The sequence below is a fragment of the Notothenia rossii genome, assembly GCF_949606895.1.
Source record: "Notothenia rossii genome assembly, chromosome: 7".
Lineage (NCBI taxonomy): Eukaryota > Metazoa > Chordata > Actinopteri > Perciformes > Nototheniidae > Notothenia > Notothenia rossii.
In genome coordinates, this window is record NC_136905.1 from 72,457,646 (window position 1) to 72,601,319 (window position 143,674).

Here is a 143,674-nt window from a genome sequence, read left to right on the forward strand (position 1 = left end):
TCTGTACATTATATAACTTGTTTTCATTTTTATTGATGCTCATTTTGAGACATCCTAAAGAAGGGTTAATGTGTCTCATTGTAAGTGGCTTCACAGGACAGGTACTGCTTTCAGCTCTGTGCCTGGACCTACAGGTGAGGCAGAATGTCTTACAAGATAAACACATGAAGAACAAACCAAACAGCCTGTGGGCTACATGTGTAGAAGGGAAGACGTGTGTGGCTTAATCTACGAACCAGCTGTCTTACCTCAAAAGGGATCAAAGTTATATTATAATTCTTGTTTGGTGGCAAATGTATCCCATCTTTGATTACATTTATGGTAAGATGTTATTGTATGATAAAGATGAAGATTTTTATATCTTACAAATATTAAAAATTCAGTTGCTACAACAAACTGTCTATTCTGTTTTAGTAGTGCCTTATAATAATAATACATGAGACTTGTATAGCGCTTTTCAGGAAACTCAAAGATGCTTTGACAGAGAATTCAAAAAACAAAACAAAGAAATACAATAAGAGATAAACAGAAAATAGGCGGGGGGGATGGTCAGTGGTTGAATGCAGTGTTGAACAGGTGGGTTTTGAGTGATGTGAGGGAGGAAGAATCTCTGATGGATTAGGGTAATGAGTTCCAGAGGGTGGGTGCAGAAACGGAGAAGGCTCTGCAGCCCCGGGACTTGAGGTTGGTCCGGTTGGGGAGGGACAGGGGGTTGGCAGTAGCAGAGAGCGGTGGGAGTGTGTCTGTGGAAGAGGTCAGTTAGGTAGGATGGGGCCAGGTTATGGAGGGCTTTGTATGTCATTAGGAGGATTTTGTACTGAATTATCTGGGGGATGGGGAGCCAGTGGAGCTTGATGAGGACGGGGGTGATGTGGTCACGGATTCGGGTGTGGGTGAGGTGGCGGGCGGCGGAGTTCTGGATGTATTGAAATTTGTTAAGGATTTTTTTCAGGTGAACCGTAGAGGAGGCTGTTGCAATAGTCCAGACGGGAGGTGATGAAGGCGTGGATGAGGGTTTCTGCAGCAGTGGGGGAGAGGGATGGACGTAGACGGGCAATGTTTTTGAGGTGGAAGAAGGATGTCTTGGTGATCTGTTTGATGTATTTGTTGTAGGAGAGGGTTTGGTCAAATAGGATGATGTAGATTCCGGATGTGAGGGGAGGTTTAAACTGGAAAGCCGTCTATGTTGAGGGTGAAGTTATGGATAGGTGTGGTGAGCTTTTTTGGTCCAATGATTATTATCTCAGATTTATCGCAGTTGAGTTTCAGGAAATTGAGTTGGAGCCAGGATTTTTATTTCAGTGATGCAGTTTGTCAGGATGGAGTGGGTAGCAGACAGTAGAGATGGACTTGGTGGAGATGAGAAGCTTGATGTCGTCGACAAAGCAGTGGAATTGAAGTCCATGACGGTGGATTAAGTGACAGAGGGGAAGCAGGTAGAGGATGAAGAGGAGGGGCCGAGAACTGAACCTTGGGGGACACCTTGGGGGAGGGGAGCGGTGGGGGATTTGCAGTTATTGATGTAGATGAACTGGATTCTGTCCGAGAGGTATGAAGTGAACCAAGAGAGGGCAGTGCCGGTGATGTTGAAGGTGGTTTCAAGACGGGTGAAGAGGATGGAGTGATTGATGGTGTCGAAGGCAGCGCTGAGGTCAAGGAGGATGACGATGTTGAGGTTACTGGCGTCGGAGAGGAGGAGGTCATTTGTGATTTTGAGGAGTGCGGTTTCGGTACTGTGGTTTGAGCGGAATCCGGATTGAAAAGTTTCATAGAGGTTATTGGCAGAGAGATGATACTTGAGTTATGACGCTACAGCGCGTTCCAGAACTTTTGACAGAAAGGGTAGGTTCGAGATTGGTCTGAAGTTATTAGGGTTGTCAGGGTTGAGTCCGGGTTTTTTCCGAATAGGGGTGATATAGCAGCTACTGTATTTTGAGGGATGGTGGGACGGTGCCAGAAGACAGGGAGGAGTTGATTGCTGTAGTGATGAGTGAAGAGAGAGTAGGAAGGCAGGCCTTAACAAAGCTGGAGGGGATGGGGTGCAGGTGGCAGTTTTCATTCCTGATAGGAGATCAGAAAGGTTAGTAGAGGAGACAGGGGAGAACTGGGACAGGGGTTGGCAGGATAAGGGGGGGGCAGGTGGCTTGAGGGGGAGCAGGTGGTTAAGCTGCTGTAAATGTTGTCTATTTTGCTTTGAAAAAAAAGCTTCATTTGTCGACTGTGAATGACTGAGTGGAGGTTTCCAGGGGGCTGAGGAGTTTGTTTATTGTGGAGAAGAGTGTTTTGGGGTTTCCGGAGCCAGAGTGGATTAACTGAGAGTAGTAGGTGGTGCGGGCATGGGAGAGGGCATCTTTATATTGCTGTAGGTGGTCCTTGTAGGTTTGAGAATGAATCGTGAGACCTGTTTTATTGCGGAGTCTTTCAAAGAGAGACAAACTGCCTAACAGCCAGCTCCCTCATCACGACCCAAAACTGGTCAAGGTAACAAGACGTTTTCTATCAAAAACATATCAGTTACAGAGAACTGATATGATTGGATATTTTATTTTCCTACATGATACAGTATAACAATGTTTCACAGTTAAATATTTCAGAATTAAAGATACCCCATAGAGTTTTGTTGCAGAATTGTCTTAAAATAGATCCCATCAGGTTAGTATTGTGAATGTGAAAAAATGGCACAAAAAGAAAACATCACACTCAAATTAATGCTTTTTTAAAATTCACGTTTATTCAACTGATCGACAATGTGTGGCAGTAACTATGAAGTAATATAGATATGCTTTTTGCTGAGGAATATTTTAATGAATCTTGACTTTTAATTTAGAGTTAGGTTCACAGGTTTACATTGAATATAGATAATAATGTAAAAAAATAATTGTTTCCTAAAAATGCTGTACAAAATACAAAGTGATCTAAATATTGTATAACAATTGACAGATTTTTAGCTACTCGTGCTATTTTGCAATATCACTGTCATATCTGTTGTCTGTCTTCACAAAAAATGTAAATCCATCACAGAAATTATATTGTGGTTTTTCCCCTTTTTAAATGTTTCCACAAAATAACTAATTATAGCCAAACAGCTTTCTTATTCGTGCACAGATTTTGGTTTGTTGCCTGTTTAAACTTGCTGCTGTTATTCTACAAGCAGGGGTATTCAACTAAAATTCAACGAGGTCCAGTTAGAGAAAATCTCCCCATGCAAAGATCAGGAACATCAAAATGTCTAACTTGCTTTATGAATTAGTGTGATATATATTGAAGTAGCCTGTAGCTTTATCAACGTCTGCATGTAATCAACTGACTGCCAATCAAATAAAGAAAGTACAATTTAAAAACAACTATTTATTGTCATTGGACATTGAACTCTACAGATATACAGTAAAATACTGTGGATATGTGTAATGTTCCTCTCTGGCTGCATTTAAAAATAAATAAAATATCTTTTGAAAATATGTGTTCACTCCTCTCCGCTTCTCTCTAATTTTAGATAAATAAAATAAAGTGTAGCAGCAGCTTGAGTTTCCCTTTTTTTTGTTAACCGTTTCACATCATGCCTTAACTGTTTCAGACGATTATAGAACAATATCAGTCTTTACACATCATAACAATTGAACAATTTTAAAGTTTCTCTTTCTTTCCCTCTTATATTGCAGTCCCTCACTCACTTTTTTTTAATTCAGTGCGAGATATTGAGCTCGAGCTTGTCCTGCCAGGAGTTTAAATCTGGGCTGAAATGGTGTCAGGGCCATTCTCATACACACATGCAGGTGCTCATTGGTTAGCGTCGGTTAGCCTGTCCTGGAACGATATTTCCATATTTGCTAGTGGATTGCCGGAGCTGTTAGATTAACATTAACATGCTTATTGTAGTTGTAAGTGTAAGACGCGTCAAGAAGCTTCCCTCCATCTCCCTGTAGAGACTAAACATCCAATCAGTGGTTGTGGCCCCAAAAACACTGCTCCGGAAGGTTGGAGATCTGCTCCTCACCATCGATGGCGGCTCCATCCACCCTTCCCCAGAGGTTCGCAGCCTGGGCGTCACTCTGGACTCTAGCCTCACCTTCAACTCCCACATCAGGTCAACTGTCAAAACTGCATTTTTTGACCTACGAAACATCTCCAGACTCCGGCCCTCTCTCCCCGACCCCGTTGCAGAAATATTAATTCATACCTTCATCTCCTCTCGTCTGGACTACTGCAATGGAGTTCACACATCACCCCTACCCTCGTCCGCCTTCACTGGCTCCCGGTCAAGTCACGCATCCAGTACAAACTCCTCCTGCTAATTTACAAATCTTTCCACTCCTTAGCCCCTCCATACATCTCTGACCTCCTTCAGCCCTACACCCCCTCTCGTCACCTGCGGTCCTCCGACAAAGGGCTGCTCTCCATCCAGCGCTCCAAGCTGAAAACATTTGGCATCAGAGCCTTCAGTGTTGCAGCCCCCACCCTCTGGAATTCTCTCCCCTCTGCAATCAGGAATGCAGACTCTCTGGACACCTTCGAAAAACACCTCAAACACCATCTGTTCACTCAGGCCTTTGGCCTCAACTAATATAGAGTACCCAGCAACCTGTTCCTGTTTTGTTTTCTTCAGCCTATACCTGTATGATTATTACTTTTTTGTTGTCGTTTTGTTACTTCCCATTGTAAAGCGGAGTTCGGGGTGAACCAGGGAGCACCAGAGTGGGTGAAGGAAACTGTTTTGTTTTTTATGGGTGCAAGTTGGTCAAGGCAGGAGGACAGAATGTTGTTGTAGTAGTCAGTGAGATCAGAGGGGCTATGGAGGTCCACAAAGGGAGTAGTGGATATTTTTTTCAGAGAGGGAGGATGAGAGCGAGGTAGCTGAAACACAGCTTAATTTACGGAAGTTGATTTTGCGTTTGTGCTTTGGTGGTGGGGTGGGAATGTTGATGGTCATGGTGATGGTGGTCGGAGAGGAAGAGGTCTGAGCCAGACAAATGGTGAAGTTTTATTCCAGTCGAGCAAACAAGGTCCAGAATGTGGCCACGGTTATGGGTAGGAAAGTTGACATGTTGAATGAGGTTGAAGCAATTAAGCATGAAGTCTGCAGTTATTGTAGAGTCAGTGGAGTCCATGTGGTTGTTGAAATCACCAAGTAGGAGGACTGAGGTGGAGAAAGAACAGAGCTGGGTCAGAAATTCAGAGAAGAATGATGGGTTTGGTTTGGGAGGGCGGTAGACAACTGCCAGGACAGACTGTGTGACCAGAGAGTTTAAAAGCCAGGTGTTCAAATGAGGGAGCAGATGAGATGGGGATGAGGCTGGTTTTAATGTCCTGTCGGTTTATTACGGCAATTCCACCACCTCGGCCCTCCGAGCGTGGTTTATTTATGTATGAGTATCCATTGGGTGTAGTGAGGTTGAGTGACAGATAATCCAGAGGTTGTTGCCAGGTTTCTGTCAGACAGAGAAAGTCCAGTTTATTGTCCAGAATGAAGTCGTTGAGAATGTGGCTTTTATTGTTGAGGGACCGGGACTTGAACAGAGTGAGCTTCATGCTTTGTGTGGTGAGGATTGACTCAGGTGTCATTGCCAGGGCTTGCAGACAGGGGGCGCGCTCGTCTGTGTTTTTGTGATGATGTAGTCGAAAAGGTGGGTGTGCGCTCAGCTGACCAGAGAACGGGGATGGAGTGATCTGTGTGAAAGTAAACAAACTTTAGACCGGAGCCTCTTTGGGTGTATGTATCTGGTTCGTTTTAGAAGTCCGTGGTTTTTGATGACAGAGATGCATAACGGTGTGGAATGGTTGTTGAGTTGTAGAAGTCTCGCAGCGGCGTACCTCAATGCCATGCCAGGCAGGAGAGACGGAGCGTTGAGTGGACAGGTGAGCCGGGCAGCCGCTAGCATTCGCAGCTAGCGGGTATCCTGCAGCGTGATGACTGCAGAGGTGAATAGCAGGCAGCTAGCTCCAGGTAGCCCACGGAAGAGGGGTCCAAGCCAGCCAAAGGCAGGCAGCGTTGGAGGAGCTAGGCAGGTGAAGCCGGGAGGAAGGAGAGCAGGTGGAGCGGCGAAACGGAGCCGGTGTTTTCAGGTAGGAAAACACGGACACTTTCACACATCCAGCGGTAGATTGACATAGAGTTTAACCGGACTGGTCGGCCAAAAAGCTGCTATGAAATGCTGAGGAAAGAGTAGAAAAATCCAGACAGAGAAGTAGCGAGCAAACGACGACAGCGTCCTCTCACATCTTGGGGATTTTGTATTGCATTTCCATATAGTTAGGAGCATCACAATTCACCGCTGCATCAGACAAATATAACGGCCCGTCCACACGGCGGCGTGCGTTGAAGCTTCAACGCTTCTGCCCATTGACTTTGAATGGGGTGACGTCACGTTTCGCCGAACTTCATTGTGGGAGCGAAGCGTAGATTTGTTCGCGTTGCTGGCGACGAAAGTTCATAGTATCAAAAGTATGCCAAGTAATGCAATGGCACACATGTGATGCCACGTGCGGCTGATTACAGGTGGCCAAGCTGTAATTTGATTGGCTATTTTGTCCTCTAAAACATATTGTCGTAATTAGCTGCTATTTGGATACACTTGGTCCACGTGCGTAATAATGGTGGAGCGCAGCCGCGGATTATCGTTTAAATCACCAGTTAAAAAAAAAAGTTCTCCACAGGAATAAATATCTCAAACATAATTACCCAGGGGATTACCGGACAAAAAAGCATCAAGATAACAAGGTAACCTCGGGATTGCATGCCTCGCTGACGGCACAGAAAGGGGGAATTGAACATTACAATAAACAGGTATGGGCGCAGTTTCGTATCAGCTGTGTTTAAATGTCCGGGAAATATTATGCATATGCACACGGTTTCTAATTGTGTAGTGTGAAGCGTATTTATTTCCCCGCCATTTCCACACTATTACATGTCATATTGTATTATACAGGTGAATATAACGGCATAAACTGTATTTTTAGAGCATGCTTGGTGTTTAAACTGCTTTGGAAATAGGCCTATATCATTTACAGATAGTCTTTTGCACGGCTATTGGGCATAAACTGACACAATGTGTCATTCAGGGACGGCTTGTGGAAAGAAACTGCTTTAGTTTCTGCTTTTTTTGTCGTGCAGTTCTCAAGAGCCTACAGAGGGGAATAGTGGGATCAGGTTGTGTTCAGGGTCTGCAGAACCAACATATTTTAAGTGTACCATTTTTAAATGAAGGGCATGTTGTCACCATTTCTCTTGATAACTTTGTTTTATTTTGGCAAAATGGAAAAAAAAATATTGTTAATATACCTGCAATTGCAATACACTGGGTCTGTATCTGCACTGATACTCAACTTATCAAGAGAATCGGGTATCGGCCATGACATGACTGATCCATATCAAGTAAACGTAAACTATGTTAAATGTGATGGCGGGCCACAGATTAAGTGTTTAGTGTCACAGCTATCACTGTCCTTATCTTACCTATGAAACATATTCCAGGTATATCTAGGCAGAGGGGTATACATATTTTAAATTATGGAATAATAAACGGCTGGCATCAGACCGCCTGGTCCTTGGTATTTGAAGATATGTTGTGGCAGCACAATTTTGATCAGGAGAGAAACAGTTTGATCATTGTGACGTCACGGACACTACGTCCATTTATATGCAAACCAGTTTTGTGCCTGACTGCCTGTTTATCACATGTGGGCTCCCGGTTTGGTGTGTTTCCACATCTGGACACTGGAGGGAGATGCAGTGCAAGCTTGTTTTTATGTAAAAGTGAAGTGAATCCTGGCTGGTTTTGCTAAATGCTTTTTTGTCCAAGCACTCAGTATTGACAATGGCTTCTACCACTGACCTTTCTTTACTCTTTATTTTACTATTGTGTTGACAGTGTGGTAACGTTCTGATTGAAAATTAACATGCCCTATTCAAAATGACAGCTTTACTTGACTATTGCACACTGTATCATGTTAAATGTTTTGATTTATGTTTATGCATGCACAATAGAGACAGGGTACAACATCTGTATTTAAATGAGTCCCTGCCTCAGTACAACCATCTGTCTCTTCTTGCCTGCAGCATCTTAACTGTCATTTTATTCCATGTCCTCCTCCTCCTTGTGCTCTCTTATTCCACCACCATGCAAACATTGTAACACCATAACCATTGCAGCAAATGATGTCTCACAATATCATCTTGTAGTATCGACACATGCAATTCTTCTTCCTCTGTATGCACCGCAGCACACACTTGCATAACCGTCACACAGTAACTGCATGTCCTGCTTTTCGGTGGCTAGTTTTCTCACTCAAGAGAAATGCATTCTTAAATTATATATATGCTGACGCACATTCCCAGTCTCATTGGGCTCTGCTCTCTTTACTTTGACGTCACCGTGAAATTCATTCACACGACAATGAATGACTTCCTGCTCCTTTACACAATGGACTGTTTAGCTTTACACACACACACACACACACACACACACACACACACACACACACACACACACACACACACACACACACACACATACACACACATACACACACACACACACACACACACACACATACACACACACACACACACACACACACACACCTACTGACTCAGCTTGCAGGAGCAGAGCACTGCTCCTGATATTGATTACAGAACGGTGGAAAACTAGCATCATCCCAATCCTCTGCGTCCTGTCTGAGTAATGCAGCTTTTTATCTCCGGTCGGCCTCCTCAGTTTACTGCAGTTGTCAGCCAAAGCCGCTCTGCCCTAATGAAGGCTGATTTTTGCGTGTGTGTGAAAGTGAATACTGTCTTTTTCTGAACTGAGCTGGAACAGGGTACTTTCCATGGCAAAATGTTTTAATGGAAGGTCTTTGTGTTTTTGTTTTTGTTTGGCTGATGTGAGTTATAGTTGTGATTTACTGCTCATAGCATCCCTTATGGTCCTGCTAAATTGAAAATACAAGCACCAAAACTAAGACTGACACTTAATCTCCCTTGTGCTCCCTCTACATCACGTCTCCAACTGCAATGTCTCATTTTTATGGTTCCACCATGGTCACCCATGATTCATGCTATCCCTGCTCACAAACACAATTTTAGCTTTAATACATGCGTACGCACTGAACAATCCATTGTGGAAGGAAATAATGCAGGTGTACCTGTCATCCAGTTACTGGATCCATGTAATATATTACCTTACATGCAATGTATAGCTGCACCAGCGATGAAGGTTACCAAACATTAATTAATTGCTACAAAAGAAATGTGATATAGTTTTACAATCATAATATAATAGTCATTGTGTTATGGTACTTTTGATTATTATGAATTTGACATGACGACATGTGAAATTTGATTACATTAGTCTGTTGATGACATTTTTTATACTCAGCAAAATCACTCTAATCCTGACCCTTAGTAAAATCCTAGTCATTATAGTATTTTCATTTGATTGTATATTAGGTAAGGAATTGATTGCTTGTATTTGTGAGCACAGAACAGCTGCAATTGTTTTCCATTCCTCACTTTTGCAGTGTTACATCATCAAACCTGATGATGTAATCTTTTTTTTTGTTAAACCACTGACACGTTGCAACCCTGCTATGCAGTTCAATAGATAACTACTGCACACACAAAAGAAGCTGATTAAGAAAAATAGCTGAGTGAAACTCAAAATCTGAAACACAGTTGTTTTAACCAAACTGGAAAATGGAAAACAAAGACAGATGTTCGCAGTCCTCCATGTGCGCACACACCAAATTCACACACAGATTAAATTAATCTGGAACAGAGTGCAGGGTTTTGGAGATTCAGAGCAGGCTTTCATCCCAATTTCAGTTAAAGCAGGAAGAGAGAGGAATAGATTGAAGGGGAGATAATTGTATTTTGGAAGGATTAGGCATTGAAACTCTCAAATTAATTATGCAATCTAAAAAAACAGACTAAACAACTTGTTTTGTATGTGCTTGTCGGTTTGAGTGCTTGTAAATGTAGACGATTGTATCAAAGTAAATGTGTTTGACTTTGTCATAGCAAAACACTTTTTCGTGTATTTGCAGGCAGGCCCTGCTGCTCAAGATGTCTGCCAATGATGGCAATCTGTGTGTGGAGCTCAGGCGGCACCATGTGGGGATCAGTATACAGTGAGTGGCTTTTAACTGCGGGATGCTGCGCACTCACTAGAATCTTCTAAATATGTGCTTCATGTTTACTCCACTGAAGCATCTTGCCTGTATCCCTAACATCTTTACTTACTCAAGCAGGTGCATATATTGCCTGACTGTATAGAAGAGAAAATGTGCAATACTTGCATGTCAGTGTTTTCTGGGTCGTTTTAACTCAATCAAAATACTGTATTATTTAACTTTAAAGCTTTGTTTCATGCTCCTCCACAGCAGCACAGCTGTCTTCATCATTTTTGCAAAGGTCTTGTTTTCTGCCTTTCTGAACAGTACATAATGATGAAGACCTAAATAACGTCTTTAGGGTTTCCCCATCATTATTCCTTCTTAACCATAAAGTACAACGTTCCCTTTTTTCTTGCTTTTGCTTCTCTGTCATTGTATTTCTTGCCTTTTTCTCGTAATAAAGGAGAGATCAGTGGATCAGTACAGATACGAGCAGGGGGAGAGCTGTCATTGCTAATGCTAACGCCAAGCCTGAGATAAAAGCGGAGCGCTAAGTGCTTGAATATGTATGTGTCTAAGTGCAGAGCACAAGCTCTGACCCGCTAAAAGCTTCATTGTTTTGATTCACTCTTGCTGAAAGCAGTTGTTTAAAACATCACTCCTTATCGCCCCACTGCTACCCTTTTTATTTGTGCCTGTGTGTGCAGTATCTGAGTAAACTTATCATGTGTCTTCAATCATCCGTCTATCATATCCCTGCTGCAAAGCAACCGCAGAACCAGTCAATATGTGTCTAGACGGAGCGGGTAAGCTTAGCTGCTAATGGACTGGATATTATAGCATGAAGGGGAAAATAAAGGTATTATTTCATGATGATATTTCAGAACTACTATTTTACGAGATCATTTATTCCAGGGTTAGTAGAAACTGCCCATTATTGCATCAACAATTCAGATGTTAAACACGAGATCAGGATTTCTGTTTAACATTTTACAGCACTTCTACAAAATGTGAAAGAACAATTGAAGACGGATTGATCTGTTCACATACAGGGCAAGAAATAGGTTGACACGCATTACAACAGCTATTATGTTAAATGCTCTAAAATATTAGTTATCACAGGACTTTGTGAATGTACAAATGTTTTGTGCCAGAGCATGGAATGAATTCAACTATTCAAACACTTGAATATATTTTATTCACCACCTAAGGCAGATTTACTGCAAACAACAGCTTCTTAGCCACAGCCTGCATTGCTTTCAGTTAGAGCACTAAAATAAATGTCACCAGTAAACTAGTTAATAGATGTTTGTTTCTAGAGGAAATCTAAATGTGCATGCGTGTTTGCTCAGTATTTATTTGTATGTTTTTGGACATATATGCTACTGTGTAACTTATCTGACTTAAAGAGGGAGATATTGTTTGTATTGCGGGAAGGCTGTGAGCTACCAAATGGGTCAGAGGAGGGAGGGATGTGTATACAGGAAAGCGTGAGCAGCAAGGTAATAAAGGAGAGAGAGAAATTAGAGCATCAACCCTCCCTCCTGCTTTTTGCGGTGTTTGAGATGGTGTTGCTAGGGGCAACCATTCGAGCAATAGAATGTGAGAAATACAGAGACCTGCAGGCAAAAGGACTGCAGATCCTCAGCACAGAGAGATCTGCACGTCTTGCCTCATTCTGCCTCGCCTCACCGAGCACCAAATGACGACGACGAAGCAAAACTGCCAAGCAGAGAGAGGACAGACTGCCAGCATCAGCAGCACAGAGGCCGGCTGCCCAATCATCAGCTGACGTGCTCATGAGTTCAGCAGCCAATGAGCTGCCAGGACGCTCCTCCCCAGCACAGCCACTCAGATGCAGGGACGGCACCAGCCTGGCTCCGATCTCTTATTAATGGAGCTGTTCCAAGGCTGGATCACGGCACATCCTCACACTCTCTCCTCCGCTGCTCTCTGCTCTGACACAGGAAGACAGGGGGAAGACATCAACATCAACAACCAGGACGCCAGCAGCGTGGGGAGAGATAAGCAGTGGCCATGAAGAGACGACAAAGAAACACAGGCACGCATGATGAGGACTCAACCGAGAACATGGCAGCAGCAATTCAAAACAAGGACCCACATCCTGAAATCCAACCACCGGAGTCACCTTCTCCATCATCATCTTCGCCCCCTCTTCCTCCTTTCGCCATGCCACCTTCTACATCTGCCTCTGCTCTCCTGGCACTGGCCTCTCCAGCCACCAGGCGCTCCATTTCCATGGGAGATTTCAGGAGGGTGACCCTGCTGAACGGTTCTGAGCCCCCGTCCACCTCCGCCACGGCCCCCTCCTCCAAGCTGGTCACCCCCAGCTCCAGCATGGAGTTTGAGGCAGCTCGGCGGCGCCTGCTGGAGGTCGAGGAGCGCCAACGCGTCATCAGAGAGATGGAGCGCCGGCTGGAGGAGCTCAGGGAGGTGTTTGTGAGCTCGGAGCAGGAGGTGGTGATTCACGGGGAGGTGGTGTCGCGGATATCCACTGCAGCCCAGCAGGGGGAGCTGTACGTGGTGGAGAACACCCAACGGCTAAAGAAAGGCCTGAAGTTCAAGAAACATCGACCCACGATCATTTTCGCCTCCATGCTGGGACTCCGCACCTGCCTCCCCTGGCCTGTGAAGCTCAAATAGGACAATAGAGACATGCTTTTCCACCATTGCTTAAGAATTGTGCTTTACATAAACGGGGGATAGACCTCCAATCTTTAGCTATCTTTAATTGACACGGCTGCTCTCCAGTTTCCACCTCTCTGCTCTTGTATCCTGAGGCTGGTCCTCCAGGTCTTTAGAGTGCCTCAAATAATCAGAAATGCTTGTAAGGAGCCTTTTGTTTTCAAAGATGCTTTGTTTCGTGCAGTTCAATGTGTTGTTGCTCTTGCATAGGAAAGATTGTGTGTTGATACAGAATCCATGGTGCATGGATGAGTCATTTTTCAGGTGATGCGGGGGGGAAAGGTACAGCATTGTGGGAAACAGAAGCTCTTCTGTATGTCTTTTAAGTTATGCAGCAATGAATGAAACGCCAAACAGGATTACACTATTCTTATGTAATGTTAACCTTATCAGAAGAGGGGGGTGAGAGGGAAAGGGAAGAGACAGGAGAAAGCACTGAACAGTCTGCCTCTCCAGTGAAGAGAGAAGGGAAGGGCAGTGAGAGAGAATCAAAGGTGAAGCTTTCATAGGGATTGCTGCACTGTTACATAAAACCAAGGATTCAGTAAAGAGACAGGAAATTAGAAAATGTCCAAAGTGTGGAATTCGGATGGCTGAGACGTACACAGAAAACGTGACCACTCGCCCTCTACCACAACTCTTGTTTTTGGCAGCATCGTCGAGGGAAAGCAAGCAACACAAGCTGGGACGATTCCACCTGTGGCCTCTTTTTATCCGGTCACCTAGCAACCACTCATCCCTCGATCCTAAATCCTCCTCTATAAAAATACAGAATGTATCCAGCGGAGCACTGTAACTACAACAATACTAGACAGCTTTAGAGGTCAGCGGAATGATTTAGGAAATTATATTTTTTGCTGATTATTTAATCCATGATAGGGGTTGAAGATAAGCCATGCATGTATTAGCAAGGAAAGCCAAGATAGGCCATCACTGTTTGCTGATTGTGTTGTATAGTATATTAGCGTAGTAAAGTGTTATAGTTTGCACAATAGCAGCTTCACTGGTATGATAATCAGCCTTTTTTGTGGCGTATAGTGAAGTTAGACAATATTGTCCTGATTCAGAGTTTGAATGTCTAGTCGTTCGGTGTGTTTGGTTTATCTGATTCATCAATCAGTCATTGTCGATGTGTGATCCTTCACATGTGCAGCAGTGTCTTTGTCCCATGTGCAGTTTGACCTACATTCTACATATAGATCCTACTTACTTTTTGGCCTAAATCTTAAAATGTGTTCTCTCTTCGGATTAGCAATGACTTAGTATCAGTTGTGTTCGGCTACTCCACCAATCCACGTGCATAGCCAATACTCCAGGGATATCTATTTTTGGAATCTGAAGGTTATGGCAGAAAGGCAGGAATTAAATCTCAACGTAGAATTTGTTGGGGGAAAAGCATTTGAGGAATGTAAGTGCTTGTTGGAATCCTTCTATAACTGCTTTTTCAAAGAATGACAAGGTATCTTTGCAGACGCAGAATCCCTGATGGTGCTTTGTTTGCCCTCCTTTCATAAATGACCTCACCGAAGAACAAAGCAAGGTTGTTTACGACAGAGACAAATGTTTTGACTGCTTAGGAGTCCTCAAAGTCATCAGGTGCACTTAGATATTCCAGTCTTAATTGCTCCCCAGTTGCAAGGACACGCATGGTTGGGACATGTTACTGCATCACTTGAGACGCATTAGAAACGGCTTTGTCTCTGTAAAGGGTGGCAGGAGAAGACCTTGATGTATTTCTCTGAGAACAGGCTGTATCAGGGACCCTGCAGACAAAATGAGCGGAGGACACTCATTGCATGGGAAATTAGAGTTTAATAATTTAGGATGGTGCAAGACAAAGAGAATGAATTTACGGGATAACTTTTTAATCAAATTAATGTATTTGGTTTTTAAATTCAAATATTGATTATAAGGGCTTAACATTTTATTTTGTCCAAGCTTATTGGCAGCTAAGTTTAACTGGCAGTCTGTGAAAAATGAAAATTGTCCTCAGTAGGGGACGTCTTAAATAAAAATCTTAGAGGTTCGATTTTGTTAGTCTTATTTAACATAAACATTGTATTACAATGCTTGGAGGTCTAATGGAAGATGGTATGCAGAAATAGGAAGTATCCAGCATTTCTGGATCTTACATTTAGGGCCGCACGAATACCATTTTTGTCTCTCTTAAATCCATTGTTGTCCAACATACATCCGAGGGTGCAACAACGCTTCTCAGAATCCAAATCTGGCCCTTTGGAAGCACTGACTCTATAGAAGTGCAGTGCTATATTGCTGGAGTACCTCTTTTTAAGCAAGGAAAATGTAACCTATTAGAAATTTCTGTTGATGTTTTCAGCTTTCAGACTTCTGACAGCCATGATGACCTTATCTTTGAATGTTGACTAACACTATATAAGCATTCCACTCGACCATGGGGAGAAGTACTGCTTGCCGTCTTTGTGCACATCTATACCAAACTATATTCAGCCAAGGCAGTCGCTTAGAGAGACCTTGTGAAGAACAAAAGGGTCTAATAGGCCTTAAATATGTATTCATGGTCCTATGTAAATAGCTTATTATTGAATATACAGCTGGCCTATATATCTCTTTTTAAAAGCCTTACGCGATGTTGTGCATTGGCAGTGGTAATACTGATGGTGATGGCGATTGTAAACAGCCAAACTCACAACCATCACAGACCTCAACATCATTATCTGGATAGAAGGAAAAAAAAAAAACTCGTCCACTGTTGTGCGACTGCACCTTTTGTGTTTTTCTATGAATGAAAAATAACACTTTGTTTCCCAAAGATCTCTGGGCCCACTTGCAGAATGAATGTAATTGTAACTGAAGTGTATTTTTTCCTTAACACTGGATATACGGTATAATCACATCTATTTTTGTTGAACCTGTGGTTGGCAATACATCTTCTTGTATTCATTTTTGGGCCATTGAAATGACTTTTAAGGTCACATGACTTTTGATACATGAGATTTTAACACTTAAACCAAAATAAACTGGAAACAGCGACCAACTAGAATTCCAGCTCTCACAGCCCTTTACTGACTCACATGCTGGCCAAGCACAGGTCCAATAAGACTTGAACTGATGCTTATTTATTTATAAATATATCATTTTGTTCATATTTTGTGTTCGTGATCGTTCATGATGTGAGGTATGGTATGTTTTTGTGCTGTAGTGAAATAAGCACAGAACTTTATTTTCCTTAAATGTGGTGTTTATTACCTCTAATTATTATAATATATATTTTGATTGAAAGCTGTATATTATACTTTACGAATGTCAAATGTTACTTGTGTGCAAATGTTTGGAGTCAATTGATTCGAAACCGCTATTAGCCTAATTACAAAGCTTTACTTTCAATACTTTCTGGCAGATTTACGGTTATGAGACCCTGACACAGGAAGGTAAATCGACTTTTCGAATGTAATTTTAAAACACAGCTGTTTTGGAAGTAAGTTGACTCCAAACATTTCTAATGTACTTCTTAAAAGGCTTTTGCTTTCTGCTGCACAGTGAAAGAATGTTCTGCTATGTTTAACGCTTAAACTTGCTACCACTTGATTCATTTACTTGAGCACAGAGCTACAATGTACAACACTAGTAATTATGAAATGATAGATTTCATTATGACTATTATCAGGTTTTGTAATATAGGCTGAACTATTAGAATAAATTGACAAAATTACTAAAATGTTGTGGGTTTTTTTCATGTGTCAGAAAATCACGAGTATGCTAATATCCCTCTTTCCCATTCTGCTGAAAACTGCTTTCATTAAGTGTTTCAGGCAAGATCTGAACATATGATATGCTTTGCAGTTGCGTGAGGTATAGGGAGCATCGGGTCACATTGAAGCAGCGCTCAGCAGAAACTGCTATACGTGACTTTACAAGATGCTGTTAAATTCTGTGAAATGGAGGTTAGATAACCCTGTGTTCTGATGGAAAAGGCAGAATTACTGGAAACATGTCCCACTTCCAAGAGCTCATTAATGCAAGTCAGGATTTGTGAAGTTGCATTAAGCTGATGTTATGCTCCCTTAATGAAAGGCATTACGCATGTAGATGGCTTTTAGAAAGGCAGATCGGGATATCTAGGGTATTAGAAAGTAAAACATCCTGTATTATGTTTGATATGCAGGGATTACAGACCCTGATGCATGTAAACTTGACATACTTCAGGCTGTTAAAATAATGTAGCGTTCAAAGAGTTTGTATGCTAAAGTGTAGTCATTGTATAATATGTCAATTATGTCTATATCAGCGCAAGTAAAGTATGTTTGAAAAAATAATCGTATTGGAAACTGGAAAACGTGTATAAAAAGGATAACAACGTCATAGATTAGAATGTCCAAAAATATCAGAAAAAACCTCATAGTATGTAGAAATTATTCGAAAAATAACGTCGCCAAAAAGTTATGTCGGAAAGATCAGAAAAATAAGGCCATTATGTCGAGAATATTAAAAAATATATATATATTTCAGAGAAAAGTGATAACATCAAAAATATAATTCATTAATTGTTTTGGTGGACTTGGTTGCTCTCTGCCCCAAGTCAATGCCATGTGTTAATGATTAAACCCATTCTATTTAGAGGTGGTGGAAGGACTTAAAATGAACGGAAAGGGTCTTTAAAAGGTATTTACTTTGAAGTAAGGATTGCTGCATACAGTATACCCTCTTTAGAGTAAACATGCTGATCATTCTTCCGAGCCATACTGTTCCACCAGGGGCCGTTAGAATCTAAAGATTAGTGCAGGCTTTACTCTGCATGTCATGGATTACTAATATTCCACAGCATGTATATTACATTAAAGGATGTTTGTGTTTTGTGCATGAATAATCATAAAATGGATCAGGTCATTAGGGAATGAATACATTTGCAATGCAATATGTCTTAGAGTGCTTGTATGCATTGGTGCACACAGGCAGGCTTAATGGTAAAGTATAATTGTTTGTGTGTATTGGCTTCTCAGTTGGCAGAGTAGGCTTTGTTATCCTGGCTTTTAGAGAGGTGACCGGTTATCTAACTGACAGGTTGAAATGTTATCATCCTTGTTCTGGTAAAGGGCATCAGAAGTAACATCCGGATCGGGACAAAATGAGGCAGGCGAGGACACAGAGCTGCAGGGGAGACTGCCAAGAAAATGGAAGGAGGAAGCTTTTAGGGAGGTAAGGACAAAAGGAAAGAGGTGTAAAGGATGCCAGAAGTGGTAATATGTTAAAATCCAACTGTCAAAACCAATATACACAAGGTCTGTTCTGTTTAATTCATCCCTTGCATTGAGTAATGCAAGGGATTATTTATTTATTTTTAAAGAGCATATATGTATTTATCTACACGCAGATACTTAGACAGAACTTGCTGGTGTATGTTTCTTGCAGTTTGTAAGCATAGGGAAGAACATATCTTTGGAAGATATCTTTTATTAGAGAATAGCTAAATTAGATAGTTTGATAGTATTACGTTGGTAAGACCTTGAGGTCTCAAAGACTAGTGGAACATTTTGCACAATCCAGCCTTTCCAGTGCATATGTATTTATGCACTTTACTAGGAAGAGGTTTTTATATGCGCCCACACTCGCTGAATCATTTAGGTTATTTGAGCATTCAGCACCTCTGGGTCTGAAGCAGTGCTCTGGCTTTGAGTCAGTCATAATACTCAAGTCCACTTTACTCATTCCATATACAGAGAATATTATTTTAGAGACTGTATGGCACTTCATTTATCATGTTTTGTGTGTATTTACAAATACACTGACTGGACTTAGTATTGTTTATATTTAACAGTTACTAGTTATAGTCGTACCCTAATGTACGACTATAACTGTCACATTTATCTGATAACAAAGCTTTGTGATGTTTTTTATTAGTTTGCTAAGACAATCCTATCTGAATACTGATAATGCAACGTGTCCCTTTTTTTCCTCTGACAGCCATTTAGATAACCAATAAAGAGACATAACATTAAATAAGAGGATATCAAATAACCAGCAGGGAGTATCATTATGTGTACCAATCCTTTTATAGAGGACAACATATAAGAAAACAGGTTATATATATATACTGTACATCATTACATGTTCATACAAGTATGTACAACAATTTGTGTTAGTGAAATGTGTTACATGTGTGACTACTATAAAAAGTGAAGCAGTTAAAACTCTCCGTTCTCCCCCAGAGCTCGTGTGTGTGTGTGTACAGTAAGTGAAAGTGTGCGAGTGTGTATCCTCTGATGCACACGTGTTCACCGAACAAATTACTGCAGCGGGGTGCTGTTACTAACAAGCTCTCTTTAAAAGTCATTTCCTGGTGGAACACAGTCTTTTCTTTTTTACAACACACTGTCGTTATTCCAGGTTCTCCAGAGACAGATGCCTGGAGCCAGGAGAAACTGGAGCCCCCACTCTGAGCTGTGCCCAGAGTCAAGATGGCTGGGCTAGAGTTTCAGATCTCTGCCCAGACGCCTGCCGTTTGGCCGCAGACTGGAAGGCACAGAGTCCCTTTAGAGTCCCAGGGCAGGCTGCAACAGACACTGGGCAGGTTTCAACCTCCAATCAAAGTCTCAGTATACTGCGAGTTAAAAGACTTAAAAGTTTTCGTTTAGAACAAAAAGCAGCTACTTCTTTATTTACAGTAGCTGGCAGGGTACACACTTACAGCCCTGCCAACTCTTCAGAAGATATCTCCTCTGAGTTTAAAGTGCCTTAAAGGGGGTTTCTCCCAGCAGGTAAGTTTTTCTTCTTTTAACAAATCCTAGATCAGTATAGACAGCTTAAACATCTGCATTACATTGTTTAAAAACGATTTAAACAGACATTTAAAGGCAGTTTCTACCCAAGCCAAATATGAATTTGTACCTGTTAATGGTTTTTCTGCAATTTAAAAAGGCAAGGACGGACCAAAAGTGGGATAATATTGACCTTGGAATAAGTGTCATAAGGCTCTGAAGCCCTTGGTTCCCTTATTGGTTTCCAGAATGAGTAAATGTTAAAAAGAAATCCCTAAAACAGAGCCATTTATATCCTCGTGTATCTCTTGGCTAGTATATCCGCATGTGGAAATATTCTCTGTTTAGTCAAAACCTCTAGTTTGAGTTAAATCCAGGAGAATAAAAGCGTCCTCTCCTGTGGATTCCATCCACTGTGTGACGATGTTAAGTTCCCAGTAAGCATCCCATGCTGGCTCAGTTCCTCCGTCATGCTTCCATACAGTTCTCTCACACTTCCACGTCCCTTCAGTCTGTTAGTTTGTGTACATAGTTGACAGGAAAGGTCCCTGCCCTGGATGGGTCCCCCTCTATGTGGCCAACCTGTTAGGATAGAAATAGGTTACTTAATTAATCCCAGCAGGAAATTAGAAAGCTAAATATACAATACATATAAAAAATACTTATTTATAATAACTTAAATAAGTAAGGGAGGTTTTTCTGTACAATATGTGTCAAGACATGCACAATGCAAGTGGTGCCGATTTGATTCTGATACTAAAAACCGAGACAAGTCATATTTACGAAGTGAGCCCATGTGAAAAGTCCATCTTATATTGAACTTCCGGTTGAATCCTTCACATTGCTGCCCAGAGGAGAAAATGAAATCCAAAAGTTGTAGTTACACTTACCCACCAGTGGGGGTCATTAGTGGCCGTGACCACAATGATCTCATCTTTGAAAAAGGCGAGTTGCTCCGAGCTGACGGCCCTGCAGTCCACGAGAGCCTTGACACGCTTCTGAGGTGGCCTGCTGCCAGAAACCTGTAGGAGACATGTCAGATAGTTTCTAGTGTGCTAATAGCACATTTATATGAACTGTGAAATGTTACAGGCCTTTTCTGACTCTCCACAGAAAAAGGTTGCAGTATGGAGGACTTCTAAAGGCAATAGAAAGATGTTCCTGTGTGACTGTACCATAGCGTTACTGCGGGATCGGGGGACACAGGTCATGGTGGGTGAGGCCTGTGGAGCAGGAGCTGGGGTGATGCTGGAGTTACTCCCCACTAAGCTGCAGTAAAGCTCCTCTGTGCTGCCCACACAGCTGGGAGACATCACACTACACTTCCCCTGGCTGCCTGCTCCACTGCTGGTCCGACGGTACGATGTGGTCTTCTCTGAACTGGAGGGGGAGGAGTCATAAAATATGTCAAATCAAACAAGGCCTCTGTTGTAGAGTTGTTTCCAACAGTCCAAAATAGGCACAGCTGTATCATTGTTTTCATCTTTGAGGTATAAAAGATAACCTGAATTGTATTTTTTCAGAGACCCTTTTAAACATAATCTGTTGACCAATCATAGCAGTGCTTTCTCACCTGACAGGCCCTATGCGACCCTGCGAGGATGTATGCGTGATGCTGACTTGAGACCCAGCACCAGGTGGGCCCCCCCTGAGCACCACTGGCTGTCCGTTGTGAGGCCTGGGTGCCCTCGCCCCCTGGCCCTTGTTCTCTGTTTTCGGAGAAGGAGGACTGTGTCTAGCCTGTGTCTGAGGACTGGAGGATTTGGAGGGCGGGTTAGAGCACCGTCGTGGAAGGGGGTTACCTTCTTGTGTTGTGACCGAAATCTGAGGGTCAGAGCGACCTGTGGAGCGGAAGAACAATGTCAAATAAATATCATTATTATTAATGTAAAATAAGATCAATACGAACAAAAATGACCTTTAATAAACCCTGTATGTGTTATTTGAGCTGGCATCATCTTTCATGTAAGCAGGATGCAATCATAGAAACAGGTTGAACAAACCATTATTTATTTTGGCAGTATTCGCACCTGCTTAAATCGTATCGTAAATCAAATGTAAGTGAATGCAACCTTATTTAACTCTATCATTTAATAAATCAAAACCAGGAACGGTTTGGATGTTGTTTTTAAAGCAGATAAGCAACATTGACACCACAGTAGCTCACCTCTCTGGATGGATTTAACAGGCAGTGGGGGGGGCGCTGGTCGTGCAGAGGGGGCGCTGTTGGCTGGAGGACTTTTGTATAAGAAGTCTAGATTCTCATATGTCTGACAGGACCTAATCCCAGTGTTACCGTTGGCACCGTTCACACTCCAGCGGGCAAAAGCAGATCCGCTGCCTCCAGTTGAGGGCGCAGGGGAGCGGTTTTTGGGTAATGGGCTCACCTGGAAAAAATTAGAAAGAGGCACAAGGTTCATTTTTAGTTTCCACTCAACTTTAAAAAAAGGAAATGTGTATATATAGCCTTTTTCTTGCTAGTAGAGTATTTTAGTGGAAAAGGTCCTATAAGGCTTTTTTGGCAGAGAGACAGAGGTGTGTGTGTGTGTGTGTGTGTGTGTGTGTGTGTGTGTGTGTGTTACCCTGTCATCCAGGTCATCCTCGCTGTCATAAAACTCCTGGGACTGCGTCTCCCACATGAACTCCACGTGGATCTGAGAGTTGAATTTCCCACTCTGTGCCAGCTCCAACTAAAACACACACAAACACAGATGTAGGGGTATTTAATAATTCTATATTAGCAGTGGGATATTTGGAGAACAACACAAAGGAAGAATACTTAAAGCGCAGGATTATAAACATTTCACACATCCTGAAGCAATATTGGGGAAATCTATCAACAGAAAACTCCCTCCTGACCATCAACGATCAATCATCAGTGTGACGTTGGGTTAAGCAGATGTTTAAAAAAATCAACAACAATTGGGAAAGAGCAAACCGGTTTTTAATGAAATCACAAAAAAAGGTCTCTCGAATCCAGAGCAAGCCCAAACTATAGCTTCCAGATATAATAAAGAAAGAAAATCTCATAAAAAATGAAATTAATTTAGCGAGTGAGTAAGCCGGGGGAATTTTAAAGCTGCTTATGTGTCAACCCATAACCCTAACCATAACAAGGCTGTATACGAAGGTCGTGTATAATCAAACAGGATATTACAACGCAGGTCTGATTCAGCAGGGCAGATGGCCGGTAAGAAAATAAAACCAGTTTATAAATGATACACACTGGGACCTGATGAGGATCAGATTCCCTATCCTGGGAGTGAGTCCTTAGCAGAGCTGTGCTGCACGGGGAGTTATTTCAAGGTAGTATTTCCAGCTGTTGAAATAGTCTTGTTTTGTTTCTGGAGTTGGCTTTCTGGTAGGCATTTTAATGTTGCAACTTGATTTCTCAGTTGAATGCACCTTCTGACTGTGTGTGTTCTTGGAATATAAAACTTCGTTAAAAAAAAAAGAGAAAGTAGGTTCTCACCAGCTCCACACACTGCCCGTGCTGCAGCCGCCGGGCTAAATCAAGGGCCGTCTCTCCGGCAGTGTTCACTATGGGAGATTTAAAAAGAAACATTGTTTAAGTTTTTATTGATTTCACTGGGTGAAAGAGTAACCAGAGTTAAGGTTACCTGTTTGTAGCGCTGCCTTTGCTTTGAGCAGTAACTTGAGAGACTCCGGCTTGTGATGCAGAACGCTGTTGTGAAGAGCCGTGTTTCCTTCTGCTGTTCTCTTCTCCAGACAGTTGCTGTAGAGTGAACATACAGTATTGAGAAATGGCCAACTTTCAAACAATACTGATGAAGAGCTTAATCCACTTAATGCAAAGTAGATAGGATACTGTCAGTGTCTGACCTGTTCTGGCAGAGGAAGTCCACCAGCCCCAGAGAGCTCCTTTCCTCCAGACGCACAGCAAGATGGAGAGCTGTCTCTTTGATCCCCTTAAATAGGAAGCAAAGAGCACATAGGAGGCCAAATGAGTGACCCCTGAAAGAGGTTAAATCTATCAAAACTGTTTGGCCAGGTTCACTGTCAGTCATGGCCTCAAGTGGCTGCTTTTTGACAATCAAGGATTTGGTTATGCATACCAGAGAAGCTCATGTCAGAGGTTGAAGCTGAAACAATTCATTTGTGTCTCTGTGCTTGAAAACTAAAAGCGTGCCTACAGCTTTAAGCATTATCTGTTTATGTGAAGTGCGAAAGGAGGGGCAGAAGAAAAGACATGGAAGTGCCTGCGTAATTCAATGAGCTGGTCTCACTTGTTCTCAAGAGACGTGAGCTATGACCTAAAAGCTGAAATAATAAACGAGGGCCGTCCAACACAAACAAACACACACATAATACGCACACACCGTTAGTCAGCAGTGTTATAACTGACTCCTTATGGTGAGCAGGAAGTGTATGACAGGCAGGGTAGAATATGATTTAAGACAAGAAGAGCGAGGTGTTGAGTAAAGACAGTAGAGGCGGGAAAACAAGATGAATGGATGCTAAGAGGAAAGGGGAGGAAAGATTGAATTAGAGACTAAAAGAGAGGGGAGGGCCTCGGATTCATCCACCCACGTGAACCATGCACACAACTGGACAATTAACACATACTTCACATGCTGCAACTATCCCCACACACCCATTTAACAGGGTTTGAGAGGATTTAAATCTATTTTAAGCTATAGGCTAAAGAAACATGTTAGTGACTTTTTGAAAACATTGCAGAAATGTATGTGTAGCTATGTAACACGTGGGGTGGGGTGCCTTGTCGGGATGCAGCTGTCATTCATCCTAAATGCATGACATCTGTGGGAGTTTGTCAGAAGATGATGTGAATGTATCACATCCATTTCGACCCTTTCAGGACATGAAAAACGCTAGCGTGGGAATCGACTTGTGGCTGTAAATGATTCTTACCTGTCCGTCAGACAATGTGAGGGGTTTGGAGAGGTCCCCTCCCTCAGCGTAGAGCTGGAGAAGAGACGTGAGGTCTCGGCTCCTCACAGCGTCGTACAGCCGGCCGGGGTCGGACTCTTCTCTGCACAGGACATACCGGCGCTCAGCGTACTTCGCCACAATGTACTCCTTTCTGGCATTCCTGGTCAATCAGAATCAGAATCGGTTTGATTACCAAGTAGGTTAACACATGGGAGGAATTTGCATTGGTTTAAATGGTGCATACAGAATAGGTTTTTTAAATGTTTTTATTATTAAAGTTGTTTATTTTGTGTAAAAAAAAACAATCAATCGAAAAATTCTTGTGTACTCCTTTTGAACACTCATATTGTTAGTTTGAAAGAAAACAGGGACTCACATGTCACTTTGTGGCAACGGTTTGACAGAGTCATTTGGAAGGCCCGCCTCCATGATATCGTTGAATCTGGTGTTGCCAATACTGACGGCCAACTGAAGAGACACACAAAGCAGCCACAAAGATGTGACATTAAATGAAAGGCAGATGGTTAGATAATGTCTGTAATTAGGAAAGCCTGACAAAATTAATGTGGACTGTGTCTGTTATTGTGTGAATCGTGTGTTTCCATGTGTGTATTTCGTACAAGAAGCTCAGAGGTGCTCAGCAGGTCCAGAGTGAGAGACTGGATCCTAGAGTAATGGACTCCCAGCTCTCTGTGGATGCCTGAGCACTCGATACAGGTCAGGATGCCCAAATTGGTCGACAGCCATGTTGGATCTGAGACATACACACAGCAGAATAAATCAGTTAGAAACCTAATCACCGCTCCACAAACAAAGCTTGAATTGATAAATGTTCTTTCTGAATATTGTCAAGCTCATACAAAATAAATTAAACCGGTTGTAAAACATTATCAGTGTTTGATTCATTCTGCACAAATCATTAAATCAACGAGTGGCCGACCATGTGCTCCACAATCAGCGCAGGCCTCGTTGCCAGGCATGTGTCGCAGCTCGGCGATGATGGATCTGGATAGTTCCTGGAGACCGCTGTCCTGGACGTGGAGCTGGTCTCCTACCAACGCTGTGTTCAGGGCCTCCTCCTTACTGTTCTGCAACACTGACACCCAACTACAGCAGAGGAGCAGACATACAGAACAAAGTTCATTAAAGAGCCTAAATGAAAACTCCCAAGTCCTTCATGTTGTCATGGAACATTGGAGCGAAAGTCACAGAGTTTGTGGCACCACAGCTAAACAAAAGATTGATCATTTCAGTCCTTTCCTCCGAAGATCAAACAAAGTCCAGCATGTGTTTTGTATTTGCTCACTTGTCTAGTGAAAATAAATCATCATCATGCTTACTTTCTCCATTTCATAAATACTCTACCACCCAGGCAATACTGAGCCGGACCTTGTGGCTTTGATTTCCGAACCTCCAGTACTTTTCCCTTCAACCCATCTCTAAACTCACACAGCACACCAGAGGATCTGCCTGGAGGCCCGCACACAAGGGGAGGGTAAGGGACAGAAAACCCCACATGCACTCCCCTCAAACCCCACATCACAAAACACAAAGTTCCCTTGCTCGCAGTCTGTGGCTGGAAAGTGAAGTCCCACCCAAATGCAGCTGGGCCAAGGGGCTCCGAGAGGACACATTTTTCTATCTGCATCACTTTAGTTTCTCTCCTTTTTTGGGGTTGTCAGCTCTTTGCTGCTCTTCACCAGACACTAAAACAATCTTTATCTTGTATCATTAGGTCCCTTCTCTTCTCTCTGACTGCTATTTGACCATGCGGACCTGATCTAAAGTAGATGTGCATGACATGTAACAACCTGCTTACACAAAGAGAAAATACAAAAGGCGAAGAAGCTAAGTGAGTAGCCTACAGTAGTTTCAACACTTACATCATACATTCCTGCTCGTCTTCTGTCTGGAAATGGTATGTCCTATTATCTATTGAGAAGAAGAAAAAAAATGGTGTTTAGAGGTTTATGACTTTCTAGTCATGGCATAAAACAAATTGAAGGCTGGAGGATTTCTTTCATCTTCACACATGTACACACAACACAGCACTGTGAAATGTGGAATCTGCATTTAAACCATCCTTGTATTAGGGGCAGCTGTTAGCGTCCGGGGAGACAAGCACACAATCGCCCCCTTGTCACGTCCCAACAGTTTATTCACACATTCATCCCAAATAAATGCGTCTGATCCTAATTTCTATTAATGTCGGGGCCAAACAGACACGCTTTCACACAGCTTGACTGACAAACGTTAAGGGTCAAACGTTAAGGAATGAACCTACGAGTGACCAGGTCAAAGGTCCTCCTGTCCTCTGGGTTTGGTCGCACCTGACAGGTCAGCAGGTTCAACTTGGCTGGCGGGCGGTTGATCTAAATACAAGACACAGATGCTAATGTCAGCATGTATCGGAGAAGTTGGACAGATTTCAGATGACACTCTGATCTGAATCTGACGTTCATGTGTCCTCACCGTGCTGTGGGAAATTGTCAGGCAGCCAAATTTCACTCCACACTTTCTCTTCTGCCAAACCTTCCTGATACTGCAGAGAAAAAGAAATACATTACATTTTATACATAAACTAGTGTCATGACGTCATCCACCTGGCACAACACTTTTATCTCCTAATGCACTGCGCAGAAACCATCTGTGGTGTGCATTAAGAGATAACAGTCTTAACATGTACCCCATCAATTGTTTAATGGTGAGCTGAACACTTCTTGCACGGCTCACTACTCTTCCGGTGCTTCCCTCTTGTTTTCATTATCTTGATTCAATCAGTTAAAATGGCTGAGAACATGTTCTGTTTTCTGTCAGCGGCCTGAGGAAAACTGGCTCTCCCCCGTCTCCCATTCATCCGACTGAACCACATCCTTTCTCCTTATCACGCTGAAATCTAGCATAATCTCTGTGTGTGTATATATGCGTCTACGGGTCGTGTGTGCATGACGCAAAAGCTGGATCCGTTCAGAAAGTTCCACAGGAGGGGCCCCTGGTTGGATCTTCATCTCACGGTAATGAGGAACAGACGGGGGAGACAAAGTTTGAACTCCCCCTTCTCTCCTTCTCCATGGCTTACTTGCTTACTCTTCTTTCAGCTCTGATCGCTACTCCCCTTGACAGCAGTTACTTTGAAAACTTTATAATTTGTTTAAAAAATTAAACCAATAACTTTTTGCTAAGTTATGAGACATATCAAACTACATGATTATTTATACTTTACATCACTTTTTTGTATTTGTGTGTTTTTAATTCCTAATACAATACGTGTTTTATAGCTGCTCATGACCTGACATTTGGACACTGTAACTGATGCCTTTACCCACCCGTCACTCTTCTTGAGCAGGAAGCCAGATTTCTCCGTCCCATATTTCTTGTTGCCCTGTGGTTGGTGGATGCTATACCCGTTGCCAGAGTTCTTCCTGTTCAGGTACTCCTGGGATATAAACAGAGATTAAGGACTTCACTCCAAAGGCTCTAAGCCAGCTTGGAAAATTCAAAACATTTGTGGCAAGAAAGTAATCCGACAGCATCAACTGGTAATTAAAGCTGCTTGGCTCTTTTGAAAACACATTTTGTTTACATACCAACACAGTGAGCTGAAGATCTATATAGTGTGCCAAGTCAAGGTACGTAATGTGTAATGAGTATAACAATGATGCATTATGAATAGGCATACCTCTTTCCCCTCCACTTGCAGAAGTAATCTGAGAGAATCCCTCAACTGAGTGAGTTGTTTCACCTCCTCGTCCTGATCCAGACGCACCTGAAACACCCACCAAGAATGTCAGTTTATTCAATACAGCAATAAAAATGTAATTAGTTGGAATAACCACATGATCTCCCAGGTTCATCTGATCATACACACATTTGTTTTCAAGAATAGGGTGTGGAAAGACAATACATCACTTTTGTGAAATGACCTAAATAATGCAGAACAGAGCTCAGTACTGGGGTGTGTCGTCCTAGGAGGTTGCACATTCTGAATTAAAGCAGCAGCACAGTGACCATTCATGCGTGCAACCAAATTCAGTTTAACTGAAATATTTTAGCATTTTTCCTAGGAGCCATAACACAGATTCTGTTGAATTTCCTTCTTGAGGTCTGGCATGTCTGAGCGGGTCTCTGTTCTGCCTATGCAGAACCAGAAAAACCTCTAACGTTCCTTCTATTACAGCTAACTGTCTGTTTCCAGGGCTCGATCCAGCGGAGGGACTGGAAACCCGTCGGAGTGGTTGGAGAAATAGGTGTGCACAAGGGAAGGAATGAAAATAAGGGATGCTTTCACTTTTATTTTTTCAAATGGGGGGGGGGGGGGAGCGTTTCTGGGAAATTACAGCAATAAGAGTTTCTGCCTCTGGGCTAAGCTTGGGGGGGGGGAGTTTCAAAGGAGGGGGGAGTCACTGAGGTTTTGGCTGTTGTAAAATAGTTTGGAGAGCAGGAGAAAAGGTGCTACAGGGGGTACTAAAATACAAAATGATTTAGAGTAAGATAGTTTCACTGCTTTCTTTCACACAGGTTGTACATCTTGTGATGGAAAGACGGCTGACAAACGATGAGGAAATGAGTCTGTGTTTGTGTAGGAGGATTTAGGGTATGATAACATCATTAGGTATATGAATGTGTTTTTTGTGACACAGTTTGAGTCAGTCAGGACCTTTGAACACATATCTTCTTCTGAAATCATAACAAAGCTGAATAACAAAACTTGCAGACATTAGATGACTAATACGCATAACTTTAAACACTGAAAAAAATAAAGCCGCTGGACAGACACATCAAGCGGCAGCTTCTGTGTATTTACCGTGTGAACAGAAGCAGCGAGCTTCTCGATAAAGGGGGTAAGGTTCTCTGCAGCTTTTAGCCCATCCTGAAAGAAACTGAGAACAGAAGAAGAAAAACTGCTGAGTCATGGTGGTACTTCAGTCCAAACATTATAGTTCACACCAACCAAAACATCCCATGCCTAAGCTGGATAAGCAACTCTGTTCCCACATAAAACCCCTGTATTATTAAAACGGGTAAATGGTTAATAGCAGTAATAATAGCTTGTAGATGGAATGTAAAACCAAAGAACCTCAACTATTATGTAAAATCTGTCAATGAAACCCAAGATTCCATGTTTTAAGGCCAGGGAAAGGAAAAATACATATTTCTGGTTCTTATTTTACATCTAAAATGAATGTTGGCTGGGACTGACCTGAGCTGCGCCTGGAAATACTTGATGAGGCTCTGGAGAAGATCAGGGCCCTGACGCACCTTGAGCTCCTGGATCTTCAAAAGATACTGGAGGCATAAACACAGACTGTTAAATATAGCTGCAGAAATGGCAGCTCTCCCTGGAAAAGCCAGATGGATATATTAACGCATGAAGCCTGAATATGAAAATGTTGCATCAAATAAATCCAACATGTTTCAGTCCCTATAATTTAAGGCTCATCCTGCACTGCCTATCCTTAATATGATGTTTTGAGCATGTTTGTTATGTGTGGCTTCTTCCTTTCTAGGACACTGCTCCATATTGTTCCAAAGGTCGTCGCCTTATTTCAACACTCGACCGAAACTAGGAAAAAGTATTAAAATATAAGAACAACACGGACACGTTGTGCAAGCTTGACTGTGAATTATTTCTACCCTGCACAGTGTGGAAGGAATAACTACAGTGTCTTCGCTCCATAAAACCCAAGCCTGTATCCATCTGGCTCTTTGTAGCTGAAGCCGAGGCGGCCTCAGTGAAGTGTGTCTGTCCTGTGTATATTTGTTTGAGAGAGTGTGTGTGTGTGTGTGTGTGTGTGTGTGTGTGTGTGTGTGTGTGTGTGTGTGTGTGTGTGTGTGTGTGTGTGTGTGTGTGTGTGTGTGTGTGTGTGTGTGTGTGTGTGTGTGTGTGTGTGTGTGTGTGTGTGTGTGTGTGTGTGTGTGTGTGTGTATGCTGGGTGAAGGAGACGGAGGGACAAAGGGGTGTAGCTGTTTGCAACAAGTGGAAATACAATTTTTCAGTGCCTCTCCTCTTTGCTTCAACAGCTGGTCTTGGTCAGGATTATAATTCTTTTCTCAGGGTAATCTCCAGCTACATCATGTATGTTAACGCACTTAGACTACACCACCTGTATAAAACAGCACTGCCAGTGCATTTCACAAGAATTGTGTGCTTCAGGTTAGAGTTATGACTCATTTCCATCTGCCTTTGAACTGCACTTTCTACTGCGTATGACCAAGCTCTACTGCAACTGCAAGACGAAACCAATTAAGTCATGTATGACTTTCCAAGCCATCTTTTTTCCGTCATAGGAATTGCTGGAGAGACACAAAAGGGATTGACACAGGCCATCCAGTCGACCATGGATGAAATATGAAATCCACAAGCAGACCACCCATGTGAACTAAATCCCCATTTCAGGTTTGTGAAAGGTGCCTGGGTATTTTGACTGGCACTAATCCCTCACCTCACACATTTGCAGCTGAAAGGCCCTTCTCTCCCTCTCCATGTCCTCCCCTCCGTCTGATCCCTCTGTCCTGATCAGACCCAGCTGCCGTGTCTTCTCCTTCTCCAGCTTCCCTCTGATGGGTGGGGGAAGCATAAGGAAAAGAGCAAACGAAATAAAATCGTATCCCAAGTAATTTCACAAGTCTTTCATCTTTAAAACTTTCTGTCCGTCATGATTAACTTTTGGAGCATTTTAAGTGTTTTATTTCTTTCTTACTCATAGAGACAGCAGTGAGAGGAAGATTTATGAGAGACAATAAAGGAGGGGGGGTGGGGGGTGAACTTTCATTACCACATTATGAAACACTTGAAACAACTGCCCAACGTTAGAATGAAATCAAATGATGGCTGCAAAGTGCAATGCCTCAGTTTTTCTCTCAGAAATGTAATGGAGAAAGGCAATAGGGAATGAACTATTATCCTATTAACCTCTGATAAAAAAAAAAAACAGCAAGAACTATGAAACTGCAAAGTGATTCTTAGGCAATAACATCCCTCTCAGGCGTAAAGGTGAGTAATTGGACACTAATCACATAATAAGCAGATATATGAGTGTTAGGTAACAAATTAGACGTATGGTTAATTACATTTTTATGTCATACTCCTTCCAACTTTTCTCCATCTGTTTCTTGAGCTCCTGCAGAAAAGAGAAAAGAAGTTTAAATTCTGTGGTTCAATACATTTCGGTAAAGCAGTATATTACCACACTGTTTATCATCTGCGTAGCCAGACAGAGACGTGATTACTCACATTATGCTAACTAATCTGCTAACTGGCTGAACAGGATTTCAGTAGCGCGTTGCCTTCCTCATAGTTATAGTGAAGCAATGTTCAGCTGTCGAATCAGCTGTTTCAAAAAACAGGGCAGTGACAGAAGCTCACAGGAGCATTAGCGTGTTATTACTCACTACTCTGTCGGCATGGCAAATCTAAAAAGGAAAAATACTGAGTGAGACGGATTGGTGCAGTATTGAAACATTGCTCAGTCTTACTCATTATCTGCATAAACAGCCTCATTTGATCCAATATCTTAATAGGCTCAGCTGCGTCTGCGACACAGAAAGACCTGCTTGAAGAGGAAATCCATCCTAAAACTGATAACATTGTGATATTATTTTGGAGAGTAAAGTCAACATCTACTGTATTCCTGAACTGCAAAATGCCAAACATACTAATGAATTCAACATGGCTCCTCTCGTAAAGCTTGGTCCTCTATTCACTGGCGAGCAAGAACAAACCTTGATATGACTCTTCGCTCTTTGAAAACCAGACAATATATCAGATGGACTTTTATTAATCCCTCGTGGGGAAATTGTTTCTCTGCATTTGACCCATCCTAGTGTTAGGAGCAGTGTGCTGCCATTTTGAACGGCGCCCAGGGAGCAGTGTAGGGAACGGTGCCTTGCTCAGGGACACCTCGGTAGCACTTGGTCTTGCCGGGACTTGAACTGGTGACAGACTATACATTGACTATAGTTATTTTACTGAAATTCTATGATCGAATGTTATCTCCTCTAATGTAACAGTCTACATTAGAGACCATTTATAACAATTGCTTGTATTTATGGGCTTTTGCTGAGTTAGAGGAAGCTACAAGCATACATTTTGTCTCACTATTGATATACAAAATAATCTTACGGTTTTTTCAATATCACAATGCCCTCCTTTACTTATAAACCTCAGGATATGTCTCCCTGACAGCCTCACAGCAGACTGGCTATTTACTATTGAAGTACAAAATTAAACAGAACTGTAAAATGTTTAGCCAGCAGTTTTATTATTGAATGAATTTGAAATTAAATGTAGACTCACTAGTCTGCTGTCCCGGAGTTCTGACTTCAGCACATTTTCCAAAGGAAATGCCATGATGTTGTTGAGGTTTTGTACCTGAACATGTTAAAAGAAAATCATCAAAGAAATTAAAAAGAAAATCAACGTAATATCCCAGGTGTCCCTTATCTTATGCAGTATGAGATAAACACTCACAAAGCACACATCTTCTACACACTCTTATCTCCCTATAGACCCCCATTTCTGGGAATAAGTAAGGAAAGCTAAAAAAAACATGGTGATTCAGTCACTTTAAACTAGTGATTCATCAAAACAAAAGACTGGATAATAATCTACACCAGTAAGATTGTTTTCATCCAAAGCATGACACAATTTATTTTATTACCGTTTTTGAAGTGAACCAAGTCTATTGGGAAACAGAGTTGGAGAATGAATCAAAGAACATCTAAAACATACCGCTAATAGGTTTTGCTTACAGTAAAACTCAATTACCACAAAACCCCTTGGAAATACTTCACATCTTTATACTCAGACATGCAGTAGGACTACATACATGATGTACAAAGTCTGTAGTAACTGCAGCCTTTCCCTGGATCCTTGTGGATTTGATCTTAACATAAATAATGTCCAACCACTTCCGTGAGCTGACTGCAGAGCTGACCTTCATATATTGACACAGAGGCCTGGAAAGCGGTCAGATTGTTTTGGTTGACATCCAAAAGCTGAGGTAACTAGTAGATCATACATCGAGTACGGACACGGTGGAATAACCCACTCTCAAAGTGTCAACAACACATGTGCGGATGACACAGCTCAATGCTGTTTAAACATTGGGACAAGTATGCTATCAGACACGGCATTAAAAAGGGACACGCTCCGCTCCTTAAATCCCCCTCCTGTGAGTCTTATGGACCCCATTTCCTCTTAACATCTATAAAACCCAGGCAGGTCTTTTTTTCTTAAGGAAGGTTCCTAACTAAGCGGAAGCCATGATAAGAGCTGTTAAAATTCTCTAAGAGCTAAGGAAATGAGCTTCAATGCTTCTTTCTTATCTAATTTAGTACAGGAAACACAAAAAAAAAAGGGGGGTAATGCTGTTCCTCAATTGTATGCGTCAGCAACATTTAAAGGGATTTAACAACTGACGTGACTGTTTTATTGTAAGCTATGCATTCATTTAAAACATGCTTCTTTGGAGTTGTGGTTCTGTTTAAGATAGGAATCCTTACTTAAACTGTCCCTCATTGTCACTGTACTCTTTTTCTTTGTGTTATAAATAAAGCTGCTTAAAAAAAGAAAAAAGCCTATGTGTAAGTACAGTCTTAAACTCTCCTTTAAACATATTTTATTAACCTCATGACGTTAAACATCGAGTTCAAGGCAAAGTAGATTGAAAAAAGACAAAGGAAGTCATTTCTTTGACTTTCCCACCTCAGCCCCAGTGTCCCATGTGAGGCCTTGATTGACACATCGGAGGGAGTGTGTGCGACGGTGTGTGTTGACTCACACATGGAGGTCTGGGATAAATTATCATCGCCATAGAAACTATCAGTGGGAGGGTTTCAGACGGCCCCAGCTTTTGGAGTCAAGAGGTGCTAGCATGCAGCTGTTGAAAACACTTTTTCCTTTGCCATAGTGAACACACACTTCAAACATCTCAGGAGGAGAGATGTGGGGTTTCTGTCACCTGATGTTGTTTTAAATAAACTAAATCCTACCTTGTTCCCTCAGTATGCTAAGGTTTAGTGTGGTTTGAACTCTCTAGTAAAGACAGCTAATTTGAGGAAGCCTCTATTTTCCCTTCCCCTTTTCCTCCACACTTCTCTCCTCACCAGATTTTTGAAGAGGGCTGTGACCTCTCTGGTGAACACAGCCAGATTGAGGAAGCCTGTGGAGACTTCGTTGTTGTCCTGGGTCAGGTGGCTATTCCCCAGATTCTCCAGCACCTCAACATACTGCTCCTTGTTCTCCACATGGGCTGCAAAACAACACGCATTCACATAAAATAAGTATTGACATAGAGATTTTTAAAGGTTACTTAGACTTGAGTTGCATGTGGGGGATGATCTTAACATGGCAGATTGACTTGCTCTGTTGCAGTGAGAGTATTTTACCCTGACATGTGGGATAAATTAGTCCTGGTTTCCACCCATCCTGGAGTTGGAGACAAGCTAACATGAGGGCTTATAGGTTGCTTTACCCAGGGTCATGACCTTAGTAAGGTCAGTTTTATTTATGTAGGAAAAGGCTGATGTGGAAAATAATCTGAGCTCTAGCCGGCACCACAAAGGTTTACATTTCACTAAAAGAGGTTTTACCCTACAGCTATTTTAATGTTAGGCTTAGACAAGGACATCAAATAAACAGACGTTACGATTCCAAGCCACATGGAAATAATCGTGTTCAATCAAAATACAACCAAAGTCTGTTTACTGTCATATAGTAACATTCCGGTTGACTTTAGGAAACCCCAAAATCAGATTTATTTATAGCTGTGGATTAAAAACAATAAAAGGTATGGAGGAGCAAATGGCCCAGACATCTGCAGAAGTGTCGCAAGCAGACTAAACAGAATAAGTAGAAATAAGCAGAAGTAAGGCAAGTTGTCTCTTTTACTACAGTTTCCACCCCAAGACAAATATAAAATGGTAAACTGGCTGTAGCTGGAAGACAGACAGACACAATTTTACCAACAGGCTGGAAAGGAAAGTCAAACATTTTGTGCAACAGAAAATCTGTGTATTTATGGAAAGTAAGCACACAGAGTGAAAGATGGAAAACACAAAATCAACGGGGAGCAGGAGAACAGAGCCATTAGGGCAGCATTCAAAAAGTATAATAACAAATAACATGCATGCATCTATCAAACAACAAACTGCTGAGTCACAGAGGAGATGAGAGGACGATTTCACAGCTGACCTTTAACTACCAAATACCAACAGGGCAACTCTACTCTTTCACTCCTCTGCCAGAACACACACAGACTCGTAGGCCACAGCATCTTGGCAGAAAAGTGGTACTTAGCGATTTATGGGAACAGAGATGGAAAGACGAGCTGTGTGTGTGTGTGTGTGTGTGTGTGTGTGTGTGTGTGTGTGTGTGTGTGTGTGTGTGTGTGTGTGTGTGTGTGTGTGTGTGTGTGTGTGTGTGTGTGTGTGGGGGACAGAGAAACGGACCATCGGCGCAGTGAGGGGGAGGAGTGGGCGTACGACTGGGTCTGAATGCGTGGTGAGTCAGACCTTCGATTAACATCAGGACTCATTAAGGGGTTCAACAACATAATGAAGGGGAGGGGAAGGGGGGGGGGCTTCCATGGTCATATTACTGGAACTAACCCATATGATTCTAGTTAGAAGGTAAAAGTGAATACACATGGAGAATAAACATGGATCACTTCTCTGCAGCCAGTGTTGCTGCTTTCTGGTTGCCTAATTCTGGGCAGCGCTCTGACTCACTTTTACTAAAAACTATGAGTTGAAACCTCAAAATGGGAAGCAGACTTGTAAGAGAGTGCAACAAAAACAACTTGAGGATATGTTGAGCTAAGCGTCTCCTGTGCATTTTTGAGGTGAACACTCACATCTTGTGCATTTTGACTTGTAATGGATCCAAAGTTATTTGAATGTTCTGTAGTGACGCATACAATCTGACAAAACATTCACTTAATGACCCAGTTGATCTGTGAGGTCACTGTATTGCCCCCCGTTGTTGCCGAAACCACACATACCATTTTCTTTAACACAGACGCACACACCACAAAATCATACACTCTGTATGGATATAAACACAATCACCCCATATCCCACGCTCTCTGGTCCCATAACAAGGGGCCTCACTCATAAACACCGCTGCCCACATGAGCCTCATGATGTCATCTCAAGGCTTGTACAATGAATTACGCTGAGGCTCCCCTATGCACTGAACGGCTCATCCTGCCAAAACAGAGAGTGACCTTTACCTAAACACGATGTGCCGTGTTGAAATTGCTCATGAGTAGGGGCAAACATCCTTATGATAAGCAGTCAAAAGGTGTGCTGGGAATATTTGTTTGACAAACCAATCCCAACTCAAGGTCCACATACTTTTTTCTTGGTGGAGCATTGTTCTCTATCAAATGGCCTATGTGATGATAACATCTACAGAAATGCAATTAGATATGGATTCAATTGAATTTTTTTTGTCAAACTACACATTTCAAGGACAAAGATTAACTCTTATAGCCAACATTGATATGGACTAGGAGTCCTCTGGAAGCTCTGGATGAAATAATTTCAGCTACTGATCCAACTGACCAAATATCATCTGCCGGTTTGTTGAGAGGCTTACTTGAACTAGTAATGCATTATGTGAATGAGACTATATTTAGTGAGCCAGAGATACTTACAGAGTCCAGAAGTGTGTATAGCCTTGATCATCTTCTTCATCCTCTGTAGAGTTGAGTGGTCCATCTCCAAAGACTGCCATAAAATGAGAATAATGAAAAAGTGAGACAATGACAGGGTTGGACATTTTATATAATGGATATAATGGCTAGTACTATCAACTAAATAACTATAATTTTATGCAACAATAACAAAACATCCTGTAAATCAAATGTTGCCATACAGTAGGCTTGCTTGATGATTTGCCTAATAATACATTCAGAGATAGAAAAGGGATAGCTAATGGGAGGTATAAACAGTAAAACGTCATCCTTCAATCATCTCCCATCAACATAATCCTCTTATCGTCGAACCATACAACATTCAAGCCTCCCTCTTGCCAATGTTTAGACTGTGGGTTACAATCTTTCATAGATTCAGTATCAACTTCTCAATTATGACGATGTTTGACTAGTGTTACTGTTCTCAAGGCTTAGAGTAGGAATGCATTTGTATGATAAAATATGCTTATTTTTCTCACGGCGTGACTAAGGTGAACAGGTGAGTCAGGACTTACGAACAAGGCAATCGTCTGTCTTGTGTTGTCATGTACAACCATGACTGATGTCATGGAATTCATTTTGCAACACTTTTTCACCTTTTCCCACATGATTCAGGGCAAAAAGCAGACAGTCAATTGGCGTCATTGAAGTTGGACAATCAATCTCCCAAACCAAAAGGGTTGTAAACTACTTCCTGTTTATCCCCAACACACAGGCAACTTGTTTGACTGGGCTATACATGCAGCTCCACCTACATGTACATGGCACTAGAAATAGCTTTAATGAGGCAATAATATAGGCTTAACACAGGCTCTGCCTAGTTAGATGGTGTTGCTTACATGCCCCAGTCCTCGACGGTCAAGTCCACTCCCTAAGTGTTAGTTCGCTAATTAAAAGGTGGCGTGGGTTTGGGTAACCCTGCAGACAATGAATGGGAAAGGGATTTTGTGGCGACTGGAGATGGGAGTTGCTCGCTGATGCCGTGGCTGCAGTTTCCTCAATTTTGTAAGTTGGTCGGCAGACAGAGGATAAACAGTGGAAACAAGCTGGTGCAGGTTAAGGAAACAGGTTGTGTTTGTTGAATGTAGTGAAATAAATAATGGCACAAGGACAAACCAACATACAGACAACCCACCCTTCAGTCGAGACGAACACACTGACACACATCCCTTCTGGAGAGGGCAATGAGGTCCACCCTACTGATGTAGAGAAACTTCAGTGTCTTTTACAGAGTCTCCCTACGCCCGTATGCAAGCTTATGATCACCTGCTGTTAGGGTGTGTGCACGACTGATATGTGATCCTTATTTACTGCATTAACTAGCATGACATAAATAGCTGTAGGAAAATCCAGTGTATGATTTCAACATGTTATCCATAGTAGAAAGAAACCTTTAGATCTGTATGAAAAAACTCAAACAAATTATAGCTTACAGCTGTAGAAAATGAAACCAGTCCTTATCCCCTTCGTTCTCCTTTTATCATCGCCTCTAATCAGGAGTAATGAGTAACAAGCAGCCGAGTGTGTGTTGGGGTAAATGGTGTCTCTGTCTGCCGGCCTGCCGCAGTAAACCACACACATGCCCACTCATTGCCTAGCCATTAATCAAGCTTGTCCCTGCTAAGCAGACTAAACATTATAAGCATAGATCTATCTATAAAGGCCAAGGGACTGTCGCATTTGGGTCTGTGTGATTCTGTCTGTCTGTCTGTCTGTAAATGAGCATGTGTAGGATTCCCAAATGTCCCTCCCCAGAGTAGCTATTCCAGCTATGTATTTTCCAGTATGTCATTGCCATAAAAAGGATATTATCCCAAGATAAATAGATCAGACAGCTGTGTAAAACTCTTTATAAGCCCTGGACGCTGCCGTCTCCATCTCTGCTCAGAAGTCAGTTTCCAGCCAGAAACGTCTTAATGGAAACCTTTCATCTTTCACAAACTTTCTAAGACTTATTATTGAAAAATATATCAACTGGATACAATGCATGGATGCAACCATTGAAAACTATGTGATCTTCCCCAACATGGCCCAACTATGGTGACTCAAACTGATGTGAGCTCAGCTGAAAACAGACACACATCTTGAGTTACAGTAGAACAGTGTACCATAGTGTTTATGTCACAAGGAAGACGGACACGGAAGGATCGACTTGTGTGTACACTTGGATTATTTGTTTTATGGCAGAGTTCATGGCTGCCAACCTGTTTCCTTCTTTGCCGGGAATGTTTGGAAAAACACATTTCAAACAAACACTAACAGACAAGCAAATTGGCTTTGAGCCAATGCACAAGTTCAAAAAGAAAAAATGCAAGGACTGGCCTTCACAGATATGTTTGCAACCATGGACAAATGTCTGTTTACACTTACAAGAACTGTACCACATTCTGTCAAAGGGCCACATTTGTTTCTGGCATGTCTTGAGAGTTGTCTGTAAGTGTCCAATCTCAGTTTGACACATATGAGGACACATATACTCTCTCTGTAAACTACATTACCTCATGTAACCTTCACTTTTCTGCACCACATAGAAAACAGAGGCAACTTGACATGTGCAAAAACAACTGTGAAATGTTCCAGTTCAGAACCGGAATAATAGTCCAATGGTCTCAAAGGTTAAAAGGAGAGCACCAGTCACCCCCAAATCAGCATACCACAGACATTCATGTCAGAAAGTTTTCCCCAACACCAGTTTGTGCTTATTAAAACACACTGCACCTTTCCTTCAGTGAAAGTACCCTGTTAGCATTAGTTAGCTTTTACAGCTTGAAATGACTGTTTTGTCAAAACCTCGGGCTGGGGCAAAGACTTCATGTTTAGTTTGTCTCTGTGCTCACCTGTGCTCACCTGCAAATAAACGTTTGACGACATAAGGGCTCATCTTCAAATTGCTGTAAACCCCCTCAAGTTGTTACATAAGAAAAGTAAACTGGCTAGCCTACAGGTGAGTGTAGCCTCCTTCAGCCAGCCAGGCATTATGGACAGGTAAACAACAGACAAAAAGGTGCACGTTTTCTTGCACCACCTTGCCTTCACATCTCTTACCTCCTCCACGGTTGAAACTGTGTTTCGACAGTCGCTCATTTTGGACTGGAAACTTGAATTCCCCGGTGAAGACATATCCTCGTTTGTGAGGACCACGAAGTCCAAAATGCTTATTCGCTCCGGCATGTTTGGAGATAGAAGGGTCTGACAATCACTGAGGAGAAACGTGAGGCAAAGTTTCAAGCGCGCTTGTAATTCCACTTAGAAGAAAAATAACTAGTTGATTCCACCATTGTGCGCAAGAACTGAAAATAGACTGTATTCCTTTGAGCACTGGTCCCTAAAAAGCGTGTTCAGGTACAAAGTTGTCTAAAAGCGGACCTGTGTCCTGACCGAAGTTTAGGCTCCACTCTGTGAATGTGTGCGCGTGGAGGTGCGCCAGCGCGCTATTGTCCGCCCCGAGAGGGAGGGAGCAAACTTCATCATCACGTGGGAATGTTTGTGCTTTCTGGCACTCGGCAGAGAGAAAATAGAGTTTGTGTGTCCTCTTGTCTGCTTCTCTTTCATTCTTATTTCTCATTTCTATGCAAACTGCAGAGAGTCTGCAGTGTGGTCGCCATGGTTATACATAATACCTCATTCAGAGACTAAACTGAAGGGGAGGATTTTCACTGGATGAGGTGATGGTGGTGCTTTGCAAGAGCACTTGCACTGAGACAGTTCATTGAGTATCACTAAACAATATTATAACTAAAAGCTTTGATGTTTTATTAAAAGTGTATTGTAGATGAAAAATGAGTACTTGCACACATGTATCACATCTGAGGTGGTGCTTTTGCAGCTGTGCAACTGCCCTTTAATCAAGAGTTTGGAGGTATAACGCCCCTGGCTATCCCTTTGGCTCAGGCTCCAAAGCTTCTTCCTCTTCCTTTTCATCTCATGAAAAGACATTTTTCAATGAGGGAGTTTTTCTAAAGACCCTCCCACTGACCTCCTCCTGAAAAAAATCTGATAAAGTGAAAGAAAAGGAAAGAGTGCATCAAAGATGGAAAAAAAAATCACGAGTTGTGTTTAGAACATAACTCCTGCGTGCCTAGCATTGTCAAACCTGTCAACTCAAAGCAGAGGGTGTATCACTGATCCTTGCCTCGGGGAGAGCAGTGATATAATACACTATGAAGTGCAGATAGGTGATTTTAGGAAGCTATCAAGTACAGTGGCTCCCTTTGGTTTAACCACAAAACCACACATTTGCCTACATTAGCTTTATGAAGGGACATTTGTCCCAGCTCTATTAGGACACTTGAGGGTATTATAACCACACAAACAGACTCACGTTGTGGGGTAAGTTTGTTTTTCTGTTCTCTGTAACTACTTTTCTCTGTCAAACAGTGAACAGTGAATATTTGATGCTACGTTTTAACTATGTGCACTCACAGTGGTGCTATGATCACATTCACAAAGATAGTCAAACTCCTTTTTGTGCTGCAAGTCTCTTTCCTAACAAATAACTCTAAAAGCACAAGGTTAAACATCTGTTGCATTTAGACATACATGCACACAGCCTTAAAGTGTAAGCTTGAGGTGCCCATCAATCATTTTTCAGTAGACACACAAAGTGATAATACATATTTATTATATTTCCTCATACAAATGAAGGCAGCACACCATTCAAAATGTGCGCTTGATTCTCCAGAGGGAAAGCAGGGTGCTGGAAACCAATCAATCATCAAGAAAAAATGTCCACTCTTGTAAGGAAGTGAGAGCACGCGACAAACTCCAAACAGTGCAGAGCCAGATAAATAGATGGCTGACCCAGTTTAACCAGGGCCTCATTCACTCATTGTTTCTGTTGCACACATGTATGCATGCAAGATCAGTTAGGGAAAGAGAAAGAAAGAGGTCCAAATGCATATAAACAGTTTGCATGACTACATGTAGGTGACCATTGTTGTAAAATATATGTGCGTCTGCATGCTCATTTCGCATGCACACATTTTTCTTTTTCATGGATCTGGGCTGATGTAATGCCGAGTCTTGCTGTGTCCCAACAATACCCTCCTTCAGTTTCTTTGCAGCCCCTTGTAAAGAAGCAGAGCCTTTGTGCGTCTGCCAGCCTTCCAGCCTGGGTCCTATTGTAAAACTGAGCAAACCGGTCTGTGCAGGCAATGCACAACATATAGCTGGGACAGGGTGTGGGGAAGAAAAGAAAAATAGGGAATCAGCAGAGGGAAATAGTTTTGGAAGGTGGAGGGGAGGAAGGGAGGGGGAGATGCACAGCACAGGGAGGTGGTACGACAAAGGAAAGGAGGAAAAGATAGATAGAAACTTCATTGTTTGAGTACACAGACTGGAGTGACTCACTTAATGTTTTCCCTCCTTATCTCCACCCTTTTCCTTCCTAAACAGCACATACCTATTCATTGTTAACACTCTCTCTTGCCACTGTAATAATTTCACTCTTTACTTCTCACATTAACAGGGGCTTTTCCACACACCATTTCTCACTTTTGCTGCGAGGAAGTGAGGTACACCCAGTGCAGCTTCTCTCTTTTTCTGACGCAGCAGCACAGAGGTTGAAAACACATCCAGTAAAGATTACAGCAGCCAGGATTTCCTTGCTGTTTCCCAGCAGCAATAGGTCCCCCAACCTCCCCCCGAAAAATCTCCCTCTCTTCTCTGGTTGTTGACTCAGCTCCACTAGTTCTGCTATCAATTTACTACCCCTGTCAAGCCAGGAGGCCCAGGCTTACCGTAAAATAACCCCTCTTCTGGTCGACGTGGATGACTGAAAAGTGAGTGATTGTGAGAGTAAGAGAGGGAAGGGTTTGATTTTTTGTTAAACACAGTTTTCTACAGGAATTAGCATAAGAAGTGTCTATTGAGCCCTCAATGTCAAACTTCTGTTTCAGGAACCTGCACAACTGCACTATTAAAAAGAAGGACTGGGGAACACCTTTATTGCAAAAAGAGCTGCGTCACCCAAAAAAACTGAAGTTGACTGAAGTTTATTACTCAGGAAAGAAATTCAAGTTGTCTGTGGTATGGCAGCTGGCAACAAACTTTACCAAGCAGCCACACCCTCTCCAGCATGCCTGTCATCACAGTTGGTATAGCAACAAAAAGCTTTCCAGACTTCCAGAGGTAAGAGGTGGTAAAACTTGTTTGTGATTCATTATTATCAATGCAGTATAATGTCAAAATCGTGTTGTTTGAATAATATTTTTCTAGGAAGTCTGAGAACACCTGTTGAATACTGTTGCATTGCATGTATCCCTTAAATAATGATTACATTGATAACTATACTAATAGACTATAGGTTTTATACTTGCCAGGATAAAATGATTGCAGAATCTCATAAGATGTGTATATAACTTATACACAATGTTATAATAGCTCCAACCCTTGAAGGTCCCCTATGCAAAATCCACTTTTTCTTGAATTGTATACATAAACATGTTTCCGGGAAAAATATTCGCTCACTTTTTGTCCTGATCCATTTATATAAAAACCTGTCTGAAAATGAGATGATCAGATTTTGGCCACTTTATGATGTCATAACGATGTTTTGGCTTGTGTAACCATTAGCCAATCACCAACACCCCCCCCACCTGATCACCTGAATCTCCTCCTAGAGCACCATTGTGTTCTTTTTAACCAAATATCTTGCAGAGGGGCGTGGGGAGTGGCACTTTATTTTCATCTAAAGTAACAGACAGAGAATCAGCACTTTTGAAGCAGGGCTGAAACAGACGGGTGTATGGGATGCTACAATGATCTGTTGGGTATTTTGAGCCAAACAATTCAGAGACATGTTTTGTATATATCTGAGACCTATAATATATTGATGTAAAACACTATAATAGGGGACCTTTAATGAAAATAATACTGCGATTATGTGTCCCTTTGAAGCGGCTGTGGTACTAAATAATGACATGCAACATTTTGGCCTGAGGTTGTTGCTGCTTTCTGACGAGCTGTCACTTGCCAGCACACAAAGAGGGTTTTCAGTTTCTGGCAATTAAAGCATTCAGCTAAAAGCAATTGGTGTTAAGGTGCAACGTGACTGAACTGAGGTGGTCTGGTGTTTAGATGGCATGTAAACCTCACCGTCAACTGCAATGTCTACGTGGTTTCTGAAACTTCGGTTTACCACCTCTTGTTAAGCACAAAAGCTGTTCAACCCAACATTTCTTAATAGATACTTAGCGCTAATAGAGACCTGATGTTGGTTAATAAGCATCAGGCGCAGGAGTTACAAAAAAAATGCGGAGACAGGATTTCTTTGTAAGGGTTAAGAAAAAAAAAAGCAACATGTGGCAAAACTGTGTGCTTCCTGTTTTTGTTAGATCGTTTTAAAGGCCATACACTTGTATGTAAATGGCTTCAGGGAGAACAGAGCATCTAGAATGTTGGCCTTTTTTTTTTTAGAGCATTTAGTCAAAGACATCAAATCATCATTCTCAAAAGGCAGCCAATGTGCAGTGAGAAACCTGAAAATCTATAAATGTATTGGTCAATTTGAGATTTATCTCCTTGCAAATGTCCCCCTCCCCCGAGTGTATTAGCGCTATTACTCAGTGACCCACTGAACTTTGACCTCATCGACCTAGGCTCCTATTGTGAGCTAGTTTCCAAAGCAACCAACTCACAAAGAATGATGGGTGTTTTTTGTCAACCTGTCCGATTGTGTTTAAAGCCCATTCAGTGTCATTGTAGATCTTCATGTCGACCTATTCTCTCTCCTCTGGGAATGTCACTTCCTATTAAGTCGATATCCTCAGTTGCCCTGGCTGGTTTTAGACAGAAAACACTCTATTATTAATAGTAGACTATTTTGAGTTGAACCTCTGGGTACCTACTCCAGTATTGATGAAGAAATCCCATGTGCTAGTCAGGTCCTATTAAGATAAATCTATAGGCTTGAAGAAACAGATGAAAAGCAATGAGGCATAAATATTATAAATGTTTCCCCTGAATCTTTTTAAACAAATGTTCAAATTGTGTAAGGGAATTACAGGTTTATGACATAAAAAGTGAGCAATGGAGCTCAATTCCAAATGTAAACAATGGCTTCAGTGTTTATTTAATAATTTCAAACAGACCACACAATATTACAAAAATATTAAGTGCCGCATGTCATACAAAAACAGTTATGCCTTCTGTAAAAATAAAAAAAGGCAAGTATCAACTTTCAAAGATGCAGGTATAAATACAAAACAAATTATGTACAAATACCAGAAAAATAATGCTCATTGAAAAAAATAACTACAAATTCTGAATTCACATTAACTAATCTACATCATAAAACTCACACAAACACACCATGAGACCCATTTCCCAAACTGTCAAAAAAATATATACACACACACACACACACACACATACATAAACACACACACACACGTTTCAAGTTTTGTTAGGACAGGACAATTAGCTTATCTCTGCAGTTTAGAGGGAAAGCCACAATTATATCTGCATGAAGTTCAAATTTCCGAATGTCTAGAACGCTGCGAAAAAATTAATGTAAACAGATAAAAGACACAGCTGCTCTGACGTCGCGTGCATGGCTTTGAAATTTAAAATGGTTGCACCAGCATGCATTAAAGCAATTATGGGCGTGAAATTTAAACAGCTAAGACAATAATTATTTCTTATTTATGTTGCTGCTAGACAGTAAGCAGACTTCATCCATTTCTGAACAACAGCAAATGCAAATAGCTACTCTAATTAAACCTTAATTACATCAATTAACCCCCCCCCCCCTTCCATCACACCTGCAACACAGATGCAGAATGTGATTTATTTGGGGGTATTGCCTCAGAAATACAATAGTAGTGTCACACTACTAAATCTACAAACTTCTATTAAAATCAGCAAATTCGCATTTATAGAGGAGAACCTGGATTTGAAAGAAAGCTGCCATACCAACATGAGTGAGTGTGGCCTTCTAGATCAGTCAGAGATTGTATGTGGTCACAAAGGACCCATTATCAGTCATTGACTCTGGATCTGGCTCCATTATTGGGTGTCAGAAGCTGCCTTTCACATTTTGGCACAAACAGGTACGAGGCCAGAAATAAAGCTTAAGGCGGAGAAAGAGAACCTGATCTGACAAAGCAACACAAGCTCAAAATCAGATATTGTTTATGCGCCTACAAAAACTGGTATTATTCACAGCAAGAATCCAGTGATTGAATCATGTAAAGCTGCATGGCAGTTAAAGCTGACATTATACAAGGCTGCCCCCTACAGGCCAAAGAGTGGCACAAAACCTTTGGAAACAAAAATAAACAAAAAATTCCTGAGTTGTCACTGTAAACACCGCCTGATGAGACGCATCAGATTTTGTCGCTGGGGATGTGAAATGCATAATAACTCCTATGTTCGTTCAAGTTAATACATGCTTTTAAAACAGTGTTTCCTAATGGTTGGAGATTACACATCCATGTCAATCTAAACCCTCAATAAAATAATCAAAAAGGGGGTAACTCCTCCTTTGGGTTCATTGACATCAAAACAGGCATGGTAAAAGCAAAGAGTTATGGCTTCATAGTGTAATATGTACTACCTCGTGAAGGCATTTCATTAAATATTCCCCTTTAATCCCCGCAGATTACCTCCACCCTCCTTCATCTACACCTCAGCTCTTCAAAAGTTCTCCGAGATCGTAGGTGTCGAAGAAGTCTGACACTCCCTCGCTGTCCTCCAGGCTCCAGAGGTAATCGTCGTGGTCCAACGGGGGAGAGAAACTGACAAAGGGGGTGTTGGGGTCGGGGGCAAAAGAGGTGCAAGGAAGCTGGTCTTCTGTCATCTGCATCAGGCTGGGGGGCAGACCCAGCAGACGCTCCACATCCAGCAGGGCGGCGGTGGAGGCTGCAGCACAGGAAGCAGCTGTGGAAATGTTGCCTGGGATTAAAAACAGAGAGAACAAAGGTTAATATTCGTAGCCTGACATGTCTTATTTTTGTAATTGAAATACATTTCGTTTTTCATCTTTCAACACGTTTTGTTTTTAACTTTACCCATGAGTTGTGTACCTTTATGTTCATGTAGCAAGTATTTATTTTTAGAAATGTATAATGTTTATTAATGTTCTTTTCTACACAAGTATTTATTGTTTGAAATGTTCCTTAATTTTAGTATTGGATTTATTTTAATTACATATTTACTAGTATGGCACTTTAATCTGCACTAATGTCTTTAATTGATGCATGATCTTAAAGAAGTAGTTTGAGGTTTTGGGATATAATAATATATTTGTACACTTGCTTGAGAATTAAGCTTGAGCCAGCCGGTGTTAGCTTAGCTTAGCATAAAGAATGATTGTTTAAAAAGGTACCTAAAGCTCACTTGTAACACTACTTATATTAAAACGTCCTTTAAAAGTTTATCATAGCATTCCTATAACACAGTGGAATTAAAGTGAGAATCTAACAGTACTGCACATGACCCCACAGAAAGCCCAGCTTACATTCAGACGGCTCCTCTTTGACGCTGTAGCACGGTGGAGCCATTGGGGTTGCTGGTGGATGGCAGAGGGGCTGAGGGAACTCCTTTTTAGGGGTGATGGCGCTTTTTACTGGGCTAGCATCTTCGAGACCCTCCTCTGGACACAGGTAGACTTCAATGGGTCCATTCTTACTCTTTAAATATATCTGTAATGAGCCCTGCTGTAATGAGAAGGACAAAATAATATTAAACATACATATAGATGTTTCGCTGCAAGTACTCTGTGTTTTTGGAGTTTTTATTATGTGATGACTAGGTTGTCTTACCCCTGCCGTGTCTGGCACCTCCAGTTTGGTGTCAGCGGGGGCCTTGACGGCAATGACTGTCTGATCTCGGAGGGTCCCGATGGAGCGGATGTCTTGATACGTCACATAGCCCAACGTAAAGTGTGTGGTCAAGGATGTTGACAACAGCAGAATTAACTAGACAATTATATGTGTAACCATACCCATAAGACCAACAAAGAACCACGAGGACACAAACAATCACTACCGGTTGTAAAGGATATCTTTTATTGTCTTCATATTCTGTGAGTTGTTTGAGCTGTGCGGTGCTGGAGTGGATCAGCTCATCCAGAGACCTTTCTACCCTCTCCAGGTCTCCAAGCTCTTTCCGCAGGGCGCAGGCCTTCTCTCCTCCACTTGCACCACCCTCAAATACATCTCCAACCCTACGAGAACACAGAGGATACACATGATTGAAAATATAGTTTGACAATCTGAATGCAGTACAAAATATTTAATTAAAAACTCTATAACAATGACACAGTAATAGAGAGTAATGGTTCAGTGGATGTTTTTGAGTACAATGCCCCCTAACAGCCACTAGGGGGCAGATACATACAATATTATTGAAACACACAACAGCTTTTAAACAACCTTTTGAAATTTATTTTTGGACAAACCCCCTGATCACCAGTTAGACTAAAGGGCCCTACATAAACTGGTTGTATCAAAGTATATGAAACTTTTTCCTGAAAAACTATATCTCCCGTTAAAACTAATGCCTTTATCGATATCAAATGTCTCATACTGTATTGGTACTTACAGCCACTGGATGTTGTTCTTTGACTTCTTTCTAATGAGTTGGACTCCCTCCAGTACGTTGGTGATGTCATAGATGCGTCTCTTCTGGACCTCCAGGACCTCCGTGGCCCAGTTCAGATCTAAAACTCCATCAGGAGACTCTGCGATCAGACCCACAAACTTCTTCGTCAGCAGGCCCAAGGAGGTATCGTACCGTGTCCGCTCACCTGGAGACTTTGGAGCTAAGAACAGAGGAACAGACAAAGGCACATTAAGTCATTTTAATTAAAAAAAAGTATTGGTAGGGCAATGCTAAACATCTCTAACACAGCTAGGTTTTGTCCTCGTTGCTAGGTCTAATAAAATAAAGATACTCAAGGTGAAAACTTCATACGAGTGTCATTGTGTTGATTACCTGTGTGAACGTGACTAATGTAGCACTATCTGTGTTTATGATCCTATTCATTGATCGTTAACAGTCTTCACACCACACAGAGATAAATCTCTATTACCTAAAAACACATGTCTTCAAAAGCACATGTTCCAAATATCCATGTGATATTTGGAACCGACAAACTCATAAAAGGTTGCTTCTGTTCTGAGCTGGCCCTTTTTACCCATCATGACCATCTGTGAGCAAAAGTGTAATCTTGAAACAAGCCATTACTTTGCATTCCCTTTGGACCTGTACCATTGTAAAGCACTGTAATCAAACCACATCCCGGGGCTTATCTGTTTGAAGTTATTATAGTATTTTATTGTTCTTTTAAAATTGCTATTCTTTATAATGTAATGGGACTTAATATAACTTTACCCTTGACCATATTCTACTACGCTTACAACTTCCCGTTTATTTTTTGAAATGGTCATTTTCCTGTTTAATGTGCCTCCTTATTCCCGAGAAGAAAAATATGTCTTTATGAATTGAATTTCCCTTTTTTGTGCTGTACACTAAAATCGTTAAATAAAAGCACAATTTATCAGCACAGATGCCAATACTAGCATGGGTTAAGTTCAAGTATCTACACACAAAACCTACAACATTACACCACCTCTTTCACATCTCTCTATCCTCTGACTCTAGTGGTGTACTCACTCCTCGGACTTGGTATCCTCACTGCGATGCTGCTTTTGCCTTTTGGTGTTCGGAACTCTGGCATGTAGAGAGGGTCCTCTAGATCCAGCTTCCTTTTGGCCTGGAAAGAAAAGAGTTAATGAACGTTAGTAAACAAACTAAAAAAACGAAATATAAAGCAAAGAGGGTGCTCCTTGTAGTCGTAATATTCACTATGATCTCATTGCATTGTATTGAGTGAACAACCGTTTGAATTATTTCCTAGACTATGGTCTGGTGGAAACAATGTTTCTTTCTTGACAGGTTAAAAGTTAAATCATGCGAATGAAGTGTCTAGGGCACGTCCACATCCATGCTAAGGACAGTGATAAATAAGGGGTTGTTGCAAAGTGTCGTAAATGTGCCAACCGCCCTCAAGTGCTGGAACAAAGCACCCCCGTCACACTTTCCCCAAGCACTTCAAGCAGGGCTGATGGTGTGGGTGTTTTTGGGGGTGAATAGGGAAAGGGGGTGATCGTCTCTCGACCCATGGCCCACAAAATGCGAGGAAATCCCTGGATTCATTCAATGACCTCTCCTCCCCCCCTGGAGACAGCCTACATCCCCTTTGCCCTACAGCTTAACACCCAGTCTCTCCACACAAACCGATGATTGCTTAACTTTAAAAAGCATAATACACTAAGATCTGCAGCTTCAACCTAAAGCACGTACACAACCTTTGGACGCCAATATAAACTTAATATCTTCATGAGACCATTATTTATTATCAATGACCTACATGGCCCAATGTAGTAACAAAAGTGAAAGTCACATGAAGCCATCCCCCTCCTCACAGGATTGGGAAATGACCAACTGTTTGAGAAACTAAAAAGTTGTGCAAAGTGGCAACACCCTAAAATGCTGAGTTTTCGACAGTAAATTGTCAACTTCAACACGATTGACAAGAAAGCATATCTACATTCATTCCCTTCACCACACACTACACCCACACAAAACCCTCGGGTGACTGAGCTCACTAGGTGTGGGATTTAAAGCCCAACGATACCGAGGCTGCTGGGTAACTTGCTACATTGGTTAGGAGTCATGTATGACTGTGTCCTCGCTTAACCTTTCAGCTTTGTATGGCTGCCTGTCCTACATGTATCTTCACAAAGACTTGGCCACAGTAATCCTTTTTGTCACTGCAGTGCTTTAGCTAATAGGTTTAGACAACTGACTCTCAGAGACTTAAAAAGTGCTGAATTGACTCAACCACGTGTGGATGCGCCTGTGTGAGTGTGGTGAAAATGAAGGCTGCCATTGTCCCAGCGTGCCCCCTGACATGTCCACCTGTTGACTGGAGACATCTGGAGCAACACACGAATGTTCTGCTGGTGGACCAGCTTCAAATCCCTACAGCACACAGTAACTCAAGAAAGAGAAACGTACAGGTCAGGGCAGTGACCAGCTTATCTCAACAAAATGGTGGCTGTTAGCATTTATTTATGGGATTTTTGTACGTGTTTTTTTTTACATGTGGCCCAGACTACTGACAGAAGCTGCCAAAAAACAGGGTTCACAGAGAGGAATGTGATACTCGTTGAAGTGGCTACAAGCAGGGACAGCTGTAGTGAAAACAGTGATTAGATCTTTCTGGTTCTACTTGATTGTACAATTTCTTCTGTCCCAGCATAATATTGTGAAAAAAGATCAGCCTTGACATTAGACTTACTCACTTCATAACTTCAATGACCTAAATGTAAAGTTCAACCAGTCTACATTTTTCAGGCGTGTATGTAAATAATTCACAGCTACGGCATGGTGAATTGTTGTAACAGGGGAACCAACGGTTTCACCCTGCAGCTGTATAGGCTTGGGTGCTCCCTTTTTTGCATATGGGATTTCTCTGGTGACTCAACCATATTACGCAAACACCATTTATTGTGGTGGAAAGACAGGCTGTCATCGGTTTAATTATCGAATTATAGGCAAGCACAAAGGCAAAACTATTAAATGTGATCAGTTAATATCACAAAGCTGGACATCTTGTACATTACAATGTTTATAGTTAGCACACATTTAATCTCTTAGACTATCCTGCCCAGTTACACCCAAAGAACAACACATGGCTACTTCTGTCTGCTGTACATTCTTAGGCTGATTTGCTGACGGTGCTGTGTTGAAATCTCCACAGTAGTGTTTCACACAGAAAGTCACAGTCACGTGAAGGACGTCTGCTGTTAGGGCCTCTCTTCAAAAAAACAAACCTCGTCTTTCGAGCTGCATGGGAATCGGATTCCATTGAGGCCAAGGGTAAGTTACGGTATGCCTAAAAATATCTACTCCTCTGCAGACAAACCCCATTACCACACCCATGGAGAGTCAAAAGACAAACAATGCCTGATGCATTGCTGCTGACATTGTCAACAAGACTCTCAAGAGGTGAAAGAAGGGTGGATCTGCCCATTTGGGTTCAGGGTAGAGTGTTTTAAATTTGTTTCATGTCCTGTCTGTTTTTCATGTATTTATGCTATATTTTTAAACAGTTGTTGATGTACAGCACTTTGTTCAACTCTATCGTTTTTAAATGTGCTATAGAAATAAAATGGATTGGATAGAGAGAGGGGTTGCAGGCTGCTTTGAAATGCAAAAATGCCTCTATTGAGGACATTATGCTGATGCCGGGGTAAAACAAGGTGAATAAGGGGGCACAGAAAAGCATTAAGAGACTCTGGCTGAGTGCATACAGTTGGAAACGTGGCCAATGTCACACCAGAGTGTCATCATTCTCAATAGGGGTTCGACTCTGGAACAACTAGCTAATTCAAGGCAGCAGTGGAAGGAAGTTTTTGAGAAAAGGAGTAATTCATAAAGCTGATCTCAATGCGTATGCAGTCTTGGCAAAATGCGCACATTCCGGGAAAATCTGGGAACACGCACATGTGGCATAAACAGGGAATAAGAGGGACATTGTTTCTGGTTGACATTATGCAGAAGCATCTTGTTGCTTTACTGCCATTTGGCTGAGGTAAATGGGACTTGTTGCTTTGAGGATCAAAAGTAGCCGTTATAGAGAGAAGGGGCATCCCTGGACTTTAGAGGGAGGCCTGAATCCTACAACACATTTACATCACTATCAATCCAAAAGGAAACAAGAGGGACATAACATTATCAGCAGTCTACACACCCTGGTTAAAAGTCACACGACACTCACTGATACACTGCCTTCTACTACTGTCAGAATCATTCATGAGTAAAGATGACATCCCGGCAGCTAAAGTTTAAACTTTATTCAGTAAAACATTCACTTTACTCAGTGTCGCAAAACAAATGCCCCACAAGTAAGCTTTGCATTCAAGCATGTGATTATGCATGAGAGTAATAGAGTTCTTTTGTAGAGTACAAAACAAATATAGTGGAAATTGTCTGAATTTAAAGGAACTTAGGATTAAGTGTTTAGCCAAACATCCTGTTACACAGTTAAACAAATCTAAAGGACGGTTACTGTATGGCTTTTAAAGTTGAAGCTAGTGAGCTGAACATGAAGTAGTACTTCCTGTAAACACAAGACGCATGACTGTCACTGAACAAACAATGAAGCTGCTGTGTCAGCAAACACATGAAGAGGACACTCTATTGTCCAATCCATCTTGTAATTCTGCAATAAATTGAAATAAATGAATTACTTCAGAGTGGTATTTTGGCAGGATACTGCTGTGCAACCAAACTTCTGTATACAAATAATTTGGAGTAGAGAAATATCATTTTATTTGGGACATGACCCATCAGAAAACTGCAGCTGTAGCCTGTGGTAATAAAGATAAGAACGCACTCAGAACCCCCCCCCACCAAAAAAACAATGCCTACCTCAAAGTATTTAAGAAATAGTGGACAAGTTATTCTTGTCACACGAAAGATACACTTTATTTCATCATCTACTTATAGTCACATATTCGTATAACACTTTAAGTTGATATCCCTCCCTAGAATTGAACATTTGCCTCATTTACTGAAATGTGCAGAGGAAGTTTCATAATTATGGGTCTCTGGGACTTTTGAAACCTGCTCTGTAATTTCAAAAGTGCATCACTCCTTTCCACCTAAACTGATGTCCTGTAACACATGCAACAATGTGTAACATTGTAATAAATGACACACTCAAAAGTCTTAGTTATTGTAGCCACAACAAATCCAAACACATGTCTATATCTAATGTGTGTATCTAAATTGAGCAAAAATGGACAACACCATTATCAGCAAAAAACACTATCAGCAAAATGTCATCTTGACTCTTTTTAGCTAGGGCCAGTTAAAGGGAAAACATCTGTCGCATGAAATGGTCTTAATGCTGGGTTAAATTGTGAGTACATTTCCAAGTCAGTCAACCAAATGAATTTGAATTCTCACATGATGTACCAACCTAATATTAAAGCTTACTTGTAATTTAGTTTACCTCTGCATATGATAAGCCAGGTGGTAGCCCATTCCTCACTTTACTTATGTCCACCTAATCCTCTTGAAGGGCCTATTAGTGAATACAGGCTCAGAGGGCAGAGGGTTAACATGAGATTTGGAGAGCCTGTACACCCTCGTCTAAACCCTAACCCCTTTATCCTTGGGGCAATTCTCTAACTACAAGGCTGCCGGGCCTCAAACAAGTGTCCAAATATAACAAGCAACAGCAGGTGTGGAGCACTAACACGAGTGCCATCCAATCCTCTCAGATCATAAAGCTTTTCAAATAATCATTCAGCAATGGGAAGCAATAATGTCAATGCATTGCAGGAACAGTGCTCACATTTATTTTATTTACATTAACAAATCACAAAATAAGGCACCATGTTTCATTGTAGCTCCTTTCACTTTAGTGTCAACTCTCAAGGAATGACAGCAGTTGTTGGGTTGCGACCTATAACCTCTACCTCTTTCCTACAGTGTTGTGAATAAGTTATACAGGTCCTGTGGTGCCTCGATGACTGTTGCTGTTTGAGCAGCTGTCATTTGTGCAATCACAAAAAAAATACAAGTGATACTTATGGCTCTGGAATTTTTTTTGTTAAAGTACACATGAATTAAAGTTCCCAAAATGGTTAATATAACAGTGAAATTCTGTGTTTACATTAAAGTCTGCCACCAGCCTGGTCATTGTTTGATGCTATAAAAGCTACAGGCTGTCTGCTACTGTGTAGGCCACTCATCCTTCCTTTTCACAAGCGAGGGGCCCCAAACACTCTCCAAACAGTATCAACTCTTTCCCCCCCCCCTACCAAAACCATCAAACCCAGATTTACACACACAGCGCCTGCTCTTGTCTAGCTACAGCTGGACTGCGGGACAAGATGTCACACAGCCCAACATGGCAGGGAAAAAGACACACACCATTCACACACATCCAGCAGCACTCACAGTGGCTCCTCTGTGGCTTATCACGTCAAAACATATTTCAATGTGCCCCAAACGCTGCTACACATGCATACCAACGGAAATCAAGAATGATTCCGCCCACATAACCCACTGTACTGGACACACTTCGTATTCAGTTATTGAAAAGTGTGTGTTTGATTCCTTACCGGCAGTCGCCCGGAGGATGATCTGATGGGTTTAGCCTCTGGTCCGTGGGGGGTTGAATACAGGCTGTTGGCTCTTTGTTCGGTCACGGCTGTGTTGCAGATCTGGGTGAAATAACCGGCTGGTACCGTGCTCATCGGTGGGCTGGAGAGTCCGGTGCTGAAGAACTCGGTCTTCACTCCTCCGGTGGACAAAACCTTCATCTTCTGCTGAGGACAAGGCAGTCCCACTACCGGCCGACCTGATGCCGGAGAGACGCCTTTAGGCAGCCGCATCATTTTCCAAAGTAAACTAAATATAACCGGATTGGTCAAACTGGAAGCTAAGCGCACTGATCGATGCCCTGCTAACTGGTTTCCTGTAATTAGCAAGCTGCTGCAGCTGCTGCTGCTGCTAGAGGCTTTGTATGAACATATACGTCTACCCTGCCAATATAATAACAAAAGAGCCAAACAGCAATGTTATACAGCAGAACCCAGACAATTAAGTGCAAACTGCATGGGTTAAAAAGATAATTAAAGCGTATATTTCAACAATATTCTTCAGTGAATACAGCAGGCTAGTCGTTAATATCCTTTGTCCGGTAACAAAGTGCAGAGGAAACTTACCCTACAGGTTACAAAGAAACTGCCTGTTAAATAAATTATCTACTTCAAACATCCAGGTTTTTTAAAGTCCACCACAAGAAGGCTTCCAGGTCTAAGAGAGATCAGGTTCCAACTTGAGATTTACGATTTATTGTGAGTCCTTGTGATGCGGAAACGACACTGTCTGTGACTCCTGTCCGTCCACCTCAGAGCTCCGCTCTCCATACAAACAGGACAAGAACTAGGGAAGAACAGCTTTTTTACCGCCAAAGTTGGTCCCGCGAAATTTAGATCTCCCGCGGTTAGATCTCGCTTCTGATTGGCTCACGGCACGTTCGGCTTGTCACATTTGCATAAAACAGTTGTTCGCCGGTGTGGCGGGTCATGTTAAAGCGACAGTAGCACAATTTCAGGACAGAATGTTCTTTATTACCAGGAGTGGGAGATGCAGACAATGAACACTTCATATTTTGAAAAAGAATATACCCTGTCTATATAAGCTGATATAAAAAGTATGTTTGTAACTTTGCTGATACCTCACTTTAGTTATAACAGAACACAATGAGTAACACATCTTGCATCATACAGTATTTTGAGCTACAATTTATTTAAAATGTGGAAAATTACAGGAATATAATTGTCAATAAATCTAAAATGTCCTGTTGGATGCATGGCTTATCCATAAAATGTGATTGTTATCAACAATGTAACTTAACAGTCTTTAATATTTAGTGTGTTAATCAGGGGTGGGTTAGGTTTAGCCTCAGATAAGAAGTAGACCACAAGATAGAGTGCATTTTCAAATAGTGAACTAGTTTGTCTGAGGAGACTCTTCAGTATACAAATTATACATCATTATATATACAAATGATCTGTGTGGGTGATTTAAATAGTAAGAAAGGAGCTATTTCATTGTTTACATTGAAATCCATATATTCACTTGATGAAAGTGCATTGTTGCCTGTTTTTTAGAAGGTGTTGCTGTGGATAGTGTGTAGATGGTAATTGGATTCATTCAGTACCACTCTTGCTTATTGGCTCAGAGGAGATATTGAAAGAAAACAACCCCTCCCCCACCCGCAGCTATCAGACCCAAGCCATATGACTTGACCCCCATTGGCCAATGCAAAGCAGCAGACTCTTATCCACAGCAAGGCCTTTTGTCATGCCTCCGATTTGAACTACATTTCAAACCATGAACTCAAAAAAAATTCTAATACAAGTTCAGCTAGTTATGCTTTATTCAATCAACATTGTAAAAAATAACTTTTTAAACGGTGAGTCCAACAGTTTACCCTGTTGCCTGCTTTTTACACTGGATTAGATGGCCTGATTCTTAATTAGCTGGTATTGGAGACATTTGCTTTGTTTTTCATATTACATTCAAGCTTTAAGACGTAAGAGACAATAAATTGTGACAGAATTCACATATTCTATATAGTGCAACTTCAATCATTTCCACCTCCGTTTATTTTCTATAGAACTACAAAATACAGAAGTACAACTCATTGGAAACATTGCATTGTTGATAGTCCAGATTAATATTTTTTTCAGATTTAGATCCTTTTTGTAGAATAATTTGGTCTGAAATTTGATTTGTAGATACCGTCTCTAGGTAGGTCTAGTTTTGGTTTTAGTGGTTTTAATGCCTTTCATTTTTTACTTCTTTATAGAACTTGGGCTGATATAAGCCTGCAAAACAAAACGAATATTTTGAGCTAAAACGTAAAATTACCTGACTGACAAATATGACACTACGGTCACACAATGATGTAGCCTATATGCAAATCAGTTTAACCATGACATCATTACTATTTTTAGAGCCTATTGTAACTTTTCATTGAATACTATGTACCAAGCATTCATATTGAATTCAAATGATGTTAAGGAAATTGTCATGAATGTTTTGAGCCATTTTAAGTATAGTGTGAAATACCTCACAACAAAGGCTCACTATGGAGCCAAATACAAGGGAAAGTACTGAGACATCAACGTACTTAACAGAAAATATTTTGTTTGGCATGCCAAAATGTGATTATGACACAGCTGCAGTGACTCAGAGTTGGATATTTGTAGTTCGGTAAATTATGAATTTGAGGGGTTACATTTGATGCTCAGTAATCTCTGTCTTGAACCAAACCAATTTGGATTTGTTGCAAGGTAAACGGGGTTGCATTTCTATGTCAACGCGGCACTTGACCTGCGGAAGTTGATTTAGAAATTAGAAGCAACAGAGCTTATCTTGTTTAGAGTGCTGACATTCCTGGGATGTCAGGAGGACACACGTTGTTGCATTCTCATACAACACCCCCATCTTGTGGTGAGGACTGCAATCCCATTTTCTTTACTGAAGCCTGAAGCATTGACTTGTTAATCGTTCTCTGTTTCTTTCAATTAAGAAATTACACAAGGTCAAATTATCCATATATTTCAACTAAAAAGTACCCATGCACATACCTTGATTACATTTGCATAATCCACTCCTTAAACCTGCACAGATATTGCAGTTCTTTCTATATTTTGCTATATCTATATTTATGTTTTTTGATTTTCAGGGCTAAGTCGGCCTACTGCCATGGGTAGACCAAAGCTCAGTCCTCTCTTTTATTTTGTGGGAATGCTGACACAGCATTCCAACTATCTTTTATGCTACGCACAAAATTCTTTATTCCGCCGGGTTATTTTGCGCCTCTTCTTCTCCCACATTGAACATCGCAGAAACTCCGTTCAAACATCAAAACATTTGCTCGGTCGGGAATCGATGGCTATTACTTTTATCATTCATAACTTTCATAATTCCAGAGATACATCCCATAATACATCCCATTTTTAACATGGAAGTCAATGGAGAACTCTTCAGACTTGAACAATCTTCATGCAACTTCAACTGCTAACTGCTCCTTCATACTTTCACTCAGAAACCTCATTCCAACTTTAAAATGTCACACATCTTTCTGACATTATTCGTGTAACACAACTTTTAAATCTGATCCATACTTTTAGAGATATTAAACATTGTTCAGACCTTGGAAAAGAGGCCTTCTTCAGATTTTAGAGTGCTTGATGTCACAGCTAGGGTGGAGGACAGATTTCATTTTGCCTCCATATTTTCTTTTAAACCTGCCTAATTCCCAAACCCTACATTCCTGAGACATCCTTTTTCATGAGAAACGTATAGGAAAACATCTCGTAGCTTGAAATATTAAAACAAATTAAGCAAAAATAATTAAACAAAATGCCTCTTCTTGAGGGCATGAAGTGACAAAAACGTTTAACATGTCTCCATTAAACCCCATTGTAAATTCAGCCTCACCGATCCCCACCACAGCAGCCGCACACCTTTAGTTAATCTGCCAAAAAGCCCACATTATTAACCCGAAACTAAAGTACACAAAAAGTAAACTTCAGATGCTCAAGTTCCTTGACATGCTTCACGCTTTGAAATTTCACCAATATCTGTTACGGTTCTTCAACAAAACGTTCACATGTAAGGGGTTTATCTCTCATTCAGAACAATGAAAATGCTCTCCTCTCACTGATCACTGCACATCACCATGGAAACCTTTGATCTCTGGACACGTCATTAGCCCCCAACTCACATGCTCAGAGCAGCAGACTTCAGATAATGGTTAACGGTCCAGCCCTCAACAGCTCTACGTCAATTATGGGGTGTCATCATTCCATGGAAACGCATCCCTCGCCATAAAAGACGATGTCGCTATACATTAACTCCTAGGAAAATGTTCAAAAAGTGCTCAAACTTCACATGTGTGTTAACAGTCCAGCCGTGAAGACATCTTCGGGACAGTTTTGAGATTCCTTCAAATGTCATTGCCATGGCAACACAATGCTCGCCATGAAACACGGTTTTCTCATAACTTCAGTGAAAATGCTCCGAACGGCCCAAATCTTCACAGGTTTGGTAACGATGCAGCCATCGACGCATCTAAGCGTATTATGGGATGTCATCAAATGCCGTTGGCATGGCGACAGATCATTCGCCATCAAGTTGGTTTAAAAGTTTGCAGTTCAAATATTCTGCTGCTTTTTCAAGCCTTTTTACTTTCTTTTCTTCTCTCATCACACATTCAAGCCCCCAGTGTTCATGTATCATTTCAATCTAAATTATTCACTTTCTTCTTACACATTACATTTCAGCATAGCAGTTTAGCGTCAGCTTTTCAGCATAAAGCATTCCCACTAGCAATTTCTTCAGGAATTGCATTCTCTAGTTTTTCATATTTTTCTTATTCTTTCAGTCAAGAAGTGTGGCACTGTAACCCACTAAATCCTGCTCATATTATCACAATAAGACAAATGAAATTCAACATTATCTCTCTATATATATATAACTAAGTTTGTCCTTGCCTTGAAAGTAGCATTGCATTCTGCAGCTAGCGTGAATTCATAATGTAATGCGTATGTTAAATATGCATTGATTTCCAACCCTGTTACTATAATTCAATCAATCAAGAGCAATTACAGTAACAGAGTTGCATTTCCTGTCGTACAATTTATTATCTTTAGCCAAATTAATTGTTTATATATAATTTAGCATAATCTACATGTTTAGTAATTTCCCAGATTATGAATTCCTTTTTTTGTTTATTTAAAATGGATTCCTAGATTTCAAAGTTCTAGCCCACCGTTGAGTGCTGTTGAAAAGCAACAAATACATCTTCTAATAATGCCTGAGCTGACTATAAATGTGTCTCTATGATCTACACATACCGTACATTGTGTCTCAAGTTTTCCACTTATAGCAATAACACACTTTTACCACTAGATGGAGTTGCAACATCATTAGGAGTATGAAAGTTAGAACTACCAACTACATCAATTTATTCGATCCTCATCACATGGTTTCAACATATTAGAGAGTTAGATGTTTTGTTTCCTGTCTCATTTTGATGTTTGAAAAGACTATAAATAACAACATTTTTGTACAGTTGATGATCCAGATGAGGCACTGGTAATGTGTGGAGTAGTTGAATCATCATTTGAGTTCAACTAAGTACAGTTACTTTAATTTACCAAACTGTCCATGTATCACAGAGAGTTGTATTCTTTGTGTAGGCCTGATTACGTTATTATGACATAAGTGAAGCTCTGCATAGTAATACAAACAGTTGAAATGGTGTTCTTATTGTTACAGTTCAATAAATGCTATCCTTGCAGGTGATTCTCTAGTTTCAAAGGTCAAGGCTTTTTGCACAAGGGGATCTAGTGCCATTTTCGTTCAATGATTACATTATTTATGCTCGCTCAACATCCTCTGTTCTTACACCATTTAGGAAGTTCAACCTCTTTAGACTGGCGGCAATTCGTTCTTTGGAAAATTAGAAACACTCACAGGAAACTCCCTTTCGTTTAATTTCCAACCACTCAACCTCAAGATTCATCTGAGTACATCCTGTTATATCAGCATTTCATTGACATCCAGTGCTACGTCTGCATCACTGTTATTTTCTGACGTTGATGTTGATATATCACATTCGTTATTCCATAAATGTAGACCACAAAGGCCAAACTGTTTCACAACTTTTTTTTATTTCATTTCATCACATAACAAACATAATGTAACATACAAAGTACGTTTATAATAAAGAGTTTATAAAACTCACAGCACATAGTCTGTAGAAATCACACAATCCCTACAAACATTCACAATTAACTCTAGTATAGAGTCCTGATTATACCTAAGAAAACCCAAACTCCCATTCAGAAAAAATACCAACATCCAAATTGACTCACACCTTCCATACCCAGCAGATATGTACACATTCGTATGAAGTTGTAACAGTCTCATTAGAAATCAGATTAGAGGGGAGAAATAATGCAGGGATAATTGTGAGATGATGGGAGACTTGGTGTAGAAAGAGTTCATGTTGGGTGTGAAGTTTAACCCCCATTAAGTTGGTTTGGAATGCATCACATAAAGGAAAATTAAACAACAATGTACCAATGTTTCTACTTCTACCAATAAGGGATCCCAAGTTTCTGGAGGAGGGCATACAAATCCGTTCGCTTTCAGTTTCCAACCCTGACTTCTGCTTTGGTGTGTTGGTTTGTCTGTCCAGGGGCCAAAGAATGAGTCTCTGTGTTGTTGCTCATGAACCGCTGTTGATCCCCACTCATCTAGGAAACAGTCCACTTTTTCCTGTCTTTTCTTCTTTAAGCCCTCCACCTCCCTCCTCCTTCTTCTTCTCCTTCTCTCTCAAATACCTATCCCACCCTTTCTGCCCCTCTTGTCCTCTTGCCCGGAGTGAAGTGGAGACATGTGTTTCCCTGCACCTGCATGGAGAGAAAGGAAGAAAAGTGAAGTCAGATCTCTCCCTCTCATACTCCCTCCCCCCTCCCTGCAGAGGAGAGCAGACAGACTGGCGCCTAGCATGGAACTTTCATTAACCCCAGGCAGATAGCAATGAATCCGCTACACATTCACTGGCCTGTCTAATTGGCAACCATGGTGAATGTGAAGGGTAGGGGGACCTCCGTCTCCAAACACATCAATGCCTACACTATTCTCACAGCCATTAAAAGTTTAGTTTTTTAGCTTTTTCCTTTTCAGTGTCAAAACAAGACACTGTTATGATCATAAACAAGGGCCCTGAAGTTATGTGGGTTAAGCACCCTTATCTCGGGATTTCTTCCAATTAGGGACACATTAGGGACTGATAATTAAATGATAAATTTCCCACATACCGTGATTTGTCATCCTTTTCCTAGTGGCACAACCGCCCTTCTTCTTTGGAGAAATTGCGAGCAAGGTCCGCAGTCTGAATAGAAAGCAAAAAGAGCAAAGTGTTAGACGCTGACAATACTTTCATTCTAAATGCATGCAAACAATAATAACGTTGGGGGTTTAACATGTTTACAACGACATCACATATCACGGAACATCATCTGGGTATAGTAGGCTAGTCTATAAAATCAACGCCATGCATGCAAGCGTGGATGCACATTTTGGACAACACTTTAAAGGTCAACAACACATATATCTTTAAAGTGCAGAAAGGCAACTATTAGTGAATCTCGGTGTAAGCCCGCATTTCCCCTCACCTTTATTGAGAGAACCATCTCCGGCGTCGCTGTGTCCTCCGCCTCCAGTGCGATCTGCAGGTCGAAGATGTAGTCGATAACGTGTTGCAGGATCTCCACCTGGCTGACCGACTTGTTCTGCGGGATGCTTGGTACCAGCTCCTTCAGCTTGGAGTAGCAGTCGTTCATATCGCACAACGGCTCCTCCAGACACGAGTGTTTATTCCGGCTAATGGCGAGACTCTGCTCCGAAATGCAGCACACGGCCTTGTAGCAACTCCTCACCGAACGGACGGGACTGATGGCTTTCATGGTGAAAAACAGAAAACAATAACAACAAGACTCGGCTTGGTGTTTGAATATACCGTGGTGTAGGTTTTCCTAGTTCTTCTATCGTTGTCCTGAAATACTACAGTGCTCTGACAGCGACGTACAGTTAGCTCTTTATACACAGCACGCCTTCTTACGCCCCTTTCCTCGCACCGTGCTCTGATTGGCCAGTGGGAAGAGCAAGGCTATTCTCATTGGTTGATTTCACCTTGTGGAAAGGTTGGAAAGAATGAGGAAATTAGGGCTGGGATGCCTAAAGGGTATTGTCAATCAATTAGGCACCACCTTTAGCTGGTTGTATTTGCTGGAAATAGATAGAAATGTTCTTAAAGTGGAAGAATCCCTGTCAACATGAGGAATACTTTTAGTTTACAACCAGACCTCCTGAGTCTAAGATATGTGATGGACTTATAATTAAGTTTCACTACAGACTCTATCTCACTTTTACTTTCATAGACAGCTATAACTCTAGGAAATGATTTGTATAATAGAGAAAGGGAGATGCCAGTAAGCTTATCGTGGTCCATAATTATGGCCTATTGTTTGTACTTATTACTGTAAATCAAGTTTGGCTGCATATATGACTTTGTTAAGACTTTCAAAACACTAAATCCAAAGTAATGTCTTTAAAAACTATTTAGAACATAATATCATATTGGTTGATGAAAAGTCTAAATATTTAAGGAGTATACGTGATTATTTTGGGTTGCACTACCCACATAATCTGTTTACAAAAATAAATAAAAGTTGAACAAATTATATTTATACAATATAGGTAAAAGGTCAGTGGAAAGACAGGTTATTTTAGACTCGAACACATTTGTAAAAACATTTTTATTCTGATGATTGGTAATTTGATATGGATTTATGACTAATTATTCACGTTTTTGGTATGTTATAGTCCTTTTCTTATAGCCCTGTTGCATGTACCAGTGTATTCAACCATCATTAAAACGCCAACAAATATTATGGGTGCACAAATCTCTCCAGTCACTTTGGCTACTGCTCAAATCAAAACATATTTTGGGCTAAACAGTTTAATTGTGAACATTATATTTTAACAATTCCAAATGTTGCTACGTTTTAGTTTACATCAAAGCACGTCCCGTTCTGCTCCTATTTGGGTCTTATTTTCCCCTTTTCTCACAATCCTGTTTTGTGGAGGAATGCAGGCCTGAGCCAGCTGTGTGTCCTATCCCGGCCCAGCTGTGTTGATCTAACGCGCCAGTCCCAGACATGCTGGCGCCAGCCTCCCGACGTCATCCATTCACCCCGACGCGCACTCCCCTCTTTGGCAGACGGCCCGCCCTCCCCCGTCCACCACCAGAGGGATAAGAAGCAGAGGCGCTCAGAGATCCGATAGGCTGACCGGTCTGTCACTCATGGACATGGATCCACGCCCCCACGATTCCCTCCTCCTGTCTGCTGTTATACTCAGGAAAAGTTAGAGGAAAGCTCTTCACAATACTCTATTGTGTAATAACAAAAAAGCCAATAAAATATAATGATTATTATTATTATTGACGTCATTGCAACTCTAAATCTTTACATTGTCAAGTAATGTATGTACAGTTATGTTACGTTACATGAACAACACATAGTTAATTAATTATAACATTATTATTTTTTAAATCACAAACAATTAAAGGTACAGAAAATCAATTTATCTGAATTGTTTTTGTATTTGTGTGTAAAAGTGCATAGCTGGAGATATCTTCACCATTATACAGAGGTTAACCAGATGTTGGAGTCACTGCCTTCCTCATGGCAATCACCCCCCCCCCCCCTCCACAACCATTGACCCTGCATGACGAGTCACTCAGCGACCTCACTTTAGAGCAAACTACAATATTGAACCGTGAGACAGGACTTCAGTCCAGTGCTATTTTAGAGATATATTGTGTGAGCAGTGCAGAGTATCCAAACAAGACTTTGACCTTAAATATTTTTCTTAAGTATGTCGATGGGAGGGAAAATAATGCACGAAATTTCCCAGGTCTGGTTGGAAAAGGATTTTTCGTATTTGCTTCTTTAGCGAACTGGGTACAAAGAAATAGATAAGATGTTCTTGGGTTACATAGCTCAGTGTTTTGACCAAAAGCAGTAGCTATTTCTAGGAACTATAAGAGCTATTTCTAGATATCAAAGTGGCAGCAGAGAATTTCCTCCCATGACAGCACTTGTCTACAGATTCCAGAGCACACACACACACACACACACACACACACACACACACACACACACACACACACACACACACACACACACACACACACACACACACACACACACACACACACACACACACACACACACACACACACACACACACACACACACACACACACACACACACACACACACACACACACGTGTGTCTGGGCAAGGATCAGGTGCTTGTCGGAAAGGCCCCGGACACAATCGAGTCTCTCTTTCAATGGATGGGAGAATTCCGAGCCTGGCGTCAGTGAGTCTGCCTCTCTCCCCTCTCTCCCCTCTCTCCCCTCTCTCTCCCCCTCTCTCCCTCTCCCTCTCCCTCTCCCCCTCCCCCTCCTTCTCCCCGCTCCTCCGTGCAGCTGGACGCAGACAATCAAGACATCAACAATCGCCATGCATAATTAGCAGCGCCCCCTCCTCTCTCCTCCTCTCTCCTTCTCTCTCTCAATTAAATTTCAACCCAGTATATTTTATTGGCAGCAAAATACTTAGGTAGTAATAAAAAATACTACCACATAATAGCGAGCCTAAACATCTGTTTCACTTCTATGACTCAATGTGTGTCCAGGATTGAAATCCTAACCCCTCTTCTCACATCTTTACCTCTTGAAGCACCTTCTCTCAACATAAACAAAGTGTCTCTTTCTACTTCTGGTAACAACAGAACAGAGTGTAAAGTAATGAGGGTCATCTCGTGAGATAAGAGCGACAGAGGCAGGGAAAGCACCATACTGTCATGAGGAGAGGCCGGGTTGTATACAGAAGGGTATCTTTTTCATCCACAAGTGCAGGCCTATTTAAGTGGGGGATAATTAAGTGGAAAGAAACACACTGAAACTTAATTCTTTGCATCCCTGGTGTGTGACGTGCTGGATTCCTCCTCCTCTGCTCCCTGTTTTCCTTCATCAAAGACGCTACAGTCCTCAGCATCAGCTTTGAACGGCCTACAGATCTAGAGCTTTTGTCCCAAGTGACCCAGGCGGTGACATGACATTTTATGGACATTGTTGATTTGTACTGGTCATTTGTTTTTTATGTTTGAGTCGATTGTTCAAGCTTAGCAATAACGATCTGGCCTGTTTTTTTGATGAGATGGTCACGATGTATTAAGAAACAAACTCACCCACGTACTTCATTCATTGATTCATTCATTCAGCCTCTGTGTGCCCATTGTGGCTGTTAGGCATTGCAAATTCTATACTAAAATTAAGCTACTGTCTGTAGCTGTCTGGTTAACTAAATACTGTATCTTGGCTGAGGACATTTTCGAAATACAGGTGTGATTTCATTCCAAAAATAACTAAAATACCTAACAATCTGACACTGGTTGTAATCTATGCCAGTGTGGTTATAAATGTCACAGCAAGCATTTCCACTGTCTGTATGTTATTTAATACAATTTCAATATTTTTCTTTAGCAGCTGTAGCAAAATCCCATATCGTCTCACCTGTGACACATTTAGGTCAATAAATGATTTTTGACCTCGTGTGAACTAGTTTTTCTCAGCTGTATCTAAATATAATCTGATGTTTAAAAAATGAATGGACATGTTTTTTGTGTCTCAGTTTGCGGCAAATACATTTTCCATTCAACATACCTTGAAATAAATACAAAGTAGTGAGGATTTGGTTAAGTGGGGCTTTAACGTTTTAAAAGACTAAGATCAAGTTAGTCCATAATTATACTGTGGGAACTTTGCTGTTGTCATGATTATGTGGTCATGTGACGCTGCCTATGTCCTTGGGTGTGAATATTTTACTGGTTCATGCAGGGATAAATAGAGCCATACAACTGCATTGCAGGTGGGACACAAGCCACAGAAGGCCATAAAGCCCATGGCCAGCAAAACAAGCTGACTGTAAAATGTTCAGTGCGACTGTGCAGGCGGAGAGGCTGCCAGCTGTTGGTCACACTATTGTTTTGTCGTTTTCATCGTCCCTGACTAGAACAGTCCGTTTATTCTGCAGCCATCCAATGAGGATAAACATCTGGCTTTGTTAGTGCCAGACTTTGTGACCATGGTTGGGGCCAGTTGGCGAAGTGATTAGTCATAACACCTTTAATAAAGTGACTTATCCAGAAGAGCGATGGCTGCAGTCTTTTCCCTACAAAACAGACTGTCAAGCAGTCAGACTCAGAATGATTATTTACAACAACTCTAGAGCTGACATTGAGCCCGCTGCTGTGGTTTTCCACTGGATGACCATTAATGGAAGCATTGAGGGCCCTAATATTCCCTCCTAAAACCTTTCTTCTGTTTTCAAAACCAGCAAATAAACATACAGAATGAGCATCTGCAGACAGCCCATTTGCTAGTTGTCTCCACATTGCCAGGGAAAAATGACTCTGATCGACATCCAGTCTTGAGATTTCTACCATATTTGGAGATATATTTTTAATCGTCAAAGACAAACCAGACAAAAAATGTTGTTCTTTCTGTTGTTTGAAAGGGGGGCATTTGTGATTGATGTGCATTAAACTAGAATTTTGACCTTGCAATTAAGGACGGACTGGGTCTATATTTGCTGGCAATTTGTACTGCTCTTTAATATAATACTTATGAATAAATGTTTTATAAAAACAAAGCTAGCTGGAGGCAAAGCTTGCAAATTGTGGTGGAAGAAGCAACTAAAATGGACATAAACCAACATTTCCGACCAATTACAATGGTAAGTTCTAGTGAAAGGTTTAGCTGGCTGGCCCATCAAGGGTATCAAGTCCAAACAGGGGGTCTTAATGTGTTTTCTGACCCTACACAAGGTTAGGCATGTGTTTTTTTGATGAGACAACATGGGCTGGGAGCAAAATGGAGAGATAGAAACAGGACATTTGTATGCGTGATCAGGAAGCCCAATGAAGAGAACAAGCTGAGAGGGGCAGAAAACATTAGTGTGGAAAATGACTGCGGGACAGGCTTGATGGCAAGTGACAGAAAGGAGAGAGAAAGAGAGGGATTGAGAGGAAGAAGGACGCAGAGGAGCCTGACTTTGGTTGCTGCTGCAGGGGTTCAGCTGGTCAGGCTTCACAAAGACACACACAGAGGCCATTAGGTCCCTGGTGGGTATCTCTGCACCTGTATGTGTGTTTGTGTGTGTGTGTGTGTCATGTGTTTCTAGGTCAAGTGGTTCCCTGACATCCAAGATGCACCACAGCAGTGACTTTCTCCTTCTGTCACTGGCTTTGTATTCTTTTAACACTGTCTTTCGTCTGCCCCCCACCCCCTAAACACACACACACACACACACACACACACACACACACACACACACACACACACACACACACACACACACACACACACACACACACACACACACACACACACACACACACACACACACACACACACACACACACACACACACACACACACACACTCTTCATCTCTCTTCCCTGTGCTGCTAACGAATGACAAAGTGGGGACGAAGACATGATACACAGCTGATTTCCACCCCTCTCATACACACACATCCTTACCCTCCCTAATCTGGGTCAGTGGTGCCCCTCTTGGTCACCCCTGTCGGAGCCCTCCAGACGGAGGGGGCAGAGTGGGAGCAGAGAGGTCTGTGCTCTCAGTGACCTGATTAAAGGCTCCTACGCAGACTACTGAGCTCCGTAACCAATCCAACACAACACACAAGCTGCATGCATGGGCCTTGCTACCGGACGTTCTCTCACTCTGTCTGTCTGTCATAAAGTTGCTTAATCATCCTCTCCATTTGTCATTATGATACGCTACGATACGATTTCTGTTCAGCCCCACCCCCATCACCTACAATCGTAATGGCTTTAATTATGGGGTATGGGGACATAAGCACTCAGGGAAAATGGACACTCCGCCAGCTGGTCATCTTCATTACCCTGTAGACTAGAGCATGCATTATAGGGCGAGTCTTAATTGGGTTTGGTGTGTAAAAACATCACATCACTAAAGTTGTAATAATCCAGTGTGTGTGTTTTGCTTGGAGATTTAAAACATATAGCTTTTCTTGTTTTGTCCCCGAACCATGTTAGGTAATAAGTTAAGAGATCACCATCCTAATGTGTGTGACCCATTGCAACTTGGTGATGCTACTTCTGGACAGTGCTAAGCAAAAATGCTAGAGAAATCTATGTATAGTTTCTTAAAACAAAATCTGAAGTAACACAGCAATGAGTCACTCCTGAAGAGAGTAACACTACCAGGAAATGACCATATCTGTGTAGCCATGTTTGTTCTGAGTGTATTGTTTCATGGACATTTCCTGCTAACATTCTCTGCCTACTCTGTAATTTACTGAAAATATCCTTGCACCACGATGTTAAGAGTCTGGCCAAAGTGGACGTTCAAAGCCAATCAAGATTTCTATAAATGTTGCTTCCTCCAATTCCCCAGAATGGCCAAAAGAGGAATATGGTACGTAGAAGAGAGTTCTCACAATCTGGAAGTATTTAAAGAGAAGAGAACTATATTTATGCAGCACCTCATAAATAAAAGAAATGTAAGAGTCAGAAATCCAAGCAAAACTGATATAAAAAGACACAATCAAATGTTACCAATACTGCAAAAAGATGTTGTACTAGTTTGGATACAGTAAGCATTAAGGTGTCCTGATATTGAACAGAAACACTGCATTGTTATGCAGATACCTCATTGCTTTTAGTGAAAAAAGCAAAAAAGAAATATAACCATTATTTGTAAAAACTTTACTGCACACTTCTTGTAAAATTTTACTTAACTGTAATAAACCTAAACACTGAGCAGTTTTGGCGTCTGTTAAAATGACATACTCATAGAGGCATTGCTCAAACTGGCTCATATCTTACTGTCTCCCTTGTACCTGAAGCAACACAGACACTATTTTCTTGTTGCTAAGCTATTTTCGGTCTAACGCCCACTTAAGACACCTACAATGCTCCCAGTTCAAGGCAGGAAACTTGTCATATGTCATCACCCTCTCTTTGTTGTTTACTGTTTCTATGTGTATACTTTCAAATTAAGGGCACTCTCAACAACATGTACAAAATGGCATCGTTGAATATCGCTAAACTTGGGGAACTAATACCAAAAGTATCTGCATGGCTGTTTCCCTTTGGGCCTACGAGTAATTTAGCACATTTGTAACTCAATCTTTTAAAAGCAGAACTCAGAGTACAAATGGTGAAGGCAGAGATAGAGACAACAGGGTCGGGCTAATGACCTCAACACAGTGAGCTCAGATAAAGACAAGCACTTCAAACACCGCTGATAAGCTTCACAGTGAAGGACGCAGAGCAGTCCTTTTGGCCAAAACAAGCGATCGCCTGACAAAGCCCAGCCTGTGAGAGGTGAGAGGTAGCGTAAAACTGATAGAACTCACAGCGTCTTTGCATTGTAATCACAAAAGGCTCACGTGTAAAGATATTTTATCACCGGTTGTGCGTCGGCAGAGTATAGAACAGTGGAAGATTTAGACAGATGGGACTTCCCCTTTATCTTATCAGCGTTAATATAATCAACAGTGGCATTTTGTAAGTGAATAGGCCTTAGCCTAACGTGACAGACAAGCTATGACAATGTTAGTGGTCAATCAAATGTGTGAGTCTGTTCATTCACATCACAGCAGCCCTATAATGACTGATTAGCAACCCCGAGTAGTGCTCACCTGTGTCAACGCGTTGAGTTAATTATTGTCCTCCAGACGTCTGTAAGGCCTCAGAGAGACAGAGAGATTACAGAGGACAAACGGAAGATCAGATAAACAGAGAAGCTACCTTTCTATTCAGCTGCAACACTGATCAATCTCGAGATTTGAGTTAAACTCTGGGGTTTAAATACCACATAGGCTATAAGCAACAGCGCCAGTGTTGTTTTTCACGCTCGTTTAGGATAACGATCATAAATGACTTTTTCTGTTCATGCCAGATATGTGCCCCCCTCTTGTTAGGGAGGCAGATGATTCCACCCTCCACAACCAACAACAACACTCCAATGTTAGGCTAACCTCCTGGTGACTTTATCGCAGCATCTGGCAAACGTTAGGCTTCACCTGAACCCACCGTTTATGCTGTAATCTGAGCAGCGTTCTTACAGATGCGACTTCAGTAGGCAAAGCTTTGTGTGTATGAGTGTGTGTGCAATCATGTATGTACTTCTGCATCTGTGTGCTCTTTGGGCTCAGCTCCCCTCGCACGGGCTGAAAAAGACAATTGCTCGGTTCAGGATGGGAACCAAATAAGCCGGTGCAGGCACAGCAGGGGAGCCCTTTTCACAGCATGCACAATAACCACCCAACCCCAGAGAACACAGTGCCTGGTTTGCCTTGTGAACGCACAGCAGTGACAGTGTGCCGCGCACGTGGTCGAGACGGTTCTATGTGTCCTTTTGTTAGCAGCGACTGATAACCACAAGAAAAAAGCAATAACAGACAAGACCTATAAGACAATAATACCACACTCCCTGCACAGCTGGCATATTTTCTGAGAAGCTATTTCCTGTAAAAAATCTGACACGGGAATAATGATGGCTTTGATTGGGCCCCAGTTAACGGGAGGCACTTCCTGTTCCTTTGTATTGGTTTCATTGTGAGGCGATGGGGTGGGAGGGGGGGACGGGGGCGAGGCAGGGTTTGAGGGAAACAGCTGCTGGAGATGACACAGTCAAGAACATCCCTGTGACCCCCCCACCCCGGCAAACACACACACACACACACACACACATTCACACACTATCACCTCTTGCAATGGTAGACCAGTACATTTGGTTTCAACCTGATTTCCCAACGGTTGACCTACTTAAATCTCCTTATAGCTAGCAGTGTGAGTCGAGTGGGTTGAGACATTGTTATCACAGTCAGGACGTAAAACATTAACTCTAAATTGTCAAGAAAAAGGTCAGCTCCCAGGCCGTCATGTTATCTAAAGGTTCAACAATGTGACATTTAAATCAGTCACTGATGCCTATCGTCTCTGGTTCTCATGGCTGATGAGAATATCTAAATCAGTGTGGCTCTGTTTAGACAGGAGATGGGTAAAACCTATTGCACCCAATTACAAGACACCAGGGTTAAACTGAATTTCCCAGAAGTTGTGAGAAAGATGTTGAACCTGCTCGTAAAACACAGATGGATGCTTTCAACAGCAGCATTCAGGGAATGTTGATTTTTACACTAAGTATTTCCTGTGATTGTCTGAACGCTTGTGCGTACGCTCTATTGCCATATGTGTCACCTAAATAGTATTGAAAACACTGCATAGAATGTAGTGAGAATATAACCCAGGTTTGGATTGATAATTGCCAAACAAAACTATTACAAATTGAAACAAGGCTTAAAAAGTAGGTTCATATTTTTTTTTAAATCAGCACTTAAACTAAATATACCAAACTTTAAAAGATAAAGTGTTTTGGTTTCAAAAAGCTGTTACGAAATTTGAAAAGGTTAGAGTTTGTCTGTTTTGTTTGCACATCTCTAAGGGAAGTCTCACTTGTTATCTCCAAAGAGAGTCTGTGGTTCTCGAGTTAATTGATGCTCTGGCAGATGTACGTTGCATTTAATCTTTTTAAAGAAAACCTAGCACATACTCATGCAGGTATTCAAATGCATGCACAACAACACACACTTGCTTTTGTGCATTCACACCCACATTTTCTATCTGAGTGAGCTTTTCCATTAGTGTTTTTGCAGAGATGACAGGCTGTTGTGTTTCCTGCCACACAGAGTGTTTCGCCACAGCAGCTAACCAGTGTTCATGCTCTCTCTCTGCTCTGCATTGAAGATGATCACTGGGAAATGATGAGCAAAACACACACACCGACCACAAACACAGCTGTATGAACACAGCTCTATTCAGATCTATTGTGCACTGATCATGTTTTCCTTCACCTCACCATTTTTTTACACGTCTCTCATCTCCTTTGTCTTTATGATTATTCTCTTTTTTTTCTCCTCTGTCCATTTTCTCATCCCTCTCTCCTGCAGTGCCAGTCTCTGAGGAGCGTTGATGTGAGCTCCAGATGTTGCAGCAGACTGGCTGGAGACAGAGAGGGCAGGGGGCTCCCTTGTACCTCCCGCTCCTCTCCTCCCTGCACACTTCCATTGCCTGATGCTGTTGTTGTGTTGGATCCTTTCGGCTTCTGGCCCCTCACATCATTTCTTCCAAACGCCTAAATCTAAGTCCATCTCTGTTTATAATGAAACAAATATAAATCAATTACCAAAACTATGCCTGTGTATTATGTGTTCATTTATTACGTGGCCAGAAATAAACATGTGTATCCTAAATACAAGCAACAATAACCCAATTTGTTCAAAATTAACTTCAAATAACAATAAACCATGCACAATTTTTTCTATGTTAGATGAAGCCTGTTTCATAATAGAGATCCCCTGTGCTGAAAATTGTATGTGACTTTTTTTCTTGCATGCAACCGTTGCAAAATCAGAAAAAACCTAGAATGCATTTTGGGGGGAAATGACCTGAGAAATCAGTGAATCAGATTTGTTGAGGTCCCATTAACTGGACCTTTTCTGGGGCCCGACTATTTCTGTGAGTGGGCCTGTGTGAACCTCTTGAAATACTATAAATGCTTGTAAAAGTGATAAACCCTGTAGAAGTCAGGTAGGACAAGGAAGAATATGTAAATGCTGTAAACAGGAATTCCTAGACATTTCTACAGATATTAGGTTCACAAAGGTCAGAGAGGTCAGATGCCGATAGTGTCTCTCTCTAGTTGTTGTTGAGAATAGTCTTTTCTCCTCTTCACCTTAACAAACACGTCTCTGCCTCATGACCTCTCTCTCTCTCTCTCTCTCTCCATTTCAAAACAAAAGTTGTTGTCTTCACATAAGGCCTTATGGGTTGGTCAGGGGTCACCTACCTTCTAAAGATACAATCTCTCTATATGTGAACATCCATCCATCACTGTGGATAAAATGTCACCTTCCTCACCTCTTGTCCCATACTGCACTACCAGTCCTCTCTTCCTCCTCCCCCCTGCTCCCCGCCATCCACTCGGGACCTGCGTTCGCTCACCCGGTCCCCTCCCTCGGTCCCCTCCCTCGGTCCCCTCCTTCGAACGCCTCGCTGGTGCTTCCCTTCAAAGCACACATTGATCACCGGGAGACACAGACAGACATTTAAAGGGAGGTGTACTCTGTGTGAGTGTGTCTGTGCAGCAGCAGGGGTCACACTGTGAAATTAGGCTGCATGCCGGGGCTAATTGAACTCAGGGGTCACTAAAGCGCATCGTTGACCATGCACGTTACTTAGCATATCTTAATGGGCTGATAAGATCATGTGTGTGTGTTGCAGGTAATTTCAAGTTAAAATAACAAAGTGAACAACAAGGTAGCTGTGAGATAAGTCGGGGACAGAGGAGAGCTCAGTGTTCACAGTTTGCTGCCATAAAAAAAGAAATATGTTGGTTCTATGTAATTAGACAGAAGCATGATTGCCTGGCTGTTGTTTGGGAAACATGAGGTTTGAATTTAGATACAGTTTGCCATAAAAAAAAACAAGTACAGTAAACACATATATAATAAAAAAGGGCATTGCAAGTGTTAATAAATCCCTGTCACATAGGATTAAACAGAGAAACCCACATGACAAAGTAAACACTTCTCAAGACGGCTCCCAGGCAACTCCCCCACCTTTCTTTTCTTCATATAAGAGACCACAAATCCTCCGTAACTCAATTTCATATACTCGTAACTCTCAAAATAGATTGTCTACATTATCTTTAAAGCCACAACGAGAAACTTAAATAACCTAGTCTACTCTGCACTTACACATTTTTTATTTTTTTTCTATTCAAAATATGCATTAGGTAGAGATTGGGCATTTTGAAATAGCTGCTAATCCACTTTGCTGTAATTAGAGCACTTACCCGCACACCAATGCGTAATGCATTAGTCCGGTCACCTCTAGGAAATTAAGACATGTTTCATTTCACCTGCTGTGACCCGACATCTCATGAATATTATTAAGAAGCAGCTATTCTGGATTTCCTGTGAGAATTGGGAAACAGAATAAGGCCACAGTTAGTAGTTCATGCAGTTCTTAAGAACTTATTCACTTGTCAAAATGAAACTTTGCTGAACAGCAGTCATTGAGTTTACAAGTGACAATTTGCAGAGGAATGGTAAAGGCTAAACTAGTTAAACAGTGGCAGAGAAGCTGTGTCAAACATTAGCCAAATAAGCTACGGGTGACTCCAAATCCAGTAAGGCTGTAGATCATCTATTGTGAGGTGACTTGCAATATATTCTCTGTGAATTCAAGTTTTCGTCAGCATGATAAAGATTGTGTTATTTCATCTTTCAAAGCAACATAAGCTCACTTCAGCACATGCTACAACATCAAATTACGTAATATACTCTATTCCTAGTTAAGTTGAAAATATTTACCTTAAAAGAATGAAGGGAAGCGTATTATTAGGAATTGATCTACTGATTTGCTGCTTGGATGTTGACTTACCTGGCTTCTTATAGAATTACCAAAACTCTGAGCGACATGCTGGTGAAGGGTCAGTGTGTGTGTTTGTTTGTGTTTTTTTATTTGATTTCAGACCAAACTGCCTCTGCTTACAGACAGACAGACGTTCTCTGCCTCCTTTGCCCATCTGGAGCAAAGGCTCAGAAGTTGCGACAGTGTTGATGATGACTTTAATAAATGTGTGTGCATGGTGTGCCTGATGCCCTCGTGCTCCCCCTTTCCTCCATTGCGTTTCTTTGTGGCTTGACCTTTGACCCGGTCATTTGACCTTCCCAGTGTTGACGGCTCCTTGGTCGTCCAGCTGTGAAATAGACTGTGTGTGTGTGTGCACATCTGTGCTCTCCTGCCACATCCTGGAGAAGCTCTGGGCTCTTTGAATGAAAACGCCTGATAGACACATTTGTTTGTTTCCTCCTAGCGTGGGTTCCCACGTGGTTTCCTCTTATCGTTGGCCTATTTGCTCACACTTAAATCTGAACTGTGAAAATCTTTCTATCACTGCTCTTCCATTCTTTTCCCCCCAAGATTCCTTGCCCCCTCTGCAGAAGGACAGAGGAACTGCATTCTGGTATGGACTGACACATTTTCTAGTTCTAGGATTTGGGACTCAGGAATGAAAAGAGGCGACTGTCAATATGTAAATCAGATGTGTTCAAACCACAATATAATTACTTGAGTATACATACAATATTTTAAACCAACTGGGTAAAGGATCATTCAGCAGCATAAGCTTTTTTTTTCTTGTTAGAGATTAATAATAACGTTTGACGAGACCTCATTAAATAATATTATAAACCCACGGTTGGTTAATTAGACTGAGAGGAATCATTGTGATTATTGTTAAATCTTTACTAGAGAAAGCACATGATTTCCCTCACATGTGGCTAATGCAGGAACTCTACCTCACAAATCCTTTTCTAACAGATTGATGCTATAAACAGAATATCTCCTTTTAAAGGGTACTTCCAACAACTTTGTGGATACAAGGCCCGCTCATGCTAAGCTACTGTGCCTCGATATCGTGTCCCTCCATTTCTCCGCACATCTTTCTTTCTATTTGAACTCTTCGGGTCCCCAGTACAGCACACACAGGGCCCCCTTTTCGTTTCCTCCCATCCCTCTCTTTCCCTCCTTCCTCTATCTCTCTCTTTCTCTTTCCCCCCTGCTAGGATCCCCACAGCTGCGCGGACCAGGTGCGTTCCGCCCCGACACACACACGCACACTGACACACATATACACGGACACACACACACACACACACACACACACACACACACACACACACACACACACACACACACACACACACACACACACACACACACACACACACACACACACACACACACACACACACACACACACACACACACACACACACACACACACACACACACACACACACACACACACACACACACCCTTACACCCGCCAACGGACGCAGCAGGAAATGCCTAATACCAGTTTTAGAATGATGCCACTATGCCAGCTTGACAGGAGGCTGCAGGATATGTCACCAGAGAAGGAAACGGAGAGAAAGTGAGACAGAGAGTAGTAACTCACAGCTGAAGTTACAAATGAAACAGTTACTTTTTTTTATCTGGACGGTCTGTCCTAGTTCTGAGTTGAAAGTTGATTAAACTAGCTCCTAAAAACATCTACATATGGCCTACTTCACTCTCCATGGAGGTCCATTTCCAGCTCTGGATATCAACACACTCAATCTCTCCTCTCATGGCCAAAATATATCCAACTACACCTCTCTCCAGGGATCCTCAAATAAAAGGGACCTCTGTCTGTGTGAGAGTGTGACTGTGCACGCATGTGTGACATTATGTGTGGGTGGATGCACATGTGTTTTTATAAAAAAAGTACCAGTTATTTTGGTCTGTGGCTCACCACAGCTAACACTCTCCCCTGTCTTGTACTCATCTCACACAGCCCCAAAAAAAGACGGGGGAAAGAGTTTGACAGACGGAGACGAGGGTGAGTAAGACGAAGATAAGTAAAAGTAGAGGAGACGAAGAGGAGGATGAAGAAGTACTTGTCATCAGAGGTTATGGCAATTATTAAGTTTAATGCAATGAGTCAGAAGACATCTGTACCAGTCACAGAGCACTTCATTCATGTTTCTTCTAAAACATACTGTATACACTGTCTCTTAAACATCTCTCAAAATGAACTTTTCTGAAGTTTAGAAGTACTTCTAGTTTTTCCACATACAACTATAACAATGAAATCATATGTAAAAAAGTATCTTGTGTACTGAATACAAGACAAAAAGAGTAGTAAGTTGTTTGATTAAATCCAAAAATATTCACTAATACCCTTCATACTTAAATGGAAATGCATTTTTTTTATTTCAAAACTTAAAAGTATTTTATGGAATTTGTTCAAAAATCACCCCAAACAGTTTGGAGCGAATCTTGTTCTGTAATTTGCCAAAAACTCTAATTTCCTTCAATAACAGCAATCCACTTTGAACTGGCACCACTGTAATGTAATAGTCTGTCACAGTGTTTTGGTGCTAGCACGTGCAGTTCCCCCATCATTATGGAGCGTGAAGCAGATGTACTGTATCCTGCCTCCAGCAGCACTCTCATATGTAGAACACAAAGACATCACAGTATCACCAAACCAGTTTGATATCTCAATATTTGATCCTTTGCGCTGGCTCTGGTCTACACATTTGAACAGATGAGCTGACAATGTTATCTTAATTACAAATGTGTGTTTAGTTTATTTTAATCTGTTGACTTTATGTTGATCTGTTAAGCAAAGTATCAGTTTGCTATTCGCAGAAATTACATCACTGATAAAAGTAAACACATTCAAATGGGCTTTTGTTTGTTATAAGTCATTAGTGTTACATGACATGCACACAATGATGTGCCTTTTCTAGACCACAACATTTTATTCTTAATGTTATTGTTCAAGATTGTTTTCAATTTTTACTAAGCATTATTTCTTTAAACAGAAAGTATTTACCTTACTAGTTTGAAATAGAGGTCAGGAAGCTGAAAGCAAAAGGAAGTTGAGCTGAACATGTATTGTAGTGGTACTTTTTGTGAAGGAAAAGCATTTCAGAGGTCAACCTGAATAGACTACAAAGGTGCACGAGATGAAAATGAAAAATTGTGATGGAAACTTACGAGAGGCCACCAATACACATGAATACAAGTACACATAGGATTACACACGCTGCTGACACCTCAGTGTGGCCACACTCTCACCTCAAACCTTTCCATTCACTGACTGTCAGGCCAGTGTTTCCACCAGCGGATGTTTTTCGAGGCCAGTGTTTCTTTGAAAAGAAACGAAGGGCCCCAGCCAGGCAGGAGAAACCTACTTCAGCTATTTTAGACTGCGTCTTCTGTAGGAAACCTGAAGTTCTACGTTTCAAGAGCTTTCAAGCTGCACCGCTGAACTCTTTTTGTTCTAAGCCAAAGTTTTTCTGTTTGATCGTGATGATTGATCCGGCAACACAGCGCAAGGTTTAAAATGTTTTTTATTTTTATTCCGAAATGCTTAACAGAGAGCCAGAGCACCGGCATAATGCGGCTCAGACTTAAATATTGTTACATATAAATGAGTAAATCAGTTCAAAGTAAGTAGGTAAAAGGTTCATTTATGATGCATTATGCAACACACACACACACACACACACACACACACACACACACACACACACACACACACACACACACACACACACACACACACACACACACACACACACACACACACACACACACACACACACACACACACACACACACACACACACACACACACACACACACACACACACACACACACACACACACACACACACACACACAGTGTTTGGGAGCAGCTGCATGGAGAAGCATCAGCTTCCTCCTGGTGCAGCCAGCGTTTCTGCTCCCTTTTATTTCTGTCTCCCTCAATTTAGTCATTTTTCTTCACATCACGGATATACAGTATCTTCAGTCAGAGATTGACAATACCACCATCATGCACCGTCTTACCCAGAGACCAAACACACCATGATTCAATCTGCACAGTTAGCAGAATTAAGCTATTGTACATTTAAAGTGTGTGTATGAGTGTGTGTCCTGTTTTTGTCCTCATTCCTCGTAATGGTGACACACTTCATGCACATCAGCATCTGATTGCCCAAGTGTTGCACAACACTTTCCTGTTCCTGCTCTAATCGAGGGCTTTCTGGTTGCGATAAAACTCAACTCCACTCTCACACCTGTTAGAGGTGAGGCTCACATGACTCAAGGTGCAGATGGACAGCAGATAAACCCCGAAACTGTACATAAGAACGAGATGCTCTGGAAATATCAGAGTTACATCAGAGCCTCAGCTGTAAACTGTCAATCTCTGATGTTGTCGTTGCACAATCATCTTTGTCGAGGCTTGATCATGAAAACAAGATGATAGACAGGATACACTGCATCTGTCCCTGAATATGCAAATGCTCCATTTAGTTGAATCAAGGCCAGAGGAATCTTCCTGTGACAGAGGTCTGCACAGGTGCGTTAGCATCTTTGGGTTTCATTTTCCTTTCCAGTTTTCTATTCTAACATCCTAATACTACCCCCCTGTCCCATTCCGTCCTCTTATTTCTACTATCCGTTAACACCTTTCCTCAACCCCTTTCTGTCAGCAGCACACCCTCAGTTAGCATTACTGTGACACTAAGCAGTTATTTCTGTGTTTCCTGTGTGTCATGTGGTGGTAGCTGGAGCTAGCTAGCATGGCTGACAACACACAGGCTCCCAGGTGCAGAGTGTCACAGTGTGGGCCGTCAGCCAGAAAGCCAGTGGGCCAGTTAGCAAGCCAACTAGGCCCTCCACCCCCACCCTTAACCCATTGCTATTCCCAGTGGAAAGGAAGAACAGGTTTGTGACATTTTCTTTATGGGAAAGAACACACTCCTTTGTGAGTGTTAGCTTGTGTGAGCTTGCCTTTTGCTTTCTTTGCATTTTAAATGCGGGTATCGCTGTACCAAACTAACCTGTTTGAGGATAAAGTAGGTATTAATGTGTCATCAACCTGGTTGTATAAAGATCTAATGCCGTTGGAGTTTCTCCCACAGAGTTCAGGGGTCACAATGCGGGGACGGAGGAGACCTCGAGTGAGAGCGGCATGCGGGGGCACCAGGGCTCGCCCCCAGGCTGCAGATGCACCGTCCCAGACAAGGCTGCACTTCTCTGGGCAGCACAGAGACACTGCTGTGCTCCGGTTCCTGGAGCCCTGATGCTCTGATAGAGACCCTGCGCCCATGCAGGAACCAGAGGGAGGGGAAGGGGAGAGCAAGTGAGGGGATGCAAACATCTGGCATCTGCAAAAAAAAAAAAACCTGCACACAACTCTCATATCATCACGAGAAAAATGTAGAGGCCATGTAGAAAAAGCGAGCTCTGTTTCCCCCTCTGCTATCACACATGCAACAGAAGATACACACACCCACACACACATCTAACTGTGTGCATACTACCTCTATCTAGAAAAGTAATTATGTGAGGAACAAGACAAGAAGTCACAACAATTCTCCAGCTGGTAGAACAGCACCAGAATACACCACTCTGCTATTGTTCTATTTATATAGCTCACCAAACAATGCCGTGTTGGTGTCTAAAGAAACTAATTATTTAGCAGTAAAGCAGCTAAAGGGGAAATGGTATAAAACAATGCTATTATAATGATGTATGCACACAGTGCTTTATATACATACAATAAGATCTATTAAGGCTGTCAAGGGGAAGACAAATGAAAAGCTGTGAAAGGAGGACACAATACAGAGCGTATCAGAGTGCAAGAAATTTGTGTGGGTGCACGTCTCTGCAAGGTGTCTTTTTGGTGTGTTTGTTTTTTTGCGTGGGCGCTGTCTTTTGCATTAGGCGGCAGTACAGGACGGAGTTAGAGGTAGTGGTTGGGACGTGTGTTTGTATGTGTGTGTGTGTGTGTGTGTGTGTGTGTGTGTGTTTGTGTTTGTGTGTGTGGGTAAGAGTGCAGAGACCTTCTGATAAACAGCCCAGCACCTCTCTTTTCATTTCAGCCCACTCTTCCAGACGCTTTTCTCAAACCCGATTATTTTCTTCGGATGGTTTAGGAAGGATTTCTCTTATGAGTTCTAACGCGGATATAATTAGACAAGAATGAAAATGCATTATTCTAAGGGTGGAATAAGATGTTACATGCATGTTCACAGTGGTGTACGTGTGCCCGTGAGCTGCCTCCTCTCTTCAGGGTGAGATAGGCCAGTGAGAGGCATAGCGGTATGCTCTTTGTGGCCAGCTGTGGGGCCATTAAAGGCCCATCTGCAGACAATAGGCTCTGTCTGAAGGGCATACACAGCCTGGTTCCTGTCCTGCCCGGCCTCACTGTGTTTGTGTATGGATGCGTATGTGAGAGTACCATGCATTTCCATGCCCCATTTTAACCTATAACAAAGGAATACACAGAAAACATACACTTACTCATGCAACTACTTCTTAAAGTCGTTTTATGTGTCTGCACTAAACATGGTCCTTTTCCACAGAAAATCTCTCCCTAGATATAATGGATTTAACGCCTTCTCTGTAATGCAGCAGAAATCTACAGAATGTCTTGTTAACATTATTTCAGATGGCAGAAAAAAATCAAAGCTTTTTAAGCCATCCTCTCTTTAAAGCCGAGGAAATGAAGATCACTTTATTAAAAAGGTTATCTCCTCTCGCACACTCGACAAAACAAAATAGTATAGGCGGGAGCTGGAGAACAGCTAGCTGGCCCGACCACATACCACTCAACGCGGTTCGATCAAGCAAGCCACAGCTTCACATCCCCTGACACACACACACATACACACACGGCTGCTGCATGCAGACACATGCAAAAAATATCTGTCCCAATACTAAAATAGGCCCTGAGAGGTTGCACCTGCACCTGTGCCCTGGTCCACACCTACACACAGGTGTCAGGATGTGACACATACACACAGACAGAGAAAGAAAGATAGCAGAGAGGGAGGGGGAAAAACGAGAGCGGGGTGAATCACACTGCTGCGGTCGACCAAAAAGCTTTTTCTAGATATCATCTCTGTATTTTGGTGTCTTAACGATGAGTAGGACTTAATTTTTTTTTTAAATACACTGATAATACAAATAACTCCACACAGTAATAACTTATTCCTCTCTGATGTGTAATCATATAATAGGACTTTTTTTTCTGGGTTTTCTGGAAGTTAAGTGAAGCAAAGTGTGTAACATATAGCTTACATTAGTGCTACTAGTGTCTCATTCTGCGATCCAGAATGAGTGATTTCCAAATGTGCATCTGTGTGTCACACTGAGTCATACCCATGTGTCCCTCGTTGGTAGGGTCCCTTCTCAAACAAGGCAGAAAAGGGGCAGAAATAAACGAAACAGTGGTTTATATTTAAATATATATAGCCGCAGGGGCAGCAATGACACATGAAAAGAAGAACACAAACGAGCATATGCATGATAACAGAAGGTTGGATAAGATGTACTTTATTTATATATAAGTGAGACAAGCAGTGTTCAGTCGGTCTTCTTGGTCAATGTAAACTTGTTTACATGAACAGCTTTTCAAAGGAATATAAAAAACAGTGTGTTAAAAAAGATATGCTGGTTTTCCTTTTAAAAAGCTGATTGTATTATTAGACGTTATATTCAAGAAATCTGACAGTAAAGTCTAAACAGGGTCACAGTGTTCAAGCTTTAAGATGGATGTAAAAAGAATAGGTTGCTGGATAATAAAACCGCTGAGTAGGTTTACTTTCTCCCAATGAACCAACTTCGGAAGAGAAAGTGTTGGTTTCATGGTTTCTCAGCTAAGTGAAACCCTGATGGGGCTTTACTGTGTTCTTTGAGGAACATTGCCACCTTGTGGAAGCTCACTGTTGCTGCAGTCAAACATGACTGCCACAGCTGCATGACTACTTCAAGTGTATTTCCCGTTTTTCGTTTACCTTCATATTCTCTTTTAATACTGTTTAAATGCATTTGATGTCAAATGCAGAAGTCTGACATTGCTCTCGTGTTTGTACTGTATAGAGAACAGTGCAGACTATTGTGTTTTTACATACACTTGTATATATATTTTTACATCTGTGCAAAGTAGTTACATGTTTATGTTATATCTGTGTCCAATTCATTTGTCCTTGTTTTAAGCAATTTGTCTTTTTCCGACTTAATTAAAAGCAACAACAACACAGAGTTGAATACCCTTTAAGTGTTCAAATACATTTTACACATTATTGTTTTTACATAGCTGACAAGACTGCTTTGTAGAAACAAAACTGAAACTCTTATTGAAAAGCCTTTTGATGTATTAACAATCTAACAAATAGGTTATTATTTGTTTGTTATTAATACTAATACATATGCCAAAAGGACATTTTTAACTATGGATACTTTTAAAACTAAATGAGATTAAGGCTGAACATTTTTATGTGAAAAACAGCCTCATAAATTCTCCTCATTTCTCTCTCACCACACATTCCTATAATTCATCCTTCCCGGCTCCGATGGGGCAGGACACTCCGGTGCCTTTGAGGCTACAGTAGCCTTTCGGTACCTTTTTCAGGTACTGCTGGTGATGGTCCTCAGCGTAGTAAAACTGCTGCCCCTCCAGAATCTCTGTGGTGATGGGACCGTAGCCTTTTTTATCCAGCTCCTAGAGACAAAAAACAAACAAAACCCACAACAGTTAATGCAAAACTAAAGAAAGAAAAATGAAAAAAGTGCAGAATGCATTTCAAATAAACTATAACTAAGGTTGTTCATCTGATGAGATACATAACTACTTGAAATACAGCAGTGCTTTTAAAAGGTTAAAACCCCTCAGATAGACATCTATGTGATAAAAACATTCCTGGTAGTTCCTCGTATGCTTCATGTGTTCTCTGGGCAGCTTCCATCACCACACCGCTGACACACATTGAGCATTACTTTCTCCGTAACTTCCTCAAAATGAACATAACTCTTTCAAATGGTTGTTTTATTCTGCAGTGTAGTGAATTCGAACTTTCAATAGCTCTCACAAATACAGTAAAGAGTTTTTGCTCCTCAGCTAGAAATCAGGGTGATTGAGTGACAGAAGAAAGGAACATATTTTTCTTTCAGTATTTCAACTTGCGTCTAAGCCCCTCTCTGTGGGACAAAGCATCAAAGAGTATCCGCTCTCTTTGAGAACTCCTTAAGACACTTTCATACTTACACCTCAAGGAAAGGGCTTCAAACGCACTAGAAAGAGCAACCCAGTTCACATAGACACACACGCACACTTTAAACACTTCTCACAGATGTATCAAATACCTGCTGAGCCGAGTGGTTTTCTCCATCTAATAACACAAGCACTCAGTCCTCTTTAGATCAGTGCACCTGAGAGATTACAAAACAACAAGTATGAGATGTACCGGGAGTGTCTGAGGGCAACAAGTAGGTTGCATGTAGCGTGCAGCACCTCAGAGCTGTGTGCACCAGCGAGGCGCACTGCTCTATGGGGGCGTCGATTGGCAAGGTTCAGCAAGCATCATGAAACAGGAGCTGAATATATCCAACCCGGGTTCAACCGGTTCTTATCAGCTGCTGTATACACCACTCGCTGTCTATTATGCTGTCATGGATACTGTTGGAGAAATTCAGGCATTCTCCATTCTTCTTGAATGCACAGTATGTTATTTTACGCCACTAGGGGTCTCTCAATTAAAACGTTAACAAAAGACTGAGTTTGATGCGTGGGACCACCAAATCCATCATTGTATTCATCTTCTTTAAGGACTTCCGTCGCTGGTCCTTGTATATTTTTTTTACCGGGAGCCAAAACTGAAGAAAAGAAACGGGATAAAGCATTTTCAAATGAATAATTAAAGTTCCTAAAATGCAGCAAGGATGACAATGGATGTCTGGAGGTGGTTCAAGCGATGTTTTTCTAGGTAGTTTGTTTAAAAAACGTGACATGCACAGGTAAGTAGGTTTTAACTGTGAGGCAAAAATAATCCACAGCGGTATCCGCCTATCGAAAACAAAAAAACATGGAGAACAAAGTGGAACATTGAGCACCTAAAAAGTCAGATATTTCCTAAAAAGGGAGTCTTTGTTCGCAACTACATCAAATGGAAACAGCTGACTGTCTTGTTAAAGGTGTTCTTCTTTCCCCAAGTGACCAAGGAAAAAAAATGAATGAAGTTTTAAAGAAAAATACATAGAAGGCCTGACAATCCTGAAGGAAAGTGATTAGAAAGAATTGGATCAAAACAAGCCACAAAACGCATTTTTACGAAGACTAGAGCATATCCATTACGTGATTTCCACACTGAAGAAACCATTCAGTGACACTTGTATGTAAGCATCTGCATCTGTTTATGATTTTTCCTTAATTGTTTAGCCCACACGAGACAATTGATTAAATGGTGAATCTTTTAGATCTTAACTGTTAAACAACCAGTGAAGATTATTACAATTATTTAGATTATAAATCAAACTTCAGGTCATTTGAATTGGATTGGAGGAGTTATTTATTCTAGTAACTAGTGAGAAATCCCCATCATGAGTTTCTCACATTTGAGAAGCTGAAAAAACAGAAGCTTTGGTCTTTGCTTAAAAATGATATCTAATTGATAAATCCATCCTTGTATTAGTAGACCATTAATTTAGGAATACACTACTAACCTTTTACTCATTTATATTTGCAAGGTAAATAATACAGATTTGCTGTTTCTCTCTCCGAGTTAAAACCAAATAAACCATAAGCATGCTACGCAGGGGCATCCCATCTTTTACTGATGCTGAACAGACAAACCAAATAAATGATATGTACAGAAAAAGCTTTGCATCTAAGAAGACGTCAAATAAGGATTACCACAAGTATATAGAGGGAACAATGCCAGGTAAGGGCAGCTTGGTAGTGTATCATTCTGTCCACATGGAGGCAGTGTGGCACTAGATGTGTGTGTCTGTGTGTGTGTGTGTGTGTGAGGTGATGCAGTGGAGTCACTAAATCAAAGCTGTGCGCCCCACAGAGAGGCTGAGGCAGCGGCTGACCTCTACGTCCTCAGAGCTGCCGCTACAATGTGAGGGCTCTAAACTCCCCGCAGGAAAGAACCAACATCCACAAACCAAACTGCAGCCAGAACACAAGCACGGAAATATTTACATTTTAAAATACACACTTTGTGCAGTCTGACACAGAAGAACCCGTGTTGTATTGTCCATATCCAACACCATTGTAGTAAACCAGTCGACACAAGCAAGGCAGCTTTGGATGATGGCATAATTAACCAGTCATCACCAAACCACTGTAAAGCCTCTAGGGCAGAGGACGTTTCGTGTGAGGAGAACACAATGTCCAAGGAAAAGGTCTGCTTTTAAAAACACCCCCGCCCTGACACCCCTTTCTCGTTCTCCAGCCAGCCCTGTACAGCAGTCACAACACGGCGGCCATTTTAGATCTATAAATCAGAATGCATAGCGTGACGCCACTGTGTATAACCTTATGTGGCTTCACTCTCCCTCTCTCACACTGCAGCAGAGGAATGGATGGAAGGAGTGTAGAATACGGCAAAGATGGAGGCGAGAAAACCGAGATGTCCTTAAGCTAAGCATTTCGATTGCCCCTGACGTATAAATGATGGCTACATAGAGCGGGAGAAATGTGTTCATATGTGTTTTTGTATACGTGTGAGTGTGCATGAGGACGGAAAAAGAGGATCATGAATACAGGACACGTTAGGTATAGTTAGGGTGTGTTTGTATGCGAAATTGTACGGTGGGGACACAAATCAAGTCACAGAGCCACATTATTGGAACTCACATCCAATTTGATGACAAAAAATGGGTCCAAACGAGGTGAACCGTAAAATGTTGGGGTTGGTATTAGGCATGTATGCTTATGGTTAAATCGCAAGGGAATCTAGGTAAGTCAATGCAATGTCCTCTTTAGTGACAAAAACAGGTTTGTGTGTGTGTGGGTCGAAGTCTGAGCTCACTCAGCCCAGTCAGCCCTTCCTTTCTTCACGCCTGTCGGAAAGACTCCCCTGTCAAAGGCATGGCTGAACGCGTGCATCTCTCTCTCCTCCTTTCTGACTCTCCACTGCTGACTCTCTCCCATGTGAGCACAGACCACCGCTTCGTGCTACCAAGTCCTCCCCGCTCTCCAGCCAAGCGAGAGAGCCCCTCTCGCCATCACCATCGCCAGAGACGGCCTCAGGACACAAATAGGACGTGACACCCCGAGAGAGGGTGGAGGTGGAGGAGCAAAAGGAGGAGGAGGAGGAGGAAAATGTACTCTCTCCTGTCTTTCTACCCCACTGCCTTGTCTCTCGGTTTTTTCCCTGGGAAGGCCTACGGCTGCAGAGTGGTGGGGAAGAGACGCACATTGACATAGAGTTTGTGACACCCGATGACTCATGGTGAAGACATTTGAAGAGCGATATGACCTCAATTCTGTGACTTTATGTAATCATTCGTTAGTCCACTCCGTGACTGGTGTGGGGCTACTGCCATTTATCATTTCTCTGGGTCCTCTCCTCTCTTTTTATAAATGTTTCTTGGTGATGATGACATCGCAAATGTGATTGCAAATTTGATTTGCTCTATTGGCATTACCCTAATTAAGTACAGTCATGCCGAAGCACGTTTGCAAGGCTCACAAATCAAATGTATTATAGTTTAGCAGTAGTGGGATAGGTATTTAGATTTCAAATCCTCAATGTAAAAATACTGCATATATTTTTGACTATTGTACTGCAGTACATAAGTTGTTATTAGAGAATCAAATGTTGCCTGTAAAAGCAAACATGTTATTGAACTATCGGGGGGTTATCAATATTAATGCAAATACTGTGTCAGCAGTGTTTAATGCTGTAGCTGGTCTGGATGTAGCTATTTTAAAATCTTTATTTTATTTGCTTATTTATACTTTTTTCATCTATAATATGGCATAATATTCAACATATTTTAAAAGATGATCACACGTTTCATATCGACTATATTGATCTTTAACTAAGCAGCCAAAAATGTAGTAAAATAAATAATGAAATGTAGAGAGCGTCGAGGAGAAACAAATAGTAAGTACCTCAAGGTTGTCTTTAAATAAAAGCACTTTAAAGGTAGAAAATCTCTTCATTTTCAGAATGTAAAGCCAAAAGAGAATAAATGGTATGCATGGTACCGCAATTCATTTGCACCAACCTTAAATAAATGTAACTCACTGCCTCTGCACACCTGGAGCATAGAAAGCCCTTCAACATCTAAAAAATGTAAATACACTTTGAGTACCGCCGAACTGAAAGCTGCTCGGCGGTAAAGAGCTGGGAACAGATAACTGTGCCTCTGCCGGAAAACACATGAAGTCGGCTGACATGATACTTATCGACTCGTCCGCAGCACCGCGCTTGCCCTGGATGACCCTCAGGGAGAGAGAGGGAGTGATGGAGAGAGGACGAAGACAGAGAGATGGTGCAGAGACACGCAGGGCGAGATGGAGGGAAGTGATGAAGAAGAGTATGGGAGATTATCCAGAGGCTGATAACACACTGTGGTGAAGAGGGGATAAAAGTATGAACGATAGAATGTAATAAAAGTGTTCTTGTTCAACGCCTTGTATGTAACACATTCATGAACACCACTGTGTGTGCGTGAGCTAAAAGACATGCTTTCCCTTCGTGTGTCTGCACAGAGGATGAAGAGGTTTTTTTTTTCTTTCCCTGCCCTGCTCTGTTCATCTCTCTTTCTCTTCTCAGCGCGGGTCAGGCATCCATTTTAGCTTGGCTCTAATCTTCAGCGAGCGCTCCTACATTTTGTGAGCGAGGAAGCCAACACTCCTACATTTTGAGAGGCAGAGAGGGTGCACACACTTCAGTCTCGAGGCGGTGCGCTCCTACGTTGTTTTTTTTTTATGTTGTTATTTTTTCCCCCTAGGGCAGACAACAAGTAGCTCAACATCTGAAGACCGAAAAAAAAAAAACCCCCGCATAAGATCATCTCCGCATTCTCGAGAAGAGCGATCGCCTTTTTAACGTTTCGGCTGCACTGTACTCAATATCTAAAAGATCAGTATCTCACTTAGGGATGGGCATTTACCTCCTGGAAATTATAAAGTTATTTGTGAACAACATACTTCTTATCTTTTTTTTTATTAAGGGTTATTTCTTAGCCAATAGCGCCTTGTGGTTACGCTTATTAGATGTCTTCTGATCGATGAGTACGGCACGCAGCAAGAACATTGTCATCTAAAGCGGACGGCATGAAATGCGGGAGATAAGTGGAAGGGCGAATCTGACTTTTGAAGACTTTTCAATATAAGAGACATTTGACTTGAAGCCTGGTTTCAATGCCATGCCCCGTTTCAACAACCTGGAGCTTCTCCTAAAGACATCCAGCTCCAAACGATCCCCCCTTTTTTCTTTTCCCAGCCATCATATGAACCCCTGTGCGCCCCCCCCCCCCTGCTTCCCCCCTTTCAAGCTCATTAAGTTAGGATGCCTTATCAGAGGCCACACTCACCCCTCCAAGGCCTTACACATGTGCGCGCACACACGCAATATCCTCGCTGGCTCGATAAAACCTATTGTTCATACATGCACACGCTCCTCTCGCTCTCTAACACACACAAACATACATAGAAGCCCCGTTCATCCATTTCTTTCTCCAAACCATCTCTAACCCACCCCCACCCTGCACTCTCCTCCTAATCAACTCTTCCCATCTCTTCACTCTCACCCTCCATTCACCCCCAACAGCCCCACCTCACCCAGCTCTGGGGAGACACATTTTAGCAAAGAGAGCGGGAGGGATAGAGGGAAAAGAGAGAAGGGGAGAGGAAGAGACGGGGGAGACAGAAAGAGATGCACTCCTCCTCTGCTCTGCTGCCACAGCGGCTTGGCTACAGAAGCCTTTGATGTTCTGCAAATTTCAAATTTCATTATAGAGAACCCCCTTCTCCTCTCCCCTCTGCGTTCCCCCTCCTTCTCCTCCCCCTCTCTGCTCTCGCGCTTAAACAAGCTTTTCTGCCTCACTCGTCCTCATCCCCCCCCCCACTCCCCCCCAATGCTGAAGTTAAGAAACTGAAAGCCCTGCAGAAGAGACTCTTCGTATGGGTTAATTATTCATTGGGCTGTGCGTGTATGTGCCAAATGTATGTCTCCGTGTGTGTCTGTACGTACATGCGAGTGTGTTTGTGAGTCATGGGCTGGCAGTGGGGTGAAATCTGGATTTTGCGATGCCTGTCTTATCTCCGATCGTCTTGGATCGCCTCCACCCACTCGCTCTTGTCACTCTACTGAACATGCACTCACTTTTCCTGATAAGAGAGCGTTGGCCTTTTAGGATAAAAACACACACACTCTCACACACTCACACACAACCAAGCCCTTCCTCTGTAGAGATGCCATTTTCAAGCCGGGGCGTTCTTGAGACTCAGCATCAATGCGGCAAGGCAACCATTTCAGGGCAGGAAGCTGCCATTTTGGTTCAGAGCATGTCAGCTGCTTTGAGAAGATGCGTGTCCCAGTGGCCCTCAGATGAAACTGGGGTGCCACTGAAGTGGTTGACAGATCGGTGGTGTCAGCAGCGTTGGGGGGAGAGAGAAGGGGAGACGAGCCTGAGAGCTTGTTCTCTGGATGTTCCTAAACGGGTGTGTTTTTTGGAGCGTCTGCTGCAAACTGGGTTATGGTTTCAGCCTTTCCCTGGCATGAAGGCGACAAGAAGATAATGCTCCATATAACAGCCTCTTTTGTGCCGTAACATGAACCCATCGAACACTGAATGCTTACACTGAGGCTTATGGTGTAGTCACTACATGTATTAGCTAGGGATGACGTATAAAGACATTTAAAAAAGAAAAGGAAGGCCAGGTGGCTTCAATTGGAATGTCAGTGGTACTATGGATATCTTATTTTAAAATGTAATATATATTTTCATCAAATATAATTTGCTCTTATATTCTAATGTTTTCATCAGACAGCATATTTTTGCAAACTGATGCATGGGCATTGTAAGCTTCATCTCACCTAATATCATGGATGGGCTAATGATTTATATTTTCACAGGATCGTCATCAGCAGATTTAATTCCCTCAGTTGTTACAGATCTTTTGCAGAGGACTTTATATATTGTCTAAAAGTTGAGTTTCAAAGTTTATTAAACAGATTTTTGTATCAAAAATGTATTTACTAACAAAAACAATGATTAGGTATTATAACTTTTTATGAAATAACATATTATAGAATGTGAGATTATTTTATTAACTGCTTTTTCCAGGGGCAAGAATTAATTTAAAAATGAAACTTTTATGACAACATTGGTGAGAACTGCAATTAAGTGAGAATGAAGAAAACTCCTTTCTGATAATAAGGATCATTTAATATGGCTAAAAGCTCCAGCATAGCTACACAATTGACTTAAAGTGCAACTATTTTATTAAATTCTGTATTTAAGGCAACATTTATTTGCAGCATTTTCATTTGATATCAACATATTTGGGCCTGACATTTCCAAATCGTGTTTTCAGCAATGCATATATGAAGCATGCACTTTAATTTAATTCACATTTGCCACATCCACTCCAGATGTGGTTTTATGTGTGTAAAGACTGTGATATCCACTGCTAATAAACCTGTACTGTGTGTGTGTGTGTGTGTGTGTGTGTGTGTGTGTGTGTGTGTGTGTGTGTGTGTGTGTGTGTGTCAGTCATGGCCCTCTGATCTGATTGCCTTCCTCTTTTTCTTTCCTCCCCCGTTCACCACCTTCCGGGTCTCAGCTGCCACTCCTCTTTCACCCCTGACCCCAGCCCAAGGCCAAGGTTGGCAGGTTGTCGCCATGGCAACATGAGCAGCCCTGTGGCCTGTGACTGCTGACCCCGAGACCCCTAAGTAACCATGACGATCATAATTTGCTCGCCTCTGCCCCCTTCCAGCTTGTCCATGAATACCATTTAGAGCGAGGAGAGACGAACGGACCAAAAGTGATGCGGGGATCATTGGATAGATGGACTAATAGAACGGACGGACGGACAGATGGATGAAAGAACAAAAGGGCGACGCGTGTGCCATTGAAAGGACGAGCTTTAGAAATGAGTTTTGATGACCTCTTGACCCTCTTCCTCTCTTAAGTTAAACAAAAAGGGTGTCACCGATTGGACGTAGATTGGGATCAACTCAACTGAGGTGGCGTTGCTTGACTAAACAGCATCAAACTCTGAGAGGTCACCACTCCAGAGACTGGCTTTGAATCCTTATTCAAATAACTGGGACAACTCCAAACTGCAGCCAAGCCACGTTTAACGGAAAAACTATTTTTGAGATGACAAAAGGAGGGTATGCTTATTCCTCATTTTGTTACCGTTAGGATACAAAACACAACAACCTACTGCTGAAAGTCATTAAAGAAGTGAAGCCTTAACGGTGAATAAGTGCTGCAACTAACAAGTATGTTCATTATCGAGTAATCTGCAAAGAATGGCTAAATCGTTTGAGACACTGGGATGACATTTTTTATTTTATTTACTATTTTCTTACATTTTAAAGACCAGTGTCCAAGGCTTTTTCTTTAAATGCCTTATTTTGTATGTCCGAAGATATTCAATTTAATATAATATCAAACAGAAATATTTAGAAGGGGCTAAAAAGAGCATTTTAAGCCATTTGGCATTCAAAATGTTAGAATAATCAATTGTTAATAAAGCTGGGATTTTTTTCTCCCATTGATCGACTCTTTGAGTAGTCAACTAATCGGGGAAGCTATACAGAATACACTTTTTTTTTTTAACCATTATTCACACTTTTTAGCAGATGCTCAAACTCCAGGCACAGGTTTGCTTATAAGTGAAAACATGTGTGAGGTATTGATGCGCGTGTGTGAGGTATTGATGCGCGTGTGTGTGTGTGTGTGTGTGTGTGTGTGTGTGTGTGTGTGTGTGTGTGTGTGTGTGTGTGTGTGTGTGTGTGTGTGTACTATACCTGCTGGAAGGCCACTTTGCTCTTCAATGCGAGATCCTGTTGAGTGGGGTTGGATGTGTAAATGGCTGAACGATATTGAGTACCTCGATCATTCTGCTGCCTCATACCTGCACAAACACACACACACACACAAAGGGAAAATAAGACACCCCACAAATAAGCAAAACTACAGCAATCACCACGGACAAGATATCATTTGCTTTTAAAAGGTTTTCACAATGATGTCATCATCCTGCATCTTGAATTCACGAGTACGAATGAATTCAGAGATCACAGCAGATTTAGGCTTTCATTAGGGAGGCCTGCGGTGTGTAGGTGTATGGGCTCTAGGAGGTGGGTGTATTTCCTTCTTCTTTGTCTTCTATGTGGCATTGTCAGAATTTTCATCAGCTTTACATCAGTGTGTTTGGAGGAGGCCCAAGCCTAGTGTACCTTAATTAGGGGGCCAAACAGCCGCCATCACATCTATGCTTTTCAGAGGCTACACTCCTGAGCAGCTCTGGCATATGTGGACCTCTCCATGGCAGGCTTTGGTTTGCCTTTATCTCTCTTACTCGGTCTCCCACTCAGCCTTTGTTTCTTCTCTTCACTGAAAAGCGTCATTCTTCTCTTCATCTATCCTTTTCTAAATCCTTGTCTTAGTTAATCTTTGGCCCTCCTGTCATGGGCCGTGTGTGTTCTTCTTTAAAGCTTTTACAGCTTTGCTTTTCTGCCTGCAGCAAAAGTGGCTTAGTTCACTTAAACAACAGATCCCCCCCCCGTCTTCCCTGCCACTTAAGTTGGTCAAACTTTGTCTATTTTTCAGCGATTGCCAAAGATCAGAGGTATATATGAAAGGCTACAACAATGGAGGAACTGATACTGCTTGTGTCTAAGAACTTTTTTATATGCAGTCTATTTTCTTGAGTCTTTTAAAAACAAAACTGTATGCAGTGTCTTTTACGCAACAGTATAACTGTGTTTGTGTTCTCCTAGCGTCCATTTCTTCTGATCTTCCAATACAAATTCAACTTTTACTTTGTGACTATGTTAGCAAAAGCTTTCCCTTTTTTTACACATCAGACGAAGCGTTTTTTTCCTGTAAGATCAGCTCAGAAAAAAATGTATATGTTGCCCATATACGTTTTGACATGTTTGACATTTAGTCAAAGATCATACTGTAAGTGACACCTAGATCTTCCATGTTGTTCTCTTTTTATATTGTGAAAACAGATTTTCACAATTTCATTCCGGCATCTCCCTGACACAGAGATCTGCATAATTTGTTCTCTTTAGATTAAATGTTACCTTTCATCATGGTGTCACAAAGAATCTGTGCCACAGTCTGTTCTGATATAATGGCTATAAGTATTCATCCAGTCTTCATTCAAATCAGAGCCGACAAGCAGACGTAGCCCGCTCTCCGACACATACTGAATGACTCATTTGCTTCACTGAAAATGTCCTTAACAATATTAAATAGTTGAGTTGTTCAAATATGATAAAACAGTAGGTTGTATGGATTAACCCCAACAAATGTTTATATCAGTCTCTGTCAAGAATCCTGTTACGTTCTTTAAAGTATTTTCTACGGTGCAATTTACCTTTGAAATCTTAAATAGCAGCCGTGAGCCAGCTGACATTTCCTGGAAACAACAGGAGGCTAAGTTCGCGCTACATTACGAGGACTAGAGTTGAATGGCCCAAGTATGCGGCAAGTGAGAGATGAGTTTGAGATTACATAAGGTTTATGTAAGGTCTGCATCCTTCGCTGTTGGCAATCATAAGCAATAAGTGTATGTTGTGGTCGATTATTATTTGACAGGAGGCTTAGTTTTCCCAAACTTCCTTTGCCACAACAACTATTAATTTAACCAGTTACCATGTCAGTTACAATGCTAATATGATGATGTTAAGCAGATATAATGTTCCTTATGCTAACACTTCAGAATGAATCATCCAAATGCCACTTGAGTATCCGTTATGACAATCCATCTAGAAATGTTATTCTGAGCCAAAATGGTGGACGTCACCGACCACCATGGCCATCCAAAGGGTCATGCTGCTGGTTTGGCTTAAAACATCGGATTTCTTATTCTACTATTTCATAAACATATATTTTTTAAATGTAATCCAAATGTATTGTCTACATTGCGCTATTCACAGTACAACCCACTCTCTCATTTGTCTTTCTCTGTCTTTGCATCCATGTCTACCCTCACCCTCTTTCTCTCCATCACTGCAGTGCTGGATGTCGGCCATCTTGCCCCCAGCGCTGTTGTTCAGTGACGAGGCTAATGGTGGCCCCTCCATCAAAGGCCACCGAGCCTCTCTGCCATTGGCTCTCCACCAGAGCCTTTATTCTGATTGGCTGGCTGGCAGAGGTCTTGTGGCTTTACTACTACCTATGACCTTCCCTGCTGACCCCGAGGTTCTGACCAGCTCAAACACACACAAACTGGAACGATTTTGTGTATACATGTGCAAGATCATATATAAACAAATCCTGTTAATCATGAGAGGAAAACCTATATATCATATATCATGCAATGATTTTCTACTTTGCAGGAAAGGTAGACATTTCATTTCTCATGTAAGAAAGTAAACACAACAAATACATCACAGAAAAATGGTTAATGGTATGGAATATCAAAGAAAAGTCAAGAGACAAACACCCTTGAGTGCTAATAGCTGCTTCCAACACAAAGACCATTAAGATGAATCATATCTTAAGAAATCCCTTCACCGTTTATATTAACACCACCCAAAACATCTTCCTAGTTTTTGTCTTTACTAGGGCCAAAACAATGCCCATAAGCATTTCAGTCAAACAACCGCAACAAATACCACCCAAAAAAACTCAAGATTCCCCCCTTATGCCTACGCCGTCTCTCTCTTGCTTTCTCCATTTTTAACAGCCCCCTTCGTTATTTTCTCCATCCATCAAAGGCGGCAGTAATTATTAATGAGAGCCTCCCTGTTCTCTCTGCATTATGCATGAGAGCCTTGCCTCTGAAAGCAGAGGGTAATGGGGGGTGGACAGAAGGGGAGGGGCTACGTGTCACACGCGCACACACACACACACATACGCACCGCCTCTCGGGGTCACTGACCTACGCCCACAAAGCCAAAAATATTAATTAATATACCCCCCTAAATAAGAAAATGTAAAAGTAGCCCCGTCAACACAAGTGCTAAAATCAGACAGAGTGGGAGGTGGTGGCGTATCTCAAGTCTCAGAGGGAGTGGGTGCTCTCTCCAGCAGACGTTCATGCACAAACCTGCGAACACAAACGTACATGCATACATTTTTTGTGCTTGTTGCGTTTAAACCCGCTGAGATTTCTAGCAACTCTGTAAAATCTCTTCTAGTCCTGGCAGAAAATGGCACAGCTCAGCTTGTGCCTGCTAGCATGTTGAGGATAAAAGCCTGTCATATCTTCCACTTCCAACTCCACCTTCATTCTTTCTGCAAATTGTGCTCAACTTTTGTCTTTAGCTCTTTCCTTATTTCCCTTTCACAATTTTTTTTATATAGGCATATATCTATATATAAATATCATATATATACACACACTGTGTATACATATAGTGTACATATACATATAGTGTGTCGAGGGGTGGTGACAGAAGCAAGCACTAAGCAAAGCCAAGCTTGTGTCTTTAAGTTGCAGGCTTAAAAAAAAAAAAAGTAGATCTAACAGTAAGAAGGGACGGTAATCAGATTAAAAGGGATGCTGGTAAAGAACCGCTAAAGAGGAGGAAGGAGAAGACGAAGAGACAGAGACGGAAATATCAGGCGGCATAGAGTAAGAGCAATGTACCGATGCGTGTGACACCCCTCTACAGAAGCGGTGGCCTGACCCGGGCTTATTCTCCCTGGGCGTTTTTTTACACAACGATCCTTCATCCGTTAACGACTGTAAGAGCTGAGATTAGCCTCACCTCTCCACCTCTCTATGTACCGTCCCTCCTTTCCCTCTGTTTCATTCAGCTACTTTATTCTTACTTTATCTCAGCACTCAAGACGATGTAAAACAAGAAAAGGGTTGCAAGTAAGGCAAAAAATAACATTTAATTACAGAGAGGAAAGAATAAAAATGTCAGCAGTTAGGCTTTTGTCAGAGCCCGCAATTAAAAGATGTTTCTGTGTAATTGGTGACTTTTTGCATCCTTCTGAGCTTGGAGGAAAAACATTTGAAGTGAATTTGGAATCATTGCACTTGGCAGTGCGTACCAATTAGACTGCAGCAGAGTGAGCGCTAATGAACAATCTGATGTTTCTTTTTTCATGTTATTTTACCTCCTTATGCCTCCCCCTACATCCTTTTCCCTACACTGTCACACAATGTAATACTTGTTCGCCCACTTCAGTTCTAGAGAGAAAACCCAAACCCTGCCCCCAAGATGAAAAATCAGCGGGAATTATTTGGTGTTTTTTACACTGATGGAGTCTGACCAACTATCGTTATTTCTACTATTCTGTCCCAAAAAGTACACCGCAAATGAAAAAATCAGAAAGATATATAATGCCTGGTAACTGCAGTCCTCCAGCTCATGCGTGTGTGTTTATGCGTGATAGTACTCAGGGTTGTGCCGTGCCCCGCGGTCCCGTTACGACTGTGTGCGTGCCAGCAGAGCCCTCTCCTCCTCTCCCCTCTCAGCTGCTATTTTTGCCCTGTTCTTATGTAAGCTGCTCCTGACGCGCTGGAGAAAGAGGCAGAGTACGGAGTTGGGATGGTGAGAGCATCCCCAGTGGACACACACATACTCGCCTGCACGTGCAAACACACACAAACACAGAATATATATTCTAAGGGGAGTAAATATGTGACATATGCAAACATCCAAGGCAACACAGAGAGCAATGCGCTGCTGGCTGTCAGATGGTGACACTACACATACGAAGGCACCCTTAAACCAACAGTAGGTGTGTGTGTGTGTGTGTGTGTGCCTTGGCAATAGTACCATGTGCCTGTATACATGACTTAGGTGCTGATCATGTAGATTACTGTGGTAACTATAGTCATGTCTTTTTAAAATCAGTTATATCTCCACTTGGCTGCCTTTTTTATTCTCTGCTGGAGCGGTGCTCTCTAACATGATCACTTCATGGTTCTGGGCATGTTGTCAGAGCACTGTGACTCTGGCCCTTACGCTGTTTATTTTTAGTTGCATCTAAACCGAAAAAAGCTTGTTATACTGTTGTACTCAAAGTTAAATTCCCCATATCTGATATCATATGTTAAAGTTTGGCTATAAAAATATATATAAGGATCATACTTAGCAGTTTCCCCACATGCTGCACATATATGTATGCATGCTTCAATCCATAGGATCTGTCTCTAAATCAAATGTACACATCACATAATAATTTCGAATGCAACAGAAATGTTATCCAGTGAGCAGCTGCAGATCACTAAAATAATATACAATAACATCCTCAATTTTTGGTAAAAAGCTCGTTTCACTTCCCTGAAGGCAATGTTTTTATAAAACGCTACTGATTTTAAACATCTAACTTCCGAGCAAAAATATTTTAATCACAGTTCAAATTAATTTGTGTGATGTCAACTCAATTTATAAACACTCAAATGACTCCCGGTTTTTGACACATTTTAATTAATGCTGAACGTATTTAGGCTCTGTTTGAATTTGTGTGTTATTTGGTGTCAATCATTAAAATGCAGAACACCGTTGGAGAGGTGTCTGACTCTAATCAACTATAAGCTCAAGTTAGAATCTGATGCTTACATTTTTTTTTTAAAAAACCATCTTCCTCTTTTCTAACATGTATTTTGCTCTTTCGTTCTTATCTCTACCAACACCCCCCCCTCGGTTTCAATCTCATTTCTCCTATATTGTTTCAATGATGTTCTTATCTGTAAGCATATTTAATTTCCATGCAATGTGAACAAATGCACAAAAGAACGCTGATAATGTTAAGCTAACAAAACTAAATAAATAACAAAGAGGTTCAAGTTATAAAACGTAGATCTTCAACATATTCAAACAGAGACGCATAACTCAACCCCCACAGCGTGCACACACGTGCCGCAATCTCCATAAATTAGGACTGTCAGTGTGTGTGAGGGCGTAATAACTGACACCTGGTAATGAGTACGCCATTTTCAGCCAACCAGCGGAGAGGAAGTGGTTGGGTTAGAAGTGTGGGGGTTGCAGAGGTCACAGGTCAGGGGTCAAGGTCACCTCCCGCAAGGTTTGGCTTTAGATGGCGGAGGGGGGGCATCCCTAAATTGAGGGATGTAGTGACACAGGGGGTACCCCAACAGGGAATTGGCGTGTGTCGCAGCCAGCTGGGGTGAAGATATCATATAAGGAATATTCATGCTAATTTTAATTGTCAGAAAGTAACTGCCACCAGCGTGACTTGGCTGATGGAAGACAGCTTGATTTATCTCTATTTTCTGATCCGACCACGTCTGTGTGCATGTCTGATAAGCCATTATTATATTCTATGTGTTAGGATATTTTTGTTGCTGAAGAGTATATACCATTAAGCAGCAACTACACAAGGCAACTTTTAAGGAAAAAGCATAAATGGAGAAAATTGGCCACCATCACCGTTTTTGGAATTGCCCTTAACCACCTAAAGTACCTGTAATGTGTCTCCTGTCTACCGTGTGACTGCAGTCTACCTACAGGGGTGAACGTGCATGTACGTGCCGACGTTATCAAATGAGGAACGGCCGCTTCGGCCATCTTAGCTGTGCATTTGTGTCTTTCGCTGTTCCCTGACGCATCAGCAGCAGCCTACACCATAAATACTGCATGGCCTCAATAAATAGAGAGGATGGAGGGAACGTGGAAAGAGGAAGTAAAAGGAGAGGGAAAGGGATGAGTAGAAAACAAAGAGGAGGGGAAAAGCCTCAGTTGTTTAGGAGAAGAGCGGCAGAGTGGGGGGAAGAGATGGGCGAATAGGGAAAAGGGGGATGGGGGAGGATGAGGAGCAGGGAGGAGAGAGTGACTAAGAGATAAAAGTGGAGTGAGTGGATGCGAGTGTGTTTGTGTGATGAGCGGACGGCCTCGGGGAACGGTCGACTCACCGCGCTGCTCTGAGGATGTTCTGACGGGCTCCGGGGCCTCTTGCTCACTCACTTGCACTTCAGGACAGGGGTGGGGGTGAAGGGGGGGGGTGGGTTTAGGTGCAGGTGAGACAGTTGAGCTGGGGAAGACAGGAAGAGAGCGGGAAATATTGTGTAAAATTGATGAAGGAAAGAAGCAAAAAGGAAGGGGGACATCCCAGAGAAGGAGCAGAGTTCAGTCTATGGAGCAGATCAAAGGGTGGCGGTGCAGCTTGGGGAGAGGCAGAAGAGAACATGGAGTGGTTGGTAGGGCAAAGAAGTGGCAAGATAAGACCCTTCAATCCTCAACTGGGAGCGATGTGGACAGTGGGAACAGGGAGTGAAAAAGGGCCTGTGTTCTGCAACAAGGAAGTATCCATTAAACCGACTGACATGCTTTGTGTGTAGCCTCTGTGCGTGTTGTGCCTATTCGCATTAACACACAAAGGAGTAAAGCTGTCTATGAGCGGGCATAATGAGCACTTGTGCATAATGTGAAGTGAACAGTATGCTCGTGTATGGAAATGTGTGCACAATTGATCTGCAGTGTGTGAAAGAACAGCAAGATGTGTTCGCATCTCACCAGTGATCTAAATACATCAAATCATGTTTCCCTTCAACCCCAGCGATGAAACGGAGCTGCTGTTGCCCTCAGACGTGCAGATGTCACTTTGACTGTTGAGAGTTCCTCTGTGCTCCGAGTGTTCCCATGCACACACGTGTGAAGGTATGCTGATGAAGACTTGCAGACTTAAGAAACTTATAATTTTGGAGCGTGTTAAAATGGGGGGGGGGGGTCTTTATGCAACATCCCAGGGAAGCCAGCAGATTGAGACTAGTGTTGCTGAATATGGAAAGAGGGCACACAGCAAAGGCTGCTGGGAGTTTCTGATTGGCTGCTAATGTTGCTATCCAGGCTGGGATTGGTGGAGCCGACGCAGCCCGACATCACGTTGTCGGGACTAAACCCTTTTGAACTGAGGCAAAGCAGAGAGGCACAGATCTCAAAAACACATACACACACATGTGCATACACACTTTCAGATACACACACACACGCATTAAAAAGGAAGTATTGCATGCAACTGAATATGCATTTGCACATGATAGTTCCACATGCACTCCAACATAAGAGTGTATATATAAAGCAGGATGGGCTCTGTGTTGATCTTGTTAGGAGAAAACAGAATTCCTAATGTTCCTGGGCTCGTCTCCATATGTGTTGATCTCCGGTGAATCCCTGCAGTTGAAAGGGAAAGGAGCGAACTTCCTTAATTTCTCCATTCTCTTTTAAGCCTGGCTCTAAGGTGGACAGAATAAATTGGAGCTTAAGCATGCGTGAAGGCACAGCCAGCGGGCCCCTTTCCACCACTCCACGCCACATTTGTCAAATCAGAGGAGTTTCTACTACACGTGAACCCAGAATCGGAGAAGAGAGAAGCGGCAGGGTTTCACATTTAAGTCACGCACAAGGAGTAACACAACTAGAAAAAGAAAGGAAGAAGTATAGTGGAGTTTGCGGTTATTTCGGAAATAGTCGCCTGGCTTTAACTGTAGAGAAAAAAATAAAATAATAATGAAGTTCATAGTCAATAAGCTGCATGCTTTTAATAAAACATCAGATGAGACAAGGCAGTGAGTCAGGGGAAATGCATGACTTCTCTTCTGGCCTCACTGCCTTTGCCCCTCGGCGCGTCGGCTCTGCCTGTGCCTTCGCCCATAGAAAGACGTGTGTCTGCCCTCGGCCACAGTGAACCGAAGAATCTCCTCCGGTAGAGTTGATGTGGATGTCTCGGATAGACCTAAATAGTAACTTCCATCTTTGCCTTTTTTTTAATTATTTAAACACACTTGTAGTAGAACAGATGACGTTGAATGTGCATGACTACATTCACCTCATACGTGAGCTTTTTGCGGTATAGACGCACAACATGGCCGACATTCGGTTTATGTAGGTCACGCGGTGTAGCAGAAACAACCATGACAGATGCAAAAGAGATGACAGAGCTGATGTGGGCAATGTCACAGTGTGTGTGTGTGTGTGTGTGTGTGTGTGTGTGTGTGTGTGTGTGTGTGCCTGTTTAAAGGCTGAAGGTCGGGCCTATGAATCTTTGATCCATCTCTTCCCAACTTGTCATGCCCCTCCCTGCATTTAATATGAGTGAGCAGAGTACCTCTTTGCCTGTCCATTCGCCCTCTCTCTCTCAATCTCTCACACACACGCGCACACACACACACACCCTCCTGGTGCATTAATGTTCTTACATCACCTCCTCCAGTGAGCAGAGAGAACAAGAAGCAAGAGAATCAAGAGATGGGGTATAGGGGATGGGGTTCTTGTCACCTCGTAGTGGGGTTTGGGGTGGGGGATGGTTCTAAGAGACGGGTGAGGTAAAGCCATGTGTCTTTTAATAGGAGATTGGATAAGACAATGCAATGTTTAGTGTAGGAATATGGATCAGAACCCAACCCGAGTCAAAAACAATTGGCAAATTATTGAATTATCACAGCAAAGTTTAACCAGTTTTTTTTGACAACCCAGAAAAAAATACCACATTTAGAATCATAACTATCACACCAGTCAAAGCCCTTATATGAAGTGAATGCCAAATAGCTAGGTTAAATTAGGTAAAGTACATGCCATGCACATGCTCCACACAGAGTGCGTTTTTCTGCAGTTATGGTTAGAACACGCACCAGGCTGGTGTGTCTTTCCATGGATGGTTGGATCTCAGACACATTAACGCTGTCTGGCATTGACTTACACCCATGAGACCTCCCCCCATCACCACGCACACGCAGCCACACGTCTGGGCATCATCCTTCTGCTCTAATACATCCCGTGACCCTCGGGATGGCTCTTATTTTAGGGGCAATTTTTATTTTTTTGTGTATGTGTATGTTGCTACCTTGTGTGGGATCGTGCTTTTCCCAAAAGCGTTTAAGTAGTACCTCCAGGCTAACGTCTTCCGGGGAGAAGACCACCCTCACCACCTCATTGTGAGCCGTCAGACCTAAAAGGAGAATCACAAGGTATGACGTTTAAAAAAATAACCAATGATGGCAATGATGCATTTCATGGTGAAAACGATTAGGAACGAAAAGATTGCAGAATAGCACCCTCGAGTGTTTTGTGTAGGTGTCATTGAGTGCAAGCGTCACAGGTAGAAGACATTCAAGTTGAATCCACCTTTATGGCACAGAGGGGGGGGAGAGAGAGTGGTAAAGACAGGTACAGATAGAGAGAAGGCGCGGTAAAGGTTAAGGCTTATAGTGAAAAAGTTGCCAAAAGCACACAGACACTCGCTCCAGTCTGCAGCTGCCAGAACCCCAAAGCTTCAACAAGCTGCCTGCAGGCATTCAAACACACCAGTACACACTCACTCAAAGCAGAAAAGGTGAATTTACACACCTCAACACAAACATATATATTTTGTAGATTCTAAACACAGAGGTGTTAGCTTAAGCTGAATAAATAGCAGCCATTCCCTGGTGTGTACGTACACATACAGTATATACACACATATGCCCATATGCATCAGATACATTGCAGACAATGGGAGAAGGGCTGCCATCTGGCCTGAAACTCACTCGGAAACACTTGGCAAATAAAGTATCACCTCGTGCCAAATGAACACGGAAGACCTCACCTGTTCAAACAGTATTTGAACTCAAATCAAGAAATCTCTGTCATGACTGCATAGACAGAGTACGCGGCACCCTTTTTTAATGAACACATTGGTCAACATGTAATAAGGACATTATCAGTGTGTCCAACTTTTCTCGTGTGTACATGATCTCACGAACTGGCTCAAAGAATGTGATGACACGGAAGTCCATTTTTGGTTTGGAGGAAAATAAATGAATTTATTAAAACTCAGGTTAAAACAAATGAACAACAGGGAGTGGAAGTTAGCAATATTAGGCTTGAAAGCAATGCATGGCTGTGTGAAACATGTGCTTTGAATGTGTTGAATGTGTTAAACAAAAAGAGGAGGCTGCAGGGTGGACATCAGCTGTAGGGAGGGAGAAGCAAGAGGAAGCACATGTGCCAGCTTTAGAGCGAAGCCCAGGTGAGTTTTCGACCAATTGTTTACCAAGGTTGGCAAGGACAGTATACAATACACAACCCTCAGCCTATCATATGCACACATTTTGCTCTGGTTAGAACGAGAACCAAGTTTGGTTGTGGGTTCGCAGTATGAGGCAGTAATGCAGTTAAAACTAGATGTCAAGACATAATGTGAATATGCAATGCATTTTCTCGTGTGTCCCATCTAAAAGGGGGTGAAAGTCTAAAATGTGAAGCCACTAAAGCTGCTAGAGATTCAATGTTTTGGTTGAAGGACACTTCAGCAGAGTGAATAGCTTTCTGGGGGAAGCTGGTCTCCCAAATGATCATGACATTGTGTTGCCCTTTTTTGTTTAATTGTTCTGTTGGTTACATTGGCAAAACTTGACTTCATGAAGAGAAAGTCCAAACATAAAAAGAGCAGGCTTAGGCGCTTGTTCTAACATTTAAAATGTTCTATGTTTTACTTATTACATGTTACATGTTAGACGCTTTTATCCAAAGCAACTTACATACTCAATACTGTGGGCAATCCCCACAGGAACAATTTGGGGTGAAGTGTCTTCCCCAGGGACACAACGACATGCTGACTGCAGTGGGGTTTGAACCTGTGCTCCCCTGATCCAAACACCAACGCTCTATCCACTGCGCCACAAGCCTTCTTGTAAGCCTCCTTTTGTGGTTGTGTAGTTAGGGTCTTTTTATGTTGTCTGTTTGGTCAACAAAAGGGGTTACATTAACAAAGAAGACAGCAGTCAACGCTTAGTACCGCACAAACAGGCAACATTGGTTTCATGACCGCAACTGTACCAACAGTTTTAGTTGCCTAAACTGTGGCAGAGGAGAAAATACATAAAGGAGTTGTTTTTGGAGCGATAAAAAAGGCTGTTTTAGAAGTGGCTGAAAACCTAATAACCTCTTGTGTCAATTGGGTTTGACGAGTGTTGGATTTAACCACCTGCAACACTGTAGAGCTAAACCACAAAAGGTTACAGCATCAACTCTAGATTCTGTACTTCAAACATTGCAAAATGGAGTGCACTGTTAGTCAAGATAAAATATGCTGATTGGTAATGACATCTCCTATCCATCTCTCAGCTGTCTTTCCTTCCAAGACAAATTTGACTGCACCTCAACCTCTCCCACTTCTGTCTGTCAGACCATACACCTACAGTATCTATCTGCCTGTCCGTCCATCCCTCCCTGGCTCTGCTGACAGTTCCATCAGCCCTTTCTTTCTGTCCGACTGTCTGTCCGTCCAGCTGTCTGTCCTGCCCTGGCTGTGTTGACAGCTCCTCGGTCTCATGCCGTCGCAGTGTTCTGCTCCGTCATGGCCACTGGAGCGACGCCTGCACTCTCTCAGCCGATGGACAGGCAACCATTCTCTCTCATACTTTTTCCTCAAATTTTATTTCCCCCGCAAAAGTTTATTTTTACCCGTTTCCTCACTTGCTGCAGTCTCTCTTTTTCTTTCCCCCTCCATAGCTAGCTGACCATCGTGTTGTTGGAAGGCTGACAGAAAGAGAGACTGGTAGGCAGACAGATAGGAAACATGCAATCCCTTTAAGGGCTCTGCTCAGGAAGTCTGCCAGCCAAGCCCAAAGCGCATTTTCCCTCCTCTCCATGTCCCCCATGCTGCGCCTGCACCTAGACTCTATGCCTGCCTGTAATGATGCAGCCTCTGAAACGGAGGAGCCCCAAACTAACGTGCTCACGACTCCTAAAACACAAGAGAGGCGCAGAGAAAGACACAGAGCTAGACATCTTCATATGAATTAAATATCAACGCCCTACATGAATCCATTTGAACTCAAAATGAGGATAACGAAAAAGAAACTAATTTGAACGGCTTAGATAGCAAATACACAGTAATCAAGCTTGTATCTCCGACATCATGTTCGCCAAATCACAGTTACGGGTTAAGAAGCCCATTAATGGCGCTTCATATAAAAGTAACCTCTGTTGGCAAAAAAAAAAAACGCCGCAGTACATCACAGTACAGAGCCCAATCCTTACAAGTAGGTCATGGGGGGGTGGGGACGGGCGGTGCAGCCCATCTGGAGCAGTGCATTCTGAGTAGTTGACTGCAGATGAAGGGAAGGCGGCGAGAGGATGAGACTGCCGTACTTTAAAAAACCCTTTATGACTCTGTATCTTTTCCCTTTGCATTTTTTGGTTACTTGGACCCGGAATTCACAGCGAAATATCCAACCAAGCAACTTCACCTCCTTAAAGGGGAGGAAGCTAGATCAAGCAACAAATATCAAAAAGTGGAGGGCATGAATATGTGAAAATGTGCAAATACACATGAGATGAAGAGTGTATTACCTGAGCAAACTTCTTGGTAATTTGGGTTGGGTGTAAAGCCGCCGGCGTAGCCAACCTGTGTGGAGAAGACTCCAGGAAGCTGCCAAAAAAGTCTCTCAGCTCCCCAGAAACAGCCCAAACCTGGACATACAGACAGCAAGCAAACACACAAACAACCACAGCTTAGTGCTTCTGTGATAGCAAAGCATCCATTCATTTTAGCAAATGGTGTCAGTAACCACAAACTGGTAACAAAGGATTCCGTAACGGGTTATACAAATGTGCAATTGTAGCATCTCACCAAACATGATGGTCTCCATGCCTTCTGGAAAAGGCTCCACAGTGGGATTCCCATTGACAGCATGCTTGTCTGCAAAGCAAAACAGTGTACAAATGTGGAAACAAAATCATAACACTGCTATTCAATAGCACAAATCACAGTGTGTGTGTGAGTGTAAAAGGGGCCCATTAGCGGCCTTTACTAGCCCTCAGAGGTCAACACTTCTTTACAGGATGACCCAGACCAGCGGATCAGAGCCAAAGGATTCTGTACTGGAAGACATTTAAGAGATTACACGGCTTTGACAGCCATTCCATCCCTGCTGTCGTCTCGTCCATTCCCACAAATAAACAGGATCACACAGTTATTCCTGATATCTTTCCTATTCTACTAGTATATGCCTTTTAATGTGAGTGTTTTAAGTGCTAGTCTTGCCACTGTTGGGTGTCCATAAAGCGAACCAATGACGACATTATAGGGACGCGCACCTGCATAACCTCCGGAGCAGGGGAGGGCCGTGCAAATTAGACCCTTCACTTTGTTAAAAATATCCGATAAGTAAAACAAACTGGAGTGCTGAGAGGTGGCAGGGGGGTGGCACTCTACTGCCAACTGCACTGCATGGAATTAGAGTGCTAAAAAGGAAGTGTGCATGCCTGTGTGTGTGTGTGTGTGTGTGTGTAACTCACAGATGTATGAGGAGGATTAGGGTTTAAGAAGACTGAGGTGATTTAGCGTGCAAATCTCCACTAAGCAAGGCTGGTTTGTGCTGCAACCACTAATATTAGTCTACAGATAAACAGGCCACAGGACACACTAAGAGCTTAGGCCAAACCCATAATGGACGCTCGCTCTTAGTTCAATGTGTGATTGCTCCCTGGCTGCTAAGAGATGTGATGTGTGACATTGACCTGAATAGAAACAATCTCTAATCTGATATAGACATACTAGTTCATTTCCTAGATAGGCCTGGGATGATTCCCGCATGTGACAACAGGCCAAAGACCAGTTACCTGCAGATGACTTCCTAGTGAGTGATTACTGTAAGGACAGATAGTATTCAAGCATACCGAAGAAACAGGGCCATGTCTGTACTTTAGAGATTAACAAGTGTTTTGAAGAATACAGGGAGCAAAAGAAGCATCACAGCACTCAAGCTGATCAATTATCCTGGTGGGCCACCTAAAGAACACTTCTTGATGTGAGACAAAGTTGTTCTGTGCAGTGACAGATTGGAGGAGCATAAAGGACTCCTGAAATGTCACAGAGGCCTGGGATGCCTTCAGGCAGTCCTTTCCTGCCCTCCTGTTGTGCAACAGTTCTATCTTTTAGCAGCAGGTTGTTTGGCACTACGAGGTCATGTCACTGGCACAGTCGGCTGCAATCAAAATGCATCTGTGTCAGTGACTGTACCGGCTTAATAGTCTCAGTCCACAGGGGTGACTTAAGGTGGTAGGCTGACACAAGAAATCTTCATCCTTCTTCTGTGAATGCGTTTAGTCTCCATCCTCTGCTCACTCTCACCCTCTTGTCCTGCATTTTCTGGCCACAGAGATAAAAAGTACTGAAATTGCCAAATGACAGAGGGAGAAAATGTGAGAGTGAGAGAGAGACAAGTGTGCGATAGAGGAGGAGGAGGAGTGGGAGGAGGAGAGATCAGCCTGCCAAAACAATAAAAGGAGTAAATAGCCAGTGAGAAGCAACAGATGAGGGTAGCAGAGAGGCAGTGAAGGATTATTTTGGCTTACGGACCACCATGCCTTTGGGCGCTTTAAACAAAAGCCCTAGCACTTCATCCAAGAGAGAACACAAACAAGCAAACAAATAAACAAACAAAAAAAAGGGAGGTAAAAATGAAGACAGCCAAGAACACGCCGACTAAGCACTGTCCAGAGAAGACAACTCCGACCCAAGACCCCCCCCCCACGTCCACGTCTCTCTCAGCTGCTTTCCATCTTTGCTTCACACTCTCTTCCTTACACCACCTTCCCATCATCCCTTCTCACAAACACGTGCCCACCCTTCTGCACACAAGCACGCAGTCATTCGCACACAAACCTCTGCTGAGGGTATTTCTCCCATGGAGCAGCTGGCAGAGGTCCAGTTGGTGCCAGGCTGGCTCCTTTCACTGTGCCTAGCCCCGCATTCCCCCCTGCCAGCCCAGCGCCCACACCCCATTCTGCCAGAATTACCCCAACTAACACAGAGAAAGAACTGGCTGAATACCCTCACTACACTGCCTCACCACGCCAGCAAAAGAAAGAACTGAGGACGACCAAAAACAAGCAGGGAGGGTGACTGACTGAGTTTACAAAAGAAGAAAAACAGGCTGAATATGGGGAAAGGATTCATGAAGGATTTTTCCTTCATACTTGGATGAGAAATGGGCGTAATTTCTTTTGTGAACCTTTGTTTTTCAAGGATATCGGGAAAGCACATGCAGGCTTTAAAGTACAGCGGGACTGAAGCGGAGTACGTTGGCCACCTTTTGTTTTTTTAGCATGGCGGTTGTAGGTGGCTGGACCAGAACCAAAACATCGGACCCTGCCGCTGTCAAGGGCACAACAATCTATCTGTTGCTTAATAGCTTGTAATAACTAGAATAGTTTGACTTGTTTCGGATGATATGTGGTCTTTGTTACCCTTTGATTATACCCATGGTCCTGTGTTTCTCACCCGTAAAACTGAAGTCCAAGCGCTGCTGCCCCCTCATACAGAGACACGGGAGAGGTGCTATCCCTGGATGCCACAACTGGTGACGGAAAGGTCGATCTCCAGGCTGCTCTGTTTATTTCCTTCCAAAAATCCATTCTCTCCTTTTCCCTCTCACTCTCTTCCGCTTCCCTCCCTCTCGCTATTCCGCTTTCTAGCTTCACACAGGTTGGCAGAGAGTCAGGCACGAGTCGTCGGAGGAGGCTGAAGCTTTATACTGGTGCCAACTACCCTCTGCTGAATGGGAGGATGGGTAGGGGCGAGAAAGAGTGGGGCAAAGGAAGGGAAGGGGAGGGGAGGAAAGGCTGGTGGGAAGTGGTCGATTTTCAATATCAGTACGAGGTAAGTCAAAGAAAAGATGCCACTGTGGCCTCAAAGGAATCCACACAACTTGGTAATGAGACACTCAAACATTGAAACCTTCCTCTGATCATGTCGGGAATCTGTCTAGACTCTGAAGAGTACAACTTTGAAGCCGTCATCCATGCATTCCATACATACTGTAACCTAGCAACAGAAACAGTTGCTATGGAGAAGAGTATCTACTATAGCACTGGCTCCATTATCCCCTTCCAGCAAGATGGAGGCACATCCTGTTGGGGCTTTACTTTTTTTTTTTACTCAAACACCAGTCTGACAAGGACAACTGGAGATGACCAATGATGGCCAATCGGTCAGCATAAATGAGGCTAGTTTTTAAATACTTGGTAAAGGAAAATCATAAAAATGTAATTACATTCTACGCTCTTTGAGTCAATCCCAACATGCATTGGGCAAGATGCAGGATACACTTTATAAAGACTAAAATGCACCTAACTGACCCACGTGGATGCGTTTCATGTGGGGCAAGGACGTTCTGTACATGAGCAAATATGTCTAATTTAGTTATTTACCATTTATATATTTAACTTGAATGCTTTCCACATTTCTATCATATGTTTCCTTCCCCTATGAAGTCAAAAAAGCAAGGGCATCTGGAGACAGCAGAGATGGGAAAACAACAGAGCAATAATGCCAGAAATATATCTTCGCCATGAACCTGCTTTGAAGAGTTATAGTGAAGCATGTAAAAGAGATTGATTTTGGTCAGCTGACCTCCCCCATCCTGTTTGGAAGAAATATTGGCAGTCTATCCTGCACTGAGTCAAAATAATAGCTACTGTGCCCCTACCATGTAGCAATCTGCCACTGGATCATTCTCGCCAAGGTCACAGAGTACATTATACTGAGTGGAGCGAAGGAGGGACGGCAGGACACCGGGACGTCTAAACATGGAACAAGGAGCTTCTTTTAAAAGGCTGGAGGGGTGGAAGAAACTTTCTAAATAAGTGATCTTCATTGTAGAGAGGACAAATGTGTACACTCACACACAAGGCTGGGACAGCACAGGGCATATGTGGTGACAGTCCTTGCAATCCCCAAATTACTCATGCTTACTCTAACACACACACAAGAACAACCCTGTCCCCACCTAAGCTGCCCCCCACGGTGAAAGGGGAGGAACAGATTTCTGCCATGCGGTGTCTCCGAGCTGCTTCGACAGACGGAGCAGGAACTTACGACGGGGCGGAGCCTTCATGCGCATAATGCCCAGATGGGCCCCTGGACACTGCGGCACCACTTCCTCCTATGCCCTCACACACAGCTCCCACGATGCACTTTGCGAAGGCCTCAATTTGAGTATGTAAAGACTAAAGGTAGGCTGTAATCGCACCATGTTTCGTTTTTTTTTTTCGCTTACTCCTACGAGCCCTACAGTCCCAAAATATGACTATGAAAACCTGAATTAAGGGATAAAAGCACACCTTACTTGGTTCTGCATTGCAAGGATAGATAACAGTATAAATAGGACACAAAAGAGGGCGTAAATGTTCACAGCCCTGAAACCAACTAAATATAAATAAAATCTTCACTTTAGACAACATCGACATAGTAATATCATATTTCCTGTGAGCACCAGTGTGTCTCTGACAGTGCTGGGAACTTGATTCATAAAGATGTGTAATTATCTTGATTTAAATCAGCACATATTTGCAGCAAAATACCACCATTCATATGATGCAAAATACATTTAGTTGTTAACTCAAAGTTGTCCTTATCCAAATACCAAACAGGCTAAAAAGCATGCTAGTTTAATTGTCCATCACCATAACTCAAAGGGAGAAAATCACTGTTTGTTAGGGAGTATTGTGCCAGAAATCACAACAGTATATGCACTTCTCATTCAAATTCTGAATAACATCAACTTTAAAAAAATATTTTAAAAGAAGTGGAAGCTGCAACATACACCACCTTGTCCCTGCCTAGACAAGGCCATCCCTCAAAACTCAGCGTCTAAGCATTAAGGCGAGGGTAGGCAATCCACAACTTAGAAGAAGAGCGTTGAGCAAAACTCACGAGAAATTAAACAACAAAGTACAATTTACTGCCCAAAGTCCAGATCTCAGACATCGAATGGCAAGTATATCCGAAATTATCCATAACCAACTGGCAATCATGTATGGATGAAGGTGTGCTTGGGTATCTACATTAGCTGCAATCAATGTTCAAGGAATTTGTTTTTTCCTGCAGGGGTTGCACAAGAAAATGTCAATTGTCTCCTTCATTCAATGCAAACATTGAATCGATATTTAAAATAGAATAAAGCACTACACACATGCATGTATGCGTGCATACAGTACAGTACAGTACAGTACAGAGAAAGCCGGATGAACATTATGTCCTGTTATGTGTAACAGGAGTATGTGGGTGCAGACTACTGTTGGCTTTATGTCTGCATATCAGCATACTTTTAGTTTCTTCAAAAATCTCCTTCATTCAATGCAAACATTGAATCGATATTCAAAATAGAATAAAGCACTACACACATGCATGTATGCATACATACATACATACATACATACATACATACATACATACATACTTGTTTGTTTGTTTGTTTGTTACTTACATACATACATACATACATACATACATACATACATACATACATACATACATACATACATACATACAGTACAGTACAGTACAGAGAAAGCCGGCTGAACATTATATCCTGTCATACAAACAGGAGTATGTGGGTGTACACATTGGCTTTATGTCTGCATATCCGCAAACTTTTAGTTTATTCAAAAACATTTATTTTTTCTGTTATCTTTACCACGTGAACTTTATTGAGCTCATCCCCCTGCGTAGCGTATGACACGCATATTTTAAGCACGTGGACTATTTATTATGCCTCAGCTTGGGGATCACCTCCATCATGTTGTTACAGCTTGTTGTCACCGAGTGTTATTTACCTGCTACGACCATTTTCTCCTCTCTTCCTTTCAGACAGCGGTCTCTGCTCGGCAGCTGAGTCTTATCTGCCATTGAGTCAGTGGCAGCGAGCGACACAGAAAGCAAAAGAAACCAAGCGGTTTGTGTTTGTGAGAAGAACTGAGAAAATGTCAGTCTCTTCCGGGATAACGCCATATCAGGTAGATGCGTTTTACGGCGGGGAGGGGATAGACAGGGGGAGGGGAGACGGCGGAGAAAAAACGCACCGATATGAATATTCATCGTGCGTGGGCAACGTCGTGCACTGCATATTAACTAATCAAGGGGTTAATATGACTTTGGCACAAAAGCCCACAGTGCACCGTGTGCGGGAACGAAATTAAATTTAAATAAATATCCACACCGTTCCGCATGCAAATGAGCTCGCGTCAATTATCAGCTCTCATTTGGTGGGAGGTGCTTCTGGTAAAGTCAGTTTGGAGTATGGATGTATGGATGCTGGGTATCCCTTTGTGGTTTATTTTACATCAGGGAATGCGTGTGTGGGGTTTATCCTGAAGAATAACAGCTTCAAGAGTCCACTAATAGCTTGCAAAGTGGCTTGAGTCCTGCAGGCCTGCATGTGTTACACAAACGTGTAAAGTGCATAGGCTATAGCATGTACAGTCTAAGTGAAACTAGAGCCCCTTTCCCACTCAAAAAAAACAAACCCACTAACACCCACACTCACACAGTGCCTTTAGTTGGAAAGATTACAATAGACATCCATTTCCACAACAAATGACTACAGAAGTCACTGGTTTTTATCAGCTACTGTTCTGAACGCCAATGGAAACATGACAACTAAAATTAATATGTTCTTCCTCAGATCGCCAAACTCCAGTCAAACAAGATACATCACTGATCATTTTAAAACACTACATTTAAACTGAACAGCAACAAAATATATATCATCAAACAAAAATAAATTCAACACTTTCTGGTTTGAGAGTTTCAAAGAGAGACTAAATAAATGACATATATCAATAAAAAGAGTTGTAACTACAATAACAGGTTTCACTGTCAACCTGCTACTGGTGCTGGCAAGTGCATCCGTGATGGCAAATGAGACACATCAGAAAAAACAGACCATGTTGGTCTCACTGTGACTCCAATAGAAAGATTGAATTATATGATTGAATTAAATTGTCATTAAGCACATCCTAAAACATTCTGGTGACGATGTTACATTACATTACATTGCATTTATAGGCATTTAAAGGCTTCCATTCGATGTAGGCTACAATACAAAACCTCCACATTACTAAGATTCTTTTATTTTTTATTTTTTTGCAACCTAAAATAATATTGTGCCATGATATGCAGCCATGTGGTCATGTGGGGTGAAACTGTCTAAACGTGAGATGTTTTATGTTTGGAGACTATATTTTCTTGCTCTATACAAGAGATTATCAGTCAGTCAGTGCTTAGTAGACCAATGGAAAAGTAATACATTTAAATGTGTAATATATATGCCTTTAAGCAACCCAGCCAGTCGATTGTATATTAAAATAGCGTACACCAAACACATTGAGGTAAAAAATCCCAACACAACATGCTTTGTCATTTTTGCTGTAGTTCAAACATGCAGAAAGTTGCAATATGCAGTCAAAAGTCTTTAAACAACTTGTATCAATCATATGGACAACATCACTGAATACTGGATGTGTCTCAGTCATCAAAAGAATGGGTGTGCTTTACATTCTGTTATAGATTGAGCCAGAGCAGTAATGTGATAGTATTGAGGACGATTATTTACATGTGAGAACTTCGTGTGCATGCTCTGAACCAGCCAATTTAACAGTAACAAAGAATCCAGGGCATTGTTCCTATATCCTGCAAGCCAGAATAACATCATACCCTGCTGCAATACTTCCTTTCCCCCTCTCTTCCTCTCTCTTCCTCCTTTCTCTGGCTCTTATCTGCCGGGGAAATGAAGCTCAATCACCTGCAGAGGAGCTGAGGGCGGCACAGGGGACTTTGCAATGCAAATGCCAGGTAATTACCCGAAAGCTAGGAGAGTGGAAGCTCACAGATGAAAATAGAGCAAGCAGAGGGAGAGGAAGAGTGTGAGGGAGAAAGAGAGAGAGGAAGAGGAAGAGATGAACTGAACACTGGGTTCACATGCCTGTTGATGCAGGATGATTGGGGCGTTTTAGGGTGTGTGGGGATGTAGGAAGAGGAAAGGGGAGGAGGGGACAAGAAGGTAGTGAGCAGCGAAGGATTGATTTGAAACACACGTACATACGGTGTGTGTTAATTTCTTCCCTGCGTGCGACTGTGAATGTATGTATACGTTCCTTTAGCAAATGATCAATTAATTCAGTATTTTTCCAGAGTCTGCCGGATGTTACGATGGCAGACTTTTAATTCAGAAGAAAATCTGTACTGAATAAAACCAGGTTTTTCCATGAATGTGGTAGCAGTTGAGTAGAAAGGTGTGTGTGTGTGTGTGTGTGTGTGTGAGTGTGTGTGTGTGTGTTTGTGTGTGTGTGTGTGTGTGTGTGTGTGTGTGTGTGTGTGTGTGTGTGTGTGTGTGTGTGTGTGTGTGTGTGTGTGTGTGTGTGTGTGTGTGTGTGTGTGTGTGTGTGTGTGTGTGTACTTGCATGCATAAGTGTTTTCGCCTGGGTGCTTCTGCGCACATAGGCATGTGGGTATATGAACCTGTATGCACCATTGTCTGCAGGATCACTAATGGGCGCTTGTATGTGTGTGCATGTGGCGGGTTGATTGCATGTTTGTGTGTGTGGTTTGTGTGTTGTACGGGAGGATCTAGTGAGGATGCCAGCTTGCAGCTGTTTGATTGTCAGTGAGTGAGAGCAAGAGATGTGCAGATGTGAGTGAGAATCAAAGAGATTATAAATGACCTGGAATTAAACACTGCAGTAGCTTTTAACCATGCATCGTGGCATGTTAAGCCCTTTGTGTGAAGGATAGGTGGTTGCAAAGCTCTATGTCTATGTTGGTTTTAAAGACAGCTAAATGAAATTTTATTCAATAAACCTAAATGCTTATTTGTAATTCAATACATGACTCTAGTGTTTGTTTGTTTGTGGAAGATATTACCAAGCAATAGTGTGACTCACACAAGCAGTTTGCACCCTGACTCAATAGCTGCCTCTGATTAACATCTGAACAAAACAGCAGCCAGCCAACCAGAAAACTGTTTTGGCGATTTAGTGTAATTGTGGCTTTGCTAAAGTCTCACTTCGCCTAATTAGAATAATAAATCATGCCGCCTCGTTGTATTCAAAGGGCTCTCCATCGTCTCGCAGAAGCAGGTGGGATTGTGGGTTGGTGTGAAAAAACAAAGGGTTTGATTGCTCTGTTGAAGCTAAAGTCAGTTAAAAGCAACGTGGCTCTCTCTGGGGATTCATATTTAAAACTAAGCCGTATCAATTCATAGACCTGAGTTGGAAAAGCCAACTTGACACATTTTGATTCATATGCTGGCCCATGCTTGACTTCACTTGACATAAATTACTTTGCTTATTGGAAAATGGAGAGAGGAAATGGGGGGTTTGTTGGAATGACGAGAAAGGCTGTTTGCATGGTGGTACCTTTCCAAGATGGTTGTTGTGTCTTTTAGTATGCTTCTCCAGGGATCTATAGACACATTCTGTCTAGGTCATCCTATGTTAGATAGGTCACCTTGCTATGTAACATATTATATTTCATTTCAATCAATGTTACTGAAGAGAAGTATAGAATCAATAGCAATTATCTTAATTCAAGTCATGAAGGAAATGAGACAAAAAGCATTGGGAATGTCTGTCCACAACAACAAATATTCACATTAAGAGAAGCTGAAACTGATTCTTTTTTCTTTTCGCATTTTTGCATTTAGACCAAGCCATTATCAAAATAGTTGCAGATTATAATGCTGTCGATCGACTAAACGAATAATCCTTTAAGCTCTAACCTCAATGTCCGTCTCATTTTATAATCACAGAAGCGTATACCATGTTGTGGGAACAACCTATATATTGCTCTCATTGACAAATACTCTTAGTCATGACAGATGATTGTAAAGTGTGTTCTTTTAACTGAGAAAATTCAACAGTAAAGGACATTTCATTATCCACTTCATTTTGTATTCCTCTCCTTTGATGGTCGTTGAGTCTACACTCGGGTGGGATTTGCCTCTGCTTTTGAAAGATTTGCCAATTTGTTGTCCCTCTTGAGAGTCACGTAACATATTACTTTGTGTGTTTTGGATTTGTTATTTCAGTGGTTCAAATAATTAGAATTTGTTCAGTGGTTTTGGTTCATTGTACAATGTTTGCAGTGTAAGGGGTGCTTATGTTGTAAATCTGAAACACTCCTACAACTAAGGGCTTTATAAAGTATTGTAGGGATTGTTAGGGATAGAATTACAGTTCAATATCTCTTTCTCAATAGAAGAATATAAAAAGCTCTGCTTTACATAAATATTCTTTATTAACTGGACCCTTCAGACTGTTGAATGTTTGTTCATTCAATACAAAAAAACTGCTTTTCCTACTTTGTTGGGGAAATTACACGGTTTCTTTATTACCAATTGTGTCTAACTTAATCAAATGTCCGATGCATTTGATTGAGAGCATTCACTTTCAGACCAAATTGTATATAGAAGTCGAGTAAACAGTAGCAGCAGTCAAAGAGGAAGACATATGCAGATAACTTACTGAGTTAAAAGCGGCAAAGCCACACTGTGAAACTACTCCATGATATATAAAAACCTGAGCCTATAACAATGAGGTATATATCATAAACTAGCAGAATAGCAACTAAATAAAATATAGCAATGTAAGTTCTAAGTTTGTTTTGTACTAGGACAAATATACTACTGATTCACATCCCCCAACCCAACATTTAAGTATTTAAATAAAGTTTTTTATATCGGATTTTTCTCGAGTTGTTTTTCCAAACTATCAATCATCACCACTTCTCATTCGCACATTAGTTGCGTTTTCACTCATTCCAAAGTGGCACGTAGAACTTTTTCTGTTGTAGGAGTCTATATAGCGGGAGAAGATAGCTACACAGAGAAAACAGAAGGTGATTTGAGCGAGCAGAGTGCAGCTATATAACGCCAGTCCACTTCCTCTCGCACCGGCGCTCCACCCCTGCTAAGAGTGGATGGGCTAAGCCACTCTTGCCCTACATACAGCCTAAACAGCAGATTACTGACTGTCCCTCTAATCCCATGCACCAGGGCATGTGCCACTGTCACCATGCAGCAACCACCCAATCACCCTGCAGTCACCGTCACAGTGCCTGCTGTTCTGCTAGCTGTGCAACCCCCCCCCCCACCCAGACATCTTCCCTGTCTCTGTTTTTGGTCGGTCATTTTGGATTTTCGGTTTTATTTCTATACTGAGATATCGAAAAACTTAATTCTCCTCGCAACTCTTTCTACCTCTGTCTCTCTCTGCCTTCCCTAGCAACACCCTGTCCCATCCTCATCCCCCCCAGTACCCCCCACCCTCTCCCAGTTTTAACCTCCTCATGGCCACCTGGCATGGGATAACTTCCACTAGTCCCTCAGCCTCACCTAAAGCACCAGTCCTGAGATTAGGGTTAATCTGGACCTTGTGTCATCCTGTATCTATCCACCACCCCCTCAGCCCCATTCTTTCCTCCCCCCCCCTCCCTCCCTCTCTCCCTCCTCTTTACCAAAGAGGCTTTGGTTTAAAATCCTTTATTGTGAACCCCCGCTCCCATTGCAGTGTCTTTCTGTCTGCTGCCAATTGCAACTTTTCCTCCCGCACCACATCCTCAGCCAATCCTTAAACAGATACTGATAGAACCTGTCCCCAAGCTATGTTGGTGAAGAGAAGGATTTCTGCATTGTCTCCTTCTTTAGAATACATTTTGAATTAGGCAGGCTCATGCACTATGCAGAAGTGAAGTGCTTGCTTGTACATGTGCATGTGAGCATGCTGTAATGCACGACTATCCATACAAAGTGTACAGTATAAGGACTTGTCATAATTGTGTGCATGCAATGGTATAATGGTGTATGTGCATTTTTATCTGAGTAGAAAAATAATCTTCAGTTGTCCCAATCACCCCCCCCCCCCCCCCCCCTCTGGTCCGCTGTGCTCTCCAGCTCCTCTCAGCCTGAGGACAGAGTGAAGGCACGGAGGCCTTAGTTGGACGAAGAGACTACACAATGGTGCGGAGAGCAAAGATGTGAAGAGAATGAAGACAAAAAGGGGAGAAGATACAAAGTGCTAAAATCCCTTTTCATTTTTTTGTCTTCCGATATAAATGGCAAATTCCCCCTCAAGCAAATTCTCCTTTCTTGAGTTGAAAAGCTAGTAAAAAGCACTTGGCAGACAGAAACTGGTAAATTGGAGAGTGAGAGGTGGAGAGGCAACGAGGGAAGTAGGCCAGCAATAAAGTGTCTTATCGTAAGGGGCAGAGGGAAAGACCCTTGAGCATGAGAACCTGCATGAGTTGGGCACTTTAATGAGAAAACGGCATGGAGGATCTGTGGAAACGATCACAAGATGCTGAGTTTATAATGTTGATGTAAAATCTCTGAGCAATAGTCAGCCCATTTGTTGAGCACTGTTGAATTTGTTCTGATTACACAGATAGTGTGTTTGCTTATTAAAAAGGACTAGGTTAAAGTAACAGAAGGATTATTTATAGAGTTCACTCTTAGGATTCCCAGCCAGTCGAAGGTTGCTCCAAGAGACACACACACTACATGAACACACACTCATACTCGTAATACGAACTTGATGACATTAACGTTTACGTAGCAGACCTTAATTCACAGAGGTAGGATGGGATGCTAAAAATCTCCTAAATGGATTATGAATATGAAATCCTGCTATCAAAACGAGGACAGAAATGCAGGAGTGACTGGTAGAGCTGGAGAGAATGATTAAAGGCGAGAAAGCGACAGAACATGCTGAGAAACGGGGAAAAAAGCGGAGAGTGAGGGGCAACACGAAGAATGTTCAAAGGGATTGTGCAAGAGTGCACAATGTCCACAGAGAGCAGAAAGAGAGAACTGGCGATGTAGTTAATGGATGTAAATTAATTGCTGTCATGTGGATTCTGATCCCAATAAATCAGGGTCAGTGTGGTCTCCGGTGCCGTCACTGCATGGTTTTGAAAAAGGCAAGAGGGAGCCTCGATATCATCCAAACACACTCACACACACACACACACACACACACATGCATGTTAGTGCAGAAATATAGACACATACAACAGTTATTCATGCACGTTTTAAACACACACATTTGGAGAAAATGTTTGATCAGATGTAACTTTGTTCATGAAGATGTGCAAATACAATGTATCTATTGTATTCTGAAATCAATACAATAGATACATTGTTGGGAACAAAAGATACAAAAAATTAAAGTTTATAAATTAACAGACATTTTAAATAAAAGTAGCAATCCTAACACAACCATATGATCTGCATTCATGTGAGATTTTTGATCCGGTGTGCCGTGCCGTAAGATCATGGGGAACTTTTCAAAAATTGACCTCGAGTCCAAACAGAATGCTGGATGCCCACTAGTGCAGACCTAACTGGGTTATAAATGCAATGTGGTCCAATGAATTAGCCATGCTTATTACTGAGAATTACCACTGCGCTTTCTGCTTAACTAGGCTGCAAAATTGATTTACCTTATGTTCCCAGTCTATGACCATCACAAACACATCCTGTTATTATGAGGGCTGTGAGTATTATTGTATGTGTTAATCAGAAAATACGTGAACCATGTATTTTAATTACAAATCGTACAAGGGCAATTTTAAAAACAAAAGCCTTTAAAACCCGAGTTGCCCACACATTAAAAGAAGCTGCCACGCTGCAACAACACCAAATTCTAATTCGGGAGAGAAAAAAACTGTCAATGCTGATGTTAACGCTTCCGAATTTCTTTAAAAAATAAATAAATACATTTCATTTATTACACTTACAGTACAATATGCCCCATATTATATACACCATGTTTTCTTTCAAACTGTATGCCCCAAAGCAAATCACTCATGTTTAAACAATAATATCTGAACATGACAGAAATGGTGCAAAATGGGAAGTAGGTCACATAGCAATTTATTTGACAAAAAGGGATGGGGGTGGGGTACTGGGGCATGGTGTATGCAGAGGCAGCAGCAAAAGGGAAGGTTTTTGGGAACGCAAATCAGATAGTGTGTGTTTTGGTGCAAAAGAGCGCTTATTTAGGACCTGCCAGTAAAGTTACAGGATCATTCAAGAAGTGCTTGCTCAGTGAGGAATTGAATTTGTTTTTGTTATTGCTGACACACACACACACACACACACACACACACACACACACACACACACACACACACACACACACACAGGATATACACATATTACACACTCATTGGAAGCTCCATTGCTCACTCTGGTGAAATTGAAACTGATATTGCGGTCACTGGATTATATCGGCACATCTGACACAGAGTGTGAGCATTGATCAGCTGTCAATGAGCTGCCAAGCAACCCCCAACAACTGACACAACTAAACACACACACACACACACACACTGCTGGGTGTATCTCCACTGATATTTATAGAGTAAACACCGCATATCCACATAACCTACACTGTAAATACATGTATTCCCCTGCACAGACACCCACCACTCATAAGCTCTGTGGCTTCCCTCCTGATCCGGTTTAAACCCCGTCATCACTGAACATCATAGCTGCATGATTTGCAGGCGCACACAGGCCACATACCCTCTATGCTCTGACCTACAGCGCTAAATGCTGCAGCTTATCTAGCTATACCGTTAAACATTGTGCAGATGCAAAGACTCCTTCATTTTTCTTAAGCCAGAATTTGTGTGTTATTCCTGAAAACTCTGGCGTAATTTGTTGTAAAAAAACAACCTTTCAATATAAAAGCTAAAAAGTGTTTGACATAAAAGTAAATTCTGATGAAGGGTGTTAAATAGAAAATTCTAGAGGGAAGAAAATAAATAATCACTTAAATCTTCACTAGGTTTAAGTGATTCAGATGATGCAATAATACAAATAAAAACAAAGATAATATCAGAATACATTTATTCATTATATTGATTAGTTTCACTGACATTTAGAGGACATTTAAGTGGTTCTGCTAAAAACCCTTCTGCAGCGTTACAATGCCGAAGTTCCTCATCCCAAAACATTTAATTGAGTAAAAATGTTGCAATTTCTTTGCTCTTTTGTAAAAGAAAAATTATAATTAAACAAATACAACATAACATATAAAGATTTAAGTATTTAATATAAATCGTACACATTTTTACAACCAAATCAACCCGTGGGCCGGGCATTGGGTTTTTGTGGCCCTATTTACATATTGAAGAACTATCTTCATGAACTCTCGACACAATCTGGACAATCTGCGCAGACTGCACGGAGGATCTGTAAAGCCACATTAACACATGAGAGAGGCTCTGGAGCACCAGTCTTTTCTAATGACTCGATAATCCGACCCAAATGCTGCCTGCTTGCTAATCTCTCCATCAGATTACCGAACTAGGGACAAGCACTGTCTATTTGTCTCGGCCTGTCTCTCTCTGTCTTCCTGCCTGTCTGTCTCTCCCAGCTTGTCCCTTTGTATAGCCGCCCGCTTCTTTCCTTTGCATTTCTCTGTATGATAGAAAAATTCTTTGCTTGCCTCTCTGTGATCTTCGCTCTCTGCGAGTAAGGTTGCCTGCCCGTTCGCCCGCTCTCATCCCAACATGTACTAGCTTTTAAAATGGTGAATGGCGTAGCAGGACATCAAAATGCAATCACAAATCTCTGTCCTATCTTCATGCCAACATGCGCAAGGGTAAACATAACCTACTCCATACAAACATATACAGGACTGAATGCGGGAAATTTATGGCATGTAATTTATGCCCATAAATAATACGGTTTCGGCCTTTCTTCAAGAAATCGACGAAAAAAAATGTTTGACACAAATTATTGGACAAGTGTATTCCTCAAAAACAAATAATGGAGAAGGGAAATACATTTTTTTCCATTCAAACTGCCTTCACTTACATTCTGTCTTAAATACATCTCTGTATTTCTCAGAAATGGAAGGCCAAACTGTCTTTATTCTTCCACCTCAGAGCTCTGCTGCAATGGTATTGTGCATTTCATGTAAACAGATCTAAACTAAAGTCCTATTTGTCACACATCAACCATGTCTGATTCTATATGTTAACTATAAAACACTGCCGCTGTTTTCTGCCTGCGAGGCCCTTACGAAATGTCTCTTTGATTTGACAGAATCACTCTACGTCTGCCTTTGTGCGTGTGTTTTCCTGTGTATACATGGTTTCGTGTTCATGTGTTTGAGCCGCATATTTGTCCTAAATACTGCAGCTCAAACTATGAGTTGAAACTTTACACATTCAGCTTTTCACAAAATAACACCTGACGCAACTAATACTAAGTGAACGTGTCTGTGAATTATCCTGCAAACCTGGCAGTTTTTACAGATTTGGTGACAGACGAAAGACAGATAGTGTATTCTATGAAAAATTATATATGAAATTCTTGGACATTTTATCCCATCCAGGTATGTAATTATGCATGGTATTAAAATAGATATGTTACGCTTTTACAAAAATTAACATCAAAGGGTAGGAAGTACATTTGAGTCAAATCGCTACTCGACAGACATGCAGCCGCTAAGCCTGCATGGTTTTGTAATGCCTGAAAAATATCATAGAACCAGCAGCGACAGAACCACACGACTCAAACTTCCAACACTGCGTCACCAAAACAGATAAACTCAACATAAGAAAAAGACGACAATCTGTCCAAACAACAACAACAAAAAACTGTGAGAAACTTGTCTATTTGCCATCACAAAAAAGAATAATCACCTCCAAATGTTTTGCCTAATTTGAGGGTTCTCTTCATCAAAGAATTATTTACAAGCACATCGATTTAATAGAAACATTGATGAAGAGAGAGATTTATTTAAAATCCCGTGTAAAATGTCATTGCCTGAACTTGTACATGCAGGACTGCGGATGTAAGGATCGGTGTGGCATATTGCAGTTCTAAAAGAAAATGTAAAATGAAGGCTGACAGCCAATATAACCAAAGATGTTTCAATACAATGGGACCAGTCAAAACATGAACACATACAAATTACATAGTGATACAGAAGGGATCTCTTCCTGCACAGATATGACAGTTGTAGATGTCGACACATTTCAAAATAATAGGAAAGATTAGGAGCGAGGATTTCGGAGCGAGCTAAGTGGTGAAGTGAGGCATGAGACGTGAGAGAGCAATGGAGGGGCTGCAGGGAGCGAGAGATGGAAATGGAATGGCGAGAAAAAAAAAAAAAAGAAGGTGAGTCGGGCCTTGTTATATTCAGCGCTGTTAGTGGACGAGCCTCTGTGTGTGTGTGTTTGTATGACAAGGGGAAAAGAGGACAGGAGGGGGGTGTTACTGTGGCTGTCCATTATGCGGGATCAGCTGATGGCCGAGGATGATGGAGCGGAGAGGGGTCAAGGGTCAAAGCCTTGCATTGTCAGCCTGGCCCCCGCTCTCCCGTGGGGTTCCCTCCCTACCTCGGCCCCCCATCCTCCATCCATCCCCCTGCTGCCTCATGCACATTTACATACATTTATCAACACTGAGCGTCGCCGGGCGGGAGGATGCAGCACATGCGTTGCCGCCTGGCTGCAACTCTGAATCGCAGAGCCATATTTGTAAAGCGTTTCAGGCACCGGTGCATGACACATATGTGCATGTGCATGAAATGTGTGTGTTGCACATGTGAACAAAATGTGTGAGTGTCTACATGCACATCTGTGTGTGTGTGTGTGTGTGTGTGTGTGTGTGTGTGTGTGTGTGTGTGTGTGTGTGTGTGTGTGTGTGTGTATGTGTGCAGGACAAGACAGGGCCTCCCATCCCCCCACCCCCACAGTATTAGGCCTACCCTCCTCACCCCTCGTCCCCCCCCCCCCAAACACACCTCCCCCACTTTGCCTGTGTAATCCCTGCCAGCTGGCCCCGTTGGCTAATCCCTCTGCACTGATCAGCTGGGCCACGCATCCAGTACGGGACAGGACAGGGACAGGGGCAGATAGGGGCGGGACGCTCCAAGTGAGTGTGTGTGTGTGTGTGTATTTGCATGTGTGTGTGCGTGCGTGTAAGGTGGGGGGTGGTGTCGACCAGAAAGCATAAATTGAAGCCTGTGCGTTCTCCTCGGCGCAGTGTGTCTGTGTGAGAGCCAGTTGCCTGTTCCTCCTCGTTCGTCCATCCCTTATCTCTGTCCTTCTCCTTCTCCCTTGGATCCTTATACATATATACCTTCCTGGCTTATATATGTATATTTACCATCTTGGACTTTTTGTCTTCCTTTTTGGTTTTGTCTTGAGCAGATCAAAATGGATTTTTTTTCTCCAAAAGGTGGTGACTGGGTAGAATTTAGCTGAGTTTCTTTTTTTTTTTGCTACCCTCTCTCCTCTATCCCCTGACTGCATGCGTGACACCTGCCTGCCTGCCTCCCGTCCCTTCAGCTCCCTTGTCCGCCATCCCAAAACCCCTGTGTGCCTGCACCCTGCTCTTTCTAACCCACAAGGACCTTCACAGGATGGAGCGCAGTCACAGCTACAACTACAGCAACAAGAAAACCAGGACCGAGGACCTGGAGGAGGAAATACTCTGCAGCTCCTGTGCAATTTTTGCCTCGTCTTTAGAGAGAAACGATGTGTTTGATCTGAGCAAACGCAAATCTGCTTGTGCTACAGTAGTGTTCTATAGGAAAATATAAACAGGCATTGAACGCATTAGTAAGGAAGGTTTTTTTTAAACGTAACTGTTGAAGCTAAATTCCTTCTCTTTTTACTTTTTTAAAAATCAGTATTTACTCTTTGCTAAATTATTTGTTTATGTAGCTATTAATCAGAGGATGGAGCCTGTTGTTATTTAGATCCTGTTTAGCAGCCTGTACATGGCTATGGTTACATGCGCAGAGTGCACAGAGAGAGAGAGAGAACAGTAGAGAAGAGATGGAGAGTAGGAGGGAGGGAGAGAGGGAGGGTAAGGGGGAGATAACGACACAGCTTTACCAAGTGTAATGAAGAACTGCTTGGTCTGATTAAACCATACCAAGCTCTTTACCAGGAGCAGCGGAGGCAGTGGTATGGTAAGGATAAGGCATAGCTGCGCATCGCACTGTGTACTCATACATATCGAGTCGTCATCCTTTGTTTTGCTCTGAGGGGAAGATGGTCTGCAGGAATGGTAGCAGTCAGGTAGCTGGGCTGCTGCTCTCTTTATGGTGCAACAAAGGTAGCTTCGCTCGCTCGCTCCATCTCACTCCCTGTTTCTCTGCGCTCTCTCTGTGGTGGTTTTTAATCATGTTGTGTGTATACAGAGAATGCCGGAATGATACAAATGCTATTTAATGCTCACTAAATGTATTTCCTTTCACATGTTGTTGCTGGAAACCCTTCCTTTAACATCCACAAATGCATGCATGTATTTGTGCACGCTGGGCTGGAATCACAATGTCATTGGCTGTTATCATGTATGTTTTTTTTTTCCCCCTGTATTGTGTGTATAGAAATGCTGGTGTGAGATTAGCATGCAATGTACTTTGACGTGTGAAAGGACTGCATAGCCGCCTCTGAGCCCACAGTGAGGAGAGATCACAGGTGAGGAGAAAGGAAAAAGAAAGTCAAGCAGGGATGGACGGACACAATACAACATGAGGATGTACCTCTAAGGTTGTGACAGACAGTGTTTAGCAAATTGTGTGCATGTTGAAAATTGCTGCAGAATGTGAGTACAAAAGACGTAAAGTGTTGCTACAAGCTGGAAAACATTTCAGGGAAGTTTGGCTTTGAGCTCTTTGTGTTCACAGTGGACCTTGATTTAATTTCAATACAATTAAGGCACGCGGTGAATGCCAAGAGAGAAGCCACAGTCTTCGCTTACCTGAGAGAGACCAGCGAAAAAGCCTGTGAACGGCACAGATGGACGCTCGCTACAATCCTATGAGATTAACAAGCCATGACATTAATAGTCACAGAGACGCAGGGGAAGAAGCATTAAGCAAAGAGGTTACAGAGCCGTGACCCTAAGACATGTGCACAGATCAGGTAATGCAAGCCAGAGTAATCTACAGGAGGGAAGCACAGCCAACATAGTAGGGCTAAGTACAGCAGAATCACTAGACACAAGTCGCGGTGATATACTGGTTTCCATAATGATAGAACAGACAGGCAGCCTACCGGTGGCCAAATGGACAGAGGGATCACACCAGGAGGATTCGCCATGTGGTGACAGAGGGCCACTTCAAAGGTCTGTGTGTTAACGCATGAGTGTGCCCTTGCCCTGTAAGAGAGGGAGATGGAAAAACAGGGTGATAATGCCATAAGAGCATGATGTGCTGTTCTAGGACTTATAAACAGAAATAACCTCCTGAATTATTTTTAGTTCAACTGAACACATTACCATGACCCTCAATACCGTGGCTATGCACTTTCATTGAAATTATATATTAAATAAAAAAGGTCTTATTTTTGGGTTTCGATATCACACATTTGTTTGTATAATTGTCCTGCAAAAACTCTCAATAAAGAAGTGACTTCATCGACTACATTTTTATTTGTACTATCTAGTGTTTCTTATCAAGGAAAAAAGGCCCAAAGCACATAATGTGATTTAAATAATGAGCTTCATTTCTACTCATATAATCACAGAGCTGCATCAAATGATTCAAGCTGTAAATCGCTGTAGGCCATAGAGATGTAGGTTGACCTACATCTTAGATGGTAGAGCCCGAATATGCAAAACAAAACAAAAATTGCGTTTTTTTGTCAGACTTTTTGGTTTTATTTCGCTTAGCGCTTAATTCTAAAATCTTTAACAATAGTATTTTTTTTTAAAAATGAATTTGTGTGTTTTTAATACAACACAAACGGCATTTCCCCCGAGAGTATCCTGCCTCTTTAGACCCGTATGCGTTTTTCAGTTTTTATATACCATTGGATGACATTTCATCGCCTGTCATCCCCACACAATAAGTGCAGAGGGCAAGTGTGCCACATATGTTGAGACAGAGGTCATCGACTGTGTTCAGGCCCCTTCGCCTTGTGACACATTATGCATTTGCAAAACTCTCAATAGAGGGACACTAAGAGAAATGAGGGGAGAATACTCAATATGTCAGCAATGCAGGACAACTGGAGATAGTGAGCAGGTGACCCCATGCAAGCCCCCTCACGTGCTAAAAACACTCATCATGAAATATACAATTCTCTAATAGCCTTTTCTTAAGGTCCAACTGCTTTTCGTTTTGATGCAAAAATAATGTTGATAAATTGGTGACAAGCGTGGAATTAAAGGCCGATAATGTTAAAGGGGCTTTTTTGTCCATGTCAAAAATGAAAAATAAAGGGAACCTACAGAAGCTGCTATTAGTAATTCCGAAGGTATGAAGTGACATGATATATGCAGCTGCATTTTAAATCTTTAGATTGTTTTTCTATTGTATTCTATCTAGAGACAGGCTTTCAGAAACAGAACCCCCAGAAAAGTGAGAAGAAATCTAATTTAGTCATGTAAAAACAGGTTGGGTTGGCGACATGGTGAAGCGTCACTAATGAAAGAAAGAGATGGATGCCTTATGATAATGAGGGGGGAAATAAAGCAGAACCATGACCTTGCAGTGTGATATGAACCCACAGACACAACGCAATATGACAATATGTGACAATATGTGACAATAAACATTTTAAATATTTCCCTTATAGGATTAGAGAAATGCAAGGTCAATAAGTGTAATATTTAAAAAGCTAAATAAGTAAAACATCATAATTGAGTTCAAAAAAGGATACCCAGGAACAGTTTCAGGCATTTTTTTTTTCTTTTTCTCAAATATTCAGTAATGGACTATACTGAAGGACAGCCTACTGACTGCATGAGGAAGAAACTCCTCATTCGATATATATATACACACACACACACACACACACACACACACACACACACACACACACACACACACACACACACACACACACACACACACACACACACACACACACACACACACACACACACACACACACACACACACACACACACACACACACACACACACACACACAGGAATTCTCCTGTCACCACTGCAGGGCAACTTATTTTGTTTCTCCATCTCCTCTTTAGCTTGATGTGAGTTCTGAGATGTGATTGCTGACCTCCTCTTCTTCTTCGCCTTCAACCCCCCACCTCCTCCTCCACTTTCTCCCCATGGTCCCATTTCCCTTTCTTCTCCTCCATCGTCTCGGTGGCTGTATCTGCCTCTCTTTTATGGCCGTTCATTTGCATCCCAGGAGGGGCTGAAAGGCGTCCCCAGAGACGCGCAGATAAGGGTCACAGGAGATCCCCTCGAGGCAGGCAGTGTGTTTGCCACGCACCCTCAACGCAGACACGACACGTGCCGTCGACCCCCCCCCCCCCCCTCTCGACAACCTCAAGCGCGCGCGCGCGCACGCGCACGCGCGCACGCACACACGCACACACACACACACACACACACACACACACACACACACACACACACACACACACACACACACACACACACACACACACACACACACCTTCCAGACCTGCGCTTCAGCTACAAAAAAAGCTGAGTGATGCTGGCTCGTTTTACCCTCAGAACATCACCAGCAAAATAATTGCTTTTCATAAAGGACTTTCTTTGTTATACTCCGTCGAGCAAAAATATATTAAGGTCATCGTTGTGTATGCTGCCTTTGGTTATAAAGGCCTTGTTCCACTAGCTTTACATAGTAGGCTCACCGGGCAGAATCATGGATGTATAATAAGAACGCAGAATAGCTACAGAGTTAAAAGGCAGACACCATTTTGGGATAGTGCAATATTTGTAGTCTCTGCTTTATAGCAGATTCTCGAATTATTCAAAATGTTGATAATGCATCTAGAGCCTTGCGCATTTATTTCCTACATCTTTAACTTGTAGTCTAGATTCATATCATGGATAGGATTTGTATACAGTTTATAGCCTGTATTATAATCTGTAATGCTCGCAAACAATGTAAACACTCCTAACACCACACAGCTTTAAATGAGAATCGTCGATAGTAAGGTCCTTTCAACTTTAAGAAGGTTGGTTGTATGTTTACACGTTTAGATATGGGGTCAATGTTATGGTTAAGTAAATCCGAAATTAATTACATTTCCTCCATGGTGAGTTTCATAAGGGTCTGCACTAAAATGCCACATCAACCAATCAATCAATAACAAAGTAACAAGTTAAAAATACCCAGCTTATCACTTTTGTACTAAGACATATTTGATTACATTTCTAGTGTCGATAAGAGGCAGCTTTAGAGGGGAAAAAACAATAAATAAGATACTAAAACATACTTATTTGCCGTGTGTAGCCTACCGGAGGCCTGGTGATGGTACCCCGGCTGAAGTCCTCTCGACAGGACAGAAAATCACCGCAGTAAATGATGCTGTGTCTCCCTCTTGTGGCTGTTGTGAACAGTACAACTTCACCGAAGAGGAAAGAAAATGGCGGATTGCAGCCCACACACACGCCATGGATGTATAATAAGAACACAGACAGGTATACAATATCGTATAATATAAGCATTTACACTTTTCCCGCTTGCAGCACATTATGACAACTTTCGGAATTTACTATTACTCGGATATATAAATAGCATAGTTCCCTATGTACACAACTTAATTCATGAGGTGGTGTAGTACTACAAAACAAATTAAGTACAGCATGGTAAAACAGATTTACTTGTTCAGGACATCAAAACGGGTTTATGTTCAGGGCATACAACACAGGTAGACAGGTATAATAGCCCATTCATGTGACTGAAGAAAAACAATCTATGTAATGAGGAAAACCCACACACCACTTTGTGGAGCATCTTTATTATGCCACAAATAAAAGCCAGTAGTTCTGAAAGAGGACCTTTGCGATTTTTTTACTCACCAACAATGACATTCTGAAAATGGTGGAAGCTGACGTGATATTATAGTATGCATGGGTGGCTGAGCAGTGAGAAATGGGAGTGTGAGGAGGAAAGGGGTGGGTTTGGAAAACAGAGGCAAGAAATGCAGGTAGAAATAGAAGTCAGGATGGGGCGTGGACGGGGCGAGTATTAAGGTAGGCAGAAAAACATTCATATACCCATGTGGGAAAAGAAATGAATGAAAATGCACAGACACGCTGCATGACAAAATTGCTTTACAGTCAAACAAGGGGAATTCACACCAGTTCTGCTGAATATACCACATTTATTACTTTGGAACTGATTAATAGAAAGAGTGGGGGCAAGGCCACTCGCATCACTGTCTTTAGAAAACAGAGGAAGGAGAGAAAACAAAAAAGAAAGCAGCCCATAGCAACGATGAATCAACTTGTCCAAGAGAATGAAATCGAGGGTAAATAAAGTCCAATGAAGACTGTTAACAGAGGGCTCCAATTCTTTTAGACCATAAAATCATACACTGAGCAATGCTCATCAACTTAACATTTCTTCTGCTTTCAAACTATTGACCCCCATTCCCTCTTCTTCCTCTCCAGATCCTCCATACTCTACCTTCCCCACACACTCCATCCAACACATGCAAAAAGAAAATAGGAGGGCCATTGTGAAAATTTGCAGACCTCTCAAACAAAAACATGGCAAGCATGTACGAAACAAGATTTTGGAGCAGGCGTAGTTGACACCCCTCTACGATGAAAATCCACTGAAGAGGAAACTCCACACGGTCCTGGTTGAAGAAGTGAGCATTCTCAGAAGAAAGGAGCGTGAGCGTGGGGTTGTTACAAAGAAAATGAGACAAACTTCCCATTCTGGACTTTGGGACACTAGTATAAGCCAACACTACACATTTCTATTGGATTTGTGTGTTTGTTGTTGAGAATTACAGACTTGCTCTTGGACCATAAAAACAGAGGATGATCCTTTCATTTTAAAAGGAGAAAGCAGCATACAAGGGAAAAGCATATGTAGTGGAATGGGGTGGGGCAAAAAAAGATTTCACCTAAGGATGCTATGCATTAAGTTGTAGTCCTATGAATAATCGTTTCCTTTTCTTTTACTACAAGTTCGAAGTAAGTCTTTAAAGTCAAAAGAAATCAAGAAAGTCTTCATTTAGTTTTTTTGTCCTCGGTTAATTCTTCACCCCTATTAGAATTTCTTAGAGATCTGGATGTGATGATGTAATGGGGTAGACAGGGCTTTAGGGGGGGCCATTGCAGTCTTTTGCACCAGAGCACCAACTGTTACTTCACTCGTCCTTGGCGCTCCTAAAAAACACAAATAAAAATACGACAAGTTACAAACAATATTACAAATACTTGTATTTTCATACCACATTCGTCCAGGATGCCTACAAGTTCATTCTTTGATGAAGCCAGATGTGCCACTCTTAGCACTTTCACTTTATTTGTTCATCATTAAAATACTTTTTGCAATAGCTGCCCAACTTTTAATGAAAATATAGTAAGACATAGAGGTGAAATTCTGATCAACAATCATCACCAACAACTTCATTTGAGAAGATTTCAAGCAGTGTCCATCAAGATGCTAAATAACAATGATATACTTCTACATAACGTGAGAGATGAGAAAAGTTACCTGCAGCCTGTAATGACTCCTGTTGCTGGGGTTGCTGGGGTTGCTGGGATATGGCTCAGTGCCTTGGACCTCCACCTGTCACACACAGAGGAGTGAAAACTGAGCATAACTGAAACACACATGTCACTTTACTTCAAATCAGATCTTGTCCTCAAATGTTACCAGAAAGATTGCTATCAAACTCTCTAGAACATCAGAAGGTTTTGATACAAATCTGGAAGCTTTGCATTTATCATGATGAAAAGCTAGAAATAGAGATGATAGAGATACACTCTGCCTACAGACATGTCTGTCTCACGCCGAATCTTAAAACTGAATACCTTTTAACAAACATTAACCTGAAGCAACTAAACATATATTTAACTTGAAGTTAAATGAGTTAGGAGGTTTTTTGAAATTGCAAACACTAAGAGAGCTATTACACTATGCTTTCAAATATCCGGTCACTTAAGGTTCTGGGTGTTGATAATATAACAGCGCTTAAGACATACAAGTCACTCGTTTTGGAAAACATGCATATGCCTCCGATAGCCACAATTTCTCACATTTCTTGAATGAATACCTGAATAGAGATGCAAAATAATAATAATGTCAACTGTAGTTTCTACATTCATTCGTTTACAGATGTCTTGCTCGCCATTGAGCGAGCAGATAAGTCAGTCTTCCTAACAGAATATGGAATTTGAACTGAATATTTTAAAATGAATTTGTTCTGAAGCTTCTGTATAATACATTTTGAGGAGTTGCCTTTAAGCAATACACTTCAAACACACTGGAAGATAAAGCTTTCTACATCTACATCATAAAAAATGTAATAGCAAGTAAACAAATAAAGGTTATTAAGGTAATGAGCAGTTGTGTCAAACAAGGCAAGCTAATATTATTTTTGCCTTGACATACGTTGCCCTTAAATGTGTCCCCATCAAGTAAACAGAATGGAAAACATTATACAGCTGTGCAGGAACCCAAAGCCGCAGAAAACATGAACTTTTTACAATAAGAAATGCATACAAGTATACCTACATTATATTAGATGCTATACATATATTTACTCTTCTTTTTGTGTTCACCATGTTGATGGTCGCAGTCCAACACAAAATCTAATTAACAGATTTCCCCCCCCCGATACCAAAATAGAAAATACATGTCACATATTCAGAAAGCTGCAGAACTGGCTATGCGTTGACACAACAGATAATCCTGATCAGAGTATAAAAAAGGGAGCACTAAAACATAACACTATCCACTAAATATCAATTTCAGATATGTTCTCATGTAATAAACTGAATAGATAGAATTATAATCAGTGAGTATACTATAAATCATTTTCTAGTGTTCATTCATCGTTGTTCTCTTTTAAATCAAAAGCAATGTAACAGGTAAAACACAAAACACCACAGTAAAACTGAAGCAAAAACAAAATATCCCACTGTGTATAATCCCAATGATCAATCCAGCTGTTAATTCTTTCTGGATTTCTTTGTGATACATCAGGAAAGGTTGTACATGCACACACACACACATCCAAACCAGCTTCATATACAGCACCATTTTCAACTTAAAGCAAAGCACTCTTTCATCAGTGTTATCATTCACTGTATTCAACAGTAACTGTGTTACCTTTTTCACACACTCTTCCTCCTCCTGACGCTTCTCGTAGTGAGAAAAGTCATCGAAGATGGAAGTGGTGTGTTTATATCCAGCGATGATCTTAAGCACCTGCCTGGCCTTGTCCAGTGGTACCTCCTGTGTGTCTCGAGAGTTGGTCACTGGCTTGTTTTCGTTGTTCTCCAGCCGAATGTGCCGCAGCTGACTGTTGGGAACGTCCTTAACAAAGACCCAGCGCACATCAAAACGACCCTTCCACTTGTCCTGTGACCACACGCCAGCAGACGTGTTATAGTCCACGGGCGAGCGCATCTCTGCTACGCCACAGAAGTGACCACTCCCATTGACACTGAACAGAAGATACAGCGGCCCTTTGCCACCCATTGAGCGGTACGCTGCATCAAGCCTCTTGTTGCCGTGCTCCGTGCTGCACCAGATGTTGTACTTGATGGATCGGTGGATGTCGTCCTCGGAGTAGCTCTTGATGATAAACACCCTGCCCGCCTTGGGATTCCAGTCAAAGTCCTTGGGATTATAACTGTTGACCATGCGCAACTTTTCTAAGACTGGGTGAGGCTCGGAAGGAACCCCAGGAACCACACCCACACCAGATGAAGTGGGAGGGGATTGGCCTGTACCACCCCCACTGCCATCCCCAAACCTATTGGCTAGGTTCCGTGGAGGGACCCAACGAGTAGGTTGAGAAGGTTGCTGTTGTTGGTTTGGAGGAGGACCCTGGGAGAGAGGGGGCTGGGCCATTTGAGCCATACCTGGTTGTCCGGTGGGTGGAAGCTGATGCTGCCCCATCTGGGAAACAGCAGGTACCATCTGTCCATTGCTGAGGGGCATTTGAGGGTTCCCTACAGAAGTAGCTCCAGGCTGTGGTGAAGCCTGATTGGGCGGCTGTCCATTGCTGGGAATAGGTGGCACCTGCTGAGGGGTGGCAGCTTTAGGCATGTTCCCCTTGTTGTCCCAAGTGCCGATGTCCATGTTGTGTTTAATGGGCGGAGGAGGCAAATTGGCACCAGCCATGCCACCCTTGGTTTTCAGCTTGGGTTGAGGCTTGGCTGGCTTGCTGGCAATATCGGCCCAGGAGGCAGGCTTGGCAGGGGCAATTGAGACAGGAGGCATGCTGGGAGGTCCTACAGATGATACAGGGCCAAGGGGACCCCCACCAGGTAAGACAGAGCCAACCACCTTAGGGGCCATGTCCCCATTACCACCAGGAGCCGCACCACCGATCTTAAGCCCTACCATGCCCTGGTCAAGGCTGTTCATACCAGGCGCCTTGTTCAGCGGCTCATTGGCAGCAGGCGCAAACGGGGACTGTCCATCGATCATGGCACCCCCGAGTGAGCTGGGAGCATAGGCATAGTTGCTGTTGTAGCCAGAGCTCTGCGGTGTCCCCGACTGTCCCTGAGAGCTGTTATTGCCCCATGCTGAGAAGTCGATGCCACTGGGGAAGAAGTTGAAACCGTGCTGACCCAGGAAAGGGTTGTTCCCCAGGGGGCCTGGCTGGCCAAACATAGCGTCCGGGAGGTAATGGGGCTCCCCATTGCTCAACTGTCCATAGGAGGCCAGGTAAGGCATTGGAGGGTCCCCACCTGTGGACCATGCTGCCTCATTTAAGGAGTAGGAAAATCCTATGGAGGGGCTGTAGTAGCTGGGCATGTACGAGTCCGACATGGCCGTATAGGCATTGTTCTAAATGGAAAAACAAAATTGTTTTAGGGACCAATAGTGCAATATAACAAAATGTACTTTTTAAACATACTTAACTTAATTGATAATTGAATATTATTGAACAACATTTATTGTTAAGATAATTTTCTTTTTAATATGTCTACATATTTTTCTTATAACTTGAAAAAGTTAGATAAAGGATGAGCAAATGCATTGAATGTGAATATTATTTTCATAAGTACAGAACAATGAGGCTATCATGGTATCCCTCCGCATTTCAGCCTACCTGATCTGTACATGCAAAGCAATGTAGTATACACTAAAGAAAAAGTGTAACAGTCTTTTTAACACAAGGACTGCATTAATCTGATAGGAGGCATATTCAGGCTTCATTCTTTTTCCTCTACAGACCACTTCAGAAAGTCAGTCTTCTGTCAACTGAAATATTGATAAGCAAAAGTAGCAATCATTTATGCGGTACATTTTAAGGTATTAAAGATAAGGCTGTTATTACTGTTAACTACTAATACAGCTTTTACAACATTTTACACATGTGTACATAAATGCCCCGTCTATCTTTTTTTATCTTTGCACAGCTTTGTTTACGAAAGATTTGTATGCATACAAACTAATGCAAACCACTTGAGCCAATTTCCTTGAATGTGTACACCTACTTGGCCCGTGAAGGCAATTCTGATTCAGGCTATAAACTAATCAAAACACTTCAAGTCTAGTTTAACCAGTTTATTTTTAATCCATGAGTTCCACCGTGATTATACAGAGAGATAATAAAAAAACGATTTCCTGCTTTAACACTAATTTTGATGGTACTCTCCGATAATGACAGTGGGTTAACTGAGAAGCAAGCACCTGTTTTCATACATCGGTCCATAAATAATTACCTGTCTGGCCTGAGTATTCAGGTAAGGCTCAAACTCATCGTCATTCAAAGTATCCTTTTGGGTCACAGCTCCGTTTTGCACTGAAAAGAAAACAACACTGATGTAAACAGAGGATACAGGTTTGTGTGATCAAGAAATGTGAGTGGTGAGAGATCTTATCTGCACATTTCACATTCAAATCCTCACTACTTGTTACATAACACAACCACTCCTTGCAATTATTGATTAGCAACACACGAAACACCACTTAGATTGGCTTGATAATAAATCAGATACTAAACTCCAGATTACACTTAATAGTCCTGCATATATGAATCACCCACGGTTAAGAAGTGAAAACACTTGGCACTGGTTTCATACTACCAATATAACACAACATTTGGATTCTCATAAAACAGACACATTGATAATTACGATAGGGTATGGCCTTATTGATCTGTTTAAAAGCAGATTTGATGCTTATTTAGCAGGTGGACACGTGTTCTGTGGTTTGTTTTCACAAGTTTCGGAGGGCTGGTGATGCTGTGTTGGGTGACATGGGACTCACAGCATTTCAAACCTTGGGAACATGTTAATCATAACCCTAAGAGATTATTAAATACATACTAAATTACACCACAATATTAACAACATTGTAACGGGAAAGTTAGGCCCATTTGGACACACGAAGCCCAGCTCGGAAGACGTGTCATTTGGGTTTACTTCGCTACGTGCTATCGTAAGCATGCTAGCTGTGTGTTAGCTGCATGCAGTGCGCAGCGTCTCCATGTTAACGAGCGCCAAGAGTCCTTTCAACATGACGGACTTTGCTAACATTAGCCGAGTAGCCAGTGTGAAAGGAAGGCACCTGTAGCTTAACACTGCAAACATGTTTGACAGGAAACAATATAAAGAGATGCTGAGCAATAAGCGTTTATGCTCGCATCTGTCAGTGCCATAAAATGCGTTGCAAGTTCAACCAGGAAAAGGATGCTGATGTGTATCATGTTGCCATTTAAAGTTAGCTTGTCAAGAGATAGCTAATGCTAACCCTACAACAGCCATTTCAGGGATGTTAGAACGCTCACGTATAGCGATTAAAAAGGGCCTAAAAACACTCCTTTAAAACCTATCGTCAAAAATAGTACTAACTTAATCAGGCAGGCCTATTTCCAAAGCAGCTAGGAGACAAGCTATCGCATCCGCGCACGTAAGATTTTCAAAGCGCACCGCACGTAAAAAGATCCGCATTCACTCAGCTTCAGAGCCATAATGTTAGACAATATCTGTCCTTACCTTTATTAGCTTGGCCTTTCGGTCTCTGGATTGGGTCCAGGTGATTCATGAAGGTTTGATTTATGAGAAGAGAGGAAGGGGAAAAATAGATGAAGAGATATATTTTCAGCAGTCAGTTCCTTTAGCAGGTGGTCAGGCCTACTGAACTACTGAGCCACAGCCGCTGCCTCTGAGCTAAGCTATCCGAGCTAGCCGTCGCGATGCTGAGAAATATGGCCCTCGTAAATGTTCAGAAAATTCCTCTCTTTACCTGTTCAAAAAGGCTGCTGGCTGACATGTCTTTCCCCCCCGGAGCCTGCGTAATTGTATTTACTCCTAAATAAAGCGACAGGGTGCGGAATTGGTCCAGATATTAAAGAGTTTCACCCAAGCGCCCCAATCTCTCTATTGAGCCTGGTTTCTACACAATGGCGGGCTGCAGTTTGCTTGACAGACTCCTCAACATGGCTGGGCCGCCCTCGTCAACCAACGATGGCATTTATTTACAGCAGACAAGCGCCCCCCAATGGCGCGGAGGAGCCAGGTTTATCTCACTACCTGTCACATAAAAATAAAGATAAGATATACTAATACTTTATTGATTCCAAATTGGGAAATGTTTTCGTCACAGCAGCATGTTAAAACAGTGGCATTGCGCATATTTTTTAAAAATAAAAATGGTAGAAAAATAAACAAACATACAATAAGAAACATCACAAAATAGAAAATAAAAGCAGAACTTTAAAGTTAAATATATACATAATGAGACATCAGAAGACTGTCTGTCAAATATGGAGGGCCGATTAAAGCTAACAAAATATAGACGTAGGATATTATTAACATGGAGTGTGCACAAAAATAGCATAACATAGGCAATTTAAGTATAAAAATACAGTCTAATACATGCTTGAATAAACAATTATTAATTGATTAACTTAACACAATTTAAACATGATTATGGAATGTTATTTTATCAATTATATTCGTCAGAAAATTGAGTTTCACTAGAGACAGTGTGTCTAATAATATTAAACGGTTTACCATATACCCTCAGAGAAACATAATATAGGTCATGAGTTCAGAATAGATACAAATAATAATAGTAATATTTCAATAATAAAAAATACATAATTAAATAGCCTACGTCATACAACTCCCACACAAACTTCTCCTCATGCTTAAATGTAATACGATATGGGAGCTTAGCATATTAGAATATTAAAAACTATAAAGTTATTTTACTATAAAAAGGTTTCTGATGGACTTTTGATTAATTTAGCTTTCTCAAACAGACCTGCAGTTGTCCAGATCGAGTTTGGGACCCTGATTGGGATTAGGATCAACCCTAATTTATCGGACGGAAAAATACATTTATAAAAAGAAATAAACTATGATGCAATAGCTATTATCCAGTTTTCTCGCATTTTATGAGCTGGAAATAATATACTTTTATGCTCTTTATTTTTTGTTTTGTTTTGATGTAATTTCTTGTGACATAAATAATGTCTACTTATATTGAGGAAATGCTGTTCATACAAGAGTTTAATTATTTCGATTGTTGGTAAGACTATAGTTACTAGTTGAATGTATTGACTTGTTAACTTGTTCTGGACAAACTTTCATTTTTTAGATAAACAGTTAACGTTTAAAAAAAAAAAAATGTACCAACCTTATTATTCACTGAAGGAATAACAAACATCTTGATAACCATTTAAGGTATATTTCCCATTCAATAAAGTTGTGGAAGACAGCAAAGCTTCTTGCTATTTTCTTTTCTTATTCCAACCCTTTAGCGTCCTCTAGCGTTGTTTCACAGAACATATTTCTTGTCCTCAGGAGCTCTTTACAATAAATCCTTACTTGCCATTCATACCGCTGCCACAAGGTGGACTACTAGTCACTGTCTTTGATTTGTGGTTTTGTTAAGGCAATTAACGTTAAGAGTAGATTATGTGAGCTGCAACTTGTCCTTTATTCCCCTTATTATGAACCACACTGAAAAAATACATTTTATCAGCAGATCCTTTCATGGGTGTTATATTTTAGTTTACAGAGTATTCATTTATGAAGTGCTTTTGTTGGTGTCTATCTGAGCTAAGGCAACGCTGGCACTAATTAGAAGTGTCTCCATATGATACTGTCTCAGTTACTTAAGCATAACTTATAAATGCCCTAATCCCATACCTGCTAATTCAAAAACCCTTCAGATATAAAATAACAAAAGAATACATTAGACTCTCCAAGTCTAATTTGATTTGGATCTAAAGACCTTTGTAATGCTAGTTTTTCTTAATAGCTTCTTTTTCCAACTGACATTTAAATTATTTGGATTTAACCCTGAATGAACACTGTGATTACATACATGTCTTATTATCTGTTTTAGTGCTAAAGTTGACATCATGCAGGGCAGTGGGGTTAGGTGATGACCCCCTCCCCACTGTACTTATCATTTTTCAAGGCCAAGGGTTGGTCAAATGGCATGTGACTAAATTGCACCTCAGAACATACGGCTCACGGCTAGGAATAACCCCACCTTTAGACACACACACACATACACATAAACACACAAACACACACACACACACACACACACACACACACACACACACACACACACACACACACACACACACACACACACACACACACACACACACACACACACACACACACACACACACACACACACACACACACACACACACACACACACACACACACACACTGAAAACCAGATAGCTGTGTATGAGTTTAATTAGGAAAAAGTGGACTGTACTCACGTTTGAATAATGCAAGCAAGTAGGGATAGGAACCCAGTAGCAGTGAAAAGACATTTGACCTGTGCAACATGCATAGAACAGTAGCATGGTATGCATGTATCATATTCCGCCTTTCAACTCTCAATCATTTTTGGGTGCTTGACTTTCTTTCCCAGGGGCTTGTTGACTGGTGCGGATTGGACAGGTGGCGTAGCACGGAGAAGAGCTGGCCATTTACCGACCAATAAAAATAGCTGTGGTCTCCATGATGTCACCGGTAAGTAAATCATAGCTTCTGACTGCAGAGAGGGATCTGAAATGAGGGAAAGAAAGATCAACTGTATTATTAGGGAGGCTGTGGCTCAGTGGGTAGTGTGCTGGACTTCAAATCAGGGGATAGCGAGTTCGAGTCCAACTGCATTCAGCATGTCGTTGTGTCAAGACACTTCACCCTAAATTACTCCTGTGGGGATTGTCCACGGTACTGAATGTATGTAAGTCGCTTTGGATAAAAGTGTCTAACAAATGACATGAAATCTAATTAATTTTTGTTTAAGTTGCACCCTTGGTTTACCTAATTTCACAGAACACTGATTTTTTTGTCTTTTTGTTTTCACTACAATCCTGGATCAGATTTCTGCACCAGTTGATCCATCCGTGTTCCTATATTGTAACATCTGCACTTTTAGTAGCATGTTAACCTTTCCAAACAGGAAGATGTCAAAGACCTGAAAAAGAGATACTGTGTTCACTACGCCAAACCCCAATAATACTGCCATCTTCAGCCAGTCACACATGGCTGCAGTGGCCAGAAAGGGTGCACAGTCTAAAGCCGGAGTCTGATCTCACTCCCATACCTGGCATTCTGAAGCCACAACACCATGCTGCCGATGTGGAACCTGATCAGTCGTAAATCTTTTCTGTTTGACCATGTGACATGCCAAATTTGTGATTCTGCCCTCTCGTCCACCCCCTGCATCTCTTTTCCTCCACACACCTCTATGCAGTGCCCTTCTCACTCTAGCTCACTAAAACAGGAATCTCAGGCAGAAGGTGACAATCCCACATGTCCAGATCAGTGTTTCTGTGTGCATCTTTCATCATTTGTATGTGTTCATTTGGCTTTATATGTGTGTATATGTGAGTGTGTGAATTTGTGATTGTGTGTGCATAACTCCAGTGACCCAGTGGCAGTGTGGCAGCAGGTTACCCTCGGTAATAGGATGTTAGGAATGTAGCACTTGTCAGCCTCTCGGAGGATGCTGTTAATTCACATTCTGTCCGTTTCAGAGGGTTAGCATCAATACACAGTCAACATTCAGAGTGTGTACCTGTACGCAAGCTATGTGTGTGTGTGTGTGTGTGTGTGTGTGTGTGTGTGTGTGTGTGTGTGTGTGTGTGTGTGTGTGTGTGTGTGTGTGTGTGTGTGTGTGTGTGTGTGTGTGTGTGTGTGTGTGAAATAAAGAGTGAAGATTGCTTCCATTGTTTGTCACACATTCTCAGACAAAATGCATGATTCAAACAGAACTACAAGAACTCAGTAAGTGCTAAACCAGTGTTTTGGCATGTTTAAAAAGTTTTAACTGAGAGGGTGTGAAAATTGGTGTTTGTGTTAATTCCAATTGGCAGAAAGTAAGCGTGGCAGAAAGAGTGGCCTGTATCAAAAAGGTGCAGAACTTCTCAACGGATTTATGTACCATGGCCCAACCATAGAATGTATATATAAAGGCCAAAACCATTAACCATTAACCCCACCCCCTTGAAAACTTTTGATCATCATCATCAGACTGTTGTGGGAGGCATCATTATGAGGGTTGTGTGTGTGAATGCATGCATGGAGACACAGCTATTGCAGACTACACTGTTGATTTCAGTGCGTCATTAAAATCAACATGCTTGATTAGAGTTCAAATCAAACAACACATAAAGCAATCAATTAAGGCTGGGTGATATAGACTAATCAAACATAGAATAAATATAACATGTATATTATCACAAAATACATTTAGGTATTTTTTTAACAAAAGAAAGAAATGCTGAATTAATTGAACTGCAATTTAACATTCAAGACTAGTAAAGGGTTAGGGTCAACCAATTACAAATATTTTCAGTATCTTAAAGATGATATATTTTTCACGAAAAAAAGACCCTGGTACTATTCAACACATTGTCTCTGTGATCC

General features: G+C 41.9%; 6 protein-coding genes and 1 long non-coding RNA gene across 14 annotated transcripts; 2 read left to right on the top strand and 5 right to left on the bottom strand.

Annotated features, from left to right (window-relative positions):
• The first annotated feature begins 3,713 nt into the window (after window positions 1–3,713).
• On the top strand, window positions 3,714–20,030 carry LOC307013307. 4 transcript variants are annotated; one of them, XR_013800929.1, is made up of 4 exons: window positions 3,714–6,060; window positions 10,039–10,122; window positions 17,886–17,988; window positions 19,177–20,030. It is a non-coding gene; the product is annotated as an uncharacterized lncRNA (long non-coding RNA). The 4 variants fall into 4 exon arrangements; XR_013800930.1 differs by lacking the exon at window positions 3,714–6,060 and adding an exon at window positions 6,459–6,781; XR_013800931.1 differs by lacking the exons at window positions 3,714–6,060; window positions 10,039–10,122 and adding an exon at window positions 6,459–6,781.
• On the top strand, window positions 11,709–14,775 carry LOC307013994 (uncharacterized protein). The gene has a single exon (XM_079641649.1). The coding sequence runs from the start codon at window positions 12,145–12,147 to the stop codon at window positions 12,769–12,771; it is 627 nt and encodes a 208-aa protein (XP_079497775.1). The 5' UTR covers window positions 11,709–12,144; the 3' UTR covers window positions 12,772–14,775.
• Window positions 18,824–40,673, bottom strand: asap3 (ArfGAP with SH3 domain, ankyrin repeat and PH domain 3). Of its 2 annotated transcripts, none has more exons than XM_079640654.1 (26): window positions 40,205–40,673; window positions 37,121–37,193; window positions 34,569–34,714; window positions 32,758–32,832; window positions 31,533–31,582; window positions 30,905–31,019; window positions 29,662–29,747; window positions 29,266–29,341; window positions 28,141–28,227; window positions 27,788–27,897; window positions 26,934–27,003; window positions 26,746–26,833; window positions 26,345–26,393; window positions 25,402–25,568; window positions 25,082–25,215; window positions 24,838–24,929; window positions 24,441–24,621; window positions 23,391–23,476; window positions 23,168–23,283; window positions 23,020–23,087; window positions 22,130–22,237; window positions 21,715–21,934; window positions 21,121–21,388; window positions 20,723–20,927; window positions 20,442–20,569; window positions 18,824–20,129 (listed from the first exon to the last, which is right to left on the bottom strand). In XM_079640654.1, exons 1-26 carry the CDS (start codon window positions 40,328–40,330, stop codon window positions 20,117–20,119), a joined length of 2,937 nt encoding a protein of 978 aa, XP_079496780.1. In that variant the 5' UTR covers window positions 40,331–40,673; the 3' UTR covers window positions 18,824–20,116. The 2 variants fall into 2 exon arrangements, with proteins under 2 accessions (XP_079496780.1, XP_079496779.1); XM_079640653.1 differs by having other exon boundaries at window positions 20,438–20,569; window positions 40,205–40,670.
• A 4,525-nt stretch (window positions 40,674–45,198) lies between these two features.
• On the bottom strand, window positions 45,199–56,142 carry e2f2 (E2F transcription factor 2). Its single transcript, XM_079693836.1, has 7 exons — window positions 55,306–56,142; window positions 49,778–49,877; window positions 48,704–48,923; window positions 48,165–48,326; window positions 47,923–48,037; window positions 47,619–47,817; window positions 45,199–47,053 (listed from the first exon to the last, which is right to left on the bottom strand). Exons 1-7 carry the CDS (start codon window positions 55,579–55,581, stop codon window positions 46,788–46,790), a joined length of 1,338 nt encoding a protein of 445 aa, XP_079549962.1. The 5' UTR covers window positions 55,582–56,142; the 3' UTR covers window positions 45,199–46,787.
• A 5,278-nt stretch (window positions 56,143–61,420) lies between these two features.
• On the bottom strand, window positions 61,421–63,365 carry id3 (inhibitor of DNA binding 3). Its single transcript, XM_079693837.1, has 3 exons — window positions 62,953–63,365; window positions 62,596–62,669; window positions 61,421–62,184 (listed from the first exon to the last, which is right to left on the bottom strand). Exons 1-2 carry the CDS (start codon window positions 63,241–63,243, stop codon window positions 62,616–62,618), a joined length of 345 nt encoding a protein of 114 aa, XP_079549963.1. The 5' UTR covers window positions 63,244–63,365; the 3' UTR covers window positions 61,421–62,184; window positions 62,596–62,615.
• Window positions 63,366–83,408: 20,043 nt separating this feature from the next.
• Window positions 83,409–131,415, bottom strand: msrab (methionine sulfoxide reductase Ab). 4 transcript variants are annotated; one of them, XM_079693840.1, is made up of 6 exons: window positions 131,047–131,415; window positions 107,637–107,705; window positions 107,357–107,476; window positions 103,866–103,970; window positions 93,893–93,999; window positions 83,409–84,609 (listed from the first exon to the last, which is right to left on the bottom strand). In XM_079693840.1, exons 1-6 carry the CDS (start codon window positions 131,276–131,278, stop codon window positions 84,436–84,438), a joined length of 807 nt encoding a protein of 268 aa, XP_079549966.1. In that variant the 5' UTR covers window positions 131,279–131,415; the 3' UTR covers window positions 83,409–84,435. The 4 variants fall into 4 exon arrangements, with proteins under 4 accessions (XP_079549966.1, XP_079549965.1, XP_079549968.1 ...); XM_079693839.1 differs by lacking the exon at window positions 131,047–131,415 and adding an exon at window positions 113,627–113,972; XM_079693842.1 differs by lacking the exon at window positions 131,047–131,415 and adding an exon at window positions 110,292–110,526.
• A 502-nt stretch (window positions 131,416–131,917) lies between these two features.
• On the bottom strand, window positions 131,918–139,237 carry ythdf2 (YTH N6-methyladenosine RNA binding protein F2). The gene is made up of 6 exons (XM_079693838.1): window positions 139,005–139,237; window positions 138,755–138,779; window positions 137,480–137,559; window positions 134,907–136,598; window positions 133,287–133,361; window positions 131,918–132,955 (listed from the first exon to the last, which is right to left on the bottom strand). Exons 1-6 carry the CDS (start codon window positions 139,029–139,031, stop codon window positions 132,932–132,934), a joined length of 1,923 nt encoding a protein of 640 aa, XP_079549964.1. The 5' UTR covers window positions 139,032–139,237; the 3' UTR covers window positions 131,918–132,931.
• Window positions 139,238–143,674: the final 4,437 nt, after the last annotated feature.

What these genes read in the sequence shown, in the direction of transcription:
- LOC307013994 (XM_079641649.1), top strand. Translation starts at nt 12,145, where the DNA reads ATGAAGAGACGACAAAGAAACACAGGCACGCATGATGAGGACTCAACC.
- asap3 (XM_079640653.1), bottom strand. Translation starts at nt 40,330, where the DNA reads ATGCCGGAGCGAATAAGCATTTTGGACTTCGTGGTCCTCACAAACGAG. An exon ending in AACTCCGGGACAGCAGACTA is followed by an intron (nt 31,583 to 32,757) that starts GTGAGTCTACAT and finishes TCTTTTCTGCAG; the next exon opens with GAGCTCAAGAAACAGATGGA. An exon ending in AAAGGCAGCGCTACAAACAG is followed by an intron (nt 23,088 to 23,167) that starts GTAACCTTAACT and finishes AATCTCCCATAG; the next exon opens with TGAACACTGCCGGAGAGACG.
- e2f2 (XM_079693836.1), bottom strand. Translation starts at nt 55,581, where the DNA reads ATGATGCGGCTGCCTAAAGGCGTCTCTCCGGCATCAGGTCGGCCGGTA. An exon ending in CATCCTCCGGGCGACTGCCG is followed by an intron (nt 49,878 to 55,305) that starts GTAAGGAATCAA and finishes TTTTCTTTCCAG; the next exon opens with GCCAAAAGGAAGCTGGATCT. An exon ending in GAGGATACCAAGTCCGAGGA is followed by an intron (nt 48,924 to 49,777) that starts GTGAGTACACCA and finishes CTCTGTTCTTAG; the next exon opens with CTCCAAAGTCTCCAGGTGAG.
- id3 (XM_079693837.1), bottom strand. Translation starts at nt 63,243, where the DNA reads ATGAAAGCCATCAGTCCCGTCCGTTCGGTGAGGAGTTGCTACAAGGCC. An exon ending in AGATGGTTCTCTCAATAAAG is followed by an intron (nt 62,670 to 62,952) that starts GTGAGGGGAAAT and finishes CTTTCTATTCAG; the next exon opens with ACTGCGGACCTTGCTCGCAA.
- msrab (XM_079693839.1), bottom strand. Translation starts at nt 113,888, where the DNA reads ATGAATATTCATATCGGTGCGTTTTTTCTCCGCCGTCTCCCCTCCCCC. An exon ending in CATGGAGACCATCATGTTTG is followed by an intron (nt 107,477 to 107,636) that starts GTGAGATGCTAC and finishes CTGTATGTCCAG; the next exon opens with GTTTGGGCTGTTTCTGGGGA. An exon ending in AAAGCACGATCCCACACAAG is followed by an intron (nt 94,000 to 103,865) that starts GTAGCAACATAC and finishes GTGTTTGTGCAG; the next exon opens with GTATGAGGCAGCAGAATGAT.
- ythdf2 (XM_079693838.1), bottom strand. Translation starts at nt 139,031, where the DNA reads ATGTCAGCCAGCAGCCTTTTTGAACAG. An exon ending in CCAGCAGCCTTTTTGAACAG is followed by an intron (nt 138,780 to 139,004) that starts GTAAAGAGAGGA and finishes GACCCAATCCAG; the next exon opens with AGACCGAAAGGCCAAGCTAA. An exon ending in GGAGTCATTACAGGCTGCAG is followed by an intron (nt 132,956 to 133,286) that starts GTAACTTTTCTC and finishes TGTGTTTTTTAG; the next exon opens with GAGCGCCAAGGACGAGTGAA.